Source organism: Tenrec ecaudatus, chromosome 13, assembly GCF_050624435.1.
Source record: "Tenrec ecaudatus isolate mTenEca1 chromosome 13, mTenEca1.hap1, whole genome shotgun sequence".
Taxonomy (NCBI): Eukaryota; Metazoa; Chordata; class Mammalia; order Afrosoricida; family Tenrecidae; genus Tenrec; species Tenrec ecaudatus.
The window spans coordinates 129,968,567-130,112,745 of record NC_134542.1 but is presented as its reverse complement, the minus strand read 5'-3'; the positions used below and the strand labels follow the sequence as shown (position 1 = coordinate 130,112,745).

The following is a 144,179-nucleotide window of genomic DNA, read 5'->3' as shown; positions in this document are numbered from 1 at the left end:
GCAAATTCCAAGTTGGTCATTATCATGGCTGGAGCTCGTCAGCAGGAGGGAGAAAGTCGTCTTAATTTGGTCCAACGCAACGTGAACATCTTCAAGTTCATCATTCCGAACGTCGTAAAGTACAGTTCAAACTGCAAGTTGCTCATTGTTTCTAATCCAGTGGATATCCTTACCTATGTGGCTTGGAAGATAAGTGGCTTCCCCAAGAACCGTGTTATTGGGAGTGGTTGCAATCTGGATTCAGCACGGTTCCGTTACCTCATGGGGGAGAGGCTGGGAGTGCACCCATTAAGCTGTCACGGATGGGTCCTTGGAGAGCATGGAGACTCTAGTGTGCCAGTTTGGAGTGGAGTGAATGTTGCTGGTGTCTCCCTGAAAAACCTGCATCCTGCTTTAGGCACTGATTCAGATAAGGAACAATGGAAAGATGTCCACAAACAGGTGGTCGAAAGTGCTTATGAGGTGATCAAACTGAAAAGCTATACTTCCTGGACCATTGGGCTGTCTGTGGCTCACTTGGCAGAGAGTATAATGAAGAATCTCAGGCGGGTACATCCCATTTCCACCATGATTAAGGGCCTTTATGGCATAAACGAGGACGTCTTCCTCAGTGTTCCATGCATCCTGGGACAGAACAGAATCTCAGATGTGGTGAAGGTGACTCTGACTACCGAGGAAGAGGCCCGGTTGAAGAAAAGTGCAGATACGCTTTGGGGGATCCAAAAAGAGCTGCAGTTTTAAAGTCTTGTACAAACCACTTCACTGTCTTGGCTACAAATGGATCTCAGTTGGGGGATTTGTGCATGTTGCTCTTTTATTTCAATCTGCTCTGTGACTAAAGCAGTAAAATTATGATCCAGGAAAAACATTAGTTTCCTAAAGTCAGACCTGGGAATGGGCCATAAAGCCTTACAACTCTAAAAAAAAAGAAAACATATGTACAAATGCGCTTCACACATGGATGCATGTATGTATTGTGATAAGAGATGTAAGAGTCCCCAATAAAAGTACTTAATTTTTTTAAATGTAAAAAGAAAAGAAAACATCCCAGCCTAGTCTAGATCAAGTCCTTAAGTCCAATATTAGCCCATAAGTCCAATACCAATCTATAAAGTCCTCTTCAGATTAATGAAATTCTTGCTCTGACACTGAATACAGGAAGATCACAGACAAGTAGGTGGGATGTGTGGATCCAGTGGCATTGTAAGCATCTCAATGGTGGCAGGGGTCTCCACGTGGCTCCTCCAGCACAGGGTAGTAGTATAGTTCCAGAGTCTTGTCAGCCACAGTGTCTCCTAGGAAATGAGCTGAGAGAGAGTGTGTCTCCCACCTCCAACAAGTTATTTATCTCCTTAGCAACTCCAAATGAGGTCATCAAGGTACAACCTGATTGACAGGCTAGACTCCACCCCTTCATTCTGAATCCTCAAATTTGACATCAGATTATATAACTACCACAATCAATTACATAAAAAGGATCGGCAATTAGAATAACCTCAGATTTCTCACCAGAAAAAAGGCAGGCAAGAAGACAATGGAGTGATATATACAGAGGAGGAAAAATTGTCAACCTGGAATCCTGCATCCAGTAAAATTATCGATTAAATATGACAGAGAAATCAAAGGATTCCAAGGCAAAGAGAAACTAAAATAATTCACAAAACAAGACCATCACTGAAAAAATACTCAATGACATACTATGACCCCAAATAAAATACAACAGCAATAACACACAGACCTGAAACCAACATACAAGACAATTCCTCACAAAAATCAACACACAGAACAACACCCACACAGGAAGAACAATGAAACTAAACACAACGTACATACAAACACACAATGCGCACATACATAAAGCAAAATAGCAGTAACATATACATACATATCAATGATTACACTGAATGTTAATGGACTACATTTACTAGTAATGAGAAAGAGAGTAGCAAAATGGATGAGAAAACAAAACCCATCAATATGCTGCATACCAGAAACCACACCTCACAAAGACCTGAACAGATTCAAAATCAGAGGCTGGACAAACGTATACTAAGCAAACAGGAATCAAAAGAAAGCAGGGGTAGCAATATTAATCTCTAAAAAGATAGAGTCCAGCACAAACAAAATTATGAGTCAGGAATGGTCCCTACAAAATGATGAAGGGAACAATAACTCAGGAACTCATAACTATGAGGGGGTACACCCCCCAAAAAATGGAAAAATTCTCTGCTGATTTGAGAGCAATAATGAATTGGGAGTTAGTTCCCCCAGGTCAGACTGTTAACTGAGCCCTCTATTTAGAGGTTCTGAAAAGGTTCCATAACAGTGTGTGACAAAAAAGGCTTGATTTGTAGCAGACAGGGAAATGGTTTTGCCACCACAACATTGCACCTGCTCACCCAGCAATCTCAGTGTGCCAAATTTTGGCAAAAAAAAAAAAGCATACCACTCTTGCCCCACATACCTGACTCACCTGACCTTACTCTGTGTGACTTCATTTTTTATTTCCACGAATGAAGGGGGACATGAAAGGACAGTGAGTTGATGACATAGAAGAGGTGAAGAAAAAAACGAGGAAAGTGCTGTCAGCCATTCAAACAGATGAGTTTGAAGTGGTTGAGGGGAGACGCCGGGCAGTGTAAAATAGGATAGAGTAATAATTTATAAATTATTAATGGTTTGAGAAGGAGGGGGATTAGGGAGGGAGAGAGGAGGGTAAAAAGGAAAATGAGCTGATTCCAGGAACCCAAGTGGAAGGCGAATTTTGAGAATGATGAGGGCAACGAATGTATAAGGGTGCTTTACTCAATTGATGTATGTATGGATTGTGACAAGAGTTGTATGAGCCCCAATCAAATGACTTATAAAAAAAAAGAAAAATGTTTCCAAGAATGAAATTGCATATTGAAAAATGTATTAAATATAATGGACTATACTTTGAAGGTGACAAGGTTTGTTTTTTAATATATAGCTTTAAAAAATTCTGGTTTTGGGGGGTACCTCCTCATATAATAAACATATACGAAGCCAATGAAAGACCCTAAAAACACATCAATCACCACCTCACAGAATTGAAAAAGGTTATAGGGGCATTGACAATAATAACAGGAGACTGGTACACCACTGTCAAGGAAAGACAGAACATCATGCACACACAAAAAAACTCAACAAGCACACAAAAAAGCTCAATGACACAAGCAATAAAAACGACTGACAGATATATACAGAATGCTTCATGAATGGAACAACAATAGAAATTCTTCTCCAACACAAATGGAACATTCTCAAGAATAGACCACACACCAGGCCACAAATATGTCTCAAAATTTTCAAAAAAATTGAGATCCTACAATCAATCTTCTCAGACCATGAAGCCATAAAATTAGAAATCAACAACAAAAAGAGCAGAAACACAAAGACAAACTCATGGTGGTTTAACAAGATAATACTAAAAAACAACTGCATAATAAAACAAGAAAAGGAGAAAATTTAAAAATCCCTTGACACAAAGGAGAATGATAACACAACATATCTAAAGCTTTGGGACACAGCGAAAGCAGTAATCAGAGGCCCATTTATAGCTATCAACACAAGCATACCAAAAAGGGAGAAAGCTAAAATCAAGACCCTAACACAACACCTCCAAGAACGGGAAGAAGGACAACGACACAGTCCCTCCACTAAAGAAAGGAAAGAGATCCTAAGAACTAAATCAGAAATAAACAATATGGGGGGGGGGGGGGGAAGGGTGGGTAAACAAGACAAGAAACTGGTTCTTTGAAAACATTAACAAAATAGACAGACAGACCACTGGCAAACTTAACAAAGGAATAAAAATTAAAGAGAAAATACTCAGAATAAGAGATGGAAGTGGTGAAATTATAATAGGACCAAGTGAAATAAAAAGAATAGTAACATCGATATGAAAAGCTGTACTCAAATTTGACAGTCTAGAAGAATGGACAGATATGTGGAAATGCATCACTCACTCAAGTTAATACAGAGAGATATTTTAAAAATCAACATGCCTATAACAAAAGAAGAAATAGAGCAGATCATTAAGAAACTACCAACCAAGAAGAGCACAGGACCAGATGGTTTCACAGGGGAATTCTACCAAATATTCAAAGAACACCTGATGCCAATACTACACAAACTATTCCAGAGCGTAGAAAAAGACAACAAACTCCCAAACTCATTCTATGAAGCCAGCATAAAGCTTATAACCAAACCAGGCAAAGCCCCCCCAAAGAATGAAAATTATAGACCAATATCCCTCATGAACATAAATGCTAAAATGCTCAAAAAAAATCCTGGCCAATAGAATACAGGAGCGGCATATCAAAAAATAATAATAATAATTCACCAGGACCAAGTGGTTCAGGCATTCAGGAATGGGTCAATATTGAAAAAACAATCAATATAATCCACCATATAAAAAAGGTAAGAAATAAAAACCACATTATCATATCAATAGATACAGAAGAGGCATTTGACAATATTTAATGCTCATTTCTGTTCAAAACACTCAGCAAACTAGGAATAGAAGGAAAATCCCTCAACATAATAAAAACCATATATGAGAGACCAACAGCCAACACCATGGTCAATGAGGAAAAGATGGAAACATTCTCAGTGAAAACAGGAACCAGGCACATATGTCCCCTTATCACCACTCTTATTCAACATCATATTGGAAGTTTCAGCTAGAGCCATCACACAATGAAAAGAAATCAAGGGAATAAAATAGGTAAAAAAAGAAGTGAAACTCTCCCTATTCACAGATGATATGATCCAATCTATAAAAAACCCAAAGGTCTCCATAAAAAACCTGCTGGAAGCAATCAAGGAATTCAGCAAGGTTACAGGATACAAAGTGAATAACCAGAAAGCAATTGGATTCCTGTATGCCAGTGAAAAGACCTATGAAAAAGACATTAGAGGGAGAGTGGGTTGAAAAGAGAGAACCGATTACAAGGATCTACATGTGACCTCCTCCCTGGAAGATGAACAACAGAAAAGGGGGTGAAGGGAGATGTCGGACAGGGTAAGATATGACAAAATAATAATTTATAAATTATCAAGGGCTCATGAGGGAGGGGGGTGCGGGGAGAGAGGGGGAAAAAGAGGACCTGATGCCAAGGGCTTAAGTGGAGAGCAAATGCTTTGAAAATGATGAGGGCAAAGAATGTACAGGTGTGCTTTACACAATTGATGTATGTATGGATTATGATAAGAGTTGTATGAGTCCCGAATAAAATGTTTTTTTAAAAAAAGAAAAAAATCAGTACCATTTACAATAACTACACAAAAGATGAAATATTTAGGAATAAACTTGACTAAAGAAATAAATGAACTATACAGAAAAAACTACAGAACATTACTACAAGAAACTGAAAAGGACCCATTTAAATGGAAGAAGATCTCATGCTGATGGATAGGCAGACTTAATATTGTGAAATGGAAATACTACATAAAACAATCTATAGGTACAATGTAATTCTAATTCAAGTCCCAAATAAGTTATTAAAAGACATAGAAAATCTAATTACTAATTTCATATGCACAGGCAAAAGACCCAGGATAAGTAATCAGCTTCTTAAAAAGAAAAACTAAGCAGACCTATCACACTGCCTGACCTAAAAACCTGCTCCACAGCCACAGAAGTCAAAACAGCCTGGTAGTGGTATAATGTGATATACATGGACTAATGGATCAAAACAGAACACTCAAACACAAATGCACCAACCTACATGCACCTAATCTTTGACAAAGGACCTAGAGAGATCTAATGGGAGAAAGACAGCCTCTTCAAGAAATGGTGTTGAACAAACTGGATTTCAATATGCAGGAGAATGAAACAAGACCCATACCTTTCCCCATGCACAAAACGAACTCAAGATGGATTAAAAAAGGGACAAGCTACATTGTGGAGGAGATGTTGATAGTCCTGTTGAAGAGTGTGGTGGGTGATTGGGGAGAACTATCCACATAGCGGGAAGGGATGCTACTCAATGAGTGTAGGGAACCTAGGGGCCTGATATAGTTAAAGTTTATTGTGCCAACCTTGCCAATAAACACAAGTGGGGTTAATTGAAGAGTGGAGGGATAAATGGCTCGGTGAGCCTCTCCTTTCAAGTTCCCTGGTCTCTTGCTTTCTGAAAGTAAGACCAGGGTGCAGCTGCCTCAGCCAATTCCCTGCTTCAGCTGGCAAGGCTTACTTCCTGCAAAACATACCCAAGGAGAAACCACTTGGACCTGCCCCGATGCAGCCCTGGGTGCTGGAGCAGCTGTGTGGAGACTCCTACCAGCACTGAGATGCTTACACATTCACTGATTTGGCTTTCCTCCTGCAGTCGGCATCATTGCATGTGTTTTGTGAGATGGAGGAGGACTTTGTGGATTGGTGTTGGACATATGGGCTAATGTTGAACTTGTGGGCTTGGGCAGCACTGGGTTGGAATGTTTTCTTGATGTGCACTTACCCTTTATATCAAGCTCTCTCTTATACATTTGGGTTTCTATGGATTTGTTTCTAGTTTGTCCCCAAACTAACACAGGGATCAATGAGCTAAATTTTAGGTTCCTGGGAAGACACTAAGAATTTGTTTCTACCCCACCTTTAATGAACCACAACCATGGACTAAGTGCCATGATGATTATCTAAGCTGACCTGGCAGGCATAATTCAGGGGCTAAGCCAGAAGTATTTAATATAGAGGTCCCACTGAATGAACTGAACCCTGCCTTAAAACCCTGCCTGCACCTTTAGACTAACGGCTGGATGGGAGAGGAAGCCGAGAGTGGTGACCTAGGAATGTTGAAGTGCTGGCCATTGAAGCTTGGTGGTAACCCCCAGCTTGGTGGGTGTCCAATGGAAGAGGACCCAGGATCAGCATATATGTAGCACCTCAATTCTAACTTTGCAGTGACATGATAGGGTGTGATCCATTAAGCAGAGATCTACACTTGAAAGAATTGATCCATGAAGGTCCCCCTGGCATCAATCCCCATACTTCGGCTCAACAGAGCCCATTCAAATGAGAAATCGAACTGTGAAAGACAAAAACTCATGAATGCAAGTACTTACATGGACTCCTCATACCAGGCGTCTAGAGTGCTGGGTCATTGGGAAAACTGATGATGATGATGATAGTGCAATCAGCTTATACCCCAGGGAGGTGATTGACAATACTGTACTTTGTTTATATGGGGGTTTTGCTTTTCTGCTTGTAGCTTGGTTGCTTGTTTTGTTTCTTTTTAAAAATTTTTTGGATGTGTGTGTGTGTGTGTGTGTGTGTGTGTGTGTGTGTGTGTTCTCTGGTTGCTGGTTGCCTTATGGCTGCTGTTGATGCAGTTGGTCTTATAGGCTTGTGATTTTGTTATATCATGACTGCCAAAGTAAACCCAAGACACACAAACCCCACGGACAAGCAGATGAAGCCTGGGCTCCTACTTAACTCTAGCCCCAATTCAAGAACAGTTGGTAATATGACCACGCTCAATACTCTCCTTCATGAAATTGTCAGTAAAGATAAGGGTGCTACCACAAAGTGTGGTGAAGAAAGTAGATGGTGCCCAGCTATCAATCAGAATAGTGCCTTAAAGGCTTGTATTCAAAAAAGCAGCCATCTAAGTGAAGAGCCACTTAAATACACACGGAAAAAAAACATACCAGCTTGTGTGATCCGAAGATGACCATTATAAAATTCGAAGATAGCAAAGGGAAAAGTATCAGAACTAAAATTTTGAATACCCAATTTGTGAAAGGCTCAGAGTGTGAGTCCAAAGACCTTCTGCAGAGTATTTAGTCAGACTGAGCAACTAGCAGATCTACTCTAGCCACAGATAAGAGTCTTGAACAGCCTTACTATCAGGCAGAGACCATTGTAATCTTGATTATGCTGGATAAAGCTTGATACTTGGCCAGTTGCCATCCTATAGACCCAACCTGAATTTGCTCTGCATCCAAGTATCTCTTACTTGTTCTATGATAGAAGTTTCTTCCCTGACTTTTGTCATGTTGATAGTATCTTTTTTTTCTTACTCAGTACTTTTATTTTTGTCTTAATTTTATTATTTTATCCTTACCACCTTATTTCAATTTTAGTTTTATTGTTTCTGTTGAGTATCCAGTTTGTGAAGCAAGGAGGAGTGGATGCATAATTGTAATAATTGACACAAGGGTATATAGGGGATGTGGGGTTGGGTGACAGCTAGAGAAAAATGAAGGTGAGATGTGGGGGACAAGGGAAAAATGGAGGTGAGATGTGTGGTAAAGTGCTAGAACTGATTGTGATTTTACAACTCACTTCAACGGTGATTTAACAGGGTGGGGGTGAACTATTGAATTGTATGATATGTAAATTATGTTCCAATAAAACAGTTGGGTTTTTTTTTTTAAGAATGGATGGGCTTGAATCATGGTGCTAGAGAAGAATATTGAAAGTACCATGAACTCCTACAAGTACAAACATATCTGTATTGGAAGAGATGAGACCAGCATGCTCTTTACAGGCAAGGATAGAAAGATTTGATCTTACATGTTTCGGACATACCTTCAGGAGAGACCAGTCCCTGGAGAAGGACATCATACTTAGTAAAGCGAAGGGTCATCAAAGAAAAAGAAGTCCATCAAGGAGATGGATTGCCACAGTGGCTGCATCAACATGCTCAGGTGTAGGGAAAATTGTGAGAATAGCACAGGATCACACAGTGTTTCTTTTGTTGTGCATAGGATTGCTATGGGTCAGAGCACCCAACAACATGGAAATACTATGAAGGTTGCTCAGCAATGCCGGAGGATTCAGAAGAATGGGCTGGGAACAGATAGATCCTTAGTCATTACTGCTTCAGTCTTCTCAGTCTTATGATATAGGCATTATTGTCCCTATTCCTTCCATGGGAAAACAAAAGTGAGGTACAAAGGAATATTTTCAAGGTCACACGGGTGGCAAGTGCTGGAGCCAGGTTTTCCCCTTTTGCCTGATCCATGAAGACTTCTATAAATAAGTTTGGAGAAATACGGTATACGTTCAAGTATAAGCCGACCCGAGTATCAGTCGAGGCACCTAATTTTACCACAAAAAACTGCATTAAAAATGTGCTGAAAAATAGCTTCTCCATGAGTAGATATGTTATTTACCTAGATATGAGTAGATATGTTAATTACCTGAGTTCATGGCTGGTGGGATGGGATTTCCACCAAAGGAGACCTAACTCCAGGGTCTGTCCTTTTCCTACAACCCTCGTGAACATTTTCTTCTTTCTGAGCAATAACCCAAAGGCCACTGTTGTTACGTGAAGTCTAGTTGGCTCTGATTCATAGCGACTATATGTACAACGCAACAAGATACTGTCTGGTCTCCTATCATCCTCACATATGTTACATTTGAGACGATTGTTGCAATCACCTTGTCAGTGCACCTTGTTGAGGGTGAGGCAATGGATAAAATCATTCTTGCTTATCAAGGACATCATAGAGGTATTTCATATGATCTTCATTAAACCCTGTGAGGTGGTGAGGTCTTGCTATCATATAGACTTTACAGATGGGTCCCCACCTGTCAATTTGTCATACTTTGGTAGCTTGTATAGTATTCTGATGCTAAAAGCAATACAACCAGAATTTTAAATACCATTAGCGTCATTCATGGTAGACAGGTTTCAGTGGAGTTTCCAGACTAAGACAGATTAGGAAGAAATGCTTGGCTAATTATTCCAAAATTATCCGGTGAAAAACCCTTATGGATCACAACTGAATATTCTCTGATATGATTCTGGAAGGTGAGCCTCTTAGGTTGAAAGGGACTCAGCATACACAGTGATCACAAGTATGGGCTCAATCATACCAATGATCATGAAGATGGAGCAGGACCAGGCAGATGTTGTTCTGTACTATGTCTATGGAATTGACTCCATGTCATCCAAAAATGCCACCACAGGTAGGGAAATGGAAATTCTTAGGAAAGGGAAAAAAGGAAGGCACTGAGGGAGGGAAACAAGAAGGATGGGAGGAAAAACAACAATCAAAGTTTCTGATGTGTCAAGCATTTCCCGATATGTGAACTCATTTAATTCCTGTAGCCCTGTGAAATTAGGAATACCATTCTCTTCATCACAAGAAGAAATAGAGGCTCAGAGAGTTTGCATGAGTTACCACTTGATACAGAGGCAATGAGTAATAAATGTAGACCTCCAAGAAAAATCATATAACTTTATTCAAATTATTGGTTTCCCACCTTGGAGAAATGAGAAGGGGGGCACTAGAGTTTTTTTTAAAGAGTTGATGATTATAAATGGTTCTTTCTGGAAAACAAACAAAACTAGAAATAAAATCAGTCTGAGGGAATTCCTGGAGATGCTAAGTGGGCTTATTTACTTATTTATTTTTATAAAACCAATATTTTATTTTGAAAATTGCCAAAAGAATAATATAATGAGTACTCATACACACTTTTCCCCCCAAATCATTTTATTATGGCCTTGTACAACTCTTATCACAATACATCCATCCATCCATTGTGTCAAGCACATTGTACATTATTTGCCATCATCATTCTAAAAACATTTGAGCCCTTGGTATCAGCTCCTCATTTTCCCCTTCTTCCCACTCCCTCTCCTTCATGAACCCCTGATAATTTATAAATTATTATTTTGTCATATATTACAGTGTCCTACGTTTTCCTTCACCCACTTTTCTGTTGTCGGTCCCCCAGAGAGGAGTTACATGTAGATCCTTGTAATCAGTACCCCCTCTCTATCCCACCTTCTGTCCACCCTCCTGGTATCAACACTCTCACCACTGGTCTGGAAGGGATAATCTGTCCTGAATTCCACATGTTTCCAGTTTCTATCTGCACCAGTGTATATCCTCTGGTCTAGCCATATTTGTAAGGTAGAATTGGGATCACAATAGTGTGTGTGAGGGCGGCAGGGGGGGGGGGGGAAGCATTTAAGAACTTGAGGAAAGTTGTGTGTTTCATCGATGCTACACTGCACCCTGAGTTACTTGTCTCCTCCCCACTATCCTTCTGCAAAGGGATGTCCAGTTGCCTACAGATGGGTCTTGGGTCCGCACCCCAGACTCTCCCTCATTCATGATATGATTTTTTTGTTCTTTGGTGCTTGATACCTGATCCCTTCTACACCTGGTGATCACACAGGCTGGTGTGCTTCTTCTATGTGGGCTTTGTTGCTTCTGGGCTAGATGGCCACTTGTTTACCTTCAAGCCTTTAAGACCCCAGACACTATATCTTTTGATGATAGCCGGGAACCATCATCTTTCTTCACCACACTTGCTTATGCACACATTTTTCTTCAGCGTTTGTATGGGAAAGGTGAGCACACAATGATGATTTTTGTTCTTTGGTGTCTGCTACCTGGTCCCTTCAACACCTCGTGATCGCACAGGCTGATGTGATTCTTCCATGTGGGTTGTGTTGCTTCTCAGCAAGATGACCACTTGTTTACCTTCAAGCCTTTAAAACCCTAGGTAATATATCTTTTGATAGCACAGCACCATCAGCTTTCTTCACCACATTTGCTTATGCACACATTTGTTTTTGGTGATCGTGTTGAGAAAGTGGGTATCATGGAATGCCCGTTTAATTGAGCAAAGTGTTCTTGTATTGAGGGAGTATTTGAGGGGAGGCCCAATGTCCATCTGGTACCTTAATACTAAACTTATAAATATATGTGCATAGATCTATTTCCCCATCATCATATATAAATATATTTACATATGTACATGCCTGTATTTAGACTTCTATAGATGCCCTCCTATTTACTTCCTCTATTTCTTTTTACTTTCCTCTTGTCCCACTATCATGCTCAGCCTTCATTTGGGTTTCAGTAATTCCTCTAGGTTACATTGCCCTTGATCACTCCCTACCAGCCCTCCCACCCTCTCCTTGACACTGGTTTTGAATCACTCATTGTTCCCTTGTCCCTGGGTTAGTTAACACCACTTCCTTTCCCCCACCACCCATTTGCGCATGTCCCCCAGGAACCATCGGGCCCATTATTTTCTTCTCCACATTGTTTATCCAGCCTATCTTATCTAGATAGACCTGCAGAGATAATAATATCACATAAAAACATGACAGAGTCAAACAAAGTGACACAGAAAAACAAAGCGATGATAGCAACAACAAAAAGGCAATGACATACAGCATCAAAAAGAAGAAAGAAAAGCCTGTAAATAGTTCAAGGTCTATTTGTTGACCTTTAGGGGTGTTTTCTGGTCCAGTCTGATGGAATGCCGCACCCTGGCCCCAAAGCCTATTTTTGATACTCCCTCGGGACTTCCTTGTTCTGCTCCCCTTGCTGTACTATTGCATGCTCTTAGAGTTTAGCCTCAGTGTGGTGGGGTCAGCTCGGTCACACATCCCACACTTTATCTCCAGTGTTGTCCCATGTAGGGCTATGGGTCAGTGCGTGATGTCATGTCTCCTAGTGGGACCAGCCATACTGTCCTCTGTGAATTGGCTGCTCTTAGCGGGGGGGGGGGGGGGGGGGGGGGGGCTATTGTCCTCAGGGCGTGGTGGGCCATGGTATGCTCCACTCCCTTCCTCCCCCTTCATTTGCTTCCACTTCAATCTGCATATGGTAGATCTGTTCCTTTCCCCCACCAGAAATTCTATTGTCATTCTCTGTGGCACACCCTTCCATGGTGGGGGTCAGGCTGGTGGTTCTGGTTGGGACCAGCCCTATAGTCCAGTCATTTTATGGATTCCTCTGTGCGTTCCGTTGCCCTTCTGGTTTGTCGCATCATGGTGGGGTCTGTATGCACATTCCAATTCTGTGGGGACACAAGCAATACTCTCCCACTAGGTGGGTTAGTGCCCTGTCCTCCCCATGTCATCTTCTCAGTTTCTCCCCACTCCCATTCTCCCGCCTCCTTTCCCCTTTCCCCTTCTTTATGTTGGACTGACATGTACCTCCCTGGGTGTGGTCTGACTCCCTACCCACTGACTCCCTATGCTTCCACCGGTTTATTTTGAGATAAGTGTCTCCTCATACACTCTTAATCTAGATAGAATAACTTTCAAAGTTTGCCTAATTTTCCTTTCTTTCAAATATGTATGTGTATAGAATGCACACACGAGGAAGAGTTTAAATGTTCATGGAAGAATTCTACTATATTTTAATTCTATTTTCCCCACAAACTTAAAAAAATTATGTGAATTAAATTAAGGATTACAGAGCAGAACATCGGTTTTACGTTCAACAATACATCTACTTTTTGTTTCCATTCATGTATGCGATCTCCTCAATGAACTTATCCCTTATTCTCCCGGGTTTCTTGTTTACAGTCCTCCTTTTTTCCAAATCCTCGGAACTTTGGGTAAATGCTGTCCTTTTTCTCACATCTAGTTTTATTGGCTTGCAATTCATGTATGACAATGCAATAGTTCCATTACATCAAGAAAAGTTGTGTAATCGTCACCACAGTCAGTCACAGAACATTTTCTTCCCGCTTATATTCATTTTTATGAGTCCTTTTGATCTGAAATGTTTGCTTATTTTACCCTAGGGGTGGGCTCAGGAGCCCTGGTTGTGTAGTGGTTACCAGTTGAGCTGCAACCTACATGATCATCCATTCAAAACTGCCAGCAGCTCTGCTGGAGAAAGAGTGGACTTTCAACTTCTGCAAACAATTACAGTCCCAGAAACCCACAAGAAGGCTCCATGGGTCAGCATTGGCTCAATGGCAGTGAAGTTGGTTTGGGGAGGAGTGAGTTCAGTTCCAGACCTGAAGGGTAACTAAGGGTGGTAGTGTTAGGGGGTCGCATCTCTCCTTCCAACCAGTAAGCCCAGTGTGGTAGTTACATAATCTCATGTCAACTTGAGGGTATTAAGAGTGAATGGCGGGGAGTCTAGCCTGTCAATCAGGTCACAGACTGATGATGCTTCCTTGCAGGCATGACTTTCTAATGAGGATTCTGGGAACTTCCTTTCTCTCTCAGCCTTCATTTTGTTGAGAACAAGTCAGATGGAGATTTGCTGAGCCCTGAAACAGCCTCTCTCTCTCTGCTTCACCTTCATGTTAATGAGCCACGCTCAGAGAGCTGGAGGAACCACGAGGAGTCCGCACCAGTGTTGATATGCTTCCATCACCACTTTGCACCCACCAGCCTGTGATCATCCTGCACTTTGCATCATTGCATGTGGCTGTGTAAGTCTGAAGAGAGATTTATGGATTAATATCAGACTTATGGACTAATATTGGACTGATAGACTTGATTTGGACTAGGTTGCAATGTTTTCTCAATATGCAATTACTCGTTGATATAAAGCTCTGTCTTACACAAATATAACTGTCCCTGGATATTTTTCTCTAGTCAATCTGGCCTAACACACCTGGTCTCTTCTATAACGTGAAGTTTCAGTTAACATTTTTCTCCCATTCTATGTAGGATCTTTTACTATGATCCTTTCCAGGCTGAACACCATCTAGTTCTTATTTCAGGGCGGTGGGAACTGATGTTTTCCTGTTCCATTAGGCATTTGGACTAAATGTTTCCCTATATATTTCAATTTGGAAATGAGTTAAGGGAAATAGTTTCCCATTTTGGTGGAACCCCAAATAGAAAAGAATAGCATTCAGTAAGTAGCATCTAATGAAAGAGCTGAGGACCAGGGATTAGAGGACTGGGGTGGACACTGTCCCTGTTATGTGTCACAGAAAGACCTAATAATACTATGTGATGTATTCCCTTGGCCTTATTATTCATATCTTTATACTAGGTTTACTGATCTCACTAAAGAAGGTAAGAGAGCTGAAAATTTCATTAAAAATATCTATATTCCTGGTCCTCATCCCCCTAAAACTTGAATTAACGTTTCTCTAAAGGAGATATGAAAACGCAAGTTAAATAAGTGCATGAAAAGGTATTCAGTGTCATTAGCCTTTGGGGAACTACAAATCCAAAACACAATGAGATCCTGCTTCATCATGTTAAGAAAATGAACTCTCAGCTACTGCAGGTGGAAATATAAAATGGTGTCACCATTGTGAAAACAACGTGGCATGTCCCCAAAAGTTAAATATATAACCATATGGCCTAGCAGTTTCACTCCTAGTTTTAGACCACAAATAATTGAAAATAGGAACTCAAACAAATATATGTACAAGCATGTTCATTGCAGCATTACAATAGCTAAAAGGTGCAAACAAACTAAGTGGCTACCAAGCAGTAAATGAACAAGCAAATTGTGACAAGTTTATACAATAGGCTATTCAAAGATAAAAAAAGAATTAAAAACATATATATGCCAGAACATTCATGAACCTTGAACACATTATGCAAAAAGAACCCAGCCGCAAAAGTTGACATACTACATGATTCCATTTATGCAAAATTACAGAAAGGGAAAATCCAGAGAGAGAAAGCAGATTAGCATTTGTCAGGGACAGGGAGAAGAGAATGAGGTGTGCTGAGTGAAGATGTTTCAGAACTCGATAGAAGTGATGGTTACACTGCATTATGAATAGGTTCATTATTATGGAATTTTTTGCTTTAAAATAGTTAATTTTATGTTATGTGAATGTTATCTCAATAAAACACACGATAAAAAAATGTGTATCCCAAGTTTTATTTGCCTTCCTATCGCTCATTGCTAAGTTTTTAACATCTCTTTCTAGGACATGTGTGGTATAAAAGGTAACGTGCTCACCTGCCAACTGAAAGGTTGGCGATTTGAGTCCACCCTGAAGTGCCTCAAAAGAAGGGTCAGTCATTGATAATGCTGCACATGTGTTTCATTCTGACACGAATGGGTCACCATGAGTCAGGATCCACCCAAAGAAACTGGGCCTGTTTACCCCTAGATAGGGACTACCTGAAAGTGGGAACTTTTCTTGGTCTCGGTTCCAGCACCTCGATCAAAGGCACTGATATCAGGAGCATTGTAAGCATTTATTGAGTGAAGGAAGGAATGATGAATGAATGAATGAGTGTCATATGAACTTCATTAGAAGGGAATTGTGGTTATTTTGCTCTTAGGAATCCCCAACGCATGTATGAACGGTGATAAGAGTTGTATGAGCCCTTAATAAAACGATTAAAAATAAATAAATAAGTAAAAGGCAAAAAAGCAAGCACTCAACAACTATTTGAGAAGCAAGCACATTTAAGAAAGTGAAAACATGTTTAAACAGCAAGGTAAAATATTCAGCACACAAATCCAAGAGCAGCACCTCACTGACTAGAAAGCCCCAGGGCGCATCCAACATTGTCACTACACATTCAAGTCACTTCACTGCCACTGTGACTTCAGTCACCCAAATGATTCTTTTGAAAACAACCAGCAAGGACTATCTTGGTAGCAGTTACGTCTAGAGATGAATGGAACTGATTGTTCCCCAAATCGGCGTCTGTGTAAAAGCCAGAGATGAAATTATACAGGTGAGCCCAGTGCCCAAGGCCTGGCAGAAAGACGACCCAAGAGGAGACTATTAAGCTTGCAGAATCATCTCGGTGCTAATAACCTAAGCTACTATTAGTGATTTAGGCTGAGAATTTTTAAAATGCTAGAATGCATATGATTTTGCTCTTGACCTTATCCCTGTAATCACTGGTCCTGATTAAAGACTTCTTCCCTCGAAGATGGATGGTCTCAAGCATGTAAACATACAGTAGTCTTTCACTTCTTACGTGCTATTTCTCCCCAAATATTCTTCCATGCTCTTCAATTCAAAGATCAGTAATTGTTTGACTTGAATCATTTTTTAAAAACACTGAGTTGGGAGGAGATGGTGAAAAAAATGATAATAATTCTAAAAACGTTAAATTTTCCTAACCAAGAAGGTTACCTGACTAAGCAATTAAGAGGGTTGTTACTTTTTTTTTTTTTGCAATCTAGACTCAAATATTTGAAAAAGTGCCAAAGCATGTTAGTGCTTGTTTTTCTGTAAATACACAGGACAAGATAGTAATCAGAAAGGAAATGTTAGGGTGTCATTCACTTTACTCCACTCACTGACAACCATCTAGAGCTGAAATTCACAGGAATTCCCTCTCCCGCTCCCGAACCTGACTCAGTGGTTTCCTCCCTCCATTGAAAGCCCTCCTCAAAACTCTGCGATAATTTCAAATCCCTTTGGTACAGTTTACAATTCAGTCTTGTGTGTATAACCACAGTAATTGGTACTGCAGAGACCCCAGTAAAAAATGAGTTTGCTGTGATGAATGGACTTGGGATTTTAAAAAATCTGTCTAGTAATAATCTCTTAAGCTAAAACAACCATCATGTTATCAGCAGCATCTAAAAGAGTTGTGGTCAACAGTATCTTCATGTAAATCTAATGTTATTCTTTCAAGCGTGCTGTTAGCAAGAACATGTCTTACTTCTAGAAAGCATTTCCTAGCTTGAGGTTGAGGGCTCCCTGCAATTTAACTCCAGGCTAAAATGTCAGGCTCTTTGCCAACATTTCTGCAATGGAACCCACATGGGTATCCTCCCGCTCACTCATTCCTCCCAAACACCGTCTCCCACCTCTTTGTCCACTCTCCAACTGTCCCTGCCCTCTTTTGATGGCCTTCTCCTCGCTCTCTGTCAAGGCTTTACCAGTTCTGCAGCCCTGTCTAAAAACAGCATCTATTCAATGTCTTCTCAGACAACACTAGTCATAACCAGGCCCTGAACTTTCTTTCCTTGCATGTTATCCCACTCATTATGGGGCCATGTAGGAAAAGCATTGTTCTATATGTCTCTGTCACTCCAATCTGTGAGAGACAAGACACCAAGGGTGATCTTTTTGTTCCCAACATCCCGGCTCTTTTCATGAGACTGGAACAGAGCAGGACTTAATGAGCATATGATAATAGAAACTAAATTTAGCCCTGAGTCCCCCAGCTTTCAGAGAGTTGTGGAGGAAACACTTATGTTCTATTTCCCTCGAAAGCCCCATGATCTTCCTAATTTCTCTCCTTTCTAAGCCAAACTCTCCTAGTTCTTCTCACCACTCCAGCCACATCTTTTTCATCAGAGAAGGGGACACAGACAGATCCGGATTCAAATGCTGTCTTCCCATTGACTTCCAAGTTTCCTTACTTGTATAATGATGATACCCTGGGAGGGAGTGAAACCAAGATGATGGTATAAGCAGATGTAAAGGACCGGCAGAGGATGTAGGCAGGCTATGGGCACATGTGAGCCCCATCGCTTTTCCTATTTAGCTCACACTTTGGGTAATAGTCGCCAATGTCCTCTTGAAGGCAACACTCATTATGTGGCTCAGAACCAAAGAGGACAATTGTTACTTCATCTCCCTGTTTACCCTTCAGTGTTAGTGAGTCCTATGATTACAGGGAGATTTAATCAAATGCTACCCCTCAAAAGGTGACCAAAAAAGCTAGGCAGCATTCAATTACGGCCATGACATGTTAATAGTGGAGGATAAACTATTTTAAGACATAAAATATTTCCAGAAAAGATGAATGTGGAAGTTCACTATATGTCTTATAGATTCCTGCCTCAACAGGAGAAAATGATGATGGCTATTCACTTGGGGCCAACAAATGTGTATTCTAATCCACCCAGTTTAGCTGTTGAGTTGAGAAGTAGCCAATCAAGCTACTTCACTTCTTTGAGTCTCTACATTTAAGAACTCCTGTCTCATACACTTATTATTAGGATTAAGAAACCCAGAACACTTAGCAGAGGACCAACCTCACTGATAGTAGGCATCAGTGAACAAGAATATCAAGTAAGGCTGTAGTAGGAATTAAAGGAGGAAGAGTTGGAAGAAAGGTGGGTTGAAGGTCAAACAAGGTCATTCATTACCACCTCTCTGTTTGGGACCCCAGTATTGATACCCCCTTCACAAGGCACCCTAAAACAAATAGCTGCATCACTCCTTAGCTTCATTCTTTCCCCCTCTCTGCCTGGTCTTCCCTCCTTTTCACCCTAACGTCTTCAAGCCCTTCTGATTCTACCTCCCTAAAAGCTGTCTCTCTTTCCCCTACCTCAGCACTTCCCTGGTTCAGAGTGATTTGCTGAAGATGTGGTGAACACCTCTTTATCTGTTTGAAGCCAACATAAATATCACCTCCTCCTCAGGGCCCCTGGGGACGTTGACATGTTCTTACAGTGCCTCACTGGGTTCCTTCACAGCCTGGGACGCCGCTTGAGACTTTCTAGTGTTCTCTGCCCTTGTCCCTAACTCTAAGTTTCAAAGAATCCATGAGAGTTTATTTTGCTCAACATTGTCTGTCCCCAGTGGCTAACCAAGTGTCTGATATTTTATGGCACTGATAAATTATTATTGGATGAATAAACAAGTGACTGCCATAGGTTCTCAAACTTATTTGGCCTATAAAACCCTTTTGAGAAAAAATTGCTCAGTGCTCCATGGCAATGAGAAACTATTTTATTGTAGCCCACAATCCAGTTCCAACAGCAGGCAACTGCTTTTGCAGCACCACTAGATTATTCCAGCATCCCCCTGAGAGTACCCTCGGGCCAGCCCCACCATGAGACAAGACGTCCCTCACTGGCTCATATCGCTATGAGGGACAACACTGAATGCAGTGTGGAAATTATGTTCCATCTGACTACATCACACCGGAGCAAAATGCTAAGGGTGTGCAACAGAGCAGCAATGGGAACAATGCTATGAAGTGCATAGAGAATACCAAAAATAGATTTTGGGGCCAGGTAATGGCACCCCATCAGACTGGACCAGAAAACACTCCTAAAGGCCAACAAACAGAAATAGGCTATTCTCTTTTGTCATTGGTTTTGTTGTTTGTTTTGATTTTATTTTGTTGTTTTGTTTTTGTGCTTATTATTGTCTGCCTTGTTTTTGTGCTTATTATTGTCTCTACCTGTCTATCTAGATAAGATTGGTGGCTTAAACAATCTGGAGGAGAAAACAATGGACCAATGGTTCTGGGGGAACATGAGAAAGGGGAGTAAGGGGAAGGAAGTGAGTGTTAACAAACCCAGGGGACAGGGAGCAATAAGTGATCTAAAATAGATGTCAAGGAGGGCATAGGATGCCCGGTAGGGTTTGATCAAGAGCAATGTAATCGAGTGGAATTACTGAAACCCTAATGAAGGTCAAACATGATAGTGGGACAAGAGGAAAGTAAAAGGAAATAGAGGAAAGAGCTAGGAGGCAAAGGGCATTTATAGAGGTCTAAATACAGGCATATATATATGTAAATATATTTTATATAACAATAGGGAATAGATTTATGTACATATATTTATATGTTAAGTATCAAGGTAACAGATAGACATTGGGTCTCTATTCAAGTACTCCCTCAATGCAAGAACACTTTATTCAAATAACTGTGATGCTCAACTTCCCGATACAATCACTGAAGACAAAATGGGTGCATAAGAAAATGTGGTGAAGAAAGCTGATGGTGCCTGGCATCAAAAGCCATAGTGTCTGGGATCTTAAAGGCTTGAAGATGAACAAGTGGTCATGTAGCTGAGAAGCAACAAAGTCCACATGGAAGAATCACACCAGCCTGTGTGATCATGAGATGTTGATGGGATCAGGTATCAGGCATCAAAGACCCAGAACAAACAATTGTGTCAATGTGAATGATGGGGAGTGCAGAGTGGAGACCCAAAGCCCATCTGTAGACAATTGGACATCCCCTTACAGAAGTGTCACAAGGAAGAGGTGAGCTAGTCAGGGTGCAGTATAGCACCAATGAAACGTACAACTTTCCTCTAGTTCTTCAATGCTTCCTCCCCCAACTCACCCCACCTAGTATAATGATCACAATTCTACCTTAAAAATTCTTGCTAGACCAGAGCATGTACACAGGTACAGATAATAACTGAAAACACAGGGAATTCAGGACAAATAACCCCCTCAGGACAAATAATGAAGGTAGCATTACCAGGAAAGGAAGGGGGAGACAACAGAAAAATGGGTGAAGGGATACATTGATCAGTGTAAGACATGAAAAAATAATTATAAATTTTAAATGGTTCCTGATGGAGGGAGGGAGGGGGGGTGGGGAGGAAGGGGGAAATGAGGAACTAATACCAAAGGCTCAAGTAGAAAGAAAATGTTTTGACAATGATGATGGCAACAAGTGTACAAATGTGATTGACACAATGGATGCATGTATGGATTGTGCTAAGAACCGTATGAGCCCCCAATAAAATGATTTAACATTTTTTTCCCTGAGTGATTAGGATGGATTCCTAATCACTTAGTTCATCCCATGAGACCCTACCAGCCTAAGACCAAATTTGTTTCTAACTTGCCCCCCATTCTTCCCTACCCTACTCCCCTTGCTTATACAATGTGCTTCCCTGGACACATCAATGTGCTTCCCTAAAGGCTCTTAAACTACCAGTTTGACTTTGCACACGGAACTCCCTCATCTGAAGCATTTGACATTCCCCCCTCTGTGCCAGTCCTCCTTAACTCCTATTCGTCTTTCAAGATCCTCCTGGAGCACCTCTCCTCCAGGGAATGTTCCCTAGCTGTAAAGGATGTGTTAGAGATGTCCTCTATGGCACCATAGTACTCTGTGGTTGCAGCTATCAGAGTGTCCTGTCTCTGACTCTCTATGCCGACCCTCCACTTCAGCTCATGGACTTAAGGACCACACATGATGCATTTTAGCATCATTAATGTTCTCCTCTGGCTGTCAGAAGAGGCTTCCCATCACAGAATTACTTTCTAATGTGAGAGGTAGATACAAACAGTACACAAACATGACAAACAGACAAATGAAAGATAATTATAATAAGTTTTCAAAATTAAAAAAAAATGACAATCTGAATACCGCTGTCATGGAAAGCCACACTAGTACACAGGACCAAAAAATGAGAACAAACTCCATGAAAGTGGAGGTTCTGGGTAAAAGCAAGAGCGTGTGCAAAGGTACTGAAGCCAAATAGAACTTGGCTTGTGTGAGAAGCTGGGAAATACAGCCCTGTAAGGGCACAGTGTAATAATATTAGTACTGTGTGTGTGTTTATACTCATATACACAAATAAGACTAAGGTTTAAGAAGTGTTGCTAGTAGGGCCCTGTTTATACTTACTAGCATTATTATTGGGTGCTGTTGTGGAGTCTTCGGCATGAAACACTGTCCAGTCCTGTCTCATACTCACAATTATTGCTGTCCTATTATTTTTGCAGCTACTGTGTCATGTCATCTGGTTGAGGATCTTGGTTATTTTCACTGATCCTCTACTTTATCAAGAAAGGGGTCCTTTTTCAGGAGCAGATCTGTCATGATAACATGTGCAGAGTATATGCAATTAATGCTCGCCGCGCTCACTTTCAAGGAGTGCTGGATGTCCTTTTCTCAAGACAGACTTGTTTGTTCTGCTGGAAGTCTATGGTACCTTCAATAGTTTGGCCAAGACCATAATTCAAATGGACCAATTTTTCTGTGGTCTTCCCTATCCATTGTCCACCTTTGAAATTCATATGAGACCATGAAAATTGCCATGGCTAGTATGGCAGGGGCCAGACCAAATCCAGGGGTACATATGGTAGCCAACTAAAATGCAGGTGGAGGGAGGAAAGGGGGAAGAAAAAAAAAAGATGTGTGATGGGGGAATAGGGCACTGACCCACCCAAGGGGAGGGTATTGTTTGTGTCTCCGCAGGGAAAAAGGGACCAGATATAAAGCCAGTGCCAGATAAATGGAATGTGCCAGCAAGGAGTGGGGAGCCAGTGTAGGGGCCTGAGGGTTCAGCCCCCATACCAGCTACGTGGACAACTGCCCCTCACCCCAGAAAAATTTACTTGAGAGGATGGCACTGAAGCTGCAGTTAGGGGAGAGGGACATGTTTGAACAGAGCAAATTGGAGCAACGAAGGGGGAGAAAGAGAGTGGAGCACATCCTGGCCCATCAGGCCTGGAGAACGATATCCCCGCTCTGAACAGCCAATGGACAGAGTGGACAATATGGCTGATCCCACTATGAGACACACCATCCCTTGATGGCCCAGGACCCTAAGGGGGACAACACTGTAGACTCAGGGCTGGGACTGGCCCAGACTGACCCTGTGACACTGAAGCAAACCACCAAAAGTGTGCGACACAGCAACCATGGAAGCAGAGCAGGGAGCCCCCGAGAAAGTACAAAGGACAGACTCTGGGGCCAAAGCATGGCACCCCATTGGACCTGACTGAAGGACATGCCTAGAGATAAAAAATCAGACCTTGATTTATTTACAGGTTTTTCTTTCTTTTTAACAGTTTTTTCTTTTAATTTATTTATTCTTCTATGGGTAATTGGTTTCCTTTTTTGTAGTCATAGCTGTGTTTTCTCTCATCGCCTATCTTGCTATGACTTGATTTTTGGTTCATATTATTATCTCTACAGATCTATCTAGATAAGATAGACTGGATGAATAGTCTGGAGGAGAAAACAATGGAACCAGTGGTTCTGGGGACACGGGAGAGGGGGAGGAGGGGACAAGGTGGTGTTGCTGACCAACCCAGGGACAGGGAAGCAACAAGTGATCCAAAATCAGTAGCAAGGAGGGTGTGAGTGGCCTGGTAGGGCTTCATCAAGGGCAAGGTAACCGAGAGAAATTACTGAAACCCAAATGAAGGCTGAGCATAATAACGGGACAAGAAGACATTAAAAGGAAATAGAGGAAAGAAGTAGGTGACAAAGGGTGTTCATAGAGTCTAAAGACTGGCATGTACATATGTAAATATATTTATATGAGTGTAGTGAAACAGATCTATGTGCATACATTTATAGGTTAATACTAAGGCAGCAAATGGACATCGGGCCTCCACTCAAGCAATTACTCAATGCAAGAACACTTTGTTCTATGAAATTGGCATTCCAGGATGCACACCTTCCTGACACAATTTCTGAAGAAAAATGTGTGCATAAGCAAATGTGGTGAAGAAAGCTGACGGTGCCCGGCTATCAAAAGATATAGCATCTGGGGTGTTAAAGGCTTGAAAATAAACAAGCAGACATCTAGCTGAAAAGCATCAAAGCCCACATGGAAGAAACACACCAGCCTGTCTGACCACAGGTGCAGAAGGGACCAGTTATCAGACATCAAAGAACTAAAAAATCATATAATTGGATGCCCACCTCCCTGATACAATCAATGAAGACAAATGTGCACATAAGCAAATGTGGTGATGAAAGCTGATGGTGCCCAGCTATCAAAAGATGTAGCATCTGGGGTATTAAAGGCTCAAAGATAAACAAGTGGCCATCAAGTTCAGAAGCAACAAAGCCCACATGGAAGAAACACACCAGCCTGTGTGACCCCGAGCTGTCAAACAGATCAGGTATGAAGCATCCAGGAACAAAAAATCATATCATTGAAAATGTGGGTGAGTGCAGAGTGGAGACTCAAAGCCCAACGGTAACCAACCGGACACCCCTTACTGAAAGGTTGTGGGGAGTAGATGAGCCAGTCAACATGCAGGGTAGCAACGATGGAACATATAACTTTCCTCTAGTTCTTAAATGCTTCCTCCCCCCCACCCCACTATCATGATCCCAATTCTACCTTACAAATCTGGCTAGACCAGAGGATGTACATAGGTACAGATAGCAACTGGAATCACAGGGAATCCAGGACATAAAACTCTTTCAGGACCAGTGGTGAGAGTGACAATGCCTGGAGGGAGGAGAGAATGTGGGGTAGAAAGGGTGAACTGATTACAAGAATATACGTATATCATATGTATATATGTGTATATGTATGTGTGTGTGTGAGTATATATATATACCATATTGAATGAAGGGGGAAGTGCAGAGTGGAGACCCAAGGCCCAAGTGTCGGCCAATGGAGATCCCCTCACAGAGGGGTTCAGGAGAGGAGATGGGTCAATTAGGGTGCGAGGTAGTACCGATGAAGAACACAGCTTTCCCACAGATCCTGGATGCTTCCTCCCCCCAACTACCATGATCCAAATTCTACTTTGCAGGACTGGATAGGGCAGAGGTTGTACACTAGTACATGTGAGGGCTGGAGGCACAGGGAATCCAGGGTGGATGATACCTTCAGGTCCAAGGGTGTGAGGGGCGATGCTGGGAGAGTGGAGGGTGAGTGGGTTGGAAAGGGGGAACTGATTACAAGGATCCACATGTGACCTCCTTCCTGGGAGAGGGATGGCAGGGAAGGGGGGGGGAAGGGAGACTCCAGATAGGGCAAGATATGACAAAATAACGATGTATAAATTACCAAGGGCACATGAGGGAGGGGGGAGTGGGGAGGGAGGGAAAAAAAATAAAGAGGACCTGATGCAAAGGGCTTAAGTGGAGAGCAAATGCTTTGAGAATGATTGGGGCAGGGAATGTATGGATGTGCTTTATACAATTGATGTATGTATATGTATGGATTGTGATAAGAGTTGTATGAGTCCCTAATAAAATGTAAAAGAAGAAAAGAGGAGAGAAAAAAAGAAAATGATTAGGGCAAAGAATGTACAGATGTGCTTTATTCAATTGATGTATGTATATGTATGGAATGTGATAAGAGTTGTATGAGCCCCTAATAATTGTTTTTTTTTTAAAAAGAAAAGCCAAATAAATGCCGATTAGAAAAAAAAAAGAATATACGTATATCCTCCTCCCCGGGGAATGGACAGCAGAGAAGAAGGCGGGGGAAGCCATCCACAGTGTAATATATGACAAAATAATAATAATTTATGAATGATGAAGGGTTTATGAGTTAGGGAGGAATGGGGAGGGAGGGGAAAATGAGCAGCTGATATTAAGGGCTCAAGTAGAAGGCAAATGTTTTGAGAATGATGAAAGCAACAAATGTACATATATTCTTGACACAGTGGATGTTTGTATGTATTGTGATAAGAATTGTTTGAGTCCCCAATAAAATGATTATAAATAGATTTTAGATAGATAGATAGATAGATAGATAGATAGATAGATAGATAGATAGATAGATAGACAGATAAAGAGAAACAAAAGGATCTACCCCTACCCTCAGCCTAGACACCAAGTACCCACACCAGGTCTTACTGCCTTAACCTGACCTTGTCCTTTGGCTTTAGTTTTTGTTTTTTTGCTTTTCCTGAAGCAGCCTGCCCAAGTAACTGCACTGCAACAGGACATATGTCTAACTCAGTATTATTGCTGCCTCAAATGTATACTGATCCTGTCCTAATGAACAACTTTATATTTTGTTCACCGTGGTATTTTTGTTATTAATTTGGACTTTTAAAATTTGCATGGAAATACTATTTATCTTGACTGCTTCCATTTTCTGGCCCCCTCTCTTATTAAAATTTGAGGCAAACGCCTCTACGGTTATTAAAATATATATACCATGGCTTTGTTCAAGCCATGTTCTTGCTCCTCAACACTTTAAAGAAAGCTTGCACGGGAGATTTGCCCAAAGTAAAATGTCATTTGATCTTGACTGATGCTTCCATGAAATTGTGGGAACAAGTAAAATTACATCCTTGCCAAACTTAAACTTGCCTCCATTTATCAACACGTTGTCTATGGGTAGGGTTATAAGGATTCTGGGTTTCTTTACATTGATTTGTAATCCATGCTAAAGACTGCGGTCTTTCATTTTCATCAGCAAATCTTTCAAGTCCTACACACATTTAAGCTATCTGCATACCAAAGATCGTTAAATCTTCCTGATGCCACGTTCTTCTTCATATAGTCTAGCTTGGATTATTAACTTAGCATACCATTTGAATAAATATGGGCAATAGATACAACATTGATATGTATACACCTTTCCTGATTATAAACCAAGCAGCATTTCTTGGTTCTGTTTGAATGAATGGCGCTTGGTCCATCAGGAGCACAATCAAGTGTTCTGGAATTCCCATCCTTCTCATTATCCATAGTTTATTATTATACACACAGTCCAATATCAAGTATTCTTATACAGTCAAGTAAACATCTTTTGGATATCCTCTGATTTCTGCCAGAATCCATCTGCCTTCAGCAATGATATGCTTCATGCTACATCGTTTAAATCCAACTTGAATATCTGGCAGCTTCCTCTTGGTTCACTGGTAAAACTACTGTTGAATTATCTTCGGTAAAATTTTACTTTCATGTTATTTTCATAATATTGTTTGACAATGTCCACATTTTATTAGATCACCTTTCTTTGCAATAGGCACACATATGCATCTCTTCCAGTCAGGTGGTCAAGTGGCTGCCTTCCAAATTTCTTGGCATAGACAAGGGAGTGCCTCCAGTTGTTGAAACATTTCAATTGATATTCTGCCAATTTGTGAAGCCTTCTTTTTCACTATTTTTATCGGTGCAGCTTAGACTTCTTCCTGCAACACCGTCAGTTCTTGGTCATATTCTACCTTCTGAAATGGTTGGAAGTCAGCCAATTCTTTTAGATACAATGTGTATTCCTTCCATATTCCATATAGATAGATGATATAGATAGATATAGATGATATAGGTAGTTATAGATGATATAGATGTAGATATATAAATATAGATATAGATGTAGCTGTAGATTAGATGTAGATATAGATAGATATAGATGATAGAGATATAGGTATAGGTAGATATAGATAGATATAGATGTTACTTGATGGTTTCTCCATTGCTGAATATTTCATTCCTGGAATCTTTAAATATTGAAACTGGGAGCTCACATTTTTTTTCCTTCAATTTTCTCAAAGTGCCAGTTCCGCTCTTTTTCTTCATTTCTTCCATTTGCTTTAGGTGCTTCATGTTCAAGAGAAAGTTCCAGAGTCTATTTAACATATAATTTTGTCTTTTTTTTTTCTTTCTGGCCTATTCAATGCTTTGTTCTTAATCTTATTCCACTGCTCAGCAGGATTTCAGTTATTACTGTTCAAATATATTTTGGGGATTTTCTCTAAATTCAGTGAGATGTACTCAAGGTTGCATTTTGGTGTCATGGACTTGTTTTAATTTTCTTAGCTTCAACCTGAACTTACATAGGCGCAATTGATGCTCTGTTCCACAGTCACCTCTGATCTTGGTTTGACTGAAGATGTTGAGCTTCTCCATAATCTCTTTCAACAGATGTAATCTTTTATGATTCTTATGTATCCCCTCTCATGGAATCCAAATATACAGTCTCCGTTTATGTTGTTGAAAATATATAGTTGTAGTGACGTTGTTTGTCTTGAAACATTCTATCATGTGTCTTCTAACTTAGTTTCAATCAGCAAAGTCATTTTTTCCAACTACTAATCCTTCCTATTTGTTCCCAACTCTCATATTCCAATCACCAATAATTAACAACACTTCTTAGTTGCATGCTTAGTCAATTTCAGACTTAAGTAGCTGGTAGAATTCTTCGATTTTTTTCATCACTAGCATTTGTGTATTGCATGTAAATTTGAATAATAGCTGTAGTCTCTGGACTCTCTTGTAGGTGTATACATATTCCATTAATGCTAATAGCATTTTACTTCAAGGCAGTTATTGACATTTTCTTTTTGATGATAAATACAGCATCATTCCTCTTGAGTTTATCCCTAGCAAATAAAGCATGTAATTATTAGACTCAAAATGGCACTAATATCAGTCCTTTTCCATCCAATACCTAGGGCATGGCTCTTTCTGGGCTCTATGTCATTTTTTATGACTTCTAAAATTCCCAGGTTTGTACTTTATACATTCCATTATGCAACTATTAATAAATATTTACAACTATTTATTCTCATTTCACTTGTGCCCATCAGCAAATGAAGGTCCCCGAAACTTTACTCCATCTATTTCATTAAAATAAATTCCGGTTCCTCTTTCCCTGTAGAGATATAAACAATATCTCATCATGGGTAAGTGCTTTGTCTCCCCCCCCCCAACTACGCATGTCTTTTTCTTTCTCCTCCACCCTCCTTTTCAGATGGCAACAAATGTACGAATGAGCTTGACACAATGGATGGAGGTATGGATTGTGATAAGAATTGTATGAGCCCCCAATAAAATGATTTTTTTAAAGATCTGTTCAACTTTGAAGAGACACCTCTTGCCTAGTGGTATTTTAAGTGCCGTCCAATCTAGTTGCAGGGGTGGGGGCTATTCATAAGACTTTCAGTAGCTAATCTCTCAGAAGTGGAAAGACTATTACTTATTTGTAATCTGTTCTTAGTTTAGAAACTCCAGTGAAACCTGTTGAATCTGCAGATATTTGAAATACTATTGACATAACTTCCATCATCATTGTAGCACACAAGTTACCACAGTATGAGAAACTGGCAGAAGAGTGGTAGAATGCATAGGTGCACTGTTTATTCTAGACAAAATATGGTTAAATATCTCTCTGAAATTAGTGGATAGCTGTAGACAAGTCCTTTCAGCAATATACTTTTCTTAATCTCTGTAGGACATCTTTAAATAAAGGTCCAATCAAAACAATGACTTCTGAAGGGATCTGCTGGGCCATTTAAATTCAATTACAAGTCAGTTCAAACATTGTATTTTTCAGGATTCAAAATGAGAGAACAATGAGATTGTCCATTGCCATAAAGATTTATAACCTGGGAAATAAATCTAGTCTGTACTACAGGATCGCTGTGTCAGAATTGACTCAATGGCACTGTTTTTTCTTGTTTCTTTGTTTGTTTAAAGGGGCAATCTTAAAAGATTTTAAGAGACATGTGGTGATTATATAAGCTTATTCTGAAAATATTTTAAGAAAATTTCAAACTGTGTGGGTGAGAAAAGAACCAGAAAGTTGTACCAAGGATTCTCCCCACCCCCCACCCCCATCACAACAGTGCACCTGCTCATTCTATGAAAGAACTGAGGATTGGCTTATAGGGATTCTGCTGAGAATGCTTACCCCATCAATTCTACAACCCTGACCCTGTATTTCAGATTTCCTCTTTTTCCAAGATCAAAAGCATTTTAAAGGAACATGATTTAAGTCCCCTGAGAACTCTAAAATTGCCTCTTTAAAAGGACAACAGTATCTTAATTTTATATTAGACGAGGGCTTACATTTCAGACCATCAATTTTGCATTCAACATTTTAAATTTGTTTAAATTGCAGAGTGCAGAGTTCTGGGTAAGAGTTGTTGTTGTTTAGGTGCCATTGATTGAGTCATTTCCAACTCATAGTAACCTTACATACAACAGAATGAAACACCATGTGATCCTGTGTTATCCACATAATTGTTCTTAAATTTGACCCCATTTTTGCAAACAAGGTGCTGGTTCACCTGGTTGAGTGACTTCCTCTTTTTTGATGCCCCTCAACTTTACCAAGAATGATGTCTTTATCCAGGAACGGTTCTCTCTCTATAACATGTCCCAAGTACATGAAACAAAGTTTTTCTATTTTAGCCACTAGGACATGACAAAATAATAATAATTTATAAAATATCAAGGGTTCATGGGGGAGAGGGGACCAGGACAGAGGGGGGGAAATGAGGAGCTGATACCAAGGGCTGAAGTAGAAAGCAAATGAAAAAAAAGTAGAAAGCAAATATTTTAAGAATGATGATGGCAACAAATGTACAAATGTGCTTGACACAATGGATGTATGTATGGATTGTGATAAGAGTTGTACAAGCTCCCAATAAAATTATTTAAAAGAAGCATTCTAGCTGTTCTTCTTCCAAGACAGATTTGTTTGTTCTTTTGGCAAATGATGCCATGGTATTTTCAATGTTCTTCCATAGCACCATAGTTTAAATACATTGATGGTTCTTTGGCCTTCATTAGTCAATGTCCAATTTTCACATGCATATTAGGCAGTGCAAAATACCATGGCTTGAGCCAGGTGCACCTTAGTCCTCAGAGTAACATCCTTACTTTTAAACACTTTAAAGTGATCTGTACAGCAGATTACCTAAAGCAATGCGTCCTTTAATCTTTCAATTGCTCCTTCCATGAGCATTGGTTGTAGAGCCAAGCAAGATAAAGCCCTTGACAACATTAATCTTTTCTCTGTATATTGTGATGCTACCTATTGGTGAATATTTTTATTTTCTTTACATTAAGTTGTAATCCTCACTCAAGGCTACAACCCTTGATCTTTATCACCAAGTGGTTCAAGTCCTCCCCATTTTCATAAGCAAGGCGTGTCATCTGCATAGTGAAGGTTGTTAAAAAGCCTTCTTCCAATCCTCATGCTTCTTTTTCTTCTTACAATCCAAATTCTCTGATTATTTTCTCAGTTTACAGATTAAATAACCATGATGTACACCAGTCTTGATTTTAAACCATGCTATATGATCTTGTTTTATGTGCATAATTGCCTATTGATCCATGCACAGGTTCTACATGGGCACAGGTGTTCTGGAATTACTGTCCTTCTCAAGGATGTCCATAGTTTGTTATGATCCACACAGTCAAATGTGGTTGCATAGTCAATGAAACACAAATAAACATCTTTCTTTTTAGTCAAGATCCATATGATGTCAGAAATGATAGCCCTTTTCCCACATTCTCTTGTGAATGCTGCCTGAACCTCTGGCAGCTCCCTGTCAATGCACTACTAGAACTATTTTGGATGCTCCTCAGCAAAATTTTATTTGCATGTGATATCACTGATATTGTTCAATAATTTTCACATTCAGTTGGGTGTTATAGAAAAAGAAATACTGTCTTATGTAAAACTAGATGGAAGCTAGTTTGAGAAACAGTAGCTTGCCTTGATTACCTTTGGTATTCCTTTCTTCCATATGCAAGTGCATTTTGTATCTGACTTAGAGATTTGTGGTAAGGATTTTTTAAAAGAATTAATACCACTCAAACCCAAGTAATTGAAGATTAATGATGTTCCAAATGTCTAACTCTTCAAATATGCTATTCTGCTTCTTTCCCCTCCCCTATTTCTCCCTAGAGTATATTCCTTTAAATCCCTGGGTTATATGAATCACTGCAACATAAACTCAGGACACAGAAATTCATGACACTTTGAAGGAATGTCTCACACAGTGGTGGATGCTGTTCAGTCCAAAATCAAAAGGTTAGTCAGGGGTTAGTCAAATGCAAGGTCCAGAGCCAGAACTCAAAAGTATCCAAAAGTTGTAGCAGGTCCTCTTGCTTCTACCAAAGTCTGGATTTTCAGGTGAGGCAGTCTGTATAAAACTGTATGATGTCATATATAGATGACAAGGAAAACAAAGGATGTGGTTTGGTTCACACTCAGGACTAAAGTGAGGCCTTAAATATGCCATCAAGGAGACAAAGGACATGTCTTGATTTACACCTTCTCCTAAGGCCAGGTCAATCCCATTCTATCCCTGTCCATTAGTAGAGAATGTCCTCCAAAATGGGAATATAGCCACAGGTGTATAAAGTCCAAAATTACAATACATCTGGCTATAAGAAATTATAATAGAAAGACCATATTCAATGACTATAACTCAAGATAAATTCAAGCATACATGCACAACCACAAGTACATTTGTGTACATTATCTGTATAAGAATACATGGGGTACTTGGACACAGGTGTGCAATACAGTTAATATATAAATGCTCATTTACTTTTAAATTCAAATAGATAGTTTTACACATTAATTTGGTGTTTTGCTTTAGTGTCATATTTAACAATAGTAACCCTAGAGGTGAAAAGTTTTGCTCTGAGCCTTGTTTTCAGGTAAATTCAAAATATTAAAAATTCATAACAATATGCTTTAAATTTTTGAGAGGGTCCTGGGTTTTGAAAATGAGAGTACAGATAATTTTCATCAGGAGGCCTAGATTATGCCCCTTCTACCTTCATGACTGGACACTGAAAACTAGCTACTGTTTGGTATTACAAGGTGGTACCCACCAAAAAATAAAATATTTTTTCAAAGCTATCTATTTTTTTTTTTACAAAAGCAACCTATCACCTTCAAAGTGCTCTCCATTACACTTAATACATTTTTCAAATCTGTAACTCCATTCATGGAAACATTTTTCAATCTCATCTGTTTGGATGGCTGACAGCACCTCCCTCAACTTTTTCTTCACCTCTTCTACATGGTCAAATCACTGTCCTTTCATTTCCCTCTCCATTTGTGGAAACAAAAAGAAGTCCCACAGAGTGAGGGCAGGTAAGTAAGGCTCATGGAGAAGAGAAGCATGTTGTTTTTTTGCCAAAACTGGCACTCTGAGATGGCTGTGTGAGCAGGTGCATTGTTGTGTTGGCAAACCAGTCTCCCATCCACTACAAAGCAGGGCCTTTTTGATGCTTACTGTTACACACTCTTTTCAGAACCTCTAAGTAGAAGGTTTGATTAACAGTCTGTCCTGGTGGAATGATCTCCAAATGCACTATGAGTTGAAACTTTTGTCCATTTGGGACATCCAGAAGAGGTTTCTCATCTATCAATTTTTCACCTTTTTTGAAATGAGAAAACCACTTGTACATTTGAGATTTTCCCATAGCACTGTCCTAGAAGGCTGTGTTCAACATCACAGCAGTTTCTACGGCATTTTCCCCCAGCAGGAAACATATTTCATCGTTGCACACTGTTCTCTTAAATAGGCCATCACAAAAAAATTAGCTTTGAGCAAAATTAATTTTACAAAAAAATTCACTGTCACCAGAGAAAATCTTCCCAGGCAATGCCCTGGGTGCACTAACTCAGAGCAAGTTGCTCAATGCTCACCTAGCAGGAAATATGAATATTACAAAAACTCCATTGCACCCAGTGTAATTACAGGGTTTTTTTGGGGGGGGGGGGTAACTCCTCGTATATAACATATACTTCGTCATAGTACTCCAGTCTCATAAAAGGCCATTGAATGGCTGCCTTAATTATGTTGCTCGTGAAAGGCTAAATGATTGGGGAAATGTGGGGTGCTTCCCCCATAACTACATAAACTCCTTTCATTTGTAAACTTACACCTAACATTCCCAAACTCCCAGGTACTCGTAATTATAGGATCCAGAGAATTCCACACGGTAAATACCACTACTTAACTCTTTTCTCAACTATACGGCAATGAATGTGCTTTTTCTTATCCCAACCACTAACATGAAAATCTTCTGAATTTGCTGATGGGTCTGCAAATATAATTTTCAGTGGCAAAAATCTTAAAGATCTGCCTTGAAATTTGAGCATTCAATCAATCTGAAGAATTTTTTGGTGGCAGGGAGCCAGGGGTAATGGCAGAAATACTTCATTTGGGGCAGAATTTATGGGACTGTGGTTAGTTCTGTTCCGCTGAGGTTGGGTATGCCCGAGTGGTGTGGTTACGTGTTATCAGCGCTTCAGTTGGATGTGGGGCTTGTTTAAGGTAATTACACATGATACAATTCTGAAGAAAGGCTAACTGATATGGTTCTATCATCGTGAAGACTAGATCTAAGCTCAGCAGTGTCTGTAACGCTGCAGTCTGCTCATCACAGGGACCCAGCTACCACAGGATGCTGTAGTTGTCACTCCATTAGTCCCAATGCCTCATGGATACCCAGAGAATGTATATCAAATTTTAAATTCTTGACTGAAGAAAAGAAATTAGACCCTATTTTCATTAAAATCTATGAAGGCATGTACTTAGCTAAATAAGTGATTTCTGTGTATATGTGAAACAACTTGACCAGTCAAGTAACAACTGAGTGCAAATAGAAAATGTTAAATGAATTTTCTTGAAAAGTTGAAGAAAGTATGGTCTTAAAATTATTTTAGAATACCTAATCATGAACACAGAATGCTAAAATTTACTTTCACACTGATGTGAGGCTAGATATTTCGAGCTTTATCAAAGTTCTACTGTACAATTAGCATGAGGTCAAATGAACCTCAAAAGTACATGAATCTATATCCACAATTGGGGATATTGGTGGTTCAATGTAGACTCCTTCATGTGGAGTCTCAAGTTCTTTTCCAGAAAATACACATCATATACAGCCACCAATGACTGTCAGTTGGAGGCTTAAATGTTGCTATAATGCTAAGCAGATTTCAACAGAACTTCCAGACTAAGACAGAGTAGTAAGACAAGCTTCACAATATATTGATGCAAATCAGTCAGTGAATACAATATAGCTCACACAATTTGCAAACAATCCTGGGTGGCGTGTAGGACCCGATAGCATTTCATTACATTGTGCGTGAGATCCTCATAAATTGGTGGGCAAGTAGATGGCAGCTAATGACAAGAACTTGCTAGTATAATTTTTCAGTCTTTACTGTTTTCAGGAGCACCGCTAAAAGATAAATACAAAATAAACTTTGATACATTTATTAATGCTTTGGACACTAGTTTAGAAACAGCAGATATTCAGCACATGAGGTTGCACCTCCACAGAACACCAATATCAGACATTATTAATATTACCAATCAACCATGACAATCTCAACAATGTCAAGTAGAACCTCAAAACCTTTCTCATTCAGCAATCAAGGAAGCCACTGCTAAATAATTTTGTGTTGCTATGCAAGGCGAAACCTATTTTACTTCTGCTCTAACTTAATTCTTTACTCCATATTTCTTTTAAAAATTATTTATTTATTTATTGTTAAACATTTTATTGAGGGCTCTAAAAGCTCTTGTAACAATCCACACATCAATTGTATCAGTCACATTTGGACACATGTCACCATAATTATTTTCTAGACATTTATTTTCTATTGAGTCCTTGGTGTCAGCTCCTCCTTTTTTCACCCCTACACCCCCCCACCCTTGTGGCTTCTTGTTGAATTATAAATTATTATTATTTTTATATCTTACACTGACCGCTGTCTCCATCCCCCCCCCCATGTTTTCTGCTATCCGGCACCCTTGGGTGGGGGTGCGGTTATGTGTGCATCATTGAGATAGGTTTCCCCTTCCTCCCCTCTTCTCCCCACTTTCGCCCTGCCCTCCTGGTATTGCTACTCCCATTCCTGTTCCTGAATTCTGTGTGTCATGAACTCTTTTGTCTTATTTGTACCTGTGCACATGCTCTTGTCTAGCTCACAGTGAAAGGCAGGACTGGGGTCATGATAGTGGGGGGGGGGGTGAAGAAGCCTCAAGGAACCAGAGGAGTGTTGTGTAGTTTACTGCATCCTGATTGATTCACCCCTTCCCTGGGACCCCTCTGTGAGGGGACGTCTCATTGTCTACAGATCATCTTTGGGTCTCTGCTCAGGCCTCCCTCATTCCCAACAAAATGTTTTTTGTTTGTTTGTTTTGGGTCTCCTGATGCCTGTTACCCAGTCCCAGTGACACCTCATGATCACACAGGTTGATGTTCTTCTTCCATGTGGGCTTGGTGCTTCTCTGCTAGATGGTCACTTATTTAACTTCAAAACTTTAAGATCTATCATTTTTGGTAGTCGGGCACCATCCACTTACTTCACTACATTTACTTATGCACACAGTTTGTCTTCAGCAATCGTGTAGGGAGGGTGACCATCACAGAATGCCAGGCAGTTAGAATGAGGTGTTCCTGAATTGAGGGAGGCCCGAAGTCTGTCCACACCCTCAGTGTACATATATGTACATGAGCTTGCTTCCCGTGCCTAGCTTATATAAGTAGGCAACCCAACAGTAACAGAGACCAACCAAAAAGAAAACAAACGTTTGAAAAAAGGAGGGGGAAAACATATATAATTCAAGGTCTCTACACTGACTTTTATGACTGTCTCTTCACTAGTCTTGGGGGAATTCTGGGAGCGGTCCCTCCTAGTCTGAAGTCTATTTTGGGGACTCTTCAGGGCTTTGTGTCTTCTCTTTGTTCTCTGTTCTGTTACCATCTTGGTTTGCCCTGCTGTGTGGGGATTCAGACTGGACTAACGACCCATCGTGTGTCCCCAGTATTGTCCTCTGTTGTGCCCAGCGAGGGAACAACATGTCTTGAGCGGTTGTCAGTTCTATAATCCTCTCTGTGCCTTAGCAGCTCCATGCAGGGACACTGTCCTGGAGGCTTGGTGTGCTGATATGGGGTCTAGACTGCCCTTTCTCTTTTCCTTCTTGGTTTGCTTCCTTGTAGGCATGGCATGCTGGCCACCTCCCTGACCTGTAGGTTTAGTGTTGTCCTCTGTACTGCATACATCTAGAAGGGGACTAGTTGGGCTCTGATTGGGGCGTTCCTGTACCGCAATCTTTTCATGCATTTCTGGTTACATTGCCCTCAAATGCACCCTCCCAATTCTGTGCAGACATAAGCAACACTTTCTCCCTGGGTGAGTTAGTGCCCTGCTCCCCTGTGCCATCCACACCCTGTGCTTTTCTCCTTCTCCCTTACCCCCTTATTTGTGTTGGAATAGCATGTACCTCCTTGGGTTTTGTCTGATAGCCACCTGACTGCCTGTACCTTAACTTGTATATTGTGAGATAAGTGGTTTTCTTCTATACCTACTGTGCTGATTATACTTACCGCGGGGGCTCATGTTGTACTTGTCCTTCTGTGATTGGCTAACTTCACTGAACATAATTTCCTCCAACTCTTCCCCTGAACCAACAGGTTTCATGTGCTCATCAGTGCTTTTTTAGTGATGCATAGTACTCCATTGTGTGTATATGCCATATTTTACTAATCCACTCATCTATCCATGGAAATTTAGGCTTTTTCCAATTCGTTGCTATCCTGAATTGTGCTGCAATAAACATTGGAGCACAGATGATTGGTCATGCTTTATGTCATACCTCTTCTGGGTATATGCTCAGTAGAGGGATGGCTGGATCATAAGGTAGATCAATTTCCATTTACTTTAAATATGGCCAGATTGCTTTCTACAGAGGCTATAGGTATCTACAAAGACCACAAGCAGTGGAGGAGAGATCCTATCTTGCCACATCCCTCCAACATTTGTTGCTTTCTGATTTTCTGATTTGATCTATCCTCAAGGGTGTTAGATGATATCTCTTGGTTGTTTTAATTTGCATTTCTCTTATGGCTAATGATCAGGGACATTTTCTCATATGTGAATTGGCCATTCGGGTCTCCTCCCTGGTGAAATTTCTCTTCAGGTCTTTTGTCCACTTCCTCAGGGGGTTAACTTGTACTATTTTTGCAGGCTAGGGGGGTGTGTTAGTCTGGGTAGACTAGAGAAACAAATTAATAAACACGCATATGTGTATAAGAAATAGTTGATGTTCAATAGCAATTGCATATTGAGAAAACATCCCAGCCAGTCAAGTTCAATTCCATAAGTCCAACATTAGCCCATATGTCCGATATCAATCTATAAAGTCTTCTTCAGACCCATGATACACATGCAATGATGTCAAATACAGGAAGACCACAGGTCAGTAATTGAGAAGTGCTGGCAGGCGTCTCCGCATGGCTTTTCCAGTTCCCAGGGCATGGGGTCTATCAACATAGTACCATGTGTCTTGTCACTAGAGCATCTCTCAGGGACTGAGTTGAGGAAGAGAGTGCTTCCCGCCTCCAGGAAGGAAATACAGGAATTCCCAGAATCCACAGAGGAAGGCCATGCCCACACAGAGGCCTCATTGGCTATACAATGATTGACAGGCTAGACTCCACATCTTCACTTGTAATCCTCTTAAATTGACCTGAGATTATATAACCACCATACAGTGTATTGTAGATTTTAGTAAGAAGCCCTTTGCTGTGTCATTGCTGAAAATCCTTGCCTAGTTCTCTTGCTACCCTCTTGGTGAAATATTTTGATGCCAACGAGTGTTTTAACCTCAGTGTATCCCACTTGTCAATTTCAGGTTCGTGTGTGTGTGTGTGTGTGTGTGTGTGTGTGTGTGTACCTTTCCCTATTGCAGTTAGCCTGTGTATTCCCTGAGCCAAGGTTCTTAGGTTTGTCCCAATTCCTTCATTGATGGTCCTGATATTTTGGGGTTTTACTTCGAGGTCTGTGATCCACCTTGAATTTATTCTTGTGCATGGGGTGAGGTGCACATCTTGTTACATTTGTTTACAAGTGGATATCCATTGCTTCCAGCACCACTTGTTAAAGGGGTCATCCACCTCCCAGTTGATGTTTTTGGGGCCCTTGTAAAAGATTAGTTGTCTATATGCTGATGGTTTTATTTCTGGGATTTCTCTTCTTTTCCATTGATCTGAGTATCTGTCATTATACCAGTACCAGTGGTACCAGTACCACTGTGGCAGTGTAGTAGGTGTTAAAATTGGGGAAAGGGAGCCCATCGACTTTGTCCTTCTTCTTGAGGAGTTCTCTGCTAATTCTAGTCTTCTTCCCTCTCCATAAGAAATTGGTGGTCAGCTTCTCCAATTCTTTGAAGAAGGTTGCTGGTATTTGAAAATGAACAGTGTTACACAAATATAGTGCCTTAGGTAAGATTGACATCTTTACTATATTCAGTTTTCTGATGCATGAGCATGGAATAGTCTTCCATTTGTGGAGGTTGCTTTGGGTGTTTATAATTGGGTCCTGTAGTTTTCCTTGTGTAAGTCTTTTATTTGGGTGTTAAATATATTCCTAGATTTTTCAATTTTTACTTGGCTATTATGAAGGGTACTGACTTCTTTACCTCTTCCATGCCTTTGCTCCATGCATATAACAAGCCAATACACTTCTGTTTGTTGATCTTGTATCCTGCTACTCTCTGTCAGTACTCCTGTTGTGGAGCTCTGGGACTTTTCAATGTATAGAAACATGTCATCTGAAAATAGCATTAGTTTCACATCCTCTCCCATTTGGATACTTTTAATGTCGTTCCACTGTCTTATGTTGTTAGCTAGGACCTCCAGTACAATGTTGAATAGAAGTGGGTACAAGGGGCATCCTTGTCTGGTCACCTTTTTCAGTGGGATTGTTTTCGTCTTTTCTCCATTGACTATGATGCTAGCTGTTTGATTTTTGTAGATACCTTGTATTAGCTTGAATAATTTTGCTTCCATTCCTTGAAGAATATTCCCCATCCTGGCTATTGATGTATGCCCCTTCCTTTCCTTGGTTAGGTTTCTCAGCAGTCTATCAATTCTGTAGATCCTTTTAAAGAACCAGATTTTTGCTGCATTACTTTTCCTTCCATTCTTCTTGAGTATCGTAAGTAGGAATGGGTATTGTCTGTTTTCAAATGCTTGTTCTATGGCTATCAATATTGTCATGTGATTCTTATACTTTTTCTTCTCAATGTGGTGTATAATATTGATAGATTTTCAGAAGTTAAACCATTCTTACGTCCTTGGGATGAATCCTACCTGATCATGGTGGATGATATGTTTTATATAGCTTTTTATTGTTTGGTCAATAGCTCATTAAGGATTTTTATCTATGTTCATTAGATATATCGGTCTGTAGTTCTCTATTCCTGTAGGTTCCTTGCCCAAGGTGGGTATGAAAATTATACTGGCTTCATAGAATGAGTTTGGGAGTTTGCCATCCTTTTCTAGGGTCTGAAATAGCTTGTGGAGGATCAGTGTCAGCTCTTCCCTGAATGCTTGATAGAATTCTCCTGTGAAGCCATCTGGCCCAGGAGCTTTTTTTGTTGGTAGTTTTTTGATAACCACATGTATTTCTTCTTTTGTTTTGGGTATGTTGAGGTTCTTGACCTCTATCTGGGTTAATATAGGGATGGGTTATTTTTTCAAGTATTGGTCCAAGTCTTCCACATTGTTGACTTCATTAGAATACAGACTTTCATAGAACTTTGTGATTATCCTTTTAACCTCATTGTGGTCTGATTCCCCTTGTTTATTCCCTCATCCTGACTATAGATGTTTGCCACTTCCTTTCCTTGGTTAGGCTTCCCAGCAGTCTGTCAATTCTGTTGAAACTTTCAAAGAACCAGCTTTATGCTTCTTTAATTTTTTCCAATGTTCTTTTGTCTTCCCACTGGTTTAACTCTTCCCTGATTTGTATTATTTCTTTTCTTTTGCTATTGGAGTGGTTGTTCTGTTGACTCCGTTTGTGCTATCAGGTGCCTGTGTTAATGACTTTTGCAGTAACCCTTAGGTTTTGATATGTTGTATTCTCACTCTCATTAGTTTCTAGAAACTTCCTAAACTCCTCTCAAGTCTGGCCCAATACCTATCTGTGTTGCAGAAGAACATTATTCATTCTCCAATGTTTACCCTTGTTTTTCTACTCATACTTTCATTGATCTCCAGATTTATGGCATGGTGGTCCAAAAAGGACATCTGAGTAATCCCTATGTGTTTGAATTTACTCCGGCTCATGCCCCAGTATGTGGTCTATTTTTGAAAATCAGCCATGTGAAAAGAAAGTCAATTTTTTTCATTGGGATGGGGAGCTCTATAAATGTCTATCAAGTCCAATAGTCTGTTTGTAGTGTTTAGCTCTGTAGCCTCTTTGCTGAACTTCTTTTCTGGTAACCTATCTTTCTCTAATAGCATTGTATTAAAGTCACCTACTATGATTGTTGATTCTGTGATTTCTTTTGAGAATTTTGACAAATTTCATAGGTCTCTCATTAGGCATATATATATTATTATGCTCTCTGGTTCCTGGTTTACTGATCCACTGAGTGCTATACAGTGCCCCTCCTTTTTTCTTATTATGTTTGCACCTTAAGGTCAATGTTGTCCTATGTTAGGATTGCCACCCCTGCTTTCTTAAGTTGCTGTTTGTTTGGTATATTTTCCACCAGCCTTTTTTTCTTAGTCTATTCTCATCTGTGAGTTAAAGATGTGTCTCTTTTAGGCAATGGTGGATGGGTTATGTTTTCTGAGCCAGTCTCCTAACCTTTGTCTTGTAATGGATGAATTGAGGCCAAATCTGTAGATTAATTGTTGTCTTCTCCTACTTTTGGTGTTGGGTGTTTCCCTAGCTCCCTTTATATCATTGTGCTGTGTTTGTGTGTGGTGCTTCATTATGGCTTTCTTTTACCTCCCAAGTCATGTGTCCTTGATAATTGTTATTGAAGCGCTGGCTTCTGGGTGGAGTTCGGCTATATGGTAGTCTCCTGTCTGTGCTTAGTGGATGTTGGTCTTCTGACCCTACTGAGTTGACAAGGATTTTCCACAAGGTTGGGTGTATTACAGTATATTCTTTGAGTTTTTACTTGTCCTGGAAGACTTGTAATTTTCCATCTATCTTAATAGGTACTTAGGCAGTGTAGAAGATTCTCAGGCAGGCATTCTTTTCTTTCAGCTTGCAGAACATGTTACTCCACTGTCTCTTCTTATTCATGGTTTCTCTTGATAGGTCTGAGCATATTCTTATATGAGCACCATAATATCTGACCACCTCACTTTTTCTTGATGCTCTTAAAATTGTCTTTTCCCTCAGAGTTGAATATTTTCACTGTTATATGCCTTGATGAGGTCTTACTGGGGTATAGTCTAATTGGTTTCCTCTGCTTCTTGTATGCATGTCTGTTTCTTGTTCATTAAACTGGGAAATTGCTTCCAGCAATTCCCTCACTAATTTCGCTGTTGACTTCTTCATTGTGTCTTCATTGTTGACTTCTTCATTATCAAAGACCAATTATTCGAATGTTGTTCCTCTTAATAGCATCTGTCATTGATCTCAGGTTTTCTTACACCTCTTTGATTATCTTGCTTGACTTTTTCCCCATTTGTTGAAGTCTGCCTGATTGTCCTCGAGGTTACTGGTATGATTCTCTGCCTCTTCTAGTCTGTTTGTGATATCCTTAATCTTGTGTTTTGCCTCTGGTACATCAGACATAAACTCTTGTATTTCCCTTTGGTGCACAGACTTCATCCCCTTTATCGTGAACTTTATCCTCTCTATCATTGAATCCTTTTTCTGTGTTTCTTCCCTCATATCCTGTATTACTCCAAGCAGCCTTTTGAAGATTTCTATTTGTGGCAAATCCATGTCTGGTTTGTCTTTGGGCATCTCTACTTCCACTGCTGTGCTTAGTCTTTCTTGTTTTCTTGTTGAGGGTGTTGTAGTATATTGCCATTTCTTTGTTGCTTTGGAAGAACTTGGTGCCATATTTCTGGTAAACCAAGGGAGCCTAGGCTCTCTCTGAGACTGGTAAGAGTGTTTTTTGTGGGTTGCCTGTGGCTTATTATGGTGGTGGGCTGCCCTGTTTTGAAGGCAGGGTGCCGCAACAACATAGTGACTGGTGGTGGTGTTGGGGGGTGGAGGGGCTCTGAGTCTGGGAAGAGGTTAGTGCCTTGGGCTGAGGTGGGGCAGGCTTGTAGCTTGGGAAAGATTTCTTGTATGGGTTTTCAGGACATGATTTACAGCCTTTCAAAAAGTAAAGCCTGTTGGTCCTTCCCGTTTTGTTATGTTAAAACACCCCTAACCTATGCTCTGGAGATTAGCTCTGGCTACCTTGTTATGTTAATGTATGCTAAAGGACAGAATTCTGCAGGCTTACATTCAAAGTTACACAAAGGACCACAGCCTGGAATTGAAAGCTTTTTTACCATGAGAAAAAAATTCCCCTTTTTATATTAGACTTGTGTGCTGCCCTGGTATCATGCTGTGCTGTGTTGGCCTCCAGGGGAGGAGGGCCTAGCTTAGTAGTAAGGGTTTAGGGGGACCAACTGGAACTGAATTTGCCTTCAGCTATCCTGTTGTGCTCTGTGAAACTGCATTATGACACAGGTAAATATCCCAGCAGCTCTTCAATGGCTGCTAATTATTGTCTAACTATCTATTGTTACCCACACTGGCAGACATGAACCTAGGTAGAAGCTGATGCATACCCTCTATTCCTGACTAGGGAAGGGAGTTTCTAACCCCTAGACTGCAAACACAGGGTGGCTAGCAGCACAGGAATTCCGATGTGCGGTCTTGTGACTAGCTTTCAGAGGCTCTTGGAGGCTGGGGTTAAAACCACTTTCATACAGCAATCTGGGTAAATTGCTGCTCATTGCATGGCTACAGCACAGGAAAGGGTGGAAGACACCTTCCGGATCTGGTGAGGGGTTAATGGAACCCACCAGTAGACAAAATGAACTTAGAGAGTTTCAGTGCATTCTTGAATTGCTTAGTGGGTAAAATCAAAGGGAGAGTTCTGAGCTGGACCCTGGAACACTGAATCTATTTTGAGCACGCAGCCTCCCAAACTTGGCCTCCTTACCTCTTAATTTTCTAGTCTGGCAGCAGAAGCACCAGGCATATAATTCTACCTGTACACCATCTTGACTCTTCTCTATCCATATTCCTTGAATAAAAGTTTTTTAGTCCCCAGGATGTGCAGCTTTTGCCAGAGTGTGTAAAAATTTAAAGGACAAAGAAAAGCTTCATTTAAATTAATTTCCTGCTATTTAAGAGAATGGGAAAGATTCATAAGTCAATACTTCTGATATCACTCAATGAACAATTATTTTTGTTGTATACTATGTCAAGCATTGCATGGTCCCTGTCCTCAAGGAACTTTCATTCTACAGTGTGAAGCAGATCATAATCATGTAAATAAACACAGGACATTCTTTCATATTATTTTGAAGAATATACATGAAATAATTATATACTAGAAAGTGGTATTTATAGAGGGAAAGATGGACTGTTGCTTTCACTAGGATATGAAGGAAGTCTCCACTGACGAAGTGACAAATGAAATACAAACTGAGTGGTGGGCATGGGAAAGATAGTCATAGAAAACACAAAGAACTTTTCAAGCATAACAGAGAGTAAACTTGAAATGGTAGGAAAGGAAGCAGAGGACCAGGGTAGCTACAGTAGAATGAGTGTTGGGTAGGACAGAGGTAGTTAATGGTGGGAAAATGGGTAAGATTGGGTTGTATAGGGTCTTGTGGGTCTACATCTTATTATTCTGATTGCTGTTGGAGTGTGCTCAGCACAAGTATGATGTTATGTAATTTGAGCTATTAGCTATTGCACATTAGATATCAGGCAGAACTATGGGAGAATCAAGCTGACAATAAAGGAAGGAGGCTATGAATTGAACAAGAAATTATGGCGATTTAGTGTGAGGCTGTGGTCCAAATATGCATGATAGTTAAATATTTAGATCTAAGACATAGTTGGAAAAGAATTGACAGTCATTAGTGGATTAGGTGTGAAATATCAGGGATAGAGAGTTACTAAGGCTTCTACTAATTTTTGCCTAAATGCATTGGGGTGGGTGGGGAGCTAGTGATGGCATTATGGAGCCAGGGTAGAAATCAGAATCCCTTTTGGATCAGAGTAGGTTTGTTGGTTTAGGTAGCTGCTGTTGAGTCAGCTGCAACTCATGGGAACCTTATGTAGAAGAGAACAAAATGTTGTCTAGTGCTGGTTTCTCTCATTTTTATTTACCCTCTATTTTGACCAGTCATGAAGGCCTTCTCTTTAAATTGGTCTTCCCTGATAACACATCCAATGCAAGTGACTTGAAGTACAGTTGACATTCTGGTCATATTTTTTTCTAACACCTTGATTTGTTTTATCTTCTGGCAGTATATGGCATATTCTACATTCTTTGCCAACATCATAATTTGAATACATTGATTCTTCTCCTCCATTCCTTTTAGGTTTTTAACCCCACTCAAAAAGTTAATGCATTCCACATCTACACATACCAAGGGAAACCTTTCCTCAACCAGAGAAAACTTTGGTGAAGTCTGTTTTAACGAAGACACATAGAAAACTCCCAATTTCATGGACAGCCCCTTTTATTAATGTGAGGCTAGCATGTTAAGAAGTTGCTTATTGTTGTTAGTTTTGGTTAAGTGAGAATTACTCTCTTAATAAATTAAACTACATCCAATCAATATTTTTTAAGTAAAATGTATTGCCCCGTGTAATAACTTCCAATAATCTCAAGTTTGATAAATAGTACCAGACATCCCACTGAAAACAAGAAAAATATATAAGCAACATATTTTCTTTCAAATTACAGAAATAATAATGTTTCAGGCCAAGATCCAGGAGAACAGAAAAGCCTAGGGAATGTAGAAGATGGAGGTAATATGGACAACGAATAATCAAGCATGAAAAGATCCTCCCAGCAAATTAAGGAAAACCTTACCAGGAAGGTATACTGTACTCCCTGAAAGCCATGAAAATAACATAAAAGTTAAGTACACCAAAGTTTCTTAATGCTGGAGATCAGCAAGGCATGCTGACTGTTACTGACTTCCCTTAACCATTGACCAGACTCCTGGGCTGCTTCAGGGTACTCCTTTCCCTTACACAAGCAGACTATTCCCTGCCCCCATTTCAACACACTCAACCAAACCACTCATCTCACTGGACTTAAGTACCCTGAGTTGATAGCAGACATGCTTTTTGTGAGTAACATGCACTCTTGCTGTTAAATGTTTTTTCTTATTTATTTTTTATTTGGGTACCCCTCCCCATAAGCAGACAAGTACCCCTGTGGGGGTAGATGTGCACACACTAACCCACTAAAGGATTAGGAACTCTCATCCGAACTACTAATTCATTTTTTACTCTTTATATTCTTATTTTATGCTATTTTCCCTTTAGACTATCACTTGCTCTTTCTGTGTGGCCCTGCACCCTGTGGATACCCATGTCTCTCAGACAGATACAGGAAAACCACACCCAACTAATCCACATTTTTATTTATTTATTTATTTATGTTTTAATCCAAGCTTTTCCTCCCTGTCCTCTGAGGGCATAGATCCAACCATGTTTCTGTTCCCATAATAACAGGATTGCACATACACACCCAAGCCAAGTCCTCATCTAAATTTTCCTCTTCCTTCTATTCTCTACACATATAAATTTTCCCTTTCTCTTACCTGTTTCCTCCTTTTGTCTCTCTCTCTCTCTCTCTCTCTCTCTCTCTCTCTCTCTCTCTCTCTCTCTCTCTCTCTCTCTTTCTCTCCTCTTCTTCTGGTTTGATTATTTGCTTATACTCTTTTCCTTCCTGCCCCCATCATCTCTTTTTGTTCTATTTCATAATGAAATATGCTTCTGCATTACCTCTTAAAGTTGTTGTTACTAGGTTACATCAAGTTGATTCTGACTCATAGTGATATTATGTAAACAGAATAAAACTCTCTCTAGTCCTGCTTCATCCTCACAATTGCTCCTCTGCTTGAGTCCATTGTTGCAGCCATGAGGTCCATCCATTCCCTTGAGGGCCTTCTTCCATTTCCTTGCTCCTCTACTTTACCAAATGGGATATTTTTTCCCCAGGCACTGCTTCCTACTGACAACATACTGAAAACATGTAAGTATATCTTACTACCCATCTTAAAATATATTTTCCATTTAATTTTACTAACTGTGTTAGTCTGAGTTGACTAGAGAAACAAATCCATGTACACACATATGTGTATGAGAAAGAGATTTATATACAAGAGCAATTGAACATTAAGAAAACATTCCAGCCCAGTCTAGTCCAAGGTCATAAGTCCAATATTAGCTCATATGTCCAACAGCAATCTATAAAGCCCTCCTTAGACTCATGAAACACATGCAATGATGCCGAATATAGAAGACCACAGGCCAGTGGGTGGAAAGTCTTTGGTATTAAAAGCATCTCAGCGTGGGCAGGGGTCTCCACGTGGCCATTATAGTTCCCAGGGCTGCATCATGTGGCATCTCCTCAGGGATGCCTCGCAGGAAGTCAGCCTTTTCAGTAGAGCGTCTCCAAGGAAGTGCATTGAGAGAGATAGTGTCTCCTGCCTCCAAGAGGGAAGAACCAGGTTTCCCAGAATTATTAGGAGAAGGCCATGCCCACAAAGAAATCTCGTTGGCTATGTCCAGATTGGCAGCCTATCCTCCACCCCTACCCTCTTAATCCTTAAATTAACACCACATTAGGTGACTGCCACACTAACCTTTTGTTCTATCTAGGCAATCCTTTTCTTATTAATACTGTTTCTCTTATTTCATTCTATCTCCTTTGTTTCCCCTCACTTTCCCCACTTTGTGATGACCCATCTCTCTGCCTCTTTCTCTATTTACTCATCATATATTTTCTGACTCTTATTAGACTTTCCCCCAATAACTCATTAGAGTTAACTATCCCTACATAGCCCACCAGCCCACACTTCACTAACAGCCAAACCATAGTGCTATGGAAAGAGCAATGAACAATACACCCCCCCCCAAATAAATCAAGAAACAAAACCACAACCCCTCCACCACCACCCCAAAACAACCCTGCAAACCCAGTGGAGTACTCTGTGTAAAAGTTCCTGGAACTTCCAGGAACAGAATTATAAAAATGACTCTTTGCTATTTTCAAAAGAAGTGAGGAGGGCTTATGACCACAACAAGAAGAATTGAAAAACTAGAAATCCTATACCAAAAAGAACGACAGAAGATACATCATAACATAAAATAACTGGACAATATGATAAAAGGACTGATGAATAGAATAGGGGAAAAGGAGAATCAACTCAGTGAGCTCATTCACTACACAGAGAAATCAACAAAATAAACAATCAAAACCAAAAACAAACCCAAAGGAATCAGCAGAAAGCCTTGGAATAATGTGGGCCACTTATCAAGGGAGGCATCCATCCTATGTCTCATTTGGATCCAAAAGCAAGAATAAACAAAAAAAATCTTCAGGGAAAATAGTATAAGAAAAATGGAAGAAAATTTTCCCTACACAAAGGAGTAGAAAATACTGATTTAAGAAACCAACAGAACTCCAAATAGATAGATCCCCAAAGAAAATCATGGTGACATTTTATAGTCAAATGCTCCAAACTCAAGGAATATGAAAGAACCCAGAGTCCACTTAAAGGGGAAAAATTACCAACTAAAAAGAAAAACCAATAAGGATATGCTCAGATTTTATATCAGAAACTAAGCAGGCAAGAAAAGAATGAATGATGTATATAAAATTCTGAGGGGGAAAAAAAAGGTCTCTCAACCCAAAGTTGATATATCCCTCAAATACAATGGATAAAGATATTTCCTATGGGGAAAATTTAAAGTAATTCATAACATGACTATTATTACAAAAATATTAATGGGATCATTACAGATAGAGAATCAATAACAGCAAATAAACCTGAGAACAGCATCTAGGACATTATCACCCCAAAACCAACAGAATGAAAACAACATTCAAAACAGCACAGAATTAAGGGAGGAACAAAGACACCAATAAACACATACACACACAAAGAGAAATGACACATAAACACAGTAAAATGACAGCAAACAACCTAAATATAGCAATATTGACACTATCAATGAATTAAATGCACCAACAAATGCACAGAGACTAGCAGAAAATAAGGGCAATCTAGATGCTGCCTAAAAAGACATGCCTTAAATTCAAACATAAAAATATGCTAAATAGCAAAGGATGGCAAATAAGCTACCAAGCCAATGGCAACAACACAAAGGTAGAATGGCACCGTTAATCTCTGATGTAATCTACCTCAAGGAAAATAACTTAATGAGATTCAGTAATGGAAACTACATATTAATTAAAGGAACAAAAGACCAAGAAGACATAACATAATAAATATGTACACCCCAATGAAAGATCCTTTAAATCCATTAATCAAATCCTCAGAGTTGTGAACAAAAATAGACAGTTCAACAATATTATTAGGAGGCTCCAATACACCGTATTCAAGGAAAAACTTCAGGAAAGACACTCTATAAATAAATGGAAGAGCTACACAACACAAACAGCTAGACCTCCTAGACGTGCAAATATACCGAGAACTCTACTGGAAAACAGTACAAGATACATCCTTCCCCAGTGCACACAGTACACACTACAGAAGAGACCACAAAACAAGTCTTAGCGAATTGAAAATTATCGAGATTCTACACTACATTTTCTCAAATCATAAAGCTATAAACCTGCAGATCAACAATACAAGAATAAGAACATAAAGACAAACACGTGGAAACTAAACATACAATTTTAAAATTACTAGATAACAGATCAAATATGGGATATATGGAATTAAGAAATCCCTTCAAACAAATGTGAATGATAACAGAACGTACCAAAACCTTTCTCTTTCTCTCTCACATGGCCATTGAGTCAATTCTGACTCATAGCGACCAGCTGCACCCTGGTCTGACCATCAGAAAGCGAAAGAACCAAGAACTCTAAAGGCCAGGCTCACCAAGCCATTTATCTACCTGCCCTTCAATTAAGCCCACTTGTGTTTATCGGCCAGGTTACCACAATTAACTACCTCAAGGACTGCTGAATTTTTCAATATCTGTATGCATTAATTTGAGTAGGTGTATTACTTCTAGGTATCTGTCCATTTCTTTTATATGGTTGAATTTGTTTGAGTACAGTTTTTCATATTAGTGTGTTATTAGTCTTTTTATTTCACTCGGACCTATTGTAATTTCACCTTATTCTGAGTATTTCCATATTTTCATTTAATTTGTTTGTTAAATTTGCCAGTAGTCTATTTTTGTTAATCTTTTTAAAGAACCAGCTTCTTGTTGATTTTTCCATTGTTTTATTTTGTTTTCCATATCATTTATTTCTGCTTTGATCCTTATGAGCCCTTTCCTTCCTTTATTGGAGGGATTGTGTTGTCCTTTTCCCATTTCTTGGAGGTGTTTTGTTAGGGTGTTGATTTTAGATTTATTCTCTTTTTTCATGTGTATGTCAATAGCTACTAATGGGCCTCTGATTATTGCTTTCAATGTGTCCCAAAGATTTTCATACGTTTTGTTGTCATTTTAATTTGCCCCAAGAAATTTTTTAATTTCCTCCTTTATTGCCTTATTACCCTGTTATTTTTTAGTATTATGTCGTTCATTCTCCATGTGTTTGTCTTTATGTGTCTGTTCACTTTATTGTGGACTTCTAGTTTTTAGCTTGTGGTCTGAGAAAATTGATTGTAGGATTATAATTTTTATTTTTAAGGCACTATTTGTGGCCTAGTATGTGGTCTGTTACTGAGAATGTTCCATGTATGTTGAAGAAGAACATATACAGTGTTTTTGTTGTTTGGACTGTGTTGTATATGTCTATGAGGTCATTTTTGTTGAATAGGTTAGTGACCATTTTTGTGTCTTTGATGAGTTTTTTCTTGACATCTGTCTTTTCTTGAAGTAGTGTAGTAAAGTCTCCTGTTATTAATATCAATGTGTCTATATCCTTTTCCAACTCGGTGAGGTTTTGATTGACATATTTTGAGGATATTTCATTGGGTGAATATATGTTATGGGTTCCTGAGCTATTGTTCCCTTTATTATTATGAATCATCCTTTCTTATCTCTTTTTGTTGTTTTCCTTGAAATCTATGTTCTTGGAGATTAATATTGCTACCCCTGCTTTCTTTTGTTTGCTGTTTGCTTGGTAAGCTTTTATTCACCCTATGATTTTTAATCTGTTGATGTCTTTGTGAAGCGTGTTTCTTGTAAGCAGCATATCGATGAATTTTGTTTTGTTATCCATTCTGCTAATATCTCTCTCTTTACCAGTGCATTTAGACCATTAATTTTCAGTGAAATTATTGATATGTATTTATTGGTTGCTGCCATTTTGTTGTGGCGTTGTAGGTACAGTGTGTTTAGTTTCTTTGTTCTTCCTGGTATTTCCTTGCTTTTGGTGTTTCTCTGTGCTTGTTGGCTTTTTGGAGGAATTGTCTTGTATGTTCATTTCAGGTTTGTGTGTTGTTGCTGCTGTTTCTGGACCTTAATACTTCTTTGAGTATTTTTTTGTGGTGGTGGTGGTCTTGTTTTTGTGGATTCTTTTACTTTCTCCTCGTCTTGGAATACGTTTATTTCTCCATCATATTTGAGTGATAATTTTGCTGAGTTCAAGATTCTTGGTAGACAATTTTTTACTCCAGTACTCTGTATACCCCAATCTTGCCTGCATGGTTTCTGGTGAGAAATCTGAGGTTATTCTAATTGCTGACCCTTTGCATGTAATTGATCTTTTTTCTCTGGCTGCTCTTAGTTTCTTGTGGGTTTTTTTTTTTTTTTGGTTCTTTTTCCCTTGTCATTGATGTTAGACATCTTGACTACAATATACAAAACACCTCATAATACAACTTAACCTAGAAACCACCATTCTAAGTGAGGCTAGTTAGTCACAAAAGGACAAATATTATATGAGACCACTACTATAAACACTAAGACAAAGGCCGGCTTCTGCTCTCACATTGTGTAATCATCTACTCTGAGCTCACAGCAAAGTGATCCTGTACTTAACTGGGGTTCAGACCTATATATTACCATCTTATTTGTATATCTTAAAAACCACTTTTACAGAGGAGGCCTCGCCACATTTGGGGTTACTTTCTTGCGATGTATGGAAAGGGAGAATACCAAATCAACAGATATTCTTACAATAGTAATTAGTGAGCCTTGGGTGGAAATTAAAATCAAGAGGTAAAATCAAGGGCATGTCTGTCTTTGCAAAGGCAATTACACTTCTGTGGGTGGGTGAATGAAGTAGGGTAACCTGTCATTTAGAAAATGCTTAACATTACTTGAGCCTCCAAGAGGAGCTATGTTCAGTGTTATGTTCTCAATTGAACACGTTTGACCATGTTTCAATCCAACCCTGGTGTGGCCCAACTGCATGCTATAGACATCTGGGACTCTGCTTTGTTTTGTTTTGTGGGGTGGGGAGGTTGCCCAACATTCTTCATAAACCACAATAGAAAGCTCCAATTTGGAAATGCTACTACATGAACTGAATTAACCTTAAACTAACCTATAGCAGGTTTTAGGACCTTAAATACCCCCTTAGACTTAAGGCTAAAAACACCTTAGAGCTTCTCACCATAATGTTATTTAGTTTCATGTCTTGCTCTCACTGATGACAGAGTGATCGCTTCTCTTTGTGTTTTGGTGTATATCTCAGAACCCATACTATAATCATGACTTTTCCCAGCACAGAAATAGGATATGAAATATGATGTCTTTGAATGAACTTTTTGCTTGGGAAAGTACATGAGTTGCTTGAGGAAATGTGTCTGAATGCCTCTTTCTTCTAGAAAGGGAACTAGTTGGGGAATGTTTCGGTTCAACTCTGGTCCCCATTTTCCCACTGACTTAGTTTGAAGGGGTTTGTTCTAATCCTTCCTCCTTCTGTCAGAGACTAGACACCTGACATTTGATTCCGTTAAGCATAACTTTTTAATTTTCACTAAAAATATGCACACTCACCTTTCACATGTGTAGATATGTGTGGAACCAGGTGCGTGAAGCCTTGAGGGAACTTTTATCCAAAACTATTTGCTCTTTACTGTCTTGTCAGTGGTAGATCATTTGGGAAATTTGCTTCATATGCTTGTTAGACTACCATTTACCCAAAACTGACCTGGGCTAAATGAACTGTAAGGAGGTCTGGTGTCATAATGGGCTACCTTATTATTGAGCTGCTAACCAAAAAATCAGTGGTATTAACCCGCCAAGAGCTCCTTGGGGGAAAATATATAAGGTTATCATAATTTTTAAAGATTTAAAGTCCTAGAAACACAAAGGGCAGAGAAACTTTGCCCTTCGGGGTCATGATGAGTCAGAATCTATGTGATATCAGAAAGATATTTTAGCTTAATGACCTCTAATAAAGATGAGGACATCTGCTAAATAGAATGTCATTATGATAAGAATAATCTAAAAGTTTTATTGGCTCTAAAAATATGAGTCCTTTGCAGATCCAAAATTCACCCTGTATAGAAAAAGTACTATACTCTAAAATTAAAAAATCATTGCCATCAATTAGATTCAGATGCATAGAGACCCTGTAGGACAGAGTAAAACAGGCCCTTTGGGTTTCTGAGGTTGTAACTCTATATAGGAGCAGACAAACTTATCTTTGTTCCAGAGAACAGCTAGTGCGTTCAAACGACTTACCTAGCAGCTAGCATCCAAATGTATAACCCACTACCCCACCTGTGCTCTTTCAAATAATGGATTAAGAACCAAGAAAATTCAAGTCAAGTAAAACTACTCAAATCCTAGCTTTTCCAGAAAAGATATTCTATCTACATCAATTTATCCTTTCCTGGAATAGTTATCCCCTGAATGACTTGTTTTAAGTGATTAACACAATGTGTTTTGTACATGCTTACCATAAAATTGGCCTCAGCAAATGCTCACTATTATCATTACTATTACTATTACAAAACAACCCAACCTGAATGTATTACATCATACATTACGCTATAAAAATTATGTGTAGTTAATGAAAATATTAATTGAAAGAATCTTAATCTTTGAGTAATTAAAAGAACTTGGATCTTGACCTCCTGAATATAGAACAAATATTATTATTTTCAATGTTTTCTTTTGGTTTTGAGTACCCCAGATGTGATAGTTAAGTTTATTATGCCAACATGACCAATGAACACATGTGGGGTTAATTGAAGGGCGGAGAGATAAATGGCTCTGAGAGCCTCAACTTTCTTATTCTCATTCTTTGAACATCGGTCCAGGGTGCAGCTGCCGTGCTTGTTCTGTGCCTCAATTTGCAAGCTACACTGTCTGTGGGGGCAACTAACCCATGGACTGTATCACTGTAATTTGAGGTTCCTTCAAGACCTGCTTCACCACACCATTGGAATTTACATCTCTTGAGCTGGGGACTGTCGGACCCTGTCATCTGGCTCACTGTTGGTGACCTGCCTTGCTGTCTGTGGCCGGATAGCCGGATTGCTCTACAGAGGACTACCTGGTGGCCCTCAAGACTTGAAGGACTGCCAGTGTCTCACAGCTGACTCACAGAAGTGAGTTGCACTGAGCCATTTGTACTACTTTATAGGTTAATTAACTATTTATTATGTTATCTATCTATCTAAATATATAAAAATTATTAGTATTCTGGGTTTGTTTCTCTAGAGAACCCTAACATACCAGAAATGTGGTATCATGGAAGAATCTCTAGGAGAAAATGTGTGACAATACTTTGTAGCATCTGAGATCATCAGGCCACATTATAGATGTTGCTGTAATCTTCAAGTTTAGTCTCAACAAGAAAATGTGTTAAGCAAGATTCTTTTTAACATTTAGGGTTTTTGTTTTGTTTTGTTTTAAGACCTGGACTCATTGTAAGCAAGTAATAAACCTCTTGCCATTGAGTTGATCCCAAGTCATGGTGACAGTATGTGTGGCAGAGGAAACGTGTCCCAAGAAGTGGATTTTCTTGGCTGTAATCTTTATGGAAGCACATCACCAGGCCTTTCTTCCATGGGACTCCTGTGTGGGTACAATCTCCAAACCTTTAGTTAGTAGTTAATTGTAAACTATTTGTGCCACCCAGAGACCTCAAAACAGTAATAGAAAAAAATATGCACACCAAAAGGAACTCTCATGGCACCCTGGGGTTTACCCTTGGCTGCTAACAAGATTGATCATTCAAATCCACCAGCTGCTCCATAGGAGAGAATTAAAGTTAAAGATTGATGGTCTCAAGGACCTTATAAAGGGACTGGAGGGATAAAAAAAAATCATGCTCCTCTTAAATGTTATTTTGTATTGGGGGAACAAAACAGAATCTTAAGGGTGTAAGATCAGAGTTGTAGGGTGAATAGGGTAAGATTTTCCCCCCAAAATCCACATAGCACAGTCTTGCCGAGCAAGCAGTTGACTTGTCTGATGAAAACTCTCAGCACTTTCCCTGATCTTTTGCTCATGAATGTTTCTGTTTTCAAGTTTCTTAGAATTTTTTCATAATAAGCCTTTGTGACCATCCTGCATCCTTCAAGAAAGTCTATCAAAATTATCCCTTTGGAATAATAATAGAACAGTCATCGTAGCTTTCTGAACTCTCTCCTTGAGTTTAACTTGCCCAGTCAGCACTTCTGAAGCCACTGTTTTGATTGGCTTTGTCTGTAATGAGACTATGAAAAATGCCCTACTGAGAAAAGCTTGACCACACAGAGATGTTTAAACAGCTTGTGAAGAATGAACTAGCAGCAGTACTTTCTGACTAACCCATGTGTATGTAATTATTAAAAAGGCCATGTAATTGTGTATTTATTTATATGTAAATATTTTCTAATATAATATTTTAAAAGCATTCTAAGTATCAAAACAGTAGATATAAATGATATGTAAACTAGCATAGAAAAATGGAAATAAACACAGCTTTTTAAAAATAATAGTATTATTGATATATCTTCCACAATACAATCTATCTACTAATATACAACTCTGTTGCTCAATCTGATCAAGTGGAGTTATACAATCATCAATGCTATCAGCTCCCCAATGCCCTTCTCTCTCCCTTCCCGTACCCTCAGGGAACCATTACTCCTGTTACTGTTTCTGCAGGTTTATCTATTTTGACTTGCATGTAGTGAACAATCTTAAATATACAAATTAACATATGCAAGTCTAACATGATTAATGAGGTAAAACAAATAACAGCCTTAATAGTAAGGGGAGGAAATATTAAAGAACTAGTGGATAATTATGTGATTCATCAGTGCCATACCGCACCCTGGATTAATCATCCTTTCTGAGAGGGATTATCCAATAAATATGCATAGCTTTTTTATGAGATTACAGGTAATTGAATTCTTTTTTTAACTACCACCTGTATTTTCTGAATTTTTCTCAAAGATAGAATCTCAATTAAAAATTAAAGTGTGGGGACATTGCACACAATATCTTCATGTCTATTTTCTCAGCTTATTGTAAGACTTGATGAGAAGCCGCAAGAGGGCTTCAAAAAGTTCCTGGGAAAGTTCTGTTAACGTCTAATTCCTTTTTCCACAAACTTGTTAAAGCCCTTTTATATGTGTGAATAAATTTTCAAATGGAAACGTGTTTTTTAAACATTGTATTATTTCTACTAATGAGACCTAAAATGATTTTGATTAATTGGTCAGAAGTATATGAATGCTATAATAGAAAGGTTGGGGAAGATTCCCCTGACTCTGCTAAGAATGAAAACTCCAGTCACTTAAAGAAATGGTCATTTCTTCTTCCCTGAGTCCCATCTTGAGTCAGCGAGGCTCTGGGAGACTTTGATCCAACAAGAGAAAACTCAGTTATGTGCCTGCTAATCTGCACACACCACCTTTTGCAATTCTGTGGACTACTAACCTCTTCGTTAACACCCTTCAGTGTCATCTTCACAAGTCAGTTTCTTGGGTTTGTTCAGATACGCCTCACCTTTCAGACTTGAACTAATTTTAGAGAAGTGCTACCTCCTTCCCTTGGTCCTCAGGTTCAAGTCTCCTTTACTCCATGGGAAATTTTCAAATCTCCTCTCACCAGCTAGCCTCAGTCCTTGCTAATTCTCTAATCATAGTGAGTTATTTGGAGTTTACTGTGTCATCCCTGGTCACCTACAGATTCCCTCACTTCATTACTCCTTGGCCAAGCTGTCTTTGGAAGCCTTTTTTGACAGATTTATATTCTGAGTCACAGACAGGAATGTGTTTCTCTGCTTTTCCTTTGCTTGTACCACATAAACATGTCCCTGGGACACTCCCCATGGCAGTAGTGCAGGTCAGACCTCGTTCACAGAGGCTCCTCGAGAGGAATCTTTTCAAAGAGGAGGGCTGGGACTGTAGTGAGACTTCTATAAAAACAAGAATACCCACCAAGGACACTATTGTAGAGAGATGAATTTAAATATCAGCATGCCTGCTGTTAACAAACAAATTTTTCAATAAACATTTATTATTTAAATGTATCAACTGAAGTTATTAGTGCACTGTAGTTGGTATCAAGTCATTTTTGACTGATGGTGGCCCACTGTGTGTCAAAGCATAACTGTGTTTCATAAAGATTGATTGTTCATAGGTAGACAGCTAGTTCTTTCTTCCAAGGTGCCTCTAGGTGAACCTGAACCTCCAACCTTTCAGTTAGTAGCCAAGTATGCTAACTGTTGACAGCATGTAGGTTTCTTAAAGAAGTGATTTCAGCATTTGGAATATGTGCACACATTTTAGCTAAATTTAGCAAATGAAGAGTGCTCATCATTGATTAGAAGTTGAGTAGAAATATGTCTGTGGTGAAAGTTTTTAAACATCATTATAAAATGCTTGCTTCTAGCTAAATCATATACAACGACAACTTTTTGTTAGATAGAAAACTCTTATTTTCCAGGTACATGATTCATATCGTTGCTCCTGTCTATTACACTGACGATTCTCTCCCAACAATACACACAAAGTGCATGACACAACCATTCCTTTAGGGAGCAATCTGGCTGTATTTGTTCTAAGACAGAATTCTTTGTTCTTCTGGCAGTTCAGATTGCTTTCAATATTCTTTCCCAACACCATGATTCAAATGCACCAATTTTCCTGTGGTCTTCTTTACTCCGCCCACTTCCACATACAGGTGAGGCAACTGAAAATACCATGGCTGGGGTCAGGTGCACCTCAGCCCTCAAAGTAACATCCTTGCTCTTCAACATGTTATTAGGATATAGATGTAAACGTGTTGTGATATTACACCACATATATAAAAGAGTAAATAAAGCATGATGAAAACACAAGAAAAAGTAATCATTGAAAAGTTGAAAGCTCAATGGAGTAGAGTTCTAGGTTAACACTCTGAGGCTAAGTCAGTGTTGAATCCCAAACAACTGATGTGTGTGTGCCCTAAACATTGCAACTGGATTCTAGAAGGGGGTGGGGGCAGATACAGTTTGGCATTAAGATAATGTGTACAATTTTAGTCATGCTAATTTGGAAGTGCTTTGTAATTGCAAGATTTAAAAAATGACTATGCAGGTCGAAATCATGCAAAGCAATCTAAGAAGTCAATGGGGGGGAATAAAATTGTTTCATGAACTCTCAAATTTTCATGAGAAAACACTGGAAACTCATAAGACAGTTATAAATGTATAGGAAATAATAATAAAATAGTGCTAGTGTTACAAACAAGTTGTCATTGAATCAATGCCAACTCATGGTGGCCCCGTGTTTTAGAGTGAAATGTACGGCATAAGATATTTGGTGGCTTATTTTTCACAAATAGATCACCAGACCTTTCTTCCAAGATATCTCGGGAAGCACTACAACCTCCAACCTTTCCATTAGAAGCTATACGTGTTAACAGTTTAAACCACCCAGGGACTTCAAAGTTTACTCAATACTCAGTAAAACCTTTGAAACATTGAGAATTAAAGTGATTAATTTTGCTATAAAAATTTACCAAGAGAGTCTGTTTTCTTCTACTCTGATAATTTGATAATGAGCTGGCATCTGTTCTATATTTGTCCTATTTCCATAATCCTTTCTAAATCTGGATCAGCTTCCAATACTTTTTCTTTTCTGTTTTCAAAATTTGTGAAATGTATTTAAGAATTACTTAAACCCGAAACTTTTGCCAGAGTAATTTCCTCTGGTAATTCCTCCTTTTCATCACAACTACCTTTCTTAGCTCTGTCCACAGTTTTGGTTTCGTGAAGTTTCTCTAGCTGCACAACATTCCCATAGCCAAATATTTCTACCGCATTTCCAGCTATATTCCTTTCAATTTTTCACTTCCAGGATTATCATATTTTTTTCACTTTATCTTTGTTGATGTCCAACCTCTTCTGATATCCTATTTTTGTAAAATGTTAAGTACATACATACTCATGGGGAGAGAGAGGCAACATAAGCATGTTGTGCTGTGTGTGCATGAACTGAAAACAGATGACCAATCACCGAGGACTTTGAAAGCAATGTTATCATCAGTCTCCTTCACGATACATTTGCATACTAATTTGTGGACTGAAGAGGAAATAGTGAAGTTTGTACTATATGCAATCCTTCACAGTTAACATCGTGTAACTAAAAATTGAGTCATGTTATTGGGGACGGTTCTACTGAACTAAACTGCATGACAATGTGTACAATATAGTAATGACCCCCACTGGTCATTTATATTTAATACATAAAAATATAATTTAATATATAAATAGGATATTTTATATATTTAAGATCACCTGTATCAACTATTGACATTCAGGAAGGTCAAAGGTATGAAATCTAGAAATAATTCTCTTTCTTTGGCTATAGATCACTTGGAATTAGGGAAATTAATATCCAGATGATGAGGCAGAGACACAATTGTATTATGTTGAAGAGGAAAGTATCATCGAGAATTTTGATTATATGAGTATCAGCTATTTCTAAAACTTTGGCCATATAGGAAAAGAGGGAGTTAAGATGGAAAGGTTGAAGAAGATAAGTAATATGTTTGTAATACCTTTCATTTACTGTGAAATGAACTAAATGTAAAGGTGTGATTCTTCTTTAAAAAATCATTTTATTGGGGGCTCTTACAACTTTTATCATAATACATACATATACACATACATAGATTGTGTCAAGCACATTTGTACTTATGTTGCCATCATCATTTTCAAAATATTTTCTTTCCACTTGAGTCTTGGTATCAGCTCATCCCCTATCCTCTCATGAAACCTTGATAATTGATACAATTTTTTTTCATGTCCTACACTGACCACTATTTCCCTTCACCCACTTTACCATTGTCTGTTGCTCTGGGAGGGGGCGTTATATGTAGATCATTGTGATTGGTTCTCCCTGTCCCCCCTCACCTTCCCCTTATCCTCCTGGTATTGTACTCTCATGATTGGTCCTGAGAGGTTTATCTGTCCTGGATTCCCTGTGTTTCCAGCTCTTATCTGTACCAGTGTACATGCTCTGGTCTAGCTGGATTTGTAAGGGAGAATTTGGGTGATGATAGTGGGAGTGGGGAGAAGCATTAAAGAAGTAGAGAAAAGTTGTATATTTCATTGGTGTTATATTGCACCCTGACTGGCTCATCTCCTCTTTGTGACCCTTCTGTAAGGGGATGTCCAGTTGTCTACAGATGGTCGTTAGGTCTCCACTCCATGTTCCCCCTCATTCACATTTATATGATTTTTTTGTTATGGGTCTTTGATGCCTGATGCGTGATCCCATCGAAGCTTCATGATCACACAGGCTGATGTGCTTCTCCCATGTGGACCTTGTTGCTTCTAAGCTAGATGGCTGCTTGTTTACCTTCAAGCCTTTAAGACCCTAGATGCTATATCTTTTGATAGACAGGCACCATCAGCTTTCTTCACCACATTTGCTTATGCACCCATTTTGTATTCAGCGATTGTGTTGGGAAGGTGAGCTCACAGAGTGTCGGATTATTAGAACAAAGTGCTCTTGCCTTGAGGGAGTACTTGAGTCGAACTTCAATGCCCAACTACTACCTTAATACCTAACATATAAATATAAGTACATAGATCTATTTCCGTATCATTATATATAAATATATTTACATATGTACATGCCTGTATTTAGACCTCTATAAATGTCCTTTGCCTCCTAGTTCTTTCCTCTATTTCATTTTACTTTCCACTTGTGCCACCACCATGTTTGGCCTTTATTCCACTTTCAGTAATTCCGCTCATTTACATTGCCTTCATTAAGCTGCACCAGGCATCCTACCCCTCTTCACAATCAATTTTGGATCACTTGTTTTTCCCTTATCCCTAGGTTTGTTAACATCCACTTCCTTTCTCTCATCTTCTCCTCTCTCGTCTCCCCCTAGAACCATCAGTCCCATTGTTTTCACCTCCAGATTGTTTATCCTACCTATCTTATTTAGTTAGACATGCAGAGACAATAATAACCACAGAAACAAGACAAAGCAAAACAAAACAAATGACAAAAAAAGAAAAGCCTATAAATAGTTCCAGGTCTGCTTTTTGACCTTTAGGAGTGTTTCCCAGTTGAGTCTGATGGGGTGCCATGCACGCCCAGAACCCAAAGTCTATTTTTGGTATTCCCTGGGGACTTCACTGTTCTGTCCCCCTTGCTGTTCTATTGCATGCCCTTAGTGTTTTGCCCCAGTGTGGAGGTGGTGTCATATCAGGCACAATCCCTGCACTGTCTCCAATCTTGTCCCCATAGCACCATGGGTCAGTGAGGGACGTTGTTTCTGTGTCTCATGGTGGGGCCAACCCTATGTTCCTCTCTGTGCATTAGCTGCTCTGAGCAGGAATATCATCCATGGGTTTTTGTGGGCCAAAATGTGTCCTACTCTCTCTCCTTCCCTTTCTTTTACTCCTGTGATCTCTGATCAGATGCAACCCTCTCCCTGAACTATAGCTTCAGTGATGTCATCTGTAGTGTATTCTCCTGGAGTAGGACGGTGTCCATGTAATTAGGACTGGGGCCGGCTTTGCAGGCCTCTCTATTGGTTCCCTGCATCATGCTGGTATGTTGTATTCACATCTTGGCTCAACGATTTGAAGTCTGGTCCTTTTCTCCCTCTTATGGAGATATAAACAATAATCTACCCTTGGTATCCCTGGAGATATAAACAATAACCTGCCATATGTATCCCTGGACCTCACCCCAGAAATGTATGTATATAGTAGCTTTTCCCCTATATCCTCTTTGTACTTTTAAGTTTACCTCAGCGGGCTAATGTTGTACTTGTTCTTTTGTGCTTTACTTGCTTGACTTGCTTCACTTAGCATACTTGCCTCCATTTCTTCCCGTATGGAAAAGTGCTTCGTGCATTCATCACTGCTTTTTAGGGATGCATAGTACTCCATTGTATGTATGTACCAGTTTTATAATCCATTGAAATTTGGGTTGTTTCCAACTCTTGTGATTGTGAATGGTGCCGCGATGAACATTGGAGCACAGATATCTGGCCTTGGTTTGTTTCTTACCTCTTCTGGGTAGTAGGGGGAATGCTAGTAGGGGGAATTCTGCATCATATGGCAGCTCAATTTCCATCTGTTTTAGTTATCACCAAATTGATATCCATTGTGGCTATACATACCTACAGGTCCACCAGCAGTAGATGAGAGCTCCTTTTTCACTACAGTCCCTCCAACACTTGTTACTTTCTGATTGTTTGGATTGGACTGTTTTTGAGGGTGTTAGGGGGTATCTCAAAGTTGTTTCAATTTTCATTTTTGTTATGCTCTATGATTAGGAACATTTTTTTCATCTGTTTAGTGGTCATTCAGATTTCTGCCCTTGTGAAGATTCTGTTCAGGTCCTTTTCACACCTCCTCAGTGGACAATTAGGTTTTTTTTGGGGGGGGGCAGGGATGAGTAGCAGAGTACTGTAGATTTTTGTAATAAGGTCTTTGTCTGATGCATCATTGCTAAAGATGTTTTTCTAGTCAGTGGGCTCTTTTGGTGAATTTTGTCAATGTACACAGGTGTTTTATCTTCAGTATATCCCACTTGTCAATTTGTGACTCCTCTGTGTTTGTGTCCTTCCCTATTTCTGAGAGCCCATTTCTTCCTTGTACCAAAGTTCTATGCCAAAGTAGAAGAGGTAAGAAACAAACCAAGGCCAGATACCTGTGCTCCAATGTTCATCACGGCACTGTTCACAATCATAAGAGTTGGAAACAACCCAAATTTCCATCACTGGATGAATGGATTATAAAACTTTGGTACATACATACAATGGAGTACTATGCATCCCTAAAACTCTGTGATGAATGCACGAAGCACTTTTTCACGTGGGAAGAAATGGAGACAAATATGCTAAATGAAGTAAGTCAAGCACAAAAGGACAAGTACAACATAAGCTTGCTGAGGTAAGCTTAAAAGTACAAAGGGGGAATAGGAGAAAAGCTACTATATACATACATTCCTGGGGTGAGGTCCAGGTCTTATGGCAGGGGCCAGACACAATCCAGGGTTACATATGGTAGCCAACTAAAAAGGAGGGGGTTAAAAAAGAAGACATGGGTAGCAAGCACGGGGCACAGTGCATGAACCCACATAAGGTGAGTGTGTTGTTTATATCTCCACAGGAGAGGGGGAGATGGGGCCATATTTCAACCTGAGGTGCCAAGTTGTGAATGCAACATACCAACATGAAGCAGGGAACCAATAGAGAGGCCTGCAGGCCGGCCCCAATCCCAACTATGTGGCACGCCCCACTTCCCCTCCCGGAAGAATGTACTACAGGGGACAACAGTGCAGCTACAGTTGAGGGATAGGAGTGTGTCTGATCAGAGCACACAGGAGCAATTGAAGAGAGAAGGACAGAGAGTGGAACACATCTTGGCCACCAAGGCCAAAGGGTGATATTTCTGCTCAGAGCACCCAGTGCAACAGAGAAGACCATAGGGCCAGCCCCAGCAGGAGACAAGACATCCCTCACTGACCCATATCACTCATAGTGACAACACTGGAGGCACACTGTGGGAATTGTGCCTGATCTGACTCCACCACACTTGGGTGAAACACTAAGGGTATATAACAGAGCAGCAAGGAGAGCAAAGCAATGAAATCCTGGGGGAATGCCAAAAATAGACTTTGGGGCCAGGGCGTGGCACCCCATCAGACTTGACCAGAAAATATGCCTAAAGATCAACAAAGAGACTTGGAACTATTTATACACTTTTCAGGGTTTGGGTTTTTCTTTTTGTCTTTTTAAGTTGTTATTGCTTATTTGTTTGTCTTTGTTTTCTTTTGTTGTTTTGTTTTTGTGCTTATCTGGATGCATATGCTTATCTAATCTCTGCATGTCTATCTAGATATGATAGATCAGATAAACAGTTCAGTTCAAAGGTGAAAATAAGGGGACATACAGTTGTAGGGAGGACATTGGAAAAGGAAGACAGGGAAAGGAAGTGGGTGTTAACAAACCCAGGGAAAGGGGAATAACTAATCTAAAATCAATGGTGAGGATGGTGTAAGATGCCTGGTAGGGCTTGATCAAGGGAAATATAACTGAGAGGAATTACTGAAAGCTAAATAAAGGCCGAACATGATAGTGGGACAAGAGGGAAGTAAAAGGAAATCGAGGAAAGAGCTAGGAGGCAAAGGACATTTATAGAGGTCTAAATACAGGCATGTATATATGTAAATACATTTCTATATAATGATAGGGAAATAGATCCATGTACATATATTTATATATTAAGTATCAAGGTTGCAGAGGATATTGGGCCTCTACTCATGTACTCCCTCAACGCAAGAATACTTTGTTCTAATAACCTAGCATTCTGTGATGCTCACCTTCCTTTCCGACACAATCCCTAGAGACAAAATGGGTGCATAAGCAAATGTAGTGAAGAAAGCTGATGGTGCCTAGCTATCTAAAGATATAGTGTCTGGGGTCTTAAAGACTTGAAGACGAACAAGCAGCCATCTAGCTGAGAAGCAACAAAATCCACAAGGAGGAAGCACACCAGCCTATGAAATCATGAGGAGTAGAAGGGATCAGGTATCAGGCATCAAAGAACAAAAAGTCATATCATTGTAAATGAGGGAACAGTGCAGAGTAGAGACCCAAAGCCTATCTGTAGGCAATTGGACACCCCCTTACAGAAGGGTTGCGGGGTGCAGAGTAGCAACGATGAAACATAGAACTTTCCTCTAGTTCTTGAATACTTCTCCCCTCCCCCCCCCCCACTATCATTATCCCAATTCTACCTTACAAATCTGGCTAGACGGGAGCATATACACTGGTACAGATAAGAGCTGGAAACACAGGGAACCCAGGAAAGATAAATCCTTCAAGACAAATATGAGAGTAGTGATACCAGAAGGGTAAGGGTAAGGTCGGGGGGTGGGGTGGTGAAAGAAGGAACTGATCACAATGATCTACATATAACCCCCTCCCTGGGGGACAAAGAACAGAAAAGTGGATAAAGGGAGACATTGGTCCGTGTAAGACATGAAATGAAAAAATAATTATAATTCATAAATTATCAAGGGTTTGTGAGGGAGAGAGGAGAGAGGAGGGAGGGGGAAATGAGGAGCTGGTACCAAGAATTCAAGTGAAAAGAAAATGTCTTGAAAACGATGATGGCAACAGATGTACAAATGTGCTTGACTCAAAGTATGTATGTATGTATGTATTGTGATGAAAGCTGTATGAGCCCCCAATAAAATGATTTTAAAACAAATCAATAAATTGTCACTTAGTGAAAGAGAAAGTTAACTGATTTTTGGACAATAAGAGAGAGGAAAAACTACAGCTAAATTATGAACAATAAAGAAAATGTTTTAATCCTTTCCAGAAAATAGTGTTCCTATTGGTTTGAGCAGAGTATTGAAGTTTTGATTACTGAAAAGGTAACTAGATTGTCTAGACTTTAAAGTGACTTTGTATTCTAAGGAACTATGGCAAATTCTGTCGTGTGTCCATGCCTTTCTTCTTTAGACGGCATGTTCAGGGAGGAGAGGATGCTCCATTTCAGGTAGAGCAGGTAGTCAAAGATGTGGGAAGGAATTACCCTGACTGATCTCAGCCAAGTACATAATACTAATCACTGTACCAGTAACTGCTTTAATATTAGGCATCAAAGTAGTTTAACCAATTCTTTTTGGTACCGTGTCTCTGGGTATATTTTCCATCTTCTTTTGATTCTTCCTTTATTGTTAAATGTTTTATCTATAGAACCTTTTGATTTTGCAACTCTAGGTTTGAATCTTTTCTTTAGTTCTTTTAGTTTAAGATATGCAGAGTATGTTTTTCCTTTGTAGTTTTCCAACTCTAGGTCCTTGCACATTTCATTATAATATTTTGTCTTCTCAAACTGCCTTTTGAAATTTTCTGTAGCACCCTCTTCAAAAAAAACCCCCAAACTTGACATTCAACCATATTAAGAGGTAGCATATGAGCAAGAACCAATGGTACCAAAGGAAAAAGCCCAAGCTGCACGGAAATCATTAAACAAAAACAAGGCTTCAGAAATTGAAGGAATACCAACTGAAATGTTTCAACAAGCTGATGAAGCACTAGAAGCACTCATTCATCTATGCCAAAACATTTGAAAGACAGTTACTTGGCCAACTGACTGGAAGAGATCCATGTTTGTACCCATTCCAAAGAAAGGTGTCCCAACAGAATGCACAAATTATAGAACCAAATTATTGATATCACATGCAAGTAAACTTTTGCTGAATATTCCACTAGGGCTGCGGCACTCCATTGACTAAGAGCTGCCAGGTTCAGGCCAGATTCAGGGGAGGACATGGAACAACGGCGATCATTGCTGATGTCAGATGGATCTTGACTGAAAGCAGAGAATACCAGAAAGATACCTACATATGTCTTATTTGTAACAATTTGAGAAGAATGGGCATTCTTCATTGTGCTATTATGGAACTCATACATGGATCAGGAGACAATAGTGTGAACAGAACAAGGGCAAACAGCATGGTTTGCAATCACGGAAGGTGTGTATTTGAGCTATGGTTTTGGCTAAGAATATAGAAAGTACCATGGACAGTCAAAAGAACAAACATATCTGTCTTGAAAGAAATACAGCAAGCAAGATCTTTAGAGGCTAGGTGGTGAAACTTCGTCTCACATACTTTGGACATGTTATCATGAGAGACTAGTCCCTGGAGAAGGACATCATACTTGGTAAATTGAAAGGGCAACCAAAAAAGAGATGGATTGGCCTAGTGGCTGCAGCAGTGGACTCAAACATAATAGGAATTGTGAGGATGGTGCAGGACAAGGCAAGGTTTCATTCTGCCGTACACAGAGTCACTATGGGTTCACACCAACTCTAGGGCACCTAACAACAACTTCTTTTGAATTCCAAGCTAATGGAGTCAGGTACAAATTTCATGGATGCTGGGAGATAGCTCTCATCACACCTTTGGAAATTTAGTCTCACCACACTTCATCCTAACCCTCTGGCCTCCTTTTCTGTGGCAGGAGAAATGATCTTCAGTATATTCTTCAGGGGAGTCCGCAGTGATGCAAGATCCTTAGCACAGCACTATATTGTCCTAAAGAATCTTTAGGACTGGGAAAGATGAGACTAGGAATCAGGTTGTTTGGGTCTGGGGCTTAGATCATTCACTGAGTCTCTTCATTTTCATAACTCTCAAATGGAAAAGTCATTCCAACAGTTTTGTGTTTTTTATACAGTCCTCCATGTAGTCATTAATTCCATCCACATCTCTGTGATTGGTGCTGAGGAGATAAGAGGAAGTGCCACAGAATACCGGTTGACACGGCCATCTTCTTGGAGAAGAGTAATAGAGGCTCTGTGTGGGTATGGTATAGAGAAAATAAGATAGCTCTGGAGGGTCAATGGACAGATTTGGTGTACAACTGTGTTAGGGTACAGTGTGACCTGCCATCAACCAAGGATAACTGGAGAGAAAATCCTCTTATCCCTCATCTTATCCCTCATGGGCAAAAGAGAACTTGGTTGAAGTCACTCTGCTCCCTTTCTAGAGACCAGGAAGAATAGTCAATATTATGATTGACTCAATACTTTCCTTGAAGCTAGTATACTGGCATTTAATTAAAACACTCTGAAGGAGTACATGGTGGTTCAACTTCAATGGCATTTATAAATATTCATGGTTCAGTCATGTATTCATGCAGGCTTATCTTGCCACTTATTGAATTAAGAACTGAGATAGACTCTCTAGCTTGTTTGTTGGGAAAGGACTTGACATTTTTTGGTTGGCATCCAAATGAATGGGAAAAAAATTACCAATGCAATTTCATCTAATACAAAAACTTACGAAGTAGATGGTTTATTTTACTTTATGGATGAGAGGTAGTAATTATGCAGAGTCATGTTTGGTATATTTGAAGTCAGCAAAAATGAGGGGGACCCTCAATAAGAAGGGTTGATACACAGCCACTAAAATGGACTGAAACATACTACTAAGAACCATGAAGATGGCAGAGAACACGGCAATACTTCATTCCGTCAGATGAGAAGTTTGTCATGAATCTGATACAACGCAACACTAACCAACCACAGCATCAAATTTGAGTCAAAAACCCTCCAACATTTCTCTTCATACAATCCTAAATTGAGAGGATGATGCTGAGAATTGAACAGTGGGCCAATAAAAGGAGTTTTTATGTACCAACATTTCTAGACTTATGGTTTAATTTCGCCATAATTGAAATCGGTGTATTTCTTTTTATTGGTTTCTAGCTTCCATGTTGTCAGATTCCAGAAAGCTGCCTTAATGTCTCAGCTGGAATGAGCACATAACAAAGGTCCAAGTTCTGATCAGGGTCCTGTTTAAGCATCAAGTTAACATAGCAATGACCCCTGTTAGCCAGTACTAGCCTTAGAGTAGGCAACTGTGAGCGCATAAAAAACAGGGTCACTCTGTCTAGTTATATCAGGGATCAAAATCCTTTACAGAACTCATCCTCCGCTGACATCCCTACATTCCTTACAGCTCAGAACTAGGCAGACATTGTTCTTGTTAGGTGTCCTCACGTCAATTCGGAATCACAGCAACCCTGTGTACAAGAGAAGAAAACACTGCCTGGTCCTGCACCATCCTTACAATTGTTATGTTCCATCTCTTTGGTGCAGCCACTGCTTCAACCCATATTATTGAAGGCCTTTGTCTTTGTGCTGCCTGTCCAGTTTTCACAGCATGTTGTCCTCAGGGAACTGATCTCGCCCGAGTACATGAGCCAAAGTACCACCAACGTTGCTTCCAAGTGCAGCTGCTGGCAGTGTTTTCCACGACAAATCTGTTTGTTCTTTTGGAAAAATTCTTCATAAGCATAGTTGAAATGCATCTTTGACCTTGTTTAGCCAATGTGCAACTTTCACATGAATATGAGATGATTGAAAATATCGTGGTTTGGGTCAGGCATACCTTAGTGTTCAAAGTAACACCCTTGCTTTTCAGTACTTTAAACAGGCCTGGTGCAGGTGATTTACCTAATGTAATGTGTCATTTGATATTTTGACTGCTCCTTCCATGAGCATTGATTGGGGTTCAAGCAAGAGGAATCTTGACAACTTCAATCTTTTCTCCATTCATCATACTGTTGCCTATTGGTCCAGTTTTGAGGATTTCGGTTTTCTTTGCATTCAGTTGTACTGAAGGCTACAATCTCTGATCTTCATCAGCAAGTACTTCAATTCCTCCTCACTTTCAGCAAGCAAAGTTGTCATTTACATATTTCAAGCTGTTACTAAGACCTCCTCCAATCTAGAGTGCCACGTTCTTCTTCATATAACCCAGTTCTCTGTTGATTTGCTCATCTTACAGATCGAAGTACTATGAAGAAAGCACAGAACTCTATCACACATGTTTCCTGATTTTAAAAACTATGTCCAGGTTCTATATGAGCACAATGAAGGCTTCTAGTATTCCCATTCTTCTCAAGGCGATCCATGGTTTGTTATGATGCACACATTCAAATGTCTTGGCATAATCAATGAAACACAAGTAAACATCTTTCCAGTATGCTTTGCATTCAGCTAAGATCCATCTGATGTCAGCAATGATGGCTGTTACTCTCTTCCTCTTCTGAATCTAGCCTGAACCTCTGGCTGCTCCCTGTCAATGGACTGCTGCAACGATTGTTGGATAATCATAGACTAGCTAAGGCAAATGGGAGAAAGGATCAAGTCCAAGAGCTCAACAGAAATTTTCCAAGGGCAGCCTGAGAAGGCAAAGTAAAATATTATAATGAAATGTGCAAAGATCTAGAGTTATAAAACCAAAAAGGAAAAACAAACTCAGCATATCTTAAATTTGAAAACATCAAGAAATAATTTAAGGCTTAAGGTCCAATATTGAAAGAATCTATGGGCAAAATATTGAATAATGGAGAAAACACCCAGAAAAGGTGAAAACATACTACAGAGTCACTGTACCAAAAACAAGTAGTCAGCATCCAACTATTTCAAGAGGGAGCCTAAGAGCAAGAACCAAGGGTTCTGAAAGAAGAAGTCCGAGCTTCACTGAAAGCATTAACCAAAAACAGGGCTCCCAAAATTGAATACCAATTGAAAAGTTTCAACAAGCTGATGAAGCACTCTAAGTACTTGTCTTTGTCAGGAAATTTGGCCAACTGACTAGAAGAGATTGATGTTTGTACCCATTCAAAAGAAAGGCAGTCCAACAGAATGGTCAAATTATAGAACAATAAATATCATTAATATCACATGCAAGTAAAATTTTGCTGAAGATCATCCAACAACGGTGGAGACAATACATTAAGAGTCAGACAAATGGGATTGAATAAATCACAGTAAATCAAAGTGTCATTTTGTATTCTGTGTTTGAATTTCTTCCATGTTACAATAGATATTCTCTCCTTGCCCAAACTAAATTGAATCCCTCCTTTGCTATTGTTAGGGGAGTCTGTGGTAAGGTGTCTGGGTCACTAAAATTTACATCTTTCCCCAAACCTTCTGTCCCCACCGCTCTCAGCAGTCATCCTGCTTCTCTTGCCAATCCCAAGAAAAGGCATTTGAATTGTTACCAGTGTGCAAAACATCTGCTTTTACTATTTGGCATAGTGTGGGGCTGGAGTGGCAGAGGATTTGATTGGCCTCCCAGGACTTATTATATTTGATGCATTGTGTGTCAGACTGGGGACCCCTCCTTTCCCTCATTCCTTCCCATGGTCTGCATTCAGTCCTGTGGATGGATCACTGTTGGCTACCTGTTTCCAAGGCCCTGTTCTAGGATTAATTTTCATTTCTCTGCCAGTACATCCCTGCCCATTCTTCTTACATGCTCTGCCTTAAAATACATATGAGAAGCAGCCGGCTTCCTTGTTCTTGGCAGTCTTCGGAGGCATAAGAGGAAGAAGTTGCCCATAAAAAAAGACCTGATTCACAGACCATCTCCTCGTGCTCTTTTGGGACCAACATTCCTCAGTATTGTGTCCACATATGTGTTTCACCAACCAATCAGTAATCTAAACATTAGGGATGGGAATTCAGATCCAGAAAAAAAATAATCAGCTGCTCTGTGGCTTGAAATGTTCTTCTTTCTGCCATTGACCTATCCATATTTTTCCCGAGTTTCCCTACCCACCTCAATCCATATCTTGCTCAGGTCTTTTCTAACCCCTTCAATCCCCCTTTAATCACCACACATGCCACTCATTTGTCTCTTGTCTGACTCCCTCCCACATCCCTGATTGAACTTTTCCATAATACAGAGAGAAGGCTAGCCAGGACTTTGGAATTAGTTTTACTTAGGACTGAATCCCCATACTTTCTCTCATGAAGGCAAGGGTTCATGATATGAGGTTAACAGTACCTCCTCTGTAAAAGGCAGCTTAAAAGTCCTCCTAGGAGTATGGGAATTAAGTTAAACCCTCTATGTCAAGTCCCTAGTACCCATAAGTTCTGAAAAGTCTGGACTCTTTCATACTTCCCCAACTTGCCACGCCTTTCCTTCCCTTAGAGTCGGAGTTCTCAACCTGTGGGTCGCGACCCCCTTGAGGGTTAAAGACCCTTTCACAAGGGTCGCCTAAGACCATTGGAAAACATAAATATTTCACAATATATAATTACATTTTGCTATGTGATTAATCACTCTGCTTTAATATGTTTAATTATGTTGTTTGTTACAATGAAAATACATCTGCATATCAGGTATTTACATTATGATTCATAACAATAGCAAAATTACAGTTATGAAGTAGCAGCAAAAATAATTTTATGGTTGGGGGTCACCACAACTTGAGGAACTGTATTAAAGGGTCGCAGTGTTAAGAAAGTTGAGAACCACAGCCTTAGAAGGCAGGGTCTACTCCTCATTTATGTTAATCATTAATCGATAGTTTTTGCATGTGTTTAAATACCTTATTGACCTCTCCCTGTTGTAGTTAACGTTGACTGCTTCAACTGGAACACATTCGATGAGGCAGCTCTTATAAAATGCTAGGGCCTAGTCTAGGATATAAGAGGCAATCTATCACCCATCAGTATTGATACAATGATTATGAATTTATCTCTAGTTACAAGCTGGATCAGAGAGATGGAATTCAGAATAGGTAGGTTTCAGATGGGGGCAGAAGTGAGCGTACCTCTAAGTTAGGAAGCCCCAAGGTCGTGCTCATTCCTGACCCCAAATACTAGCTCTGGGGGCCGCAATATGCCCTGTGGTCCAATATTCACTCATAAAACTCACTGAAAGCTGTTATACTCATAGTTATGGTTTTATTAGAGAAATCATTAAGACGAGTCAAGAAATAAAACCTTGAGAACATTATGCTGCATGAACTAAATCAGATGCAAAAGGACATATCTTGCTTAATCCCAGTTATATGAAATAGTTCAAATAGGGAAAATGCACACAGACAGAAAGCAGATTAGTAGTAACAGGTGTTGAAGGGAGGGAGTGGTATGACTTAATACTTAACCAGAAGAGTTTCTCTTTGGGATAAAGGAAATGTTTTGAACATAGTAGTGATGATTGAATGAAAAGAAAAAAAAATCTGCTAAAGGAAGAGGCACCTGGGGCCGAGTGCTGGAGGGTTCCACTGATGACATTTCCAGTTGTCCTTCCCTAAGCGAGTTTTCACGTGGAGAGCCCTAAATTCTCCCCACAATGGTGTGCATTAATGTACAAAGGGTATTGAAACCAGAGTAACTCATGTGAACCTCTGTGTTCAATGATTGGGGTTTGATTTGTTAAAATGGTTGACTAGCCACGTGATTGACTTTAATTTCTAGTCCAATCAGACGTACAGCTGATATTATTTAGGCCAAAATATTCACCATAAATCATATTGTCAGACTATCCAGTGTGTCATAAAGCTCCCATGTAAACAAAGACTGGTCCCTTTAAGGGCTTAGAGCCTTATCTCCCAAGAGCCAAGGGCAAAGCCCAGAAGTCTCTTAGGCAGGGTTAATTGTTTAGTACACAGACTACCCATTGACCTTTGATCAAGGATCTCTTATAGTTGTTGTTAGATGTTATCCACTTGGTTTTGATTCATAGCAACACTATATACACAAAACAAAACAAAGCACTGCTTTGTCCTGCACAATCTTCAGGATTGTTGCTCTATGTGAGCCAATTATTAGAGCCACCACCTTGGGTTTCTTCCTTTTTCACTGACCTTCTTATTTACCAAACATAATGTCCTTCTCAGAGAATGGTCCCTTCCCTGAGCATGTCCAAGGTATGTGAGAGAAAGTCTCGCTATTCTCATTTCTAAGGAGCATTATTCTGTCTATTTTTTCCAAGACAGATTTGGTTATTCTTCTAGCAGTCCATGAGATCTTTAATATTCTTTGCCAGCTCCACAGTGGAGATGCATGCATTCTGCTTCAGTCTTCCATGTTCATTGTCCAGCTTTCTAATGAATTTTAGGGCATTTCCTTCATTCTTGTACTCTTCATTATTAACTCCCCAACCTCCTCTGCCACAACCCTAAGAAACAATCCACCTAGTGTCTCTCTATAGATTTGCCTACCTGGGTTTCATATAAAGAAAGACATATAAATGAAAACTCAAGAACAATAGCAAAATAAAACAGAAACGCCTCAATCCAACAGAGAGCAGAAAATTATAAAAACTGGAACAAAGTATAAATGGGTCAAAGGGAAGAACACAGGTTACAGCATTAGAGTTTAACCTAATTGCCTCATATGTATAGGAAAGCTGTACATTGATTTTAAAAAAGACTTAAGAACAATCGATGCCTTTGGGTCATTCTGCTGGAGTAGAATATCGAAAGTACCACGGACTCCCAAAAGAATAAACAGATTTGTTTTAAAGAACTTCCATCAGAACGCTCCTCAGAAGCAAGGATAGTGAGATTTAGCCTAATCTCCTTACATATCATTGAGAAAGACCAGTCCCTGGAAAAGGACATCATGCTTGGTAAAGTAAAGGGGCAGAGAAAAGGGGAAAGACTTTTGACAAGATGGATTGACACAGTGGCTGCAAAAATGCGATCAAGCATAGGAACAATTGTGAGGACGGTGCAGGACTGGGCAGAGCGTCATTCACTATTGGGTAGAACGTACTCAATGGCGCCTAACAACATCAGAAACATGTGCGAGGCCCAGGTTTTATTCCTGGTCCAAACACCTCATGTGCAACCACCACCAGTCCATCTCTTGTTGAGCTGATTTCAAGCAAGCTTTCCAATTGAGACAGACTAGGAAGAAAGGCCTGAAAATCTACTTTAAAAAATAGCCAATGAATATCCTCTGGATCTCAGTAGTCTGCTCAGCAACTATTCCTAGGGGTAGTGCAGACTGAGGCAATGTTTCATTCCATTTTACGTGGATTTATCACATGTCAAAGCTGACTCTATAGTAGCTAACAGCAATGAGGAAGGTGAAGACTGATCTGTCATGGGAGGGAAAATGTTTCTCCACACCACAGAATACTTTTTCCATAAAATGGTTGTGAAAACCCTTAGCTTGGAAATCTAGTCCAACTGGCTTACCTGATAGACTGGGAAGGATACTCAAAGGGGAGATCAAGGGCTCTCTCAGGTCAAAGGTGAGTTGAATGAAACCAATCTGAACATGGAAATCAAAGGACAGTACCGATGGTCCAGCTTTAAGGTTTGCACTCGCTGTTTCTTCTGCTTGAGTGGCTGTTCTCCAGAAGGTTGTGTGACTGTTTCTCTCATTGTCATTCTCCTCTATGTTCATGTGTAGCCTCACTAAAAGAATCATTTTCTTGGTCACCCCATCTAACACACACACACACACACACACACACACATCATTATCACCCCTTGAATATGCTGTTATTTTCTTCACTCCTTAAGATTGAAAGCTAATCTGTCCCGTTCTTGCTGTACCTCAAGGTATGGTTGTTTGGCAAACTGTAAGTGCTTAATATGTATGTATTGAAAACTGTTACATTGATGGCCAATGGTAGCCTTTCTAGCTAACAGTGGCTGGATAGTTGAGAACTCTAGCATCTTAATTTGACCTTGCCAGTATATATCATCTGCAAGACTAGAAATGAGAAGATCTTGGTCTATACTCAAGAAACGCATCATCTAGTTGGCGATGCGGGGATTACATGCATGAAGCTAACTGATTTAGTATAGCCTTGCCCAATCAACAGTCAAGATCTTGGGAGAAATATAGGAGTCATAATTATGAGAAAGTTGGTATAGATGGAGAGTTCTGTGGCAAGTTGAGAAGCGAGAGAGACCACCAGGGATAAGGAAAATCTTTCCCATGCGAACTAAGTCCTGAGAGGAAAAAAACACACACACAAGCCAGTCACTTAGGTACCTCAGCCATGTTAAGGGGCAGGGAGGGCAGGTATCAGCTTAAATCAACCATTCATAAAAACCATTTATAAATCATTATTGTAATAACTTAAAACTGTGGTACTCGTTAACTTGTGTGTTATTCCAGGTAGACTTGAGAAACAAATTCATTGACACTCATATATGTTTAAGAGAGAACTTTAGATCAAAAAGTAATTATGCATCAATAAAATATCCAAGCCCAGTCCAGATCAAGTTCATAAGTCTGATATTAGCCCTTAAATCCAACATTAGCCCATGAATTCCTTTTCAGACTCATGCAGCACATGCAATGATGCCGAAGGCAGGAAGATCACAGGCCAGTGGAGAGAAAGTTCTGTGGATCCAGTGGCAGTGGACATATCTCCAGGCCTCTGGCTGCCATCAGCGTGGCTCTATGTGGCTTGTGAACAGGATTGTGAAGCAGAGAGAGACAGTGGCCTACCTCTTCTGATGGCAGAATCAAGCGAGAGAAAGAGTTCCCAGAATTCTCATGAGAAGGTCATGCCCACAAGGAGAGATCATCAGGCTGTGACCTGATTGACAGGCTGGACTCACGCCCTTCATTCATGTATCAAGCTGCCATGGAATTATGTAACTACCACACCTTGTATGTCCTTACATAAATGACAACACAGACATTGGTCTCAACTCCTTTCAATGACTAATAAAAACAAAAAGCAAAGCAAACAGTTGTTACGGAGTCACTTTTGACTCATGATGACTCCATATTTGTCAGAACAGATATGTGCTCTCCAAGGTTGTCAATGGCTGATCTGGTTGGAAATAGTCAGGCCTTTCTTCTGAGGTGCTTCTAGTGAACTCAAACCCTCAGCCTTTAATCTGAACATGTAATAGCAAAAATAAATAGCTTGTTACCCCTTAGCTTTCAACGATACATGGAGAAAAATGTGCTTTCTTGGTTAGCCATTCAGTCAGCAAATAAGTAATTATTAAGTGAATTTTCTACATTTATTTCTTATTTCTAGATTCTGGAGTGTGTTAGTCCTGGTAGACTAGAGAAACAAATCCAGAGACACACATATTCGTATAAGAAAGAGCTTCATATACAAGAGCAATGGACTATTGAGAAAACATTCCAACCTAGTCCAGATCAAGTCCATTAGTCCTATATTAGCCCATATGTCCGATGTGATTCTATAAATTCCTCTTCAGACTCATGAAACCAATGCAATGATGCCAAATGCAGGAAGACCACAGGGCAGTGGGTGAAAACTCTTGTGGATCCAGTGGTGGTATACATATCTCAGTCCAGGGATGGGTCTCCATGTGGCTCCTTCAGCTCTTGGGATCTAGAGTAGCTCCATGTGTCTTGTCCACAGGAATGTCCCACAGGGAGTGAGAGTGTGTCCTGCTTCTAGCAAGCTATTCATCTCATTAGCGCCTCTAAATGAGCTCAGCAAGCTGTGACCTGATTAACAGGCTAAACTCTACCTTTTCACTCTTCAGTCTCAAATTGACAACAGATATGAAACTACCACATGGAGTAAACATAAGATATGATTCTTACCTCTGGCCTATAACTCTGGTGTCTCTGATCCTCAGGACACAAGAGCCCATTAACAGCTTTAGTGTCTACCTCTGGCAGCATATTCCCAGGGATCTAATCCATGCTTTGGGAATCCTTAGAACCTTTAGATTTTGCTGTGTGCACCTTGCACTTTAAATATTTACATGTAAAATAAGATATAGACAAAATGTTAATGGGCTCCTAAAGAAGTTTGGTGTAAGTATCCCAAGTTTTGGCCAAGAAGATAATCTTTGAAAATAGGCATTTGCTACTTGAAGGTTGGTGAAAGGTTTAGGAGAACTCTTTGTAATATATTTAAATTGTTTCTGTAAATATTAAATTACTCCAAGATAAACCTTTTTTTTGTTGAGTTTTAAAGATTTGCCATGAAACTTAGAAAGGAGCTCAAATAGTACAACATGTATTATTAGTCAAATGGTTGACAATTCAAACCCTTCAGAGATGCCTTGAAAGATATGCCTAGTGATCTGTGTCTCAAGGGAACAGCCTTGGAACCCCCTGTGTCTCAAGGGAACAGCCTTGGAACCCCTGCAGGTCAGCTCAACGCTGAGTATGTGCGTCCACATGAAGCATAACCACTCAGTAAACACAACCATAACAAGCAGCTTGGGAGGTAAGCACATTTGCAAGGGAATTGTTTCGTCTACTTAAAAGGCATCCTTTTTCACACTTTATGCTCATCTATTTACTCATATTGAAATGTATTCTCATTTAAATTCCATTCACATATAGCCACATCATTAGAGTATGGAGGGGGTGGTGTTACACGATTCATTTTTATACCACACGATGAACACCACATCTGAGTGTAAATACACACACACACATAGTTTTAAGTTTTATATAAGTAAATAAATACACAATGGGAGAAAGGGACACATGCTCAAAATATTTTTACTGACAGAGAAGGAACACATCAAAATAAGTTAGAGATTTCTGAAGAACGTGTCCTAATCACTCATGTTGTATTCTAAGAATGTGTCTGCATGTGTAGCATCCAGTTGCTTTTGAGGAAAGGAGTCTAGACTTTTCATAGAAATATGCACATAGTAAGTGCCTGATCATATTTATGAAATGTCTGGACTTGATTTTTCCTGGATGCCTTCTTGTTTTGAGAGCAAAGGGAGCACAATTACAGAAACAAACTCCTTCTAGGTATTTGGAAAGCATAACCCCTTCTTTTATCATTGCTTCTGTTGTCTTTTTACTTTTGAAAATTTCAACTGTCATATTTGTATGTGTTTTCTGCTTTAAATCCTTTTTAGGGGAAGCAGAGCATAAATCATAAATAGTAATAATAACGATCTAGGGGAAAAGCATTGGCTGAACAACTTCAAAGGATAAATGCAATTGCAAGGGGATTGCTTAACCTATTTAGGAGAAGCCATCCTTTTAAGTTCTTTATAAGCAGGATTTACATTTAAACAATTAGTGTTCTAATTAGTAACACTCTATTAAAATAAAGCCAATTCCTTTTGGCAATGGAATGTGTAACTGTTTCTGTATGCACTGACTGCAATGGCAGAGTTAAAAAAGAGCAAAAAAGTAATAACAAAAAGACAAATGTTGTTTGAGACCACTGTTATAAAATGCCAAGAAGAGGTTTACACTCAGAAAGAATTTTCCCCCCTATGGTTACCAGAGATGAGAGGGGAAAGAAGGCAAATCACCCTCTAGAGAGAAGACATGCTTTTAGCCTGGATGAAAGAAAGACAATACACAATATGGGGGAGGAAACCACATGACTAGTGGCAAAGGAAGTCACAGGGAGGTACACTAGAATAAAAGACAACAAAATCAACTATGATTACGTACCTAAGCCTGCAATCATAGTAATAATAAACAATATATATTAGTAGATACAAAGGAAGGCATACAAGCTGAGCAGATGGGAGAAGACAAACGGAAGTTCACCATGACCACTTATCAGTTTTGTAGAGGATATGGGTTCATATGCATTTGACGTGCTGCAGATATATCCAAGGATATTCTAGACCATACAGAGAGCAAAGTTCAAAACAATGTCCTCTTAATAGCCAAGTTCCAAGCCACTGAGCTTGGGATTTAGGACCACAGTCTCAGGGGACATGTAGGTCAATTGTTATAACAGATACAAAGATAACTTTGGGAAGTAGGAACTGGGATTGTGAATGCTGGCAAGCAGTCTTCTAAGGTGCAACTATGGATCTCTCCTCCTCTGCAGCCAAGAAGAATAAAGAAAATCAAATACTCAAAGAAATAATGATTCCAAAAGTGCTAACGGACCATGTGAGTCATAACCTCCTTGGCCCAGAGACCAGAAAAACTAAATGCTACCTTGTACCATCAACTCCTCTGACCATGGTCACAAGAGAAGGCCCGGGACAGAGAGAGCAAGGAAAAAAATTAGAACAAAATGGCAAAAAGAACCAGAATTGTTAATCTGATAGCTATTGCTAGAACCCCTAAGAAGGTGCCTGTTAGACACCCCTCAAATCTCAAACTGAAACCTTCTCAAGGGGTTACCTTTCAATTAAACAACAGGCAAGTTATAAAATGAACAAAACCACAGGGAGAAATGTACTACTCAATGTAAGCAACCACATAGAACCAAAAGGGTAGCATTTCCCCAGAAACAAAGTTCAAAAGGCAGGAAGGGGAAGGAAGGAGGGATAAATAGAAATGGGGGATGAAAAGAAGAAGTGGAAATAGTACTGTTTCATTGAGGGGACTGCAACCAATGCCACCAAATAAAATTTGTATAAATTGTTGAATAGAAAAATAATTTTCTCCAAAAACTTTCACCCAAACTACAATAAATAATAAACATTAAATAAATAAGCAAGCAAACAAACAGAAAATGATGGCAATCACATGAGTATTTTCCTTTGAAACTACTAATCACTCCCTGGGAGAAAGATAAGCTTTCTATTCCCATAAAGAGTTCCAGTCTCAGAGGAAAGTAAAAGGAAATAGAGGAAAGAACTAGGTGACAAAGGGTATTTATAGAGGTCTAAAGACTGGAATGTACATATGTAAATATATTTATATAAGAGTGTGGGGAAACAGATCTATGTACATATATTTATAGGTTTAGTATTAAGGCAGCACATGGACATTGGGCCTCCACTCAAGCACTGACTCAATGCAGGAACACATTGTTCTATTAAATTGGCATTCCAGGATGCACCCCTTCCCGACACGATTGCTGAAGAAAAATGTATGCATAAGCAAATGTGATGAAGAAAGCTGACAGTGTCTGGCTATCAAAAGATATAGTGTCTGGGATCTTAAAGACTTGAAGATAAACAAGCAGCCATCTAGCTCAGAAGCATCAAAGTCCACATGGAAGAAGCACACTAGTCTGTCTAACCACGAGGTGTAGAAGGGACCAGTTATCAGATATCAAAGAACTAAAAATCATGTAAGTGGGTGCCCACCTTCCTGATACGATCACTTAAGACAAACGTGTGCATAAGCAAATGTGGTGAAGAAAGCTAATGGTGCCCGGCTATCAAAAGATATGGCATCTGGGGTCTTAAAGGCTTGAAGATAAGCAAACAGCCATCTAGCTGAGAAGCATCAAAGCCCACATGGAAAAAGCACACCAGCCTATGTGACCACGAAGTATAGAAGGGACCAGTTATCAGACATCAAAGAACTAAAAATCATATTAGTGGGTTCCCACCTTCCTGATACGATCAATGAAGGCAAATGTGTGCATAAGCAAATGTGGTGAAGAAAGCTGATGGTGTCCGGCCATCCAAAGATATGGCATCTGGGGTATTAAAGGCTTGAAGATAAACGAGTGGCCATCTAGTTCAGAAACAACAAAGCCCACATGGAAGAAACATACCAGCCTGTGTGACCATGAGCTGTTGAAGGGATCAGGTATCAAACATCAAGGAACAAAAAATCATATCAATGTAAATGTGGGTAAGTGCAGAGTGGAAACTCAAAGTCCATCGGTAGCCAACCAGACACCCCCTTACTGAAGGGTTGTGTGGAGGAGATGAGCCAGTCAGGGTGCAGGGTAGCAGCAATGAAACATGTAACTTTCCTCTAGTCCTTAAATGTTTCCTCCCCCCACCAGTCTCATGATCTCAATTCTACCTCACAAATCTTGCTAGACCAGAGGATGTATATTGATACAGATAGCAACTGGAATCACAGGGAATCCAGGACAGATGACTTCTTCAGGGCCAGTGGTGAGAGTGGCGATGCCTGGAGGGTGGAGGGAATATGGGATATAAAGAGGGAACTGATTACAAGAATCTACATATAGCCTCCTTCCTGGAGGATGGACCGTAGTGAAAAGGGCGGGGGGCGATGTCGGACAGTGTAAGATACGACAAAATAATAGTAATTTATGAATTATGAAAGGTTCATGAGGTAGGAGGAGTGGGGAGGGAGGGGGAAAATGAGGAGCCGATATTAAGGGCTCAAGTAGAAGGCAAATGTTTTGAGAATGATGATGGCAGCAAATGTATATATGTGCTTGACAAAATAGATGCATGCATGGATTGTGATAAGAATTGTACGAGCCCCCAGTAAAATGATTTAAAAAAAAAAGAGTTCCAGTCTCAGAAACCCTTAAAGGCAGTTTTACCCTGTCCTATAGTGTCACTGTGAGTCAGAATTGACACAATGACAGTGAGTGAGTTTGAGTGAATATGTTCCTTTTCGTTCCCTGCAGAGCCCAGAAGATTTCTGTGTATAGGTCTGGTGCTTAACAAATACTCCAAAAGAGCAATTATAAATAAAGAGCTCTTTTTAGATAATTTATGTAAAACTTCACATATTTTAAGTGAGGAAATTTAGACATAAAGAGAAGACTCTCACCTATGATCACACAGTGAGTCAATAACAAACCTGTGTTAAAACCTAGACTGTAGTACTCTGCTAACAATATCAGACTTCCTTTTAGTTGTTGACCTCAATTTAATCTAATTTGGCCTTTTCAGTAATTCTCACTGCTCTTCAGGGTAATTAGACCAAATTACTAAGACTTTGGAAAATGTATGATGATTTCATTTGTGTCCATTATTTTGGAGCAAGGACTTCCTGTCCACATGGAGAACGTTCCCAGCCTCCTATTTTGCCCACACATCCCTGACATCTGGGATGAGAACTGACAAAAGTTGCCAAGTATTATGAGTAACCAAACCAAGCATCAACTGAGGAGCCAGTTTCCACATTCAATTATCTGTGACAAGATCAACAAGCAACTATTGTTTTCTGAGATCCATCACACTATTGTGCCCAACGAGATATACTTTATTTCTTTTTTAAAAAAAATCATTTCATTAGGAGCTCATACAACTCTTATCACAATCCATACATACATCAATTGTGTCAAGCACATTTGTACATACGTTGCCATCATCATTCTCAAAATACCTGCTTTCTACTTGAGCCCTTGGAATCAGCTCCTCATTTTTCCCCTCCCTCCCCACTCCCTACTCCCCTCTGAACCCATACACTTTATAATAGAAAAGTCCTGGTGACAAGTGGTAATACTGTGACTATGGGCCTTTACCGCATCAAGGGAAGCTCCAGGAAAAATAATTAAAACTGGAAATGTTTTCTATAACCCACAAGTGGCTTCACCAGCTCTATCCCCATAGTTAAAGATGGACCTGACAAACATCATCAGTCACAAAAATATCAAAACTGAAGAGAACAGAAGAATAAGGAGGAAGATGAAGACATTGTTAAGAGGACCAAAAAAGACTGCAAGGCAATTAGGAGCAGGAGGGGCATTCTTGAGTGAAATAACACCATGATTGACATCATCTAGGCAGGGCAAGTGGAGAAACAGCTAATGTGGCAAATTAAGCTTCCAACAGGCTTTCTAGACACTCTTGCAGCACAAGATAATCCTACAATTCTTCTTCAGCACAGAAAATTCCAGCATAGCAGAGGTGGCATCCTGATAAAATAAAGGATTTCTTAGAGCAAAGCAGTGTCAATATGGTTACTCTCATTCAAAAGGTCTAGGTGGATCAAAAAATGATCTAGAAATGACCGACTGAAGTCAGATGCGATGTGGAGGCCTGTATTCTGACTCTACTATTGACGATTTAACTAAATGTCTCTAGGTCCATTACTTTCTATATAAGAAAGAGTTGGATTCGAGCTGTGGTTTTATTTTTCTTTTCTTTTTCTAAGGCACAAAGTCTACATTTTTCTTTGCACATCATATTTTACATGGCAGGACAAGATTAAAACAGATCCTAGGGAGACTGTAAATACAAGTGCAAAGCACAGAGCTTAGCGTATATGACTCACCCATCACTCCATGCAACTAAAGCCCTGCTTTGGACCCCAATATTTGGTAACTCACGATACCTAGGACGGAAATAAATATTTTTCTACTTCTCTCATTCTGTGAAACCCTGATCCTGTAAACCTGTGGAATTTGGAGAAAGCAAGATGGTGGCTTCTGCTTTGCTGTGATTCTGGAAACCATGTCACTGACATTACAAATGCAAAGGCCAGCAGGGTCACCCAGGAAGGACAGGTTCCAACCGAATGTCCAGATGTAGAAGACTAGGAAGTTGACGTTCCAATCAGCTAGTGTAAACCCTGTGGATTATAAAAGGTTGTTGTCTGACAGTATTTGTTGTTGTCCTTAGTTGCTATCAAGTCCACTATAACTCATTGCAACCCTACGCACAGCAGAAGGAGACACTGCCCAGTCTTGCATCGTTCCCACAATTGTTCACGTGCTTGAGCCCAATCTTGCAGCCATAATGTCAATCCATCCCCTTGAGACCCTTCCTCTTTCTCAATGTCCTTCTACTTTACCAAACATGCTGTCTTCCTCCAGGAACTGGTTTCTCCTGACAACATGTCCAAAGTATGTAACATGAAGTCTCACTATCCTTTCCTCTAAGACAGTGGTTCTCAACCTTCCTAATGCCGTAGCCCTTGGATATACAGTTCCTCAGGTTGTGGTGAATCCCCAACCATAAAATTATTTTTGTTGCTACTTCATAACTGTAATTTTGCTACTGTTATAAATTGGGTGATCCGTGTGACCCCCAAAGGGGTCGTGACCCACAGGTTGAGAATAGCTGCTCTAAGGAGAACTCTGGCTGTACTTACAGTACTGGAAGATCAATCCCTGAGGCTAGCCTCACCAATAAACTAGAGCATACTGAACATTGTTCTAATCAAGAAGTCAAAATATTAGAGAGGATCATGAGTGACGTTCCTGCATTGTTCAATATTCTGCCCATAGAATCTTATAATATTGCAACTTGAGGCATTAAATATTTCTTCGGTTCTTTCCGTTTAAAATATGCTGAGCATGTTCTTCCTCTTGGGGTTTCTAAATTTACACAACATATTTCATTATAATGATTTACTTTGCCTTCTCCAGATGCCCCTTGAAATTTTCTGTTCAGCTGTTTGGGTTCATAATTTCTTCCATTTGCCTTAGCTACTGTATTAATCTGGGTAGACTAGAGAAACAAATCCATAAACATACATATGTATATAAGGGAGAGGTTTATATATGAGAGGAATTGAACATTGAGAAAAATCGCAACCCAGTCCAGTCCAAGGCCATAAGTCTGATATTAGCTCATATGTCTGATACCAATCTATAAAGTCCACTTCAGACTCATGAAACACACACAATGAAGCCAAATGCAGGACGATCACAAGCCAGTGGGTAGAAAGTCTTTGAATCCAGTGGCAGTGTAAGCATCTCAGTGCTGGCAAGGGTCTTTCTGTGGCTTCTCCGGCTTCGAGGTCTCGTTGCATCCATGTCACTTTTCTTCTGCAATGTCTCCCAGGGAGTAGCAGAGAGAGAGGGGGGTGTCTTCCGCCTTCAAGGAGGAAGTACCAGATTTCCCAGAATCCTCAGGAGAAGGTCATGCCTACACAGAAGTCTCATTGGCCATCTCCAGATTAACAGTTTAGACTCCACCCCTACACTCTTACTCCTTAAATTGACACCAGATTACATGACTACCACAGCTACTTTACATTTAGGAGGAAGTTCCAGAGTCTCTTCTAATATACATTTTAATCCATTTCAAAGAACGTTAAGCCAACAGAATGCACAAATTACAAAATAATATCATTGGTATCACAAACATGTCTAATTGTTCTGAAGACCATTCATCAATGGTTGAAGCAGTACATTGAAAAGGTGATAGAATATCAGGCTGGGTTCAGAAGAGGATGTGAAGCAAGGGAGGATTTCATTGCAAATATCAAATGGACCTTGGCTAAAAGAAGAGAATACCAGATAGATGTTTATTTGTGCTTTATTGACTCTGTAAAGTTATTCAACTGCATGGATCATAACAAAAGTTATGGATAGTCTTGAGAAGAAAGGGAATTTCAGAACACATGATTGTGTTCATATTGAACCTGTACATGAGTCAGGTAGCAGTTGTGTGACTAGATCAAGGTAATCTTGCATATTTTTACATCAAGAAAGATATCTACCATACTTATTCAATCTGTATGCTCAGCAAATAATTAGAGAAGCTGGATATGTGAAGAAGAATACAGCATCATTATTGGAGGATAGTTTATTAACAACCTGAGATGTATATGTGACATGACCTTGCTTGCTGAATGTAAGGGAGATTTGAATCACTTGCTAATGAAGATCAAGAACAGTAACCTTCAGTATGAATTACAACTCACAATGTAAAGAAAACAAATATCCTCACAACTTGACCAGTAGGAGAAAAGATTGAAGTTGTCACAGCTTGCTTTGAGAAAATGGGCTTTCATTTTGGGGTAGATAAGAATGCAAAATGATTATATAATGAAGTCCCAAACCTGTTTTCAACTTTGCAGTGATGCATGTCATGAAGAAATCAGCAGAAATCGATGAAGGAAGAAGTTTGAGAAACAGGGGAAACATTCTGTTTCCCCCACCCCAACCCACCCCCCACCATGGAATCACAGGGGGAAAAGTATACTAGAAAACAGTTTTATAAAAAGAGGCCATAAGTCTCACCAGAGATCATTGCTTTGTTGGTATAATGTGGTTGGTCTTTACACTCTTGGATACTGAAGAACAGGTATGGTAAATTATCTCCAAATATACCCACAATAATTCTGCCGCATTTGTTTAGGCATGGTACCCATCTCTTAAAGAGGTACATTTTATTTAATGCCCTTTTGAATCTAGAATAACTCAATAATTCAAATGTGGTAGACATGACGATGTAACAGATCTGGGTCTAGCCATTAAGAAGCCTGGAAGTATCCAATTTATCTCAGAAGTCAGTCATTTGAGCTAAATTCCTGACTGATAAAAGACCTCATAGAAAGAGTCTCCTTGGAGGAAAATTATGGTCCCCCAGTTGACACTTGAGCCCTAACCTGTATATGATGAGGTCATCTTGAACAGTGCAGCCCCAACAGAGCTCCAAGGGGAGTTCCTAGCTGAATGCAGTCATACACATGATCTCAGACAATAGAACATAGAACATAAGAACCACCCAATTGAGTCCAATCAGTATACTGTGTGGAAAATTATAACTGCTATTTCATTGTTTCACTGTTAGGGGTGGTTTGCTGTGTAAAATAGATGATTTATACATTTGTACTAAGTGATTCGAGATCTTATTTAAAGAAGATAAGATATCATCCCTAGCCTCGAAAGTAGGTGTAGTAAAATGGAGATCTATGACTTTTAATGAGCTTCAAGTAGTCTTCAACCTTTCGTGAAACTCCATTCAAAGGTGTGAGTAGGTTTCTAACCAAAGTGCATTCCTCTAGGGAAAATACAAAGTTTCCCAGCTTGTTAAGCTGTGCCAGGAATGTCCAAGCCCACTACCACTGAGTCCATTTCAACTCACTGTGGCCCTGGGTAGGTTTCCTGAAGGGGATATTGTTATATTTTCCCATGAAGAGGCTTTTTTGTTTGAAACATCAAATTTATGGATAGCATTCTCTGCTGTGACTCTAAAACAAACAAACTAGCAAACAAACAAACAAAAACCTCACTGTCATCAAGTCGATGCTAACTCATTGTGATCCTTTGACTCTAGATTCTGTTTTCTCTGGTATAGCATATTCAATTTTTTTTCAAGTATAGAACACCGTTTATTTTTTAAAGGAGGAATCTCATGATGGTATACAGGTAGAAGCACCCACCTGGTGTTCCCAGTAGATCAGAAAATTAAGAGGAAAGGAGGCCAATATTGGGATGCCAGGTGCTATAAATAGAATTTGTGGTTGAGGCCTCCCCTTATGATTTTTGCCCACAAAGAGATTTCAGGGCTTTCTATGATGCTTTAATTTCACTGTACCTGCCTGGAGGCTTTTCACCATGGTTGACAGGTCCAGGGGGCCAGCATCCATTACCCCTTCCTGTACCCAAAGTCCGATATCTGCCAGCATGCTGTAATTTCCCCAGACTGCTAAGGTGGTCATTATCCTAGGCATGTGGAGAGTCTCTGAAAACTAGCAATGAGTACTTGCTCTGGTGCTCCTCTCTATTTCCCTCTCTGCTCATGCATTCATGGACTTTGCACCTCCCCTCCCCACACAGGAACAGAGCAACCACATCAGCCACTGCTGTCTAAGGGTGCTCACAATCCCAGGCATGTGGAGAGCCTCTGAAAACTAGTAATGAGTGCTCACTCAGGTGCTCTTCTCTACTCCCCTCCCGGCTCATGCATCCATGTACTTTGCACCTCCCCTCCCCATACAGGAGCAGAGCAACCACATCAGCCACCCCTTTCCCCTTCTCTCCAGCTCTGCACACAGACTGTTAACCTGGGTAACAAAATATAATTACACCAATTTACTACAATCAGAGAGTCCCTGGGGTATTTACCTACCACAGATCACATATCCCTAGATATAGGTTATGGAGCTGTGCAGGAGTGAGCCAATAGGGCAGTCAGGAGAACTCAGACCCAATGAGCCTCAAACCCACTCAGCCAATCTAATCCCTCTTTACTGGGGAACAGCACATCACAGCCTCAGGATATCCTGCAAGCCCCTAAAAAGAAACAAAACAAAATAAGTTTAAAATATGCAGTCATTCTGAGGCTGTGCTCCTTTTCATAGCTTTGAATCTAAGCCACCACATGCTTGATTCATTAACAAAACTTTGACATAACAAAGCAGGGGTTTAAAGTCCACTGCTTTTGCCATAAAAACAGAAATGGGGGTGAAGGGAGATGTCGTACAGGGCAAGACATAACAAAATAATGATTTATAAATTATCAAGGGCTCATGAGGGAGGGGGAGCGGGAAGGGGGGGGAGGGGACCCGATGCAAAAGGCTTAAGTGGAGAGCAAATGCTTTGAAAATGATTTGGGAAAATAATGTACAGATGTGCTTTATACAATTGATATATGTATGGATTGTGATAAGAATTGTATGAAGCCCTAATAAAATGTTTTAAAAAATGTTAAAGGGTCAAACTCATCTAGAGGACCCTAAGAAAAACTATTTTCAGCTTGAAAACTATATGTATTATGAAATAAAATTATAGTTTTGTTTAAAATAAAAAGGTTTTACCAGATTGGGTTTGACAAAGAGTCTTTGAAAGACTGTTCAAAGACTACACAATAATAAGTCAGGAAACAAGGCTTCCACATAAGACCTTGGCCTGCTGAGTAAGACATTAGTGTACTCCAGCCCCCTAGGTTACATAGGTAGGTGGCAAGAATAGACCCATCCCCCACCCCTATTTTGTCACCTCCCCCATCCCCTCTGACCTGATTCACCAGAGGTACATTCTCTCAGGAAAATTAACCCAATCACAAAGACACAGTGCTTGCAGCTATACCAGGGACCAAATCATCCCCCTAACCTGAATCTCACACCATCTCTGACAGCCTACAAGACCACAAGACATCATCCCACCAAACACTCTCCCTACAGAATATGCAGGGTTGACAAGGGACCCTGGGGATTCACTATACTCCGCCTTTACCCCAACCACAATAACCTCTGGAACCTGTTCCTTTCACATCAGAAGCACACACCCTCCTTTAATTCACCAAGTAAAGTCTCAGTTTTCTGGGGAGAGAGCCAGGCCCCAGGGAGGCAGAGACACAAATCGAACACACAGCATAGCCAACTTCAGATTGTTCTTAGACCTATCCACATTCACTTCTAAGAAAGAAAACATGGGGCTCTTTCTCTGCCACAGGAATTGGGACTCATCACATCAGGGTTATTCACAGGGTTCCACTGACTCTACCAAGACGACCATCTGACCAGAAGCCCATCCTCACAGGGGAACCTGTAATAATAGCCTATATCTTGGGACTGTATGTAAGAACTTGGAGTTATGCAGCAACATACTATAAAGGGGCCATCTGTCATAAGCACCAATAATTAAAAGTCTGCACTCTCCCTTCCACAGAGTACAGAGTCAATAAGGGACCTTGGTAGATTTAATATACCAGTATATAACACAAGCTCTAGAATCTCCTTTCTACACTTCAACAATACCTATTAACCACCAACTTTCCAACTAAATACATATTCCCTATAACCCCCTGTGTCCAGGTCCCCTAAGTTGTTCCCTCCCCTGCTGCAGGCCAAGAACACCAGTCCACCTGCACATGATCAGCCTGCCCAGTGCCATCCTCACTGCTCACAACAGTGTGCACTGCTGCTAGCGATCTGAGCCTGTGACAGGTCTGAGACCAGGTCCCCTGAGTAGCTCCATCCCCTGCTATGGTCCATGGGCACTGGCTGCTGCTTGAGCTCCATCTGGCTAGCACCACCCTTGCTACCCACAATAGCTCTGCCCACCCTCCTGAGAGAGCCACCCATGGAGCCCTCCAAACAGAGATAGGGAGAGAGTCAACTGCAGTGAGATCTAGATGCAACTTGAAACTGCAACAGAGCAGGCTCCAGGTATTTCTTAGAATCATTCCTAATAGTCTCAGAGAAAGACAATGCACGCCCACTGGAATCCCAAGAAAATGGTGGTAGGCTCCATCAAAGTGGCACGCAGATAAACCCAGCACCAGAAGCCACAACAAGAAAGCAAGAGAAACAAAATGCACTACGTGAGGAGGACCTGAATTTAGGGACATACATAGAAGCATACATTTAACTGCCACAAAAAAAAAACACACCAGTATGCTGCTTACACTCATACAGAATATGAGGGACTCAATAAGAAAAAGGACGAAAAATAGAGAGGATAGAATCCACTTAGTGAAGGGAAGTACAAGAGATAAGAGGAAATGTAGCAGAAGCAAAGCAAATGGTAAAAGACCAACAGACTGCAACAGGTTGATAATCATATCAGCAACCTCAAAGATAGCCAAGCAGAATTCAAAAAATGTGAAAGACAATGAAACAAGAAAATCAAAGAAGCTTAAGAAAAACAGAACAATGAGCAATGCTATGAAGAGAAACAATATTTGAAAAATTAGGTATGAACAAGAGATAATGAAAATATTAGCAGCCTAGATAGCAAATTAATTCCTGGAAGAAAACTTCCCCATTAATTAAGGAGAATCAATCATCCAGGGAGCAGAGAGAACACCAATTAGACTGAACTCCAAGAAGAACACACCAAGGCATACTGTTGTCAAATAATCCAACTTTAAGTAAAAGCAGAAAATCATAAGATCAGTTAAAGAGAACAATGCAGACTCCTATAAGGGTAATCAGATAGATTATGTTCAGACTTATGAGTAGAAACATGAAGAAGAGAAAAGAATGGAGTGGCAACTTCCAAAATTCGAAGGAGAATAACTGTAAAGCAAGAAATTTCTATCCCACCAAGTCTCCATCAAAATAAATAGAGAGGTATAGGTTTTCGCTGATCAGGGAAATTTTAGAGAATACACCAAACAAACAAAAAACAGCACTACAAAATTATTTTTCAACTCACTTTGGTCAGAAGACCAACATCCACAGAGCACAAACATGAGATCACCACATAATGTACACTATCCACTGAATGTAATGCATTAAGTCAGAGCACTGAAAGTAATGCCCATGCCATGTTTGACCAAACAGTGAAAAAAAAGGCAAGTATGAATGCCACCAACATACATAACACACTGCTAAAGAGCGAGAGAGGAAATGTCTGTCATAAAAGGTAGAAGATGACAGCAAAAAATTTCACAGATGGATGTAGTAACTCTAAACGTCAATGATCTGAATTCCCCCATCAAAAGACAAAGGCTAGCAAACTAGATGAGGAAACAAAAGTCATTCTTCTAGTCCGTAAGAGACACATCTCATGCTCAGATAGACAGGTTGAGGATTAAAGATTGGCAGAAGGTATATCAAGTTAATGGCAATCTAAAAAAAGCAGGAGTTGCAATTCTAATCCCTCGCAAAATTGATTTCAATGTGCAGGACATATCAAGAGATAATTATAGGCATTGTATAATTCTTATGGGATAAGTAGACCAAGAGCCAATGGGTATAATAAATATATATACGTCTGAGAGACCTGTGAATTACATCAATAAAATCCTTCAAAATATGAAAAAAGAAAGAATGGGATCAGCAATCATAGTAAGAGACTTCAATATACCACTCTCCAAGAAAGATAGATCAGCAGCTCAAAAAAGAGGCTACAGAGCTAAATTCTACAATTAGACAATTCAACCTGTTAGACATATTCAGAGTTCTCAAACCAACTGCAAAAAAAAATCACATTCGTTTCAAGGGCACATGGCATGTATTCAAAAATGGACTACATGCTAGGACACAAGTGAAGTTTGAGCAAATTCAAAGATACACAGATGACTCAGACTTCCTTACTTATATGCCAAATACCCAGATTTTGATGAATTATTCCTTTTATATACTTTCGTATTCTATTGGCCAAGATTTTGTTAAGGATTTTTGCATTTATGTTTATTAGAGATATCAGCAAAGGATTAACAGAACTGACAAACTGTTGGCAAACCTTACAAAACATGACAAGGAGCAGACATCAATATCCATGTTGTGAGATAAAGTGGGAAATCACAACAGAACCTAGTGAAAGTAAAAGACTGATTACACAGTACTATGAACGACTGTATTCCAGGAATACAACAACTTGTAAGATATGGAAGAATACCTGAAAAAACAAACTGTCTCCAGATTATCTAATATCAACCTCAAGAACTTCAACAGACCCCTAGCAAAAGAAGAAATAAAAAAGTTTATCAAGGAACTATCAACTAAAAAAATTCCAAGGACAGATGGCTTCACAGGAGAATTCTACCAAGCATTCAGGGAAGAACTGACATCAATTTGACACAAGCTCTTAGAAAAAGACAGTAAACTCCCAAATAGTCTTTGAAGCTACTTTCACACTTATTAAAAAACTTGGTAATGATCCAACAAAAATAGAAAACTAAAAGCTGACATCTCAAATAAATATAGATGCAAAAATCCTTCACAAAATCTTAGCCAATAAAATACTAAAGTATATAAAAAGAATAATTCAGCAACTTCTGGGTAGTTGGCACATAAGTAGGGGTACCCATGTGGGGAGCTCCAAGGCAACTGTTGGGTTTGGGTTCTGGGATGCAATTAGGCTTCACAGCTCCCCAAGTCTTTACTATAAACCATAGGCCCACTTTCACGAAGGTGTCGATCTTCCCTGCCCCCCCCCCCCACAATACATAGCACAGAGCTAAAGCGACCTGTGGCCTGATGCCCAGACCACTTCAACCTCCACCACCAGCACCACTCACCTCATGGCCGACACTTGCTACTCCCAAGCCACGGTAACAGCAGCTTTCTCCCACCACCACCTAGCAGCCATCACCATAGGGCAACAGTGGCTTTTTCCTGCTAAGACTCAGCACGCTCAACAATAACAACACAGCTGGTCCAAGCCATGCACCACCTGTGTGATTACCCTTCCCAGCACCATCTTTGCTACCCACAACTAATCTGCCAGTGTTGCTTGAGAGGGCCACCTGAGCTGCCCTCCAAACAGATACTCCTGGCTGTCTCCAGGGAGAGGAAAACCCCGATGAGGTAGAGATGCAGCCCAACCCCCACAGGATAGTTACAGGTAGTCCATAGAATCATTCCTACTGCCTCCCATAAAGAAAACACAAGGCTCCTGGACTCATGGGAAAATGGCACCAAGCTCCACCAAAATAACATGCAGACACACCCACATCAACAACCACTACAACAAAGTAAGAGAAACCAAATGCAATGTCTGAAGAGGATCTGAACTTAGCGACACGCAGAGAGAGGAATCAGACTTTGCTTCATCAAAGAAACCTTCAGAATATTGCTTAGCATCATACAGGATACGAAGCAATCAATACAGAAAAAGGATGAAATAATAGAGAAGATAGAAATCACATATAGAAGGGAAATGGAGTTAAAGGACTGTATTAGTCTAGGTAGACTAGAGAAACAAATTCATAGGCACTCATATGTGTATAAGAAATAGTTTTATATACAAGAGCAATTGAATTGAGAAAATATCAAGTCCAGTACCGAAAAAGCCCATAAGTCCAATATTAGCAACTATGTCCAATACCAATCTATAAATTTCTCTTCAGACTCACGAAACACATGCATTTATATTGCATGCAGGAAGATCAAAGGCCAAAAGTCTTGTGGATCCAGTGGCAGTGGAAGCATCTTAGGGGTCTCAGGGGTCTCCATGTGGCTTCTTCAGCTCCAGGGCTCTAGCATAGCTCCATGTGAATTCTCAACAGGAATGTCTCAAAGGGAACAAGCCTGTGTCCCACCTCTAGCAAGCTATTTATCTCCCCTGAATGAGGACATTGACATGTGACTTGATTGACAGGCTAAACTCCACCCCTTCACTCTTAAGTCTCAAATTGAAAACAGATTATGTAACTACTACAGGGACTGAATCAAAGAATAAGGTAAGAGACCTCACCCACAGGCTTGAAGATGCGCATAACTGTATTAGTGGCCTTGAAGATCTCTGGGCAGGATTTATTAATTGAGAAAGCTAATCAAACATGATAATCAAAGAGGCAGAAGAAAACCAGAGAACAATGATCAATGTTATGAAGAATAACAAATTCAAAAAATTGGCATACCAGACCAAGACATCGTGAAGAAATCAATAGCTAAATAGTGAGGCAATTCCTGGAAAAAAACTTCCCCAATCTAATGAAAGAGAACCAGAAAATTATCCAGGAAGCAGAGTGGACACCAATTAGACTGAATCCCATGAAGAATACACCAAGACTTACAGTAGTCAATTTATCCAACAATGAGGAAAAGGAGAAAATCCTAAGAGCAGCTATAGAAATAAAGGCATTCACCTATAAGGGACTCAGATAAAAATATGCTCAGACCTATCAGCATAAACCATGAATAAGAGAAGAGACTGGAGGAGCATATTCTGAAAGTTGAAGGAGAATAATGGTAACCCAAGGATTCTCTGTCTCGTAAAACTCACCATCAAAATACCTGAAGAGGTAAGAGTTTCCATAGACAAGGAAAATTTGAGAGAATATGTTCAAATGAAATCACTACAAAAAAATCTTTCCAACACAATTTAGACATAGCACCAACATCCAAAAACCACAAATATGAGACCACCACATAGCATAAGCCTATCAAGAAGTCAACTCAATGAAAGCAATGCCCAAGATGTCATTGACCCAATGGTGAAATGATGGCAGGATTGGATTCCCCGCGCCACCCCTCACCTCCCTCCCCCCCCCCCACATACATAACACACTGCTAAGGAAAGAGTCAGGAAAATAGCTAATAAAAAAGTACAAGGTGACAGCAAAGAATCCACAAATGAATGTAATAACTCTGAATGTCAATGGTCTGAATTCCCCCAATTAGGAAACAAAACACACCAATCTTTGTCTACAAGACACATATTTTAGAATTAAAGGCTTGTGAAATGTATACCAAGCTAATGGCAATTTTTAAAAAGTAGAAGTTGCAATCCTAATTTCTGACACAATCCATCACAAGGTGCAGGTCAAAATTAGAGATAAAGATGGGCACGATATAATGCTTAAGGAATCTGTAGACCAAGAGATGGTGAGTGTGTTAGGGAGGGTTCTTTAGTGAAACAATACCAGGATACTTATGATTATATGTATAAAGGATAGGTTTATAAAGCAAGAAGAAATAAATAGCTAATTAGTCCACACAGAAGTACTAGCAATATAAGGCAACAGGATCCACCATCTTTAAGCTCAAGTGATGTATGCACCAGAAGCATGGCGAAGCATGTCTCGATGAAGCCTCAAGCTCTAGCAACACGATCCATGGTCCATGTGTTGGCTGGACCAACAGGTAGTGTGTCACACAGGTTGAGGCAGAGAACTAGCTAAAGCAGCAGCATGCTGAACTGATCACCAGAGAGCAAAATAAATGGGGCAGGCCTAGCAGACCCATTTGTCTCTTTGCCCTCAATTAAACGGAAACCCGATTAATCCTACATGTTCCTATTGACCCGGTTGGTACAATAGACCTATATAACTAACTATCACAGTAAGCATAATAAACATATAAATGCCCCTGAAGAGATCCATGAAATTCATCAATCAAATCCTTCAAAAGAGGAAAAAAGAAATCACGGGTTCAACAATCATAGAGGAGACTTCAGTACACCACCTTCCGTGAAAGACAGATCAGTGGGGAAGAAGCTCAACCATGCGACTACAGAATCAAACTCTATAAATAAGCCACTCACCCAAATGGATATATTCAGAGTTCTCCACCCAACTGCAGAAAAATTCACTCTTCACGTATGCATGGCATGTATTTGAAAATAGTCCATGTGCTACACACGCTACCATGTGACACAAGTCACTCTTGAGTAAATTCAAACATATAGAGGCCACTCGGGCCTCCTTCTCTGACTAATATGCCATACAGCTGGAAATCAACAAAAGAAGGATTAAAAAATGAGAGCAAATACTTGGAGGATAAGCAACTTTCTACTTCAAAAGGAGTGGGTACTGGACCAAATTAGAGAGGAAATTAGGAAGTTTCTAGAAACTAATGCGAATGCCACCATACAACATACCAACACCTTAGGGACACAACCAAGGCAGTTATCAGAGGATGTTTGATAGTGATAAAAGCACATATGAAGAAGGAAGAGAGACTTACAGTCGATACTCTATTATGAAACCTTCAGCAGTTGGAACAGAGTAAGCAGAAAAACTCTTCCAATAGGAAAAGAAAAGAAAGTATAAAAATCAAAGCTGAGATAAATGAGTGGGAAAACAAGAAATCAATGGGGGGAAAATCAATGCAGTAAAATGTGGTTCTTTAAAAGGATTAACAGAATTGACAAACTGTTGACTAATCTAACCTATGACAGGAAGGAGCAGACATCAACATCCAGGATGAGGGATGAAACAGCAGGGATTAAAAGATACCTTAATGAAATTAAAAGATTAATTACACAGTAATATGAAGGCCTATACTCCAATGAATTCAACAACTTAGAAGATGGGGACAAATACTAGAAAGAATAATCTCTCCCCAGATTATCTCATATTCATGTTAAGATCTTGAAGAGAGTCATAGAAAAATAATAATTATGTAAGATTATCGAGGAACTACCAACCAAAAAAAGTCCCAGCCCAGATGGTTTTACAGGATAATTCTACCAAGCATTCAGGGAATAGATGACATGAATTCTACACACGCTACCAAGTTCATTTTATGAAGCTAGTATAATAGTATAACACTGCTACTTGTGGGATCCAGGCAAAGATCCCAGGAGATTAGAGAACTATGGGCCAATATATTGAATGAATATCGATGCAAAAATCATTAACTAAATTTTTAGCCAATAGAATACAAAAGTATATAAAATGAATAATACATCATGACCAAGTGGGTTTCATGCCAGGGATGTAGGGATGATTCAACATCCAAAAATCCATCAACATTATCTACCACATTGAAATGCAAAAGGACAAGAACCAGGTGATAATATCAACAGATGCTGAAAACAGCATTTGCCAACATTCAACACCCATTCCTAAGACACTCAAGTAGACAGGACCGGAGGGAAGTTCCCTTGATATAATTAAAGCTATATATGAAAATCCAACAGCCAGCATTACAATCAGTGGGAAAAAGATGGAAACATTTCTGCTTAAAAAGGAAACCAGACAAAGATGCGCCTTGTCTCCACTTTTATTCTACATGTTCTGGAGGTCCTAGCTAATAATATAAGGCAATGGAAACATCAAAGGTATACAATTAGGGAAATAAGAAGTGAAATTATCATCATTTGCAGGTGATTTTTATATATTGAGAACACCAAAGGCTCCACAATAGGAGTGCTAGAAGCAATAGAAGAATATAGTAGAGTGGCAGGAAACAAGATCAACAAGCAGAAGTTAATTGGATTACTATATAAAATGGATGGGATTACAGAAAAAGATCAAGAAGGTAGTACATTTCACAATAGCCAAACATACATGGAAAGATCTAGGGTTATACCTAAGAAAAAACCAAAGATCTCTATGAGGAAAACCACAGAACATTATCTTAAGAAACCAAAAGGGAACTTCACAAATGGAAAAATATCCCATGCTTGTGGATTGGTAGACTCAATATTGTAAAGATATCAATCATGCCTAAGGAATTACATAGACTCAATGCAATCCAGATACAAATACCAACATTTTTCAAAGAAATGGGAAAAAAACTGACTATCAACTTGATATGGAAAGGGAAGAAGCCCCCAATTGGCAATGAACTCCTCTAAAAGAAGAATAAAGTGGACAGGCTTGCATTGCCTGACACTAAAGTTTATTATACAGTCACAGTTGTCAAAACAGCATGGTACTGGTATAATGATAGATGCTCGGATAAGTGAATAAGAACAGAAAATCCAGAAATAAAAGCATACAGACAACTGGCCTTTGATAAGGGCACAAGAAATATCAAATTGGAAGCAGATGTCGTATTTAACAAATGGTGCTGGAAAAACTGGATATCAACCTGCAGAGGAATGAAGCAAGACCCTTCCCTCGCCCCCCACACAAGGACAAATTCAAGGTGGATCACAGACCTAGATATAAAACCTAAAACTATCAGGATGATTAACGAAATAATTGAGAAAAAAGCTAAGAACCTTAGCGCAGGAAATACATGGGCTATCGGTAATAACGAAGGGTACAAACCCAGAGGAAGATAAAATAGATGTGCGGGCATACTAAGGAAAAGACACTTGTATACATCAAAAGACTTCAAGAGAGTATATTAAGAGATCCCCTAGACTGGCAAAAGATATTTAGTAATGGTATATCACACAAAGGCCTTATTTCTAAAATCTACAGAACCCTGAAACCTTACAAGGAAAAAAAAAGAATAGTCCATTCAGGATGTGGGCAAAAGACTTGAACAGAAAATTCACAAAAGAGGAAACCCTGCCAGGTTTGACCATAGCATGATGGTTCCTGAACTGGGCTGCTAATTGTACGAGGAAACTCAAATGGCCATTAAACAGATTGGAAAGTGTTCCTAATCATTAGTCACCTGGGAAATACAAATTAAAACAACCATGAGATATACATCTAACACCCACAAAGATAGACTAATTCCCCAAACCAGAAAGCAACAAATGTTGGAAGGGGTGTGGTGAGATAGGAATTCTTCTTCAATGTTGGTGGTGTTGTAGATGTGTACAGCCACTGAAGGAAGTGATTTAGTGAGGCCAAATCATACAGATGGAAATCTAGTTACTTAATGACCCAGTAATTCCACTATTGGGCAAATACCCAGAAGAAAGAAGAAACAGACTACGACCAGATATCTACTCTCCAATATTCATCACTGCACAGTTCACAATCTCAAAGAAATGGAAAAAGCCTAAATTTCCATCAATGTAATTAAAAAGTAAACCATGATACACACACACTATGCATCCTTAAAAAATAGTGATGAAAATATGAAGCACCTTATCTCATGAAAAGAACTGGAGGATATTGTGCTGAGTGAAGATAGCAAAACACAAAATGACAAACAAGTACCACATGAGTCCACTGAGTTAAGTTCAAAAAGCAGAACAGACATAGGGGAAATATACATATTGCACAGTTCCTGTGCTGAGGACCAGATACTCCAGCAAGAGCCAGACCAAACTCAGTGATGAATATGTCATAAAGAAGAAGAAAAAGAATTAGAGAAAATAAATAGAAATATAAAGTGATGACGGTGACAATCTATGTACAAATGTGCTTGATACAATTAATTTAGGGATTGTTATAAGAGCTGTAATAAAATGATCTTTAAAAAATAATATTTACCTGCAGAAAAATGAAGCAAGACTCTTATCTCACTCCATGGACAAGAATAAACTGAAGGTGGATCACAGACCTCAAGGTAAAACCCCAAACTATTAGGGCCATCAAACAGGGAATAGGGACAAACCTGAGAACTTTGGCGCATGGAATACATAAGCTATCAGAAATAGGGAAGGACTCAGATACAGATGAGTCACAAATTAACATGTGGGATATATTGAAAATAAAACACCTGTGTACATCGAAAGAATTCACCAAGAGAGTAATAAGAGAGCCCACACACTGGGAAAACATCTTTAGCCATGACATATCAGACAAAGGCCTTATTACCAAAATCTACAATACTCTTATAGCTTCCAAAAAGAAAAAAAGATCATTGCTCATAGGACAAAGGGCCTGAACAGAAGGTTCACAAGGGCAGAAATCTGAATAGCCAATAAACATATGATAAACGGTTTCTGATCGTTACCCATAAGTTAAATGCAAATTAAAATAACTATGAGATACCACTGAGCACCCTCAGAGATAGCCCAATTAAAAAAATCAGAAAGCAGCAAGTGTTGGAGGGGCTGTGGTGAGATAGGAACTCTCATCCACTGCTGGTGGACCTGTAGGTATGTACAGCCACTATGGAAATCAATTGGGTGATATCTAAAACAAATGGGAATTGAGTTACCATGGGACCCAGCAATCCCCCTACAGGGCACACACCCAGAAGAGACAAAAAAAACAAACCACAACCAGATATCTGTGCTCCAATATTCATTGCGGCACAGTTCACACTTACAAGGAGTTGGAAACAACACAAATTTCCATCAACAGGTGAATGGATTAAAAATATGGTACATACATACAATGGAGTACTACACATCGCTAAAAAGCAGTGATGGATGCATGAATCACATTGCTGTATGGCAATAACTGGAGGAAATTATGCTAAGTGAAGTAAGCCAAGCACAGAAGGACAAGTACAACATGAATCTGCTGAGGTAAGCTTTAAAAATATTCAAAATGGGCATAGGAAAAAAGCTACTGTATACAAACATTCCTGGGGTGAGATCCAGGTAGCATAACAGGGGCTAGACCAAATCCAGGGATACATATAGCACCCAATTAAAAAGAAGGGAGGAAAAAGAGGACAGCACTGAAACTACAGCTCAGGGAGAGGGAGAGGGGCATGTCTGATCAGAGCACACAGAAGCAAATGAATGGGGAGGAAGAGAGAGTGGAGCACAACCTGGCCCACCAAGTCTGAGGATGATATCCCTGCTCAGAGCACCCAATGCACAGAGAGGACAATAGGGCTGGGTCCCGCTCTGAGACACTACGTCCCTCACTGACCCATAGAGCTCTGGGGAACAACACTGGAAACACAGTGTGGGAACTGTGCCGAATCTGACCCCACCACACTGAGGCAGAACACTAAGGGAGTGCAACAGAACCATAAGGGGAGCAGAGCAACGAAGTCACAAGGGAATACCAATAATAAACTTTGGGACTAGGGTGTGTCACCACATCAGACTCAACCAGAAAATACTCCTAAAAGTCAACAAACAGACCTTGAACTACTTATAGGCTTTCTTTCTTTCTTTCTTTCTTTCTTTCTTTCTTTCTTTCTTTCTTTCTTTCTTTCTTTCTTTCTCTTTCTGTCTGTGTGTCTGTCTGTCTGTCTGTCTTTCTTTCTTTCTTTTGTCTATTTTTTTTAGTCGTTGATGTTTTGTTTTCTTTGGTTGCTTTGCTTTGCTCTGTCTTGTTTTTGTGCATATTATTATCTCTGCAGGTCTATCTAGATAAAATAGGCAGGATAAACAATGTGGAGCAGAAAACAACGGGACCGAAGGTTCTAGGCCAACATAGGAGAGGGGAGGCAGGGGGAAAGGAAGTGGGTGTTAACAAACTCAGGGACAAAGGAACAACAAGTGATCCAAAATCGATGGTGAGGAGGGTGTAGGAGACCTGATAGGGCTTGATCAAGAGCAATGAAACTGAGAGGAATTACTGAAACCCAAATGAAGGCTGAACATGATCGTGGAACTGGAGGAAAGTAAAAGGAAATACAGGAAAGAGCTAGCAGGCAAAAGGCATTTATAGAGGTCTAAATACAGGCATGTACATATTTAAACATAGTTATATATGATGAAGGGGAAATAGATATATGTGTATATATTTATAGGTTTAGTCTTAAGGTAGCAGATGGACATTGGGCCTCTACTCAAGTGCTCCCTCAATGCAAGAACACTTTGTTCTATTAAACTGGCATTCCATGATGCTCACCTTCTCGACACGATCACTGAAGACAAAGCGGGTGCATAAGCAAATGTGGTGAAGAAAGCTGATGGTGCCCAGCTATCAAAAGATACAGTGTCTGGAATCTTAAAGGCTTGAAGATAAGCAAGTGGCCATCTAGTTCAGAAGCAACAAAGCCCACATGGAAGAAGCATATCAGTCTGTGTGATCATGAGGTGTCCATGGGATCAGGTAGCAGGCATCAAAGAACAAAAAAATCATATCATTGTGAATGAGGGGAGTGTGGAGTGGAGACCCAAAACCCATCTGTAGGCAACTGCACATCCTCTTACAGAAGGGTCGCGGGGAAGAGATGAGCCAGTCAGGGTGCAGTGTAGCAATGATGAAACATACAACCTTCCTCTAGTCTTTAATGCTTCCTCTGCCCCATTATCATGATCCCAATTTTACCTTATAAATACAGCTAGACCAGGGGATCTTCACTAGTACAGATAGGAACTGGAAACTTAGGGAGTCCAGGAGAGATGAATCCCTCAGGACCAGTGGTGAGAGTGTTGATACCAGGAGGGTGGAGGGAAGGTGGTGTAGAATGGGGGAACTGATCACAAGGATCTACATATAACCCCCTCCTTGGGGGATGCACAACGGGAAAGTGGGTGAAGGGACACATTGGACAGTGTAAGACATGACAAAATAATAATAATATTTAAATTATCAAGGGCTCATGACTGTGGGGAGGTGGGGAGGGAGGGGGACAAAAGAGGAGCTGATACCAAGGGCTCAAGTGGAAAGAAACTGTTTGAGAATGATGATGGCAAGAAATGTACACAAGTATTTGACACAAGGGATGAATGGATGGATTGTGATAAGAGTTGTACAAGCTCCAAGTAAAATTATTTTTTAAGTATATAAATAAATAAAACTCTGAAAATACTGAAAAAGAAAAGAAAAAAATATGCAGATAGCACCCGTGCTGAAAGACATCCCACCACCATCACTCTCGTATGCCTTTGCGTCCCACAGAAGGGTGGGGGAAGACAAATGGCGGTAAAGTGGCAACAGGGTACTAATCTCCCCAATGTATATGTCTCCACAGGAAATGGAAAGAGAGAGGTAGACCTCATTCCCATGGGCCAGTCCGTGGGGCAACACTGCTGCTCGGACCAGCTCATTCAGAAAGGAGTGCACACAGGGCTGGCCTCAGCTTGAGACATGATGTCCCCTTCCTAAATGAAAGCATTGCTGAGTACAACACTGAAGATAGAGTTCAGGGAGGGCAGCCGTCTGACCCACCCCCATGGGGGCAAACCAAGAGGGGAGTGTAACGGACCAGCAATGGAGCAAAGCCACGAAGTCCCTGAGGAATCCCCGTTGTAGACTTTTGATTTGGGAGGCAGCACGTGGCGCCACTTCTGAACTGGTTGAGGGGTACTCACAAGGTAACAAAACTGTAAGAGGGTGGGGATGTTGGCACTAGACAGCTGCATCCCTGAATGCCGAAAGAGCAATGTGGCCTTGTAGAAGGCACGCCCCTCAGTCACAAATGCTGGGGACTAAAAGGCTGTAAGTGCTGTTAGGTGAGGGGGTCCTGGGATACAGATCCCTGAAAGAAAAGGGGATTGGACTAATGGATTACCACAGGGCCTGCTCGCTATTTAACAGAGGGATACTCATCTACTCTGGGTCAGGACAGCAGGTAGACTTGGAACTGTTTGTATGGTCTCTGTTTCTTTTGGTGTCTGTCTATATACATCAGGCAGGATAAGCAATGCCAAGGAGACAGCAACAGAACCAACAGTTGGGGCGGGATGTGGGAGAGGAGGAGATGTGGGGAGAGGGCAAGCAGTAAGTCAATAATGACAGGGACAGGGAGATGGCCAGCGATCTAAATTTGATGGTGAGGAGGGTGTAGCATTCCTGATCATGTTTGATCAATTGAAATGTATCTGACAGGAATTACTGAGAGGTGAACAATGGGGTAAACATGAAAGGGGTGGTGCTAATGGTTATTGCACTTGGCTGCTAACCAAGAAGTTGGAGGTTCATGTTAACCCAGAGGCACCGTGGAAGAAAGGCCTGGTGATCTACTTCGGAAAGATCCACCATTGGCATTCTATGGAGCACAGTTCTACTCTGGCACACACGAGCTGAAGGCAATGGCACAGCAGCTGTTTTTCTGTACTCCAGTGTATGGATTCAGGAGAAATATGGGGCTTCCTGCTCCCGTAAAGAGTTACAGTCTTGGAAACCCACAGGAGCAGTCCTACCCTGTCCTAGAAGGTTGTTAAGCGTTGGCATTGACTTGATGGTAGGAAGTATTGTACGGTTGTTATAATTTATTTATTTACTCACTAGCAGACATTTGTGTTTTCCCCTAAAATTGAAAAACTGAAAGAAGTGTCTAGGAAAAATTGAGTTGCTGGGGGGTTGGATGCAGTAGGAAGGGGATTTAGGGCAGGGGACTTTTCCTGAGCTTCAAAATCTGCTTGTGATTTGTGTGAGGGCGACAGCACAGAGAACAATCCTAAGACTTGGATTTTAGAGCAGTCTGGCTAACTAATTGACTACGGAGCTCTAGGCTGATCATTTCTTCATGTTGTGAGGAGGACACAAGGGTTTCTAACAGAGTGGGAAGACAAGGCAGTCTGAACCCTCCCTCTCTGTGCCCACCCACTTGGGGTGGGTTGGCATGCTGCACACACAAGAACTCACATGAATTCCCAGACAATTGTGTAACAGTACCAGTGTAACAGATAGGCAGGTGTCACCTCGTACGGATGCCCGAACCAAACCAGCTTTATCACATTTCACAGTGTTTCAGGTCTCACTGTCCCAGCCCCTATTCCATGCAGGGCGCTGAAATCGATACATGTGCCGGAGAGCCCCGGAGGGCCCCTCTCCAAAACTGCCTCTGCAGGATGGGCTTTATTCTGGAAGGCTGAAGTGGGCCTCCCTGTTGCCTAGACACTCAGGAGACAATTGCAGTTGTAGGGCATTCTTCTTTCCTTCTGGCGCCAGTGGTTTCACGGGCATCTTTGCCTCCTTGGCAGCCCCAAGGAAGCATAGATAATATAGCCTGTGAATTCCTCCCATGGGATCGTGAAATATGCTCAGTGACTTCTCATGAAGCAAGAAAAATTGAACATCACTCTGTGGGCTGGCAATGGACAGCAGAATCTCCCAGTGCGGAAAGTGGTCATTCGCCTTCCCCAGGATTTCCTACTTACTTGATTTGGCTGCCACTGCTGAGATGATCTGACCCCTTGTTAATTTGGCCCAAGTAGGCCAACGGAGATTCACTGGACTTCCAGGAGAAAGCATGGCCCTAGAAGCTGAACTCTGTGGATGTCTAGCTGCTTGACTAATGACCTCCCCTTGAAGTCATCTTAACTGCCTTACTCACAAGGATGGGAATGGAGCCCTTGGTTCCTGATGTCACTGAAAAGAGCCAGGTTGCTCTCTCAATCTGCTGGAATTTGCAGCGTTCACTGTCCAAGCTATTGTGGGAGAATATGCCTCTTTCTTGAACTAGGCCAACGTTAGTTATAGAAGACCATGCCTCCGACTCACAGAAGTATTGCTTGACCAGAAGCATCCCTTGAAGAAAATCAAAGCATAGATCATGCACTATGAAGTTCAGCTCAGTAGTGTAGATGAGAACATCAACACAGTAGAGTGGGTAAGATCTCTAGGTTCAGACTGCTCAGCCCTACTGTCTCCCAATTTTGATACCATGGGGAAGTCACTCAAGTTCCTTAAGCCTTAGTTTCCACGGGTATAAAATGGGATAATATTAATATCCAGTTCCATGCATGGGCTGCAATGAGTAATAAATATACAGATAGGTATATATCTTAGTTCCCAGCACATAAATGCTCAATATTACAATGGTTTTCTGGTTCCATCTTCTTTTAATCCCTGCTATGGAAAGTTTTCTGGCTGACTTCAAAGACCCCACTGATCATACCCTCCTAGTTGTATAGCTCCCCTTTGTTTTCAGGGTCTCGTGGCTCTGAATTTAGTAACAGGGAATTACTTGCCTGAGGCCAGGAATCCTGGCACATTGGAAACCTCTAGTAAGGCAAGATTAGATATTCATGCTGACTAGACTGTCTTCCTTTGATAGTAGTGCCAAAGGTCATTCAGGTACAAAATGGCCATCCAAGTACAAAGTCCAGAGACTTTACCAACCCCTTCAAAAGGGAAATGAAGCAAGAGAGAAGGAAAAAACAAACTGGGAAATCTTCTCCGATCCATATGGCAACCCCCCAACGCCCAGTCCCAGTGTTTCACACATGTTCTTCCCTTGTTCCATGTTCCCCGTGCTTCACCTGGTTCTCTCCAGCTCATCACTCAGTCTTAATTAAATGGCACCACCTCCAAATAGCCTTCCTTGGATTTCTCTATTTTTCTTTTGTCACTTCAAGTTTTTACTTTGATAGCACTTATCACAATTTTTATTTATACACTTAGCAGAATGTATGTTTAGCGGATATATGTCTCACACGATTATGAACATCACCTTCCTGGATTTACCACTATACACAGAACACCTGGGATAACAGTCGCTAACTAGCGGACTAGCTGATGGAATGAATGAATGAATTCCAGAGTGCCATATTAAGTTAAACCATGTGAAATTGCTGATATTCAACAGTTTGAGACCTATAAACACTGTGATTTCATATAACTTGACATAATATATACCATACATGGGATTTTATCATCATTGACTTAATTATCAAAGGCATAGGAAGCCACCAGTTTTTTGAGGATTCACATCACTGAGTGAGGCATATTCTGTGTCCTGGGAACAGCAGAGCACATGAAGTATATACAGTAAAACCCGCGATGCCCAGAACCTGTGAGAGAAGTAAAAATCAAACAATTTCCACTAATCCTAAACCACATCAAACTCACTGCCTTTGAGTCCATTCAGACTCTTAGCCACCCCATAGAGCATGGTAGAACTGCTCCTGTGAGTTTCTGAGACCATAGATGTTTCTCTCACGGTGTAGTTGGTGGGTTTGAACTACTAGTCTGTGGACCGCAGCCCAATGAGTGAGTTACTGCTAATAGTAGACAATAATAAAAGGGGTGAGATTGCACTCCGAGAAAAGCAGAAAACTTGCAAGATCTGGAAAAACAAGGTTCTCCCATTGCCTTACAGCTCTGACAGATTCCACAATACCACCGCTTTGATCCATGTACCACGCGACTATGCAGAGAAGTTCAGCAGCCTTCCCAGGGCAGTTCTGCGCGCTGTTTACAAGATCATGTACATAGAAGTGTTCATATGCCTCTAGTTTTAGAAATCCACATTCAGGAAAAAAATTTGCTTTGCAAATTGACCAATGCAAATTTATGGAGATATGGAAGGGAGACAGCAAAACATACATTGTTGAATTTAAAACAACGTAGTTAATAAAATGCTTTCATTGTTTTTGAACTTAATGGCAAGTGGAGCTTTTTATTGATTTAATTCTTTACCCTCACCATTAACTCAATAAAATTGTTTTTAAATTAACTCGACTGCTTTAGCTCACAACTTTGGACTCAATAGAAGTCATTTGTAATTCATCTTATTGCTTCACACATTCTGAATTAAGTAGGTCTCTGAACTTGAGCAAGACCCTCTGCATGCTTTCACATACACTCATTGCTACCTGTTATAACTAAATTTGAAATACTACTCAATGCCCCAATTGCCAGTCAAGTTCCTCTTCAGTGGGAAAGTCAGGGCTGACACCAAAGTAGAAAAATTTTGAAAATAGATAATGGTGATGACTGAACAACACGATGAACATGTGTTGAACATAATTTACACGATGAACATACTTTTGTTACTGGATTATACATGAAAATATGCTCAAAAAACAAAGGTCTTGTTTCACATATATTTACTATTAAAAAGTTAAGTTTAGGTATTTTTAAAGCCTAATAAGAATACCAGCTACATAAAAAAAGAATGCCAGCTATGTGATTTTAAATTCTGACAGATATCTTTATGATTTTTGTTGTGACCCTTAAATTGATCTTTAAATCATATAATTTTAATCAATAATGTTGAAATTTTTAATTGACATAAAACTTTGGCAGATGTAAATATTAGCTAGTTACTGTTAACATTATCAGCCTTTTGGACTTTACTCGGGAAATGGGTTTCCAACTCTGTACCTTAAACTCTCAAGTTAGCAGTAATAGTCTGTAGTGGGTTCTGACAAGCGCTTAGATGTTGGCTTTAAGAGTCTCCTTTAGGCTTGGAGCGCTTAGAACTGAGGTTATATAATACAAGTTCTACATGTAACATTGCTATCTCATAAAAACTTTGTTAGTAACTTTACAATCTTAAGCCTTTTCTACGATTAAAATTCCTCAATGTTCACATCCCTATAAACAATGGCAAAAAAAAGACATCACTTCCTATATTTGGGAAGTGGAAACACAATATCCACGTGTTCCTCATCTTCCCAATCCTATGCATGCTTACAGGAGCCAGCGACTTGACTTTCTTCGGAATATTTTCTATTTTCTTGGGCTATTGTATAAATTGCAGAGCATGATAATTTTCTGAAATCATATAATAAGGTGTCTACCTTCTCTGTCCACAGTGAGCATGCTGGAATAACATATGGAGTGAGACACAATGGTCTCATCACCTCGACATCTTTGTGAGCTAAAAGGTTAAGCTAATGATATTGTTCAGCGTGTCTCGCTCCCAATACTTCATCTCTTCCCAATCCAGCTCCAGCGTGTCCCAGGCACATGGACAGAGAGAAAGGTGACAGAGAGGAATACTGAAGGTGACAGTCGGGCAAGTGGTGCCTCCCTACCCTTCCTCTCAAACAGAAGAAGTGAAAATAGAAGAGGTTTGTTGGTGAAAGTAATAGACCAATAGATACACAAAGCAGAAGATGGGTGGGAACAACTGAACATGCAGTCCATGTGTGTTCATGGTGCAACATGGAGTAGAGATGGTAATCATAAAAGGTATGTATGAAATTCAGTGCCTTGGCCATCACAGCCTCCCTGATGGATGAGAGGAAAGCTTTCGTATGCCAACAAAAGGACAGAGCCAGGAAACATCACTCAGAAGCCCCAAGAAAACAGTTGAGAGCATTGGATCACCATGTGGGTAACAAATGGCAGCTCTCAGACCACAGACTTCAGCAGCAACATCACAACTTCTTTACAACAACACTAACTTGCTCAATCAGTGAAATAGAAAGCAGCAAACTACACCGCCCAGACCATATTCTCATTACAGACCTTGACATGAAACTATGAGCTCTATAAACCCCAAAGGGTCCACAGTTAAAAGGGACCAGCATGCAGCCCTTTGAGACACAGAGGAGGAGCTATACCGTCTTGAACTGGAGGGTTCCAGGTAGGCATGGAGCTTGTGGTTGCAGCCACTTCCATGTGCTCTAACTGCGGGTAGTTAAAAGAGAAGCCTTATAAACTAAGAATAAGACGGAGAACTATCTCTCATTGGCCCTTGAGGTAGTTAATTGTGCCAACCTGGCTGATAAACACATGTGGGATTAATTGAAGGGAGGAGGGATAAATGGTTCGGTAAGCTTCACCTTTCTAGATCTCAGGTCTCTTGCTTTCTAATGGTTGGATCAGGGTGCAGCTGCCTTAGCCAGTTCCCTGCTTCAGCTGGCAGGGGTCACTTTCTGCAAGACATCCCCAAGGGTAAGTCACATGGAGCTACCCTGATGCAGCCCTGGGTGTTGGAGCAGCCATGTGGAGACCCTGCCAGTGCTGAGATGCTTACACATTCACTGATTCATCTTTCCTCCTGCAGTCGGCTTCATAGTGAGAAGAGGAGGACTTTGTGGATTGGTGTTGGATGTATGGGTAAATGTTGGACTTGTGGGCTTGAGCAGCACTGGGTTGGGATGTTTTCTTGATGTGCACTTAACCTTTATATAAAACTCTCTCTTCTATATGAGTTTCTGTGGACTTGTTTCTCTAAAGTACACCCTCTTCTTTGGCTACTGGTCAGCTCTGTGTAGGCAATTCCCTTTCCATCCTGCTCCAAGACTCTGACCTGGAGACAAAACCTGGACCAGGGTTGCGGACAGAATACTGCCACTTTCTACCTAATGTATTTGAGCAAGCCGTTAAAACGACCTCATCTCTAACCTCACTGCCATTGAGCCAATGCTGACTCACATGACCTGTAGGACTGGGTCAAACTGCCCCTTCAGGTTCTGGAGACTGTAACTTTTCCCAAGAAAAGACAGTCTCACCTTTCTCCCTTGGAGAGGTTGATGGTTTCAAATTATAGACTTTGCAGCCCAATGCATAACCACTTTGTCACCAGACCTGCTCATCTGCAAAGTGTGAATAATAATGGAAATGTGTACCATGGGCTATTTTGAGGATTAATTGAGATCTGTATTTTAAATCCTTAGAAACTCATCAGAACATAATATGTGCTCAGTAAACATTAGCTAATGTTACTTGCTGCTCTTATAGTCTTTCCTATTGTCCAGGGATGCAGAATATTGGCCAATAGCATACCAAGCCTACCTTGAGTTATCCTAAAAAGCAGAACAAATGTTTTTCTAACTCTTCCTTACTCTCAGTTTTCCTTTTCTCCTTCCAATCTATTAACTATATTTCTGACTAGGCTATAATGTTCCTGAACTCGCCCTCCTTTTCCGTGATTACTTCATTTGACAGCCTCTTTTACAGAATTAACCCCATCCACTGCCACTATTCTCTCCAAATCCATCACCACCACCAACTCAACCCAAGCCAACCATCTCCTCCACCTCCACTTCCACCACCACCATCACCAACCCTCACCACCACTATCACCAGCACAGCAGCCATTTATTGAACATTTGATGTCCTTAAGGTCCATCCATGTTCATTTTCTGATAAATGTGGTTTTGTCTCCATAGTATTATTTATTTGCTTCCATTTTGTTGTCCCTTGGCTACTTCCTTTCAGATACTTATTCAATATTCTGACTCTTAGTGATCCTCTAGTACAGACTAGAACTGTTCCTCAAGGTTTCTGAGACTGTAAATCTTGACAAAACAGACTCATCTCTCCCCCCTGAAGTGACTACAGTGTTTGAACCGCCAACCTTGCAGTTAGCAGATCAATACATATCCTCCAATGTCACTCATCCTTATAGTCACTATTAATTCACTATGTTTAACCTTTGTCCTTCAGACTAGATTCTGAGTACTTTCTTTTGGGCTTTATATTGCCTGGGCAACCTACCCTAACTACATCCCCCTGAGGCTCGCCAACCCTTATGTTTCCTCTTTATTTATTTATTTTAAAAAATCATTTTACTGGGGACTCTTGCAGCACTTATAACATTCCATACATCAGTTGTATCAAGCACATTTGTACATGGGTTGTCATCATTATTTTCTAAACATTTACTTTCTATTTGAGCCCTTGGCATCATCTTATGTTTCTTCTTCAAGTCATGTTGACCCGCCTTAGGTAACAACTCAAGTTCAATCCAGTTCTGGGTCACAGACAATATAACGGCCCTCTTCCAGGAAGCATCTCTCTTCGGTTCTCCAGAGTCACCTGGAATTTCCCCAGCCATTCACTAATTACTGAAACTTCTTGACAAGGGAATGCATTTGTGTGACGTTTGTTCTCAATTACTCAACTGAAAGCATATACCCCAATACTTGGAAAATGCTTAGCACAGAATACTCAGACTTCTGTTGGACTCAGCAGGACTAACAACCTTTATAGACACATGGCATTGTCTACTTCTTTAGAAAAAGTCTATACACATTAAGAGGCCCTGGTAGTTTTGTTAATAAAGCGTTCAAGTGCTAACCAAATCATTGGCAGATTGAATTCACCATGCTGTTCCACAGGGAAAAGACATGGAAGTTGACGTCTGTAAAAATAAAAGGGTTGGAAACCCTTTGTGACAGTCCTCCTCTGCTCTGTACTGTTGCTATGAGTGAGAATCAACTGAATGACAGTGGATTAGAGTTGATTATACACACTAAGTCACTTTATATAAAACCTTCATCTTTAATAATGAAAATAGACTGAGTTTTTTTCCTCCCTTGGTTGATAATGGAAAATGTAGACTTCCTAGTGGATTAGTATGATGGGCAATTTAATAGGTTAGGTTTGGAGACAGAGTGTGGGAAGAAATATATGTGGCTGGTCAAATCCTCTCATTCTCAGGGCTTCCAGATTTGGCCCCAACTTGAAAATACCTAATTGGTTTGTGGGTACAGGGATAGCACAAGGAAATCTCAACTAAAACAAGACAGGATGCTGCGGCAGAGGAAGAGTTAAACCAGATACCAGCATCAGAGACCACCAAGCTGAACAGAATTAAAGATTAGGAAGTCTCAGTCTCTGAATTAAAAACCGGGCACCCAGAATTGGTAAATTAATATCCAAATATATCTTAAGTGTCAGACAGATGGGAAAAAGAGGTAAAGTCCAGAGCAATTGCCGAAAAAAGCAGGAAGGATGTTAAAAAACATTTATCTTTGAGTCAACTCCAACTCATGGCAATCCTATGTGTATCAAAGTAGAACTATTCTTTATAGAGATTTCAATGGCTGATTTTGGGGGGAAATAGATTTCCAGGTTTTTATTCCAAGGCATCTCTGTCAACCTGTAGCAGTTCTGTGAGTGACTGAAACCATTAAAGCAGCCTTTGACCTCACCCATGGACTTCAGTAGCAGTGTAAGTCCTACCTATATGGACTTACAAGAGTCTGACTTAGAAGGACAGGGTCGTGTGTAGTGTAGCCACAAACATAATGGCTAATGTGACCAGCTGCTAACAAAGAGTTTGGCAATTTGAAATTACCAGGCATTCTGCAGGAGGATGTGCCAATCAGCTTTTGTGAAGATTTAGAGCCTTGGAAATCATTCTACCCTGTCATATAGGGTCACCATAAATTGTAATTGGTGTGGCACCTGTGGTTTGGTTGAGACTGTGTTATTATTATTATATACTTTTATTGGGGGTTCTTACATCTCTGATCACAAGTCATACATCCATCCATTGTGCCAAGCACATGTGTACATTTGCTGCCATCATCATTCTCAAAACATTTGCTTTCTACTTGAGCCCTTGATATCAGCTCCACATTTTCCCCCTTCTTCCCCTACTCACTCTCCCTCATGAACCCTTGATAAGTTATAGATTATTATTTTCACATCTTATATCATCCTCTGTTACCCTTCACCCGCTTTTATGTTGTTCATCCCCCTGGAAGGGGGTTATTTGTCAATCTTTGTGATCAATTCTCCCTTTATCCCCCCACCATCCCTAATCCTCCTGGTATCTGCTTTTCTCATTGTTGGCCCTGAGAGGTTTATATATCCTGGATTCCCTGTGTTTCAGGCTCTTATGTGTAGCAGTGTGCACGTTCTGGTCTAATCTAATCTGATTTGTAAGGTAGAACTAAGGTCATGATAGTGGAGGGAAGGAAGCATTAAATAACTAGAGGAAGGTTGTGTGTTTCATTGGTGCTATACTTCACCCCAACTGGCTCATCTCTCTTGTAACCCTTCTGTGAGGGGATGTCCAATTGTCTACAGATGGGCTTTGGTTCTCCACTCCATGTCCCGCTTCCCCCCACCCCCCTATCACATTGGGTATGATTTTGTTCTGGGTCTTTGATGCCTGATACCTGATTACATTGACACCTCATGATCACACAGGCTGATGTGCTTCTTCCATGTGGACTTTGTTGCTTTTCAGCGACATGGCCACTTGTTTATCCTCAAGCCTTTAAGACCCCAGACCCTATACCTTTTGACAGCCAGACACCATCAGCTTTCTTCACCACATCTGCTTATGCACACATTTGTCTTCAGTGATCATGTAGGAAAGGTGAGCATCACAGAATGCTGGATTATTAGAACAAAGTGTTCTTGTGTTGAGAGCAGACTTGAGTTGAGACCTAATGTCCATCTGGAACCTTAATTCTTTACATATAGATATAAGTACATAGATCTATTCCCTTCTCATCATATATAAATATATTTGCATATGTACATGCCTGTACTTAGACCTCTATAAATGTTCTTTGCTTCCTGGTTCTTTCCTCTATTTCCTTTTGTCCCACCATCATGCTCAGACTTCATTCGGGTTTAGTAATTCCTCTCTGCTGCATTGCCCTTGATTGAGCCCCACTCGGCATCTTCTCCTTTCATTTCAGTTCCCTTGTCCCTGGATTGGATTCCCTTATCCCTGTTCCCCTGTCCCTGGATTGGTTTCCTCCCACCCCCTTCCTTTCTCCCACCTCCCCTTCTGCCATATCCCCACAGAACCATTTGTCCTGTTCTTTTCATCTCTGAATTGTTTATCCCACCTAGTTTATCTAAATAGACATGCAGAGACATCAATAAGTGCAAAAACCAGGCAAAACAAAACCAAACAACAAAGGAAGTTAAAACCAGCAAAACAATAACAACAACAACAACCCCAAGAAAGAAATCCATGGACAACAATGGAAAAGCCTATAAATAGTTCAAGTCTGTTTTTTTATCTTTGGGAGAGTTTTCAGTAGAGTCTGATGGGGTGCCGCATTCTGTCTCCAAAGTCTATTTTTGGTATTCCCTGGGGATTTCATCGCTTTGCTCCACTTGCTGCTCTGTTGCATGCCCTTAGTGTTTCACCCTAGTGGGATGGGGTCAAATTGGGCACAATTCCTGCACTGTGCCTACAGTGTTGTCCTCTGTAGTGCTATGGTTCAGCGAGGGACTTCATGTCTCACAGTGGGGTCGGCGCTATGGTCCTCTCTGTGCATTGTCAGCTCTCAGCGGAATATCATCCTGGGGGCTTGGTGGGCCAGGATGTGTTCCCCTTCCTCTCCATCCCTATTTATTTCTCCTGTGAGCACTAATCAGACGTACCCCTCTTCCTAGAGTGTAGCTTCAGTGCTCTCCTCTGAAGTGCATTCTTCTGGGGTGGAGGTAGGGGGTGTCCATATAGTTGGGATTGGGTCCAGCCCCACAAAACTCTCGATTGGTTCCTTGGTACATGCCGCTATGTTCTATTCTCATCTTGGTGTATCAGGTTGAAGCCTGGTCTCTCTCTCTCTCCCTCTCCTGTGGAAATAAAAACAATACCCTCCCCCTGGGTGGATTAATGCCCTGCTCACCCCCTACCCATGTATTTTTCCCTCTTTATTGGCCCCTTCTATTTAGTTGGCTGCCAAATGTATCCCTGGATTGGGTTGGCCCCTGCCATAGTACCTGGACCTCACCCCAGGAATGTATTTACGTATATAGTAGTTTTTCCCCTATGCCCCAACCCCCCACACTTTAAAGCTTACCTCAGTGGAATCATATTGTACTTGTCCTTTTGTGCCTGGCTTGCTTCACTTAGCATGATTTCTTCCAGTTCTTCCCAGTGGCTTCTCCAGTTCCTAGGGCACTGGGTCTATCGGCGTAGTGCCATGTGTCTTGTCAGTAGAGCGTCTCCCATGTGTCTCCAAGGGAGTGAGCAGATAGTCTTCTGCCTCCAAGTAGGAAAAGCCTGATTTTCCAGAATTCCCAGGAGAAGGCCATGTCCACACAGAGGCCTTATTGGCTATGATCCGATGGACCGACTAGACTCCACCCCTTCACTCTTAATCCTCTCAAGTCCCAAATTGTCACCAGATTATGTAACTGTCTTAGTTTTTATTTATATTTTTGAAAGTATTGAAGTGTCTGAAGCATAATTCCCTATTATATAGCTTCATTCAATTCCACTTATTCATCAGAAGTGTTTCCTGGGTATAATCTAGGCATTGTGTGAGTTACTTAATTGTTCATTTATATGAAATGAGTTGTCTATTATTTCCAAGATATTGTGGTCTTTTAGATTGCTTGATGATGCAAGAAAACCCTCATGAATTTGATTGCTAATTTTGAAGAAATATTAAATTTGATGAAATATAAACTCTCTCTCTATAAAGAAGACATTACTAAGCAAATTCAGAATGTTTTTATTGTTTATGGTTTTGTTTTCATTTTTTTGTTTTTGTTTTACTCCTACAATGATAATATGGCTGCTAAAGTAAACCAGAGTTTTTCATAAGTTGAGGACAAGCAGATGGATTCTGGGCTCCACTTAATTCTAGCATCAATCCAAGAACAGGAGATTCTTAAAACATGGCCTTTCTTGATACTGGCCTTCATGAGGAGATTACTGCAGATTAGGGTGCTACAGCAGAGAGTGGTGAAGAAAGCTGGTGATTCCTAGCTCTTAATTGGTATAGTGCTTGGAGTCTTAAAGGCTTACATTCAAACAAGCAACGATGTGTGTGAAGCGTCAACTAAGACCACATGGAAGATGCACAGCAGCCTGTGTGATCCAAAGATGATAATAAAATGCAAACATGGTGAAGGGGAAACTATCCAAGCTTAAATTGTGAGCACCCAACTTTTAAAAGGCTAAGGAAGACCGTGGGAGCCCCCAATCCATCTGCAGGGTATCGAGTCAGAGTAAGTCTCTGGCAGATCTGCTCTGGCCATAGGTGAGAGACTTGAACAGCTTTAGTATCAAGATAGAGATTACTGTAAGTTTGATTTTGGTGGACAGAACTACAGTACAATATGACACTTAGTCAGTTGACCTCCCTCTGGACCCAACCTGAATTTGTTCTTCTTTCTCCTTTGCTTTGTTTGTTTTTGTTAGTTTTCCAAGAACATTAGAACAAATTATGATGATGTATCTACAACTCTTTTAAAAAGCGTCTTAACTATGGAAGTGTATGATATATGTATTTTTTTAAACACTGAAACTATTTTTAAAATTAGAGTCAAGAAAATTCTGTTGCTTTACTGTGATAATTACATAATCTGTTGTCATGTTGAAGATTAAGAGTTTAGGGGTAGAGTAGTCTGTAAACAGGTTATAGCCAATATGACCTCTGTGTGGGCATGGCTTTCTACTGAGGATTCTGGGAACTCCTGTAATTCCTCCTTGGAGACACACACACTCTCTCTCTCACCCCCTTTGAGACATTTTTGAGGAGAAGCCACATGAAGCTACTCTGATGCAGCCAGAACCCTGGGAGCTGGAGGAAACATGTGGAGACACCTGACAGCGCTGAGATGCTTACAACTCCACCGGATCCACAATACTTCCCACATGCTGACCTATGATCCTCCTACATTTGGCATCATTGCATGGGTTTAGTGAATCTGAAGAGGCCTTTATAGATTGGTATTGAACATATTGGCTGATACTGGACTTATGGACTTCATCTGCACTAGACTGGGATGTTTTCTCAATAATCAACTGCTCTTGTATATAAAGCTTTATTTATACACCTATGCATGTTTACTAATTTGTTACTCTCATCTACCGAGACTAGCACACCTAGCTAACAGCATAAGACAGCAAAAGGACATTAAAGGGATCCAAATGAATGAGGAGGAGGTGAAATTAATGCTATTTTCAGACGACATTTTTCTATACATTGAAAATCCTAATAGCTCCACAACAGGAGTGCTGACAGTGATAGAGCAATATGGAAGGGTGTTAGGATACAAGATCAACAAGCAGAAGTCTATTGGTTTACTATATACATCAAACAAGACAAAGAAAGACAAGATCAAAAAAAGAAATTACCCTTCACAAGAGCCAAGAACAAATTGAAAGATCTAGGCATATATTTAACAACAACAACAAGAACCCTACTACAAGAGGTTTATACAAGAACCCTACTACAGGAAACCAAAAGTGACCTCCAAATGTGGAAGAATATCCCATGCTTGTGAATTGGGAGACTCAATATAGTGAAAATGTCAATCTTACCCAAGGCACTATCTAAGTTTCATGCTATCCTGATTCAAATACCAATACCCTTCTTCAAAGAATTGGGAAAACTGACTACTAATTTCATATGGAGAGGGAAGAAGTCCAGAATTAGCAGAGAACTCTTCAAGAAGAAGGACAAAGTTGGAGGACTTGCTTTACCTGGCTTTAGTACCTACTACACACCCATAGTGGTCAGAACAGTGTGGCACTGGTATAATAACAGATACATACTCAGACCAATGGAAAAGAACAGAAAACCCAGAAATAAAAACATCAGCATATAGGCAACTGATCTTCCATAGGACCCAAAAAGCATCAACTGGAAGGCAGATGCCCTTTTTAACAAGTGGGGCTCAAAACAATGGATATCTACCTGTGGAAAATTGAAACAAGATATGTATCTCACCCCATGGACAGGAACAAACTCAAGGTGGATCACAGACCTAGAAGTAAAACCCCAAACTCTCAGGATCATCAGTGAAGGGATCGGCACAAACCTATGGACCTTGGCCCAGGAAATACGCAGGCTAACTGCAATAGGGGAGGGTACACACACAGGCGAACCTGAAATTGACAAGTGGAATATACTAAGGATAAAACATGTGTGTGCACCACAAGACTTCACCAAGAGGGTAGCAAGAGAACCACAGACACAACAGATAAAGGGCTTATTACTAAAATCTACAATGCCCTCTTAGTCTGCAAAAATAGGAAAACAATTAATCCCCTGAAAAAGTGGGCAAAAAACCTGAAATAAAGTTTCACTAGGGAGGAGACCTGTATGGCCAATAAACATATGAGACAGTGCTCCTGATCATTAGCCATCAGAGAAATACAAATGAAAACAACCATGAGATACCATATAACACCCTTGAGGATAGCCCAAATCAGAGAGCAACAAATGTTGCGGGGCGGGGGGTGTGGCAAGATAGGAACTTTTCTCCATTGCTGGTGGTCATATAGATATGTACCGCCTCTGTGAAAAGTGATCTGGCGATATTTAAAGCAAATGGAAATTGATGTACTTGGGCCCCAGCCATCCCTCTACTGGACCTTTACCCAGAAGTAAAAACTAAACCATGACCAGTCATTTGTATTCCAATGTTTACTGTAGCAAAATTCACAATCACAAAGCATTGGAAACAACCTAAATTTCCATCAGCAGATGAGTGGATTAGTAAACTATGGCACATGCACATTATGGAGTACTATGGAGTAGGACTCATGGAGTACTACTATGGAGTACTATGCACCACTAAAAAGCACTGATGATCACATAAAGCACATCATTTCATGGGAAGGGTTAGAGGAAATTATGCTAAGCGAAATCAGGCAATCACAAAAGGACCAGTGCAACACGAGTCCCCTGAGGTAAGTATAATCAGCACAGTAGATATAGAAGAAAAGCCACTTATCCAACACTACATGGGCGAAGGTCAGACCAAACCCAAGGAGGTACATGTTAACCCAACACAAAGAAGGGGAAAGAGGGGGGAGTGGTAGTGAGACAAGGGGCGGGGGGAGATAACAGCATGGGGGGGAGCAGGGCACTAACTCAGCCAGGGGGAGAGTTTTGGTTATGTCTCCACAGAATTCGGAGAGTGTATACAGACTCCACCACGGTGCACTAAACCATGAGGGCAATGTAACCACACGGAGAAATGCATAAAAAGATTGGGCTACAGGGCTGGCCCCACTCAGAGCCAAGCTGACCCCTCCTTAGAAGTATGTGCCGCAGAGAACAACACAAAACCTACAGGTTGGGGAGAGGGGCCCACACAAAAGCAAACCATGAAGAAAAAGGAGAATGGGACAGTATAGACCTCATATGTACACACCAAGCCCTGAGGACGTTGTCCCTGCATGGCGCTGCTAAGGCTCAGAGAGGACTGTAGGGCCTACAACAGCTCAAGACGTGTTGTCTCCTAATTGCAGCATACCATGACAGGACAATACCGGGACACCTGGCGGGAGTTTTTACAGTTGGAACCCCCTGAAGCAGAGTGAACCAAGAAGGGAGCATAATAGATCAGCCATGGAACCAAAGCAAAGTCACAAAGCCCCTAAATAGCCTCAAAAATACTTTAGTCTAGGAGGGTCAGCTCCCAGAATTCCCCCAGGACACGTGGGAAGATAATCATAAAGTCAGCAGACAGACCTGGAATTATGTATTTTTTCCTTAATCTTTTGTTTTCTTTCTGTTTGGTCTATGTTAGTCTGAAGAGACAAGAGAAACAGATCCAGGAAGACGCATATGTGTATAAGAAAGAGATTTATATAAGGAGTAATTGAACATTGAGAAAGCATTCCAGCCCAGTACAGATCAAGTCCATACGTCTGATATTAGCCCATATGTCTGATACCAATCTATAAAGTCCTCTTCAGACTCATGAACCACATGCAATGATGTCAAATGCAGGATGGTCACAGGCCAGTGGGTGGAGAGTCTTGTGGATCCAGTGACATTGTAAGCATCTCAGCACTGGCAGGATTCTCCATGTGGTTCCTCTGGCGCCAGCGTATGGCTCTAGAATAAGGTCATATGTCTTGTCAACAGAGATGTCTCGCAGAGAGTGAGCAGAGAGAGAGTGTGTCTCCCGATTCCAAGGATGACTACAGGCGTTCCCAGAATCCTCAAGAGAAGGCCATGCTCACACAGAGGTCTCATTAGCTATGACCTGATTGACAGGCTAGACTTCACCCCTTCACTCGTAAGCCTCAAATTAGCAATAGGCTATGTAACTACCACAAGGGAAGTTGTGGTATGGGAAGCAAGCTTAAGGAGAAAGCAATGGGACCAATGGTCCTGGAGGGACTTGGGGGAGAAGAAAAGGAAGAAGGGAGCAGTGGGCAAACAATGTCATAGACAGGGGAACAACTAGGGAATTAAAATAAACAATACGGAAGATGTAGAAATACCAGGTGTATTGGAGCAACATCAAAATAGCTGAGAGGAATTACTAAGAGATGGAAGTAGAGAGAATGTGATGGTGGCACAGGAGGAAGGTAAAAGGAAACAGAAAAAATGTAGGAAGCAAAGCTATTGACAGAGGTACAAACATTGGTGTGTACATATATAAATACAGTAATTAATAAAAAATAGAGGTATTGGCCTACATACATCTATTTATATGACAATACACTGAGGTAGTGGACAGTATTCAGGCCTCTGCTCATACCTTTCCTCAATACAAGAACATGTTGTTCTAACAAACTGGCATTCCATGATGCTCACCCTTCTGGCACAATCACTGAAGACAAAATGTGTGCATAAGAAAATGTGGTGAAGAAAGTGGATGGTGCCTGGCTATCAAAAGATATAGCATCTGGGGCCTTACAGGCTTCAATTTAAACAAGTGGCCATCTATCAGAGAAGCAATAAGCCTACATGGAAGAATCATACCAGCCTGTGTGATCATGAAGTGTCAACGAGACCAGGTACCAGGATACAGAAGACCCATAAACAAACAAGCAAGCAAAACTATATCGTTGAGAACAAGGCAGGTCAGAACACAGACCCAAAACCCATCTGTACACAATGGGACATCCCCCCACAGAGAGGTCACAGTGAAGGAATGAGTCAACCAGGATGCAGTAAAGCACTGATAAAACACACAATATTCCTCTGGTTCCTTGAGACTTCCTCACCACTTACTATCATGAACCCAGTGCTGCCTGTCACTCAGACTAGACCAGAACACATACACAGGTACACATAGGGGATAAGTGCTCACGGCACACAGGATCCAGGAACAGGGATAGGAATAGTACTACCAGAAGGGTAAGAGGAAGAAGAAGGTTGGGAACAGAGGGAAGGAATGGGGAACTGATCACAATGATTGACACATAACCACACAGTCCTTTCCAGGGAGATGGACAACAGCAATCATGGGGGAAAGGAGACAGCGGTCAGTGTAAAATTTGAAAATAATAATAATTTATGATTTAGAGATTGGGGTGGGGAGATGAGATGATACCAAGGGTACAATAGAAAGGAAATGTCTAGGAAAGGATGATGGCAACATATGTAAAAATATGTTTGATACAACTGATGTATGTATGGATTGTTATAAGTTGTAAGAGCCCCAATAAAATGTTTTTTTAATAAAAATTTTTTTTAAGAAATTTAAGGCAAACACCTGAAAAAGAAACATGGAATAGCATTAAATTATTAAGTAACATTAAAAGGCTAACCTAATGAGAATACATTACCATTATGATTAAATGCACATTCAATGAAAGGACATCAAAATATGTGAGTTAAACTTTAACAGGGTTGAAAAAAGAGGTAAATAACAATTTTGGTGGGAGCTATTAATAAACCATCTTCCATCAAAAACAGAATGGTTAAAAAGAAACTCAACAAAGATACAGAAAATCGCAACACAACCAATTTGATGTCCGAGACAAATAAACAACACTGTACCCAACAGAGGCAGAATATACATCCCATATAGTATACATGAAACGTTCTCCAGATATGAGAATATGTTGAGCCACAAAACATCAAAATATTAAAAAGCCTCTTCTCAGATCACACGGTGGAATTAGAAATCAACAACAGAAAGAACAAAGAAAACAAATAAAATTCTTGACAACTAAATAACATCGCGTTAAAAACTGCTGGGTAATAAAAGAAATTAAAAATAAAATTAACACATTCTTTGAGACAAATGAGAATGAAAACATATGAAAATCTTTAGGAGATAGCAAAAGCAATAACTGGAGGACAATTTCTACAAAATAAATACACACATTAAAAAAGAAGAAAGAACTTAAATCAACATGCACCTCAACATGTGCAACAATTCAAAAAAGAGCAGTAAAAAAGTATATGCTTACAGACACAGAAAAATGAAACAAAGGTTTGAAAAGAAAAGAAATTGATCAAACTGAAAACAATAGTAAGAATCAACATGATTAGAAGTTGGTGCTTGGAAAGGATTGTTTATATATAAACATAAATATAAACGTATAAATATATACCTATGTTCATTACAAGGAGCATTGGTGGTCCTATGGAATAACTATCCCATTAAGCATTTACAGTCTCACGGAGCTTGCATACGTTCCCATGAGTCAATCCACTAAATGGCAGTGAGTTTAGGGAGCTTATGTTTGTTATAGTACTATTCACAATAGGGAAAATATAGAAAAATCTAAAATTCATAGCAAATTATGGGTAAACTATGGCACACACCCACAATGGAATACTATATAGAATTAAAGAATAAGTACTAATCTCTGAAACACCTTCTAATGTGGATGACCCTGGAGGAAATCTTTGTTGTTGTTATTTGCCCTTGAGTCACTTCAGATTCATAGGTACCCCGTGTTTAAGAAAAAGAGCAATGCCTTCTCTGTACCATGCTAACAATTTTTGTGATATTTGAGAGCAGCCACGGTGTCAGGCTACTTCATTGAGAGATTTTCTCCTTTTTTGCTTATCCTTTGTTTTGCCGCACGTTGTCCTTCTCCGGGGAATGGTCCCTCGGGATAACATTTCTAAAGTATATGATACATAGCCTCACCAGGCTAGCTTCCAGTGAAGATTACAGCTGTACTTCTTTCAAGACAGATTTGTTGATATCTCTGGCAGTCCACGGTATATCCTATATTTTTTCACCAACACAATTCCAATATATCATCTCTCTGTTTGTTAGTTGTAACTTAGGTAGAGGTTTACATTTCAGATGATCAAATTTGTATTCTTTCAGGGGAAAAAAGCAAAAAATTGTGTAGTTTACCATTTTAACTACTAATAAACACCCCTGTCAGCTCACCACACCCCATTCCCCATCTTCCACTTTACTAAATTCAGCACCTATAAACTGTCAAGCCCATTGCTTTACTCTCCCTCTTGTACCCTTCTCACCTTGGCAAACTCCAAAGCCTGTTCCCTTTGGCATGCAAGTCTTTGTCCGCTTTATTTTACTTTTTATAACAACAGTTTCATGGGTCTTTGATCTTTTTGTGATTGGCTGATTGCATTCAACATCATGTTCTCCAGGCTCATTCATATCATAGGGTTCTTCAGGGTTTCATCACTACTGTGTTAGTCCATGTGGACTAGAGAAACAAATCCAGAGACACTCATATGTGTATAAGAGACAGCTTTATATCAAAGAGTAATTGTATATTAAGAAAAAATCAAGTCCATAAGTCCGATATTAGCCCATATGTCCAAGACCAGTCTATAAGTTCCTCTTCAAACTCGATGCAACACACATGCAATGACGCTAAAGTCAGGAAGATCACAGACCAGCGGGTGGAAAGTTTTGTGGATCCAGCGGCAGTGGAAGTATCTCAGCTATGGTGTGGGTCTCCACGGGGCTGGCTCCTCCAGCTCCAGGGCTCTGGCTCCATCAGCATAGTTCCTTATTACTTGTCAGCAGGGAGATGAAGCAGAGAGTGTGTGTCTTGCCTCCAGTGAGCTATTTATCCCCATAGCACCTCCAAATGAGGTTATCAGGCTGCGACCTGATTGATAGGTTAAACTCCACCCCTTCGCTCTTCCTAGTCTCAAATTGACACCAGATTAGGTAACTACCACAATGCTTTTTATTGATGCATAGTATTCCACTGTGTGTATGTACCAAAGGTTCTTTATCCATTCTTACACTGAAGGTTTTTAGGTTGTTTCTATCACTTTGCTGTCGAGAACAGTGTTGTAATAAACATGAGTGGTGGGCAAATCTGGTCACATTATGACACTTATGATATATGCGTAAACCCAGCAATACAAACCCAGCAGAGGGATTGCTAAATTGTATTGAATTTCTATTCCTGTTTGCTTGAGCTAACACTATACTGCTTTCCGCATTGATCATACATCTTACGGTTCCATAGTAATGTATTCGGTTTCCAATATCTCTGTATTCTCTCCAGCATTTGCTCTTTTTCTGTCTTTAAAAAAACAAACTTGACTGTCATGGTCAGCATAAGGTGGTGTTTTATTGATGCTTTGATTTGCATCTCCCAAATTGCTAGTCAGTATGAACATTTCTTCATGGTCGTGGTCATTTGCATGTCGTCTTTGGCGAACTGTCATTATGTCCCTTACCCACTTTTTAATTGAGCTACTTGTCTTTTTTTTATTTAGGCATTGAAGTTTTCTATAGCTTTTAGAGCTCAGTCCCTTGTTAAAATCTGTGATATGCAGATGACACAGCGTTGCTTGACGAAAGTGAGGATCACGGATCAGGCGTAGGAAGAATTGTGAGGATGGCGGGCAGTGTTTCGTTCTGTTGGGTATAGGGTTGATATAAGTCAGAATTGACTCAGTGACACCTAACAACGACATCCTCTTTTTGGCTGGGTCATTGTCAAATTTTCATCCTCAGTCTTTTCATTCTTTTGACAAGGCTTTTGCTATACGGACCTGTCTTATTGTTAGTAGGTTCCTGTAACCTATTTTGTCATCTATTAAGTGTGTTTCCTTTGTAATATTTAATAGTGTTTCTATACCCTGCAATAGGACCCCTAAGTTACTCCCTATTTTCTTATTGATGGTCTTTATAGTTCTGGGATTTGACTCCTTGATCCATCGTGGGATTGTTTTTATGTCTGAGGTAAGGTATCAGTTCTGTTTCATTCCTCTGCCAATGGAAGTTTCATTTTACCAGCACCATTTGTTGAAAAGGTATGTCTATCTCATTTAAGGCGGAAGATTGGTTGCTATAGGTAGCTGAATTTATTTCTGTGTTCTGTACTCTTTTCCATTGGTCTATGTATCTCTAATGAAATCAGTGGCAGACTATTTTAATTACTGCAACTATGTAAAAGGGTTTTAAGTAAGAAAGTGAGAGCCTTCTTACTTTGCTTTGCTTTTTAAGAAATTTTTTGTTTAGCCTGGGTTTTTTCTCTCTCCATATAAAGTCAGTATTTAGGTGTTCCATTTCTTTAAATAATGAAGTTGGGATCAAGTTTGGAAGTGTGTTGTATTTGTAGATTGCTTTGTGTTGTACTGATATTTTCAAAATATTCTTCCGTGATATCCATGAACATGGAATGCTGTTCTACTTATTTTGGTCTCTTCTGGTTTCTTGCAGTAGGGCTCTGTAGCTTTTTATAGGTCTTTTGTTTTCCCGGTTACATTTATGCCTAAGTATTTCACTTTCTGTCTGGCTATTGCAAATGTTTTCTTCACTTTTCAGAGAGGTCTCTTTCTTCGTATACAGGATCTGGTTGGTGTATGTATGTTAATTTATATCCTGGCACATTGACAATTTTCCTTATTGTTTCCAACAATATCTGTGGGATTTCCTACATAAAATCATATCTTTTGTGAATAGTGAGAATTTCCCTTCTTCTTTGCCAATCTGGATTCATTTGATTTCCTTTAGACTTTAAGCACAATTTTGAGGAAGAGTGGTGATCAGGGGCATCCTTACCTGGTTCCCACTTGCGAGGGAAACTTCCAATTTCCCCCACTGAGAGAGATGTGGTCTTTTGTGAATAATTTGGGCAGATAGTGTATTTCTAGAAATGTGTCTTTTATGTTTAAGTTTTCACATGTCCATAGGAGTGCAATCTTTCATGGTCATGTGTTATTATGTTTTCATTTTCATTTGGATTTGTTGTGATGTCAGTCCTTTCATCTCTTGTTCTTAATGCTTGCATCTTCTTTGCTTTCCTTTGTTAAAATTTGTCAGGGCTTCTCAATTGTGTTAACCCTTTCAAAGGACCAAAGTTTTATCATGTTAGTTTTTCTACTGTCTTCTCTTTTGTGTATTTTAAGTCTTTTACTTTTTATTATTTTTATTTTTTAAATCATTTTATTAGGGACTCATACACCTCCCATCACAATCCATACATGCATCAATTGTGTAAAGCACATTTGCACATCCATTTCCCTCATCATTCTCAAAACATTTGCTCTCCACCCAAGCCCCTGGCATCAGGTCCTCATTTTTTCCCCTCCCTCCCCACTCTCCCCTCCCCACTCCCCCCTGATAATTTATAAATTATTATGTAATATCTTACTCTGTCCCATGTCTCCCTACCTCCCATATTTTTCTGCAGGGAGGAGGTCACATGCAGACCCCTGAAATAGGTTCCCCCTTTCCAACCCACACTCCCTATTCCCTGCCAGTATCGCCACTCACACCACTGGTCCCGATGGGACCACCCTGACTTCCCTGTGTTTCCAGTTCCCACCTGCACCAGTGTACCTCCTCTGGTGTAGTCAGACTTGCAAGGTAGTATTCCAGTTGGGGGGGTGGGAAGGAAGCATTTAGGAACTAGAGGAAAGTTGTATTTTTGATTGTTGCTATGTTGTACCCTGACTGTCTCATCTCCTCCACAAGACCCTTCTGTAAGGGGATGTTCAGTGGCCTACAAATGGGCTTTGGGTCTCCACTCCGCACTCCCCCCCTCATTTATTATGGTAAGATTTTTGTTCTGATGATGCCTGATACCTGATCCTTTGACACCTTGTGATGCACAGGCTGGTGTGCTTCTTCCATGTGGGCTTTGTTGCTTCTGAACTAAATGGCCGCTTGTTTACCTTCAAGCCTTTAAGACTCCAGATGCTATATCTTTTGAAAGCCGGCACCATCAGCATTCTTCACCACATTTGCTTGTACACCCATTTGTCTTCAGCGATCATATCAGAGAGGTGAGCACAAAATGATACGTTTTTTGTTCTTTGATGCCTGATAACTGATCCCTTCAGCACCTCGTGGTCACATAGACTGGTGTGCTTCTTCCATGTGGGCTTTATTGCTTCTGAGCCAGATGGCTGCTTGTTTACCCTCAAGCCTATAAGACCCCAGATGCTATCTCTTTTGATAGCCGGGCACCATCATCTTTCTTCACCACATTTAGTTGTTTACCCACTTTGTCTTCAGCAGTTGTGTCAGGAAGGTGAGCATCATAGAATGGAAATGTAATAGAAAAAAGTGTTCTTGCCTCGAGGGAGTACTTGAGTGGAGGTCCAATGTCCCTCTGCTACCTTAATACTAACATTATAAATATATGCACATTGATCTACTTCCCCATCCTCGTGTAATAAATATATTTGCATATGTACATGTATTTATCTAGAACTCTATAAATGCCCTCTGCCTCACAGCTCTTTCCTCTATTTCCTTTGACTTCCCTCCTGTCCCACTCTCATACTCAGTCCCCACCAGGGTTTCAGCAATTCCTCTTAGTTACATTACCCTTAATCATGCCCAAACAGGCCTCCCACACCCTTCTCACCACAGATTTGGATTGCTTGTTGTTCCCTTCTCCCTGGGTGTATTACCTTTCCTCCCCACCCCTGTCTCCCATGTCCCCATGGAACTATCGGTTCTGTTGTTTTCTCCTCCAATTGTTCATCCAGTCTATCTTATTTAGACAGACCTGTGGATATAGTAACATGCACAAAAACAAGACAGAACACAACCAAGCAACAATATACAACAAAACAACAAACCAATGACAAAAAAAAACAAAAACAAAGCACACCAAGAAAGGAAAGCTTGTAGTTAGTTCAAGGATTGTTTGTTGGCTTTAAGGAGTGTTTTCCAGTCCAGTCTGTTGGGGCACCATGCCCTGGCCCCAAAGTCCACCTTCAGCTTTCCCTGGTGACCTCGCCATTCCATTCCCTTGCTGTTCTGTTGCACCCCCTTAATGTTTTGCCTCAGTGTGATGGGATCCGATCGGGTGCAATTCCCTCCGGTGTTGTCGCCTGTAGGGCTATGAATCAGTGAGGGACGTCGTGTCTCATAGTAGGGCCGGACCTGTGGTCCTCTGTCGACTGGCTCTTCTAATTGGGAACATCAATCTCCTGGTCTGGTGGGCCATGATGTGCTCCACTCTCTCCTCCTCCCCCTTCATCTGCTCCCATGTGCTCCGATCAGATATGTCCCTCTTCCAGAGCTGTAAATTCAGTGTCGTCCTTTGAAATAAATTCTTCTGAGGGGAGGGGCTGATGTCCCCTTAGTAGTTGGGGTTGGCGCTGGCCCCCCCAGAGCTCCCCACTGGTTCCCTACCCCATGCCGGCACGTTGCAGTCACATCTTGGAGCATCGGGATGAAGTCTGGTGCCTCTTTCCCTGTGGAGACACAAACAATACCCTCCCCTTGAGTGGGTTAGTGCCCTGTGCTCCCTCTACCCTTTTCTTTTTTATTATTATTATTATATTCCTTTCCCCACCTCCTTTTTTAGTTGTCTATCATGTGTATCCCTGTATTTGGTCTGGTCCCTGCCATATTACCTGGTTCTCACCTCAGGAATATTTGTATACCGTAGCTTTTTCCCTATGCCCCATTTGCCTTTTTTTTTAAGCTTGCCTCAACAGCCTTTCGCATCTTTCTATTTTTAAGTCAATGCTATCTTTAGGTCTGTTTTCTCTTTTTTGCCCTCTGAGTGAGGTTGTTCTATGTGGTGGTCTCTTATTTATGCTTGGTGAGTGTTGTTCTTCTGCCCATACTGGGTCGGGAAGGATCTTTTGTAGGGCTGGGTTTCTTCTAACGTATTCTTTGCGTTTTTCCTTGTCTGGGAAGACTCTTACTTCTCCATTTATCTTGATCGATAATTTGGCTGGGTAGAGTATTCTTGGGTTTACATTGTTTTCCTTCAATTTTTTTGAATATGTTACTCAACTTTCTCCTCTTCTTCATAGCTTCTGCTGTTAGGTCTGAGCATATTCTTATGCATATTCTTATTTGGGAACCTTTATATGTAATTGCTTCTTTTTCCCTAGCTGCTCTCATGATTTTCTCCTTTTCCTCAAAGTTGGATAATTTAACTATTATGTGCCTTGGTGATTTCTTCTTGGGAATCAATATTGCTGCAGTTCTTTCAGCCTCCTGAATGGTTGCCTGGTTTTCCTTCACTAAGCTGGGGAAGCTTTCCTTCAAGAATTCTCTCACTATTGTTGCAGATCACTTCTTTGTTGTGTCTTCCTCCGGTAAGTCAATAATTCTAATGTTGTTCTGCTTTATAGCATCAGACATAGCTCTTAAGTTTTCTTCAGCTTCTCTGATGATCTTATTAGATTTTTGTTTGCGTTGTTAAAATCTGCTTGACTATCTTCCAAGTCACCGATGCGGTTCTCTGATTCCTCCAGTCACTTCTCGTGGTCCATGAGTGTGCTACTGGTTTTTGTTACCTCCTCCCTAAGCTCCTGTATTTCTCTTTGATTTATGGCTTTTACCTCTTCTATCATTTCATCCTTTGTCTGTATTGTTTCCCTCATATCCTCTATGACTCCAAGTAGCATTCTGAAAATTCCTTTCTGTGGCAGCTCAATGTCTGCTTTCTCTATTCATGTCATTATGTTCAGGCCATCTTCTGGCATTGCCTTTTGTTTATCCTGTTTTTTTTTCGTTGAGGTCATTGGGGCTGATGGCTATTTTTGTTGTGTTGATTTAGAGGAGCCAGGTGCCATTTTCCTGGGAGTCGAAGAGCACTAGCTCTCTCTGGGAGACTTGTAGGAGTGATTCTTTGAATTGCATATAGCTTATTTCACTATGGAATTAACCTACCACTTTATCCTAGGGGGCGGGGGGGACTACCCTCTCAGGGGAGTGACCTAGAAGGGTTGCCTGCTTTGGTCTTGCAGAGGTTGGGAAGAGGTTCCTGCAGCAGCTTGGAGCATTGAGGAGTGTTGGCTGAGCTGCCTTATGCCCCCAGGCACACAGGCAGGAATTGCCCAGTAAGAAGTTGAGCAGAGTATCCCCTGGTGGAAGTCAGCAGGGCTCTTCCCAGCCTAGCTATCTACACAGGGTGGAGCTCACCTAGCTGGGTGGGGTGCAGGTGTAAATGGCCTAGGCTAAGGGGAGTGGTCTGGAGGTTAGCAGTAGAATGTGAGAGACCAAGAAAGAGCCAAAGAGGAGACAAAAAAGTTAAAAATCAAGCCCGTTTTGAGCCTGGGGTTATATATATATTTTTATCTCCCTGGCCAGCTAGAGTATACTCAAATGTAATTGTCTCTCAAAGTCACTGGGCTGCAGGTCCTTGCGGTTTAAAGCTGACTCTTGCTAGAGAGGGTCTTTGTTATGCTAAAAGCCGCCAGGCCCTGTAGCTGAGTTCTGGCATTCCTTAGCTAGGTTGCTTCTTATGCTAATTTATGTTAAGGGCCTCTGCCTATGTACTCCTTGGAGCTGAGCAGCCAGACTTGGTTTTAAACAAATAATATATATTCTCAAACCCCCCCTTTTTTTTTTTTGCTTGTGCTGTGCTATGATTTGGGGCTGTCAGGCTGGCCCCCTGAGGGGGCTCATTAGGGGGGTTGCTTCCTTCTCCGCCAATTGGAACTAAATTTGATCCCTGGACTCCCAATTTTCTGCTTATTTTCTCCCACACCGGGATCTTCCTAAGGTAATACATTATATTTTCTTTTACTCTAAGTTATGGCTACCCACCATCACTCCCCTGGCCGTGGGCTCAAGGCAGCCAGCCACGCGGAGAGCTCCGAAGTGAGGTTCCCCTCGTGTCTGGGATTCTGTCCCCTCTTGGGTGTCTGCCTGCAGAAACCGCTAGTCCCGGCAAGGGCACAGCAGGAGCCTGCAGGCTGGCCAAAGCCAGAGCACTTTAAAACGTTCTTGGTTTGCTTTGTGAGTGGAAATCCCACGGGAAAAGGGGTTCAGCAGAAACCTTGGTACCCTAGTTCTAATTTCAGGACTCCGCCTCCCCATTTCCTTCACCTTACCTCTCAATTTTCTGGTCTGGCAGCAGGAGCTCTGGAGGGATGAGTCCTATCTGGTCGCCATTTTCTCCCCCTCCTCTGTCTTCTCTTTTTAATTCATTTATTTTTTCTCTGATTTTTATGATTTATTTTCTTGTGGTGACTGAAGGTATGCTTTGTTGCTGTTGTGCTAGTTGCTTAATATCCTGGGCTAAAGCGTTAGTTTGGATTCTCTCTTTCTTTTTCATGTATATGTTTATTGCAATAATTGCTCTCTGAGGACTGCTTTTGCTGTGTCACAAAGGTTTGGCCTGCTGTGTTTTAATTCTCATTGGCTCCATTGAATATTTAAATTGCATTCCTTATTTCATGAATTACTCAGTCATTTTTAAGCAGTGTATCACTCACTTTCCATATGTTGGATTTATTTCTTGCTCTTCATATCGTTGATTTCTAATTTTATAGCATTTTGATCTGAGAAAATACACTCAAAATTTCAATATTTTTATATGTATAAAGACTTGCTTTGTGTTATAATGTATGGTCTACTGTGAAGAATGGTCTTTGTACACTATAAAAGAAGGTATACTGTATGGTTGTTGAGTTGGGTGCAGAGTGTTCTGAATATGTCTAGGAGGTCGTGAGGTCCTTTTTTGTCTTTATTGGGTGTTTTTTCACAATGATTTCTTCTTCTTCAATAGTACTTATTGAAGTATCCCACTATTATTGTTCTATTGTCTATTTCTCTTCTCTCTTCAGTTTTATAAGAGTTTGGTTAACATATTTTGATGGTTGATATTCTTATTCTATCATCCCTTTAATCATTATGTAGTGCCTTTCTTTGCCTCTCATAATGGATTCTGCCTTGAAATCTGTTTTGATGGAGATTAACATTGTCACTCCTATTTGCATGGGTGGGGGGGTTCCCAGTAGCTCGCTATAATTTATTTTCAATTCTATATTTTTAGTCTATTTTGTCTTTGTGACTGAGGTGTGGTTTTGTAAGCAATATATTGATAGGATCTGTTGTATTATTCAGTCTGCTACTCTCTATATCTTGATTGGTATATTTAAGCCATTAACATTCAGTGTCATTAATGTGTGTGGGTGTGTTAGGCTGTACTGTCTAGAGAAACAAAACTAATGACACTAATACATGTATAAGAAACAGCTTCATAAGTGGACTGACTGCTCTTTCCTAGCCTTTCCTCTCTGGGTGACCATGCTGATATTTGAAATATCAGTGACATAGCTTCAGCATCTCAGCAACATGCAAGCTACCACAACAGTGGATCAATGAGAAGTGGTAGTGAATATTTTGCTGATAAAATTGTGAAATTAGTCAATCATGAAAGGGATAATATTGTATTAAATCATAATTATCAAAAGTATAGGACACGGATGAGCATGACAGTGTGGAAAGAGGAAGATAAAACGAAATAGATGAAAGATCTAGGAAGCAGAACCGTTGATAGAGATAGAAACACAGTTGTGTACATATGTAAATATATTAATTCATAAAATGGAGTTATTTACCCATGTTCATATATTTATATGTCAATATATTGAGGAAGTGGATGGACTTTAGACTTCCCTCAACACAAGATCACTTTTTCTATTAACCTGGCATTATGTGTTGCTCATCCTCCCGACACAATCACTAAAGATGATTGTGCATAAGAAAAATGTGGAGAAAGCTGATGGTGCCAGCTATTAAAAGATATAGCATCTGAGGTCTTAAAGGCTTGTAGTTAATCAATTGGCCATCAAACAGAGAAACGACAAGCCCACATGGAAGAATTACACCATCCTGTGGATCATGAGGTATCGCTGGGACCAGGTAACAGGCATCAGAAGACTCAAAACAAACAAAACCTCATATAGTTGAGAAAGAGGGGGGTCAGAGCAGAGACCCAAAACCCATCTGTAGACAATGGGACAGCCATCACAGAGGGGTCATAGGGAAGGAATGAATCAATCAGGGTGCAGTAAAGCACTGATGAAACATGCAATATAACTCTGGCTCCTCGAGGCTTCCTCATCCCCCACTTTCATGACCCTAGTACTGCCTTTCACTGCAGAGCATGTGCACAGGCACAGATAAGACATACAAACTCATGACACATGGAATCCAGGAACAAGAAGGGGAGTAGTGATACCAGGAGTGCATAGGGAAAGTGGAGTGAGGAGGGGAAGAAGAGGGAACCAATCACAATGATTGACGTATAACCACACACCACACCCATGCCCCAGGGCCATGAACAACAGAAACTGTCTGGAAAGGGAGACAGGGCTGGTGTAAGATATGAAAACAGTAATAATTTACAATTCAGCAAGAGGCCAAGAGGGGGCAGGGAGAAGGGGGGCGGGGAGAAGAAGACCTGACACCAAGGGCTCAATAGATTCAATTTTGTATAATCTGTTTCTGAAAACATGTTGATTGCCTTCTTTCTCTTGACACTAGCAGAATCACAAAATGTAGCATCCTGGTTTGTGAAGAAAAAGTACAGTAGGCAGTGCATTCAAATAGGCTATGCTTTATGGTATAAAACACTATTCTTTTATACTTGAGTGTCAGAACAATTTCTTTCTTTATAACTTTAACTATCATTGCTCTAAAAGCTCAGAAACTAATACTACTGCACCTAACAGCCCTAAAACGTGTTTTCCTAGACAAAAGAGGAGCCTTCTTTTTGGCGAGGATGGCCAAAACAGAACAGACTTCCATAGCTCTCTCTAGTCTGTACACCCATGGCATTAAACTCTTTAAATAGCCAGTTAATTTTCTGTTGCTGATACAAGTTTTATCTCTGGGCTTTTATCACGGGACCTGCAACGTAGAAGACTTCCTACCCCACAAGAAATAATAATTCCTCAGAATCATCTGCCACAATACAGGGAAAATCTCAGTTCAACAGCGTGAAGAGGAGGCCCTGAGGGGGCATATCATAGAGCCTGACCTGGCACAGCGAGCAACAGACTTCTCTCTCATGCCAGTGGTTCCCCCCAAGAGTCCTCGATTTCACCTCCTCACCCTTGCTAAGGAAAATTCCTCTCACTGTGTTCTAAATCACTTCTTCTCTCCCAGAGGATAGAAAACTAGTTAACAAATCATCTCCTAATTACTGTTTCTTAATTAAAAGATTAGGGAAGAGCTAGTCTGGTGATATAAACACAGATTCCACCTTCTGGGAGCTCAAACTAAGACAAAAGAAAAATCATTCCTGTACTTAGGAACTCCAATTCTTCTTCTTTTTAAAAATCATTTTATTGGGACTCCTGCAGCTCTTACAACAACCCATACATCCATTGTGTCAAGCACATCTTTACATATGTTGTCATCATCCTTTCCCAAATATTTTCTTTCAATCTGAGTCCTTGATATCTAGTCCTCATTGTTTTTCCTCTCTCCCCCACCCTCCCACCCTCATGAACCCTAGATATATTATAAATTATTGTTATGTTTATATCTTACACCATCCGCTGTCTCCCTTAACCAATGTGTCTATTGTTTTCACCCTGAGTGGAGGGCGTTATACCTCAATCATTTCTCTCCCACTTTCCCCCTACACTCATGTTATCATTACTCTCATTATTGTTCCTGAGGGGTTTATCTGTTCTGGATTCCATGTGTTGAGAGCTCTTATCTTCACTAGTGTACATGCTCTGGTCTAGCCGGATTTGTAAGGCAGAACTGGGATAATGCTAGTCAGGGAGGGGAGGTGGGGAGAGCACTAAAGAAGTAGAGGAATGTTGCATGTTTCGTCAATGCTATATTGCACACTGGATGACTTGTACTTTCCTTTTTACCTTTCTGTAAAGGGATGTCCAATTGTCTGCAGATGGGCTTTGGGTCTCCACTCCCCCCCTTTTATTTGCATCAATATTATTGTTTGTTTGTGGGTATTCTGATGCCTGATACCTGATCCTGTTGACACTTCATGATCACACAGGCTGGTGTGCTTCTTCCTTTCTTGTGGGCTTTCTTGCTTCCCAGATAGGTGGCCACTTGTTTTTCTTGAAGCCTCAAAAGACCCTAGACATTATTTCCTTCAAAAGCAAGGCACCATATGCTTTCTTCACTATATTTGCTTATGCACACACTTTGTGTTCAGTGACCATTTCAGGGAAGGTGACAGAATCAGTGATGACAGAATTCCAATTAAATAGAACAAAGTGTTCTTGCATTGAGGGAGTACTTGAGTAGAGGCCCAATGTCTATCTGCTACCTTAATATTTAACACATAACATTCATAAACATCCACAGACAGGCCTGGAACTATTTATAGGCTTTCCCCCCATCTATATAAGATAGGCGGGATAAACAATCTCAAGGAGAAAACAACAAGACCAATAGTTCTGTGGGGGCTTGGGAGAGAGGGAGGTGGGTGATAGGAAGTGGGGAGCCAAAAAACCCAGGGACAAAGGACCAACAAGTGACCTAAAATTGATGGTAAGGAGGGCATAGAATATCTGGGATGGGGTTTGATCAAGTGCAGTGTAGCTAAGAGGAATTACTAAAAGCAGAATGAAGGCTGAGCATGATAGTGGGACAAGAGGAATGTAAAAGGAAATAGAGGAAAGAACTAGGAAACAAAGGACATTTATAGAGATATAAATACAGACACATACATATTTAAATATATTTATATATAACAATAGGGACATAGATTTATGTAAATATATTTATATGTTAGATATTAAGATAGTATTAAGGAACTCCAATTCTAGTGAGAGACATTCAGAACAGGACAGGTGCATATGAAAGAAGAAAACATTAAAAATTATAGCAAACAAAAGATGTAAGCAACCTTAATGCTCATCAGTGGGTGAGTGAATAAGAAAACTATGATACATACATACAGTGATACATTATATAATGCATGTTGAAGGATCATGAGGAATGTGTGAAACATAACATGGATGTATTTGAAGGGCATTACCCTGAGTGAAATGAGTCAATCACAAAATACAAATACTGAATAAGACCACTATTACAAAAAGTAAAAATAAAAATGTTTACACACAGAAAGAAATATTCTTGATGAATATGAGTACCAGGGCTGGAATGATGAGGAAAAATCACTAACTGAAGAGTGGATTTACATGAACTTGGATGAGAAAACAGGGCAATATACAATAAAGGATAGTCAGCAAAAGTATTAATATTGTTTCAGCTGAACAACAGAAAGGCCTATAAATTGCACATATAAGCTCAAAATGGTTTCATTGGACAAAAAACAAAGTTGAGAAGGCAGGGAATGGTAGAAAAGAAGGCTAAATGGAACCAGAACCCAGGGATGTAAGAAGAGCACTCTTACCTTGAGAGGACTAAAATTAATATCGCAGAACCAAATATGTATAAATTGTTGAATGGAAAAGGAATGTTCTCTGTATACTTTCCCTCAAACCACAATACAATATCCAAGATGAAAAAAATCTAGATTTCATTTCCACGGTGTTCATATGTAGTTCTTACAATCCAGACATGCATAAAATACCAATCATACCAGTGAACAATTTCATACCCTTCCTGTGGTAGTGACATCATCTGGTGTCAATTTATGAAGACATGAAGTCTAGTCTGTCAATCAGGTCACAGGTTGATGACCTCATTTGGAGGTGCCACAGAGATAAATAGCTCACTGGAGCCCAGATACACTCACTCCCTGCGAGACATTACTGACAACAAGCCTGATGGAGCTGCGCTGATGCAGTCAAAGCCTTGGAGCTAGTGGAAGAACATAGAGACCATACCAGTGCTGAGATGCTCTGCCATCACTGTATCCATCAGACTTTCCACCGACTGGCCTATGATCTTCCTGCAATCGGCATCATTGCATGTGTTTTGTGAGTCTAAAGAGGAATTTAGAGGTTGTTATTGAATGTATAGGCTAATATCAAACTTATGGACTTGATCTGGACTGGGCTCAGATGTTCTCCCAATATGCAATTGCTCTTGTACATAAAGTTCTTTCTTACACACCAATGAATGTCTGTGCATCTGTTTCTCTAGTCAACCCAAACTAACACACTTCCCATGAATCAGACATTGTTCTTGGTTTGAAGCTAACTCCCTATAATTAATTGGCATTGTTAATTTCATTTTGCAGATAGGGAAACAGAGATCATAGAAGTCATGACTTGTATATGGTTGGCTAAGTCCTCTCTCCCCAAGCACAGATGACTACCAGGAGTGGATCCTTTTCAGTAGCCAAATGCTTTCTCTCACTAGAGATTGGCATCAGGAGAATAAATATACGTGGCTGGCTATAAAAACCCATCTGCTTCAGTAAGTCCTTATAATTGGGGTTCTCTCCAAAAGAAAACCAAACCAAACCAAAAGGCTCCGTTAACCAGATTCATTCAGTTCTTGAAAACTTTGTACCCTATGTCTTTCTATTGTTGTTAGCTATCAATCAGCCCCCAAATTCATGGGAAACACATGTAAAATGGTACACAATGCTGTTGGCCCCATAGTCCCTTGTGGATCAAACTGCTGGTTCCTAAGGTTTTTATTGACTGATTGTAAGAAGTAGATCACCAGGCCTCTCTGACCAATCCATCTTGGTCTGGAAGTGCCATTGACACCTTTCTGATGTCATGGCAGCACTCACACACACCCTGATAGGTGGAAGGTAAATGAGGTGCATTGGCCAGAAACCAAACAATGGTCTACCACCTGGAAAGTGAGAAATCTACCACCAAACCACTACTACCTTTGTATTTCTGAAGCCTCATCAAATAAACTTTTATTGGAGGTAAGTCTAAATGTGAACGTAAAAAATAAATAAGTAAAAGAGTTTCTCAATCCCTCAAATTTTAAATAAACATAAGAGGTGAAAAAAAATTTTAGCTGCCCTTCTAAGTTCGCTGAATTTGGCTCTAGGCCAGGTAATCAGAAATGGCTAAATATACATATTAATGTCAACAATTGCATAACTGCAATCACAGCACTTTTCAAGAGATAATTTAATTATTTGTTTGCCCAGCTCTCTGTCTCAGTGTACCTTGAACTGACCAGGAAGGTCCAAACGTTATATGTATTTTAATTTCCAGTGCTCCAAGTAATCAATTGCTAAATTCTTTTTTAATGAGTGAATGACTTGATCAACCCATCAACAAAGTAATAAGTGAAAGAAGAAATACACTGATGAATATAGCTATTCCCTCAAACATCCACATGTACATCATATATGTAAGCTGTATACTAAATAAATCTCTAAATATTCATTATATAATTACTAATGAGCAGTTTGTCTTTCATTTTCTTCTTTTCTAAATTTCTTTTTCCTACAGCAAGAAGGCCACAGAGATAGCGGACTGGGGCTGCCAAATGATTGATTGCCTCTAGGACCAATCGGTGCTCTCAGTTCCTCCAGAATTGATGGTCCCAGCCCCACTGTGGTAGTGTAGTTTTTCATTATATGAAATGGAAAAGTGATTTAATAATTCTTTCTGTCTTATATTGCTTTAAAGAATTTCAGACAGTTAAAAATTGCATGGATTTTTCCATTGTCTGTGTCAGCGTAGGGGAAAAAGGTTTTGTTTTTCCTATTTTTAATATGAGCCAGATGAAACAAAAAGATTGTTTCCCTGCAAACTATAGGTCAAGCATCTATAGAGGTTCTGGGATGCTCTGTAAGTTATCATATTATCTTTCTTCCTTGACAGACTACCATTAGGTGGTATATTGTTTCAACATTTATTATATTTCATGTCCTTTATCTTCACACTAGAACATCTTTTAAGATTCCAATCTGTCCATTTGGTTTCATTATACAGCACTTTTTACCCAACCAATTTTTTAATAGCTTTCAATATTCATCAGTCTCCTATTTGTCACATCAGCTTGAAACAATACCCTAATTATGTCTGTTTTAGCTTGTTAATAAAGAATGTTACCCAGAGAATAAAGTGTTGGGAAATCACACCTTTAAAGGTAAGCACAGAAAGTCTGGAAAAATGGGAAACATTTGCTAAGAAAAGTCAGTCAGTGCAGAAAATCAAACAAAAATGTTAAAACCAAATGTAGTAACTGGTATTTGTTTTCAGAAGATCATCCCTTATTTTAACATCTGGAAACACTCTTGTAGACTGCAGCAGTTTTCTCCACAGCCCATGTGAGTGTATCTTCTGATTCACAGCAGAGATTGCCAGACTCAAGTTCAAAATGATCCAAAGTTTTCCTCTTGTTTTCAGAGTCAGCAACATACAGGCCTTTGAGATGCATATGGAAAAGAGAACCTTTCAACTTGTTCTACTAACATGAAATCAGGATAGCAATATTGGCATTACTATCAGTACCCCACAGAAGGATCTTGACCCTGTCTTAGAAAGTTCTGAGGACTTCATGATCAATTTAAGTGTTTTTATTTCAGTTATAACTTTACCAAGCTAAAAGTATGTATGTATTACCTTAAGTAAATTCCACCTGGATCAAGAGACCGTCTCAAGAATAGATTTAACATATTTGACACCAATGGCCAAAGACCAGACAAGTTATAGAGGCTAACATCAGGAGAGGAAGTGTTAAAGGCAAAAGAGTCAAACACTGTTATATAGAGAATGCTGCAATAACAATGATCCACGAGTAGATACAGGGATAGACACACACACTGAATGGCTGTCGGAGTGATAGAGGGAGTACCCTCTCAAACACAGGATTGACTATAAAAATACATATACAAAAGTATTTACTTTTGCTGCAAATATATCCATGAATGTAGTAGAGCACTCAGGAAACAAAGCTATGAAAACTTAGATATAATCAAACACCAGGAGAGAATGAGTCACTTAGACCTAGGGGCTCAGGATCACAGTGCTGGGGGACATTAATGTCATAGGGGGGACATCAAGGTATAACATATTCCACAAAGATAATGCTCTGCAGTTTGCTAGGTGAATAGTGACTTGAGTCTTAAAAGCTTGTGAGAAGCCATCTACAATGCAGGTATTAGTCTCTCTTTATCTACAGTAAAGAAGAGGAAAGAAAGTTAAAAACCAAAAGGAAACATTTATTCCAAGGGGATAATTGTTGTGGTTGTTCGGTGCCATTGAGTGGGTTCCAACACAGTTTTACACCATCCCCACAATGGTTCCTGTGCTTGAGCCTAATATTGCTGCCACAGGATCAATGCATCGCATCAAGGGTCTTCTTCTTCTCCAACCCTCTAATTTACCAAACAAGATGTTCTTCTCCAAGACTGGTTTCACTTGACAACATGTCTAAAGTACGTAAGAAGTTTCACCCAATTTGTCTCCAAGAAATCCTCTGACATTACTTCTTCCAAGACAAATTGGTTTGTCTTTGGCAGGCTATGGAGCTTTCAATATTCATCTCCAGCACCACAATGCAAATGCATCAATTCTGCTTAGGTCTTCCTTACTCAAGGTCTAACTTTCACCTGTGTATTAGGTGACTGAAAATGCCATGGCTGGAGTCAGACAGACCTTAGTCCTCAAAGTAACATCCTTGGCTTTCAGAGGGGATCCGCTAGATGCTTACTCCGTGTGTGGGCCCTGCAAATGGATTTTGGGTTTCCACTGTCATCCATAGCCTTTTGCAAACCAAGTGTCCACAATTTAGTCTCTGATACCATTCCTTCCTTTGGATTTAGATTTTATTATTTATAATCATTGGATCACACAGTCTGGTGTGGTTCTTCCTTGTGGACTGGTGCTCCACTTAGATGGCTACTTGTTTACAGGCAAGGTTTTAACACCCCATTTGATATTCATTCTAATGGCTGGGCACCATGTAGTTTCTTTGCCCCACTTTTATGAGGTGTTTTTGCGGTTATATTTGATGGATATTAATATATCACTAGAATGTTCTGCAAGCTTTTATTTGGCTCCCCAATTAGATCCAGTTAAGGTCAAGGGTGTCTTCTTCTCTGTTTCCCAGCTCAGTGTTGTTCTGAGAAGAGACATAAGAGGCTCCTGCACAAGTCTCATTCACAGAAGTACCAATTTACTGTGTACATTGCATAAGCTTCTGTGATCCAGTTTAGTGAAAACAAAGTTGATAGAAAAAGCAAAAAGGCTGATTTATGGTATCTTTTCTATCTTGGATGTCACGATGCCAAAACAATTATTACTAGAATGAACCAGCAACAGGGAGTCATCTAATATTTAACCCTACGCTCTTGCCTACTTTCTCCTTTCCAGAATTTTCTAGAAAGGGACAACCTAAAAATAATCTTTGAGTTTCCATCAGTTTCTATGAACCCAATATATTTGTCCCATTGTCATCACAACATACACACACACGGGAACCCTATGGTCCCATTGTCATCACAACATACACACACACACACACACGTGATCACACATGGAATGATGCATGGAACACTGAAACACAGCTGTTGTTCAATAAGGGATCAATAACTGGCTTTTATGTGTACATACATGGTAAGGTCAAGGAAGGAAAAAGATGAGACAAAAGATTCGCAGAAGAAAAAACGGAAAATATTATGCCACTGTGTAAGTGTTCCAGAGGTGTAAAAATCAGAATATTTGAGATAGTCTAGAGAGGAATGTCGCTAGGGGCGATGACCTGAAAGCCCGTTGAGAAAATGTAGAACTAAGCAGGAAATTTCCCAGTTGGCCTGTCATACTAGACTTGACAGCCCTAAGGAGTCTGTGGAAACTCATGTCATTAAAAAATCTCTCCTACTTATACCCTGCTAATGGGAATGACTCTACTTTTCTGGGATTAGAGAATGTTTTGGGGCCTGACATCTCAACCCTCTCGTTTGCCTAGATAAGAATACTGGGGCTCAGAAAAAGGAAATTACCTTTTCAGGATCAGAGAGTAAAACCTTAACCTGATTGAATGCTCTAATTGCACTTCCTCGTTTCCCATCCCTAGCAAAACCACATATGCCCCCTAAAGATTCTTAGCAATGATATCTAGGCTACATTCAGGGACAATTTGAAGCTCAAGATGACTTGCTGTCTGGGAAGCATTTAACACATTTCTCCTTCTCTGCTTCCCATATTTCAACACTCTGCTTTTTCTCATGTTTCACTAGAATCTTCTTAGTCATCTTTGGATGCAATTTCTCAAGGCTTTGTGCCTTTCTGTTAGAGTAGACCGGCCTCTGGCTTCCATGGGGGTCTGTAGGAGCAATTGTACAGTTAAAATATATACAGATCACAGTAAAGTGATGGAAGATAGGAGAGAGAGTGAAAAAAAGAAGTCAGGCACATTTTATGGTCGCATGCTCACCTCCGGGATGGCCATGATCTCAGCAACCAGGTCCACGCAGAGAGCAGGAGGATGGGGAGGGAAAATAGAGTGTCTCCTCTTTATTTCTGACCAAACCCTATACATTCTTAGGTGTGTGATTACAGGTAACCACACACGTCACAGGAAGGGGCTGTACAATAGGCATACACATGAAAGGACAGGGATGAGGGTAGGGACAAATGGGCATACCCTAGACTCAATATGGCGGCCTAATCTTGGTCACCCTTGAGTGGGCTTGACCTCCCTGGACTCTCCTTCAGGGAAACAATCTACCATCCTTAGCAGAAGGGCATGGGCCCTACTTAGGGTGGGACAGACTATACAGACTATACAGCCTGATTGCTCTAGATAGCTGATAACCTTTATGGAGAATAACCTATGGCCAGCTTGCAATGACCTCCAAGTGTACAATCATTTACCATATGTAGCAAGCAGTATCTTAGGTTTGGCATATATTTGAGGGAGATAACCTGGGGAAGAACTCTTTTGCACCCCACACCTTTCTACTCTTTCCACCCCTCACTTCCCCTCTTTGCATGATTATCTTCTATTGCAAAATTGTCATATGGAAACTCCATTGTAGGTCTCTTACCTCAGCCCAAAACTCAAGACTCGTGAAATCTGTTACCCAATGGGTCTCTCCACTTGATATCTCATGAAGATTTAAAACTCAACATGGACTAACTTGAACATACACATACACCACTCTGCCTCCATTCTTCCTATTCAGAAATGTAAAAATCCTCCCTGACTACTCAACCCTGGAATCACCCACACACTAACATCTTCTGCTTCTTGATCCGTATAGCTCTTAAACATCCCCTTTGCCATTCTCCATTCCTAGAGCTAACACACCTTCATAGCTTCATCATCTCTTACCTGAACCACTGCTTATTATTAGTATCACTCCTTCCACCTCTGCCTGCATTGTCACAAGTTACCCTCTATGGAAGCTACAGAAACATCTTTAAAAAATGAAAAGTAAGCATGTTTATTGTAACTAACAGCTGTGAAGTAAATTTCCATTCACAACAAGCCCATGTATAATAGAATAAAGTATGACCCAGTCCTGCACCATCTTCATCATTTTGATACCTTGGAGTCTTTGATATGGTCACTTTATATTTTCAGGTCCTTTCAACCCAGAGGGCTTATGTTCTAGCACTATCTTATTGAGAAATATTTTACTGTGGCAAATGGGATTTTCACTGGCTAAATTTTGGAAGTAGATTGACATGGCTTTCTTCTTTCTTTTCTTGGTGTAGAAGGGAGACCTTATTAGTATTTAAAATAGTGGTAGCATAGCTTCAATCATCACAGCAACACAAAGGCCACAATTACACTGCCTACATTTAAAATCCTTCAATAGATTTAATCTGATTGCCCTGAGAGTCTACCTGGGACCAGCCAACCTCTTTGGATTCACCATTAAATCCTCTTACACAGGCTGAAAAGTGGACACAGTGACATTGCTCCAGACATTCAGTTCTTTGAATTTAACCAAGATCTTCCCTGCCTTTCCTATGTTTGCACAAGCCATTCCTTCCACATCCCATTTATTACAAGTATACTGGTAGCCCCATATGTTAGGCAGGGTTCTCTAGAGAAACAAAATCAGGAGATATATTTATATATATATATATATATATATACAGTGAGAAAAAATATAACAGTTAATTATTCCACCCAGCAATACAGCGGACTCAGTTCAACTCACTTTCATGGAACAGTTACTATACTGACAGTCCTTTAACTCATACAGACTGCCGTCCAAAGTAATGGAAGCAGACTGCAGAGTCTTCCCTCAGGCAAAACAGGCAGTCTTCCTGTAGGCAGCAGACAACTAGGTCAGCAACATGCAGTATCACGGAAGCTTAGTGAAGCAGGCCTAACGGGATCTCGAACTCAAGTGGTGCACAGCGACAGGATCCACCAGCCTCAAGCTCAAGTGATGTTCATGCCAGCATGGCAAAACAGTCTCAAAG

General features: G+C 40.2%; 1 pseudogene; it reads left to right on the top strand.

Moving 5' to 3' along the window:
- The window catches only part of LOC142424895 (L-lactate dehydrogenase A chain pseudogene), a 1,269-nt pseudogene extending 336 nt beyond the window's left edge, over positions 1-933 (top strand).
- The last annotated feature ends 143,246 nt before the right edge of the window (positions 934-144,179 follow it).